The sequence below is a fragment of the Acinonyx jubatus genome, chromosome E2, assembly GCF_027475565.1.
Source record: "Acinonyx jubatus isolate Ajub_Pintada_27869175 chromosome E2, VMU_Ajub_asm_v1.0, whole genome shotgun sequence".
Lineage (NCBI taxonomy): Eukaryota > Metazoa > Chordata > Mammalia > Carnivora > Felidae > Acinonyx > Acinonyx jubatus.
This window is the reverse complement of record NC_069396.1, coordinates 6,290,876-6,413,077: the sequence shown is the minus strand read 5'-3', so window position 1 is coordinate 6,413,077 and position 122,202 is coordinate 6,290,876. Positions and strand designations below refer to the sequence as shown.

At 41.3% G+C, this 122,202-nt stretch overlaps 1 protein-coding gene, 1 long non-coding RNA gene and 1 pseudogene across 2 annotated transcripts; 1 reads left to right on the top strand and 2 right to left on the bottom strand.

Annotated features, from left to right (window-relative positions):
* Positions 1–1,566: 1,566 nt before the first annotated feature.
* On the top strand, positions 1,567–21,941 carry LOC113604367 (uncharacterized). The gene is made up of 2 exons (XR_003426274.2): positions 1,567–10,279; positions 20,386–21,941. It is a non-coding gene; the product is annotated as an uncharacterized LOC113604367 (long non-coding RNA).
* On the bottom strand, positions 21,791–43,774 carry MPHOSPH6 (M-phase phosphoprotein 6). The gene is made up of 5 exons (XM_027076288.2): positions 43,627–43,774; positions 38,129–38,241; positions 26,012–26,102; positions 23,194–23,288; positions 21,791–22,512 (listed from the first exon to the last, which is right to left on the bottom strand). Exons 1-5 carry the CDS (start codon positions 43,675–43,677, stop codon positions 22,377–22,379), a joined length of 486 nt encoding a protein of 161 aa, XP_026932089.1. The 5' UTR covers positions 43,678–43,774; the 3' UTR covers positions 21,791–22,376.
* A 31,990-nt stretch (positions 43,775–75,764) lies between these two features.
* Positions 75,765–76,124, bottom strand: LOC128313272 (thymosin beta-4-like; annotated as a pseudogene).
* Between the last annotated feature and the right edge of the window lie 46,078 nt (positions 76,125–122,202).

Here is a 122,202-nt window from a genome sequence, read left to right as displayed (position 1 = left end):
GTGTAATCAGTGCTCTGTGCACCTCCTCTCCCTTCCTCTCTCTGGAGCCCTGGAGAAAATAGGATGAGGTTTCCGATCTCAAGCAGGCCCCAGTGGCCTTTTGGCAGACCCAGGGCATGTGAATGGCTGATTTAGTGTCCATAGTAACTATCACTTTCACCTTCCTCTGAGCATCCCAGTCTGGAAAACCAGCATCATTACCTAGAGAAATCAGCCAAAGGGAGCAAGCTCAGATACTAAGAGAGGTGGGGGTCAAGTTCACCTGCAGGGGGCAAAAGGGGAGGAGCTGGTGAACAGAAGGGACATAAAAGGAACTAGAAAAAATAGCAGCTTGACATGAGGGAAGCAGAAGTCCAGACATTATTCATTGCAAACCTCTCTTTGTCCCGTTTTCTGTCTAGAATGTGAAGTTTCTTTCTCTATTTTCCAACCTCCTGGAGATTTTAGGAGGATAAACTCACAATGCTCTACAATTTTCCCCCAAAATAAAATAATAAATAACAAGATAGTGAGATAAACAGTTATGAAATTATTAATCTGATAAATTTTTAATGGCTATTCATGCCTGGTAGTCATTGCTTTACAGCAGAGCAGAAAGAAAGGAAAAAATAAAAATCAAAGTTTAACTGATGATGTCCAAAATAGGCACTTTTTGGAGATGAGAGTCGTCAAGGCCAAAGCTTCCATTGGCTTGATTCGGATGTGGAGGGAGCAGAGGGTTTGTATAACCAGAGTTTGGAGGGGACCTAGGATTGTGTGTTTCACTAAAAGTCAGTGTTTTTTTCAAAGTGATCCCTGAACCTCAGCATCAGCATCACCTGGGAACCTATTAGAAATGCAGATTCTCAGAAGCCAACCCAATCATATCTTAGGTTCCTATGGCTCCTGTAACAAATTATGGAAAACTTAGCAATTTGAAACAAAATACAGTAAAACCTTGGATTGTCAGCAACTTGTTCTGCGAGTGTTCCACAAGGTGAGCAAACATTTCTAATAAATTTTAACTTGATAAATGAGCCATGTCTTGCAATATGAGTACTAAGTGATGCCAAATGTCGCACGATCACAACTGAGCCAGTATTTCTTGAAATTTGCTTTGATATACAAGTGCTTTGGATTACAAGCATGTTTCCGGAACGAATCATGCTCACAAACCAAGCTTTTACTGTGCGTTTACTATTTTACAGTTCTGGAGGTCAGAATTCTGAAATGGTTCTTCCAGGGCTAAAATCAAGTTGTTGGCAAACCTGTGTTCCTTCTGGACGCTCTAGGAGAGAATTCATTTGTTGTTTCTTCCAGCTTCCAAAGACCTCCCATATTCCTTTGCATCATTCCAACCTCTGCTTCCATGGTCTAGTCTCCTCTACCTCTGCCTTCCTATTATTAGGACGCTTGTGATGGCACTGGGCTCACACATCATCCAGAATAATCTCCTCATCTCAAGATCTTTAACTTAATCACATCTGCAAAATCTCTTTTGCCACATGAGGTCACATATGGTTCCGGGGAATTGTGTGCCCTTATCATTACTAGAGGCAATTATTCTACCCACCATACCTACTGGGTGACAATGGGGAGGTCTGGAAAAGTCACTGAGGCTCCTGGAGACAGTAGGCAAAAGCTAAGAATGAGCATCGGGATGCCCATGGGGCCAGTGAGGGGCTGTTATGCCCAGAATTCGTGATCCCCAAAGACCACCAGGGAGCCGAGTCCGATGCAAAAGCAAAGAGCCTTTATTCGAGCTAGCTCGAGCTCAATCCCCTACCTGCACTGACGCAGAGGTGAGATACCGGAGAGAGAGAGCGGGTTTCAAGAGCACAAAGGTTTTATAAGGATCATGGCCTTAGCCAATTGGCTGGGGAAGGGTCGTGGCCTCAGCCGATTGGCTGGGGAAGGATAGAACAATGGCTGCCAAGGTGTGGTCCCAGATCAGCTACTGAATCTGAAACTCTGGGGGTGGGGCTCAGCAATCTGTGTTTGAACAAGTCTTCCAGGAGATTCTGATGCACCTGAAGTTTAAGCACCACTGTGTCTGAGGGTCTCTAACATGTTTGGTCTCAATATATACAGAACGTTTCTCACTGGTCACCTATTAACCATTGGCTGTCAGACTTGCTGTGCTGTATAAATACCTAGCATCAAACACCATCCCCAGAGACTCTGATTTAATTGGTTTGGGGAGGGGTAAAATGCTCCCAGGTCATTCTAAGCCTGGACAGGGTTGAGGGCTCCTGCCTCTGGCCCCTACTTGAGAGAAGCCCTCCCTCTTCTACTCACACTTTCCATGCCTCTCACACTCCCCTTCCTCCCACCTTAGACTTCGGAAGAATGCATCAATCGGTAGCCTGCTTTCTTAGAAAACATAAGTTACTCCAGGGGAGGAGGCGTGGTCTGAGGTTTGAGCGGGAACTTCTTTCTGAGGCCATGTCAGGAATATAGTTACTAGTCGGCCGGCCTAGGTCTGCTCTTTCTGGCCTGCTGTAGCAGAGGCCGCTGGATGGACAGCCTTGATGGGGCCAAAATGAGGATAAGAAATTCAATGGAGGCCAGTGAGTAAGTGATAATGCTGCCTCCCCAGTGCTGGACCAGCCTCTAGGAACCCAGATTCTGAGGACAAGAGAAGGAGAAGGGGGGAGAATTTCACATGCTACTGCACGTTCATTGGGAAGACCATGTTTTAAACCAGCAGAGACTGTTACCTGAAAGTATCAATAAGCATTCAAACCTATTTCTTTCCTTCCTTCCTTCCTTCCTTCCTTCCTTCCTTCCTTTAAGTAGTCTCCATGCCCAACATGGGCTTGAACTCATGACTGCAAGATCAAGAGTTGCACGCTCTATTGACTGAACCAGCTGGGAGCCCCCAGACATATTTCATTTTTAGCACAATACGTGTAGTTTCTCAGAAAACAAGAGAGACAAGTATTACTTACAAAGTCTCTCCATGCCCTAGCTATGTTGGTATTCCTGGTTTACCACAAGAAACCACTTACAAGCTAATGGCAGAGGGAAGCCCCCAGTACATCCACAGTTTGACCGGCATGATGAACAAAAAAGTGAGATTTAACAACAGGACTCTTGGCAAAAAGCATTTCATTCTCCCAGCCCTGCCCTTCTGCTCAAGGGCAGGATACAAGGTACATGTAATACCTGGTCACATGATGTCACATGCAAATCGCATGCAAAACCTCACCTACTCCCCTTTCTCTGTTCCTTTTCTGTATTTCCCCAATGCTGGCAGCAGGAAAGTAGGTGATCCTTACAACACAGCCAGGATAAGAGGAACGAATTAGGAAAATATCCTGTGAAAACATGATTTCTTTATTACACTGGGAGCTGATAAATGCCTAAATAAGCTTTACTATATTATTTGAATGGAACATTAAATTTCATCGGTTTCATTATACTGGTGATAAAGACCATGTTTTGGGAAGCTATTCTAGATGGTGTAATCCTGAGGAAGAATAATTCCATGCAAATAGCCCTGTGGGTTGTGGGACCTCCTGCCCAGTGAAAGTCCCCCAGTCAGCTCATACATAGTGGTCCACTCAGGGGCTTGGGACACCTGCTCTGGCTTGGCTCAAAATAAAGTGTTTCTCTACCCACGTGTATTGTAACTCAGCATTTCCCTCCAGGATCTCAGGCTTGGGGATGACCATGGCAGGATTGGATGGGTGTTTCTGAGACTGAGTTCAATGCCCTGCTCAGAATTCCACAACAAGAGATAAGAATCAGGAGCGCCTGTGTGGCTGAGCATCTGACTCTTGATTTTGGCTCAGGTCATGATCTCAACGGCTTGTGAGATTGAACCCTGTGTTGGGCTCCGTGCTGACAGTGTGGAGCCTGCTTGGGATTCTGTATCTCCCTCTCTCTGCCCCTTCCCCACTTGCACTCTCTCTCTCTCTCTCAAAACAAATAAATTTAAAAAAAAGTTAAAAGAAAAAACTTTTTTTTCTATTAAAATTTCTTTTCGGGTTTTATCCTTGAAGTCTGTGAGTCTTATCCCTTTGAAATAAGGTGAAACAAAATGCTTGCTGAACTGCATGGTGCAAACCAAATATTTCAGTTGATCACTGGCAGTCCTAAACTACTGGAATGATATTTGGCTAGGACAACAGTTTAAGGCACATTGTATCTAGGGTGATAAGACATTCTGTCCTGGATTATCATAAAACTTATTTACCATATTTCAAAATATAGAATGACTAAAGTAAAAATCTCAGCTTACCATGGGAAACAGGAAGCTTAATAAGTAAACTCAAGGCTTTTGTCCCAAATTATTTCTTACATTCAGGTTATTCCATTCATGTTGAGGGAGTTCCAATGACCTGGTAATTGCCCTACAAATTTTAACTTTATTTAAACTCTACTTTCTGTTTTTCCTCCTTTTTTCACACTAGATGATGATCCACTGACAGATATAATGTAATCTCTCTCGGTGTTGTCCAATATTCTCTCTCCTAACTATTCAAGGTGAATTCCATATACAGTAGGTCCTAACTTGAGACATACTATTCTTTGGTCTGGGTATGATTTCTAGGTAAGATTTAAATGTTTGCACAAAAAATTTTTCACTGATAAACACAAAATTCATACTATCATCTTGAAAACCCACAGTAGAGTAAAACAGCTCTGAAAAACCATAAGGGGTTGGGGTCCCTGGGTGGCTCAGTTCACTGAGTGTACAACTTTAGCTCAGGTCATGATTTCATGGCATGTGAGTTCAAGCTCTGCTTCAGGCTCTCTGCTGTTAGCACGGAGCCCTTTTTGGATCATCTATCTCCCTCTCTCTCTGCCCCTCCTCACTCACTTTCTCTCTCTCTCTCTCTCTCTCTCTCTCTAAAAAACAGACACTTGAAAAAAATCATAAGAAGTCTAGGCCAATACATGTCATTGCCCTTGTAATGTTGGATATTTTTGGGAGATGTGTGCTGCCCAGACTCTACTTACCTTCCTATTTGGAAGTCATTCCCCACATGTGGCATCTTGGTGGAAAGCAACGCTACAGAAGCCAGAAAATCTAAATCCTGCCTCTGCCCACATCGCAGCCTTTAGGATTTGAGCATAATGCATAAATGTTATGACCTTCCTAGGACATGGCATATGGAGGGTGCATATCAACAACAATGATAGTTGTTGTTACTGTTGCTTAGCTCTTTGGAGACATTTGGTCCCATTCATCAATTTTTCTTAAAAAATTTTTTTATTACATTTATTTATTTTTGAGAGACAGAGTGAGACAGAGTGTGAGCGGGGGAGGGGCAGAGAGAGAAGGAGACACAGAATCCGAAGCAGGCTCCAGGCTCTGAGCAAGCGTTCAGCACAGAGCCCAGCGTGGGGCTCGAACCCACAAACTATGAGATCATGACCTGAGCTGAAGTTGGACACTTAACCGACTGAGCCACCCAGGCGCCCCACCAGTGATCAATTTTTCAATTCTGGTGCTCCAGCCTTTCCTTGAGTATGTGAAAACTCCCATTTTGTTTTTTAATTTCTTTAATGTTTATTTATTTTGAGAGAGAGAGAGACAGAGTGTGTGTGTGGGAGAGGGCAGAGAGAGAGGGAGAGAGAGAATCCCAAGCAGGCTCCTCATTTTCAGCATGCAGCCCAATGCAGAGCTTGATCCCATACACCATGAGATCATGACCTGAGCCGAAATCAAGAGTTGGATGCTTAACCTCATAACCTGAGACAAAATTAGGATTTGGATGCCTAACCAACTGAGTCATGCTGGTGCCCCTCCCATTTTGTTAAAAGACAGTCAGAACTCAGATTCTGTTGCTTGCAACCATGAGAATTGTAATTTACATCCTACTCCTCACCACAATGTTTTCTATTTAAAAAAAAATTTTTTTTTAATGTTTATTTTTGAGAGAGAGAGAGAGAGAGCAGCGAGGGGCAGAAAGAGGGAAACAGAGAACTCAAAGCAGGATCCAGGCTCTTAGCTGTCAGCACAGAGCCAGATGTGGGGCTCAAACCCACAAACCATGAGATCATGATCTGAGACAAAGTCAGACACTTAAGTGACTGAGCCACCCAGGTGTTCCCACTGTACTCCCTCTGCAGTGTTTTCCAAGACCCACTTCCAATACACATCTTCATGGGTTATCAGGGTGAATGGCACCAAGAAGGATGTACCATTTACAAAGAGGGATGGCATGTACATTTCCCCCATACACCACACCAGTCGCTCCCTCCTCCTCTCCTGCTCTGTCTGGGGCTCTCTCCCACCTGCAGAACCGCAGCAGGATGAGGCCTCAGGTAGGTCCTGGTTTCCCATCTCTTCTTTTTGGTTCCTGTTGAGAAATAGCTTTATAATACCCAGCTGGAAAGCGTCAGGCTGTGATATAAGGGGTGAGATTATGATGTGACCTGGGCAGGTTGGGAAGGATGAAAGGAAGAGGAAGTTGGAGGGGGCCCTTTTCCAGGGAGGGTTATACAAAGAGCTGGTGGCTCTACTTGTGTCTCTCTGCTTTAAGATGAAAGGACCACTCTCCCCTCCCCTTGCACAGTGATTTGCTTTTGTTTCATGCTTGGAATACTGGTTAATATGGCTTCAATATGTCACGTTCTTGGTGCCTGAGTGGCCAGGTGGTATGCTGTGGGCATTTTGGATTCACATAGGATTATGGGCTCTATGTGTCCCCTCAAAATTCTTCTGTTTCAATCCTAACCACCAATGTGATAGTATTAGGTGGAGCCTTTGGGAGGTAATTATCCCTTGTGATGGAATCTGTGCCCATCCGGGAAGAGTAGGGAGAGAGCTTACTTTTTTCTCTTGCCAATGAGAAGGTGGCCATCTGCAAACCATGAAGGAAACTTTCTCCAGACCGGATCTGCAAGCACCTTGATCTTGGACTTCTCAGGCTCAAGAACCATGAGAAATAAATGTTTGTCATTTGGTGGCTCAGCCTGAGGTATTTGTTATAGCAGCCCAAAGTGACTAAAACACACTGACTTGAGTTCAAACTGTGAGCCTGCTGTTAAACAGTTGAATGATCTTAAGCAAGCTGTTAAACTCCTCTGCATCTTAGGGTCAATTTTTTCTTTTTACTCTAGAAATAGGGGCAATGGTAATATTAATCTCATACAGTTGTTGTGATGATTAAATAGGATAATAATGCAAAGGATTTAGCCCGTGCCTGGCATTTAACAAGGGCCTATAAATGGAGTGATAGTAACTCTTTCCTCCTTGCCATGGGAGAGCATTTGCTATGGACAAAGGTCACACTGGTGTGTCCTTTCTTGCTGGAGGTCAGATGTTGGGAACACCAATATGGCTCTGCATTTTTGCAGCCATAAGTTTCAGAACGTTCTGATCCAAACGGGGGATTTCACTGCCAATTGGCTAATGTTTGTCCCTTCCACAAGAACACAACGAGTCTTTCATGGACAAACAATGAAGTTTATACCTCCCATTCTTCCTGATAAGAATCCCTACTGCCTTCCCTTTTTTTTTTAAAGCTGATAATCATCTATGGCTTTCTATGTGCAGGAGCTCTGTTGAACAACTTACTTGGATTACCAAATAAATCCTCCCATTTACCCTGAAATATGTACTATTATCATCTCCTTTTTTAAAGATTAAATAAACATTTTTGTTTAAAATTTTTTAAGTAATCTCTCCACCTGATGTGGGGGTCAAACTTACAACCCTGAGATCAAGAGTAACATGCTTCACCGACTGAGTCAGCCAGGGACTCCTATTATCTCCATTTATTGATAAGAAACTAGGCTTACTGGGTCACCTGAGTGGCTCAGTCGGTTGAACATCCAACTTCGGCTCAGGCCATAATCTCATGGTTCGTGAGTTCAAGCCCCACATCTGGCTTGCTGCTGTCAGTGCAGAGCCCTTTTTGGATCCTCTGTCCCCCTCTCTCTGCCCCTCCCCTGCTTGTGCTCTCTCAAAAATAAATAAACATTAAAAAAATAAAAGAAACTAAGGAACAAGGCTTACAAAGTGAGGTTGCCCAAAGTCACATTTCGAAGTTATTACATAGTAGAACTGAGTTGTTTTTTTTTAATTGTGGTAAAATATACAAAATATAAAATTTATCATTTTAACATTTTTAAGTGTACAACCCAGTGGTATTCAGTATTCACAATGTTTTGCAACCATCATTTCTATACATTTCCAGAAGTTTTCATCATCCCCAGGGTTGAACTTTTCAAGCTGAGTTTGTTCAACTTCTAGTGTGTGAAAGGAATGGTTGTGCAGTGGTTAAGAGCACAAATTCTTTCAGGGTTCCAATCTCAGTTCTGCCGTTGATGAGTATGAAGTTCTTGGAGAAGTTACTTGATTTTTCTAGCACCTCCATACTTTGATCTGTACACAGAGGTTGATTATCAATGGTACCTATCTCATAGAGTGGTTATAATATTAAATAACTTAATCCATTCCTGGAAATAATTTCCTTGGGAAATGGTAGGCATGCAATGAGTATTAGTTATTATTCCTCCATACTGCTAATTATAGGGCGCTGTAGTAATGACGGGTGGGGAGCTAGAACATGAGCATTGTGTGGAGAAGTGAAATTATATTGCTTCCTGACATAATGCTGATGGGGTTTCATCAGGTCACTAAAATCTTCTCTGATGTTGAAAGGCAACAAGCTCTCTCTCATCACTAGATAACCAGGTAGCCTGAACAGGACACAGAGTGGGCTCCCCTGAAGATGGAGAGCCTGGGAAGAGCTGGAGAATGCAAACCTGGGTAGGTACCTTCTTCAAAACACTCTCCTCTGGTCTCCAGGGCAGGAGCGTAAGACTCATGAGTTCCATGCCACCCTCCACCTCCTTCCACAATGGCAAGGAATAGTTTTCAGAATATGTTAAAATGTCAGATAAATACCCAGTGGACACACAGCAAAGTTTTATTTAACTCATTAATGAGAGGGCCAGTGGAGAACCAGAGAGGAAGTGAAAGCTCTGGCTTAGCCATGAAGGAAGACTTAAATAAATACCATCTCTCACTGAAGGAAGGTGGGGGGGAGGAGCAAAGAAAATTTGAGGTCAAAGGGACCTATTTTTAAAAAAAATTTTTAGGGGCGCCTGGGTGGCTCGGTCGGTTAAGTGTCTGACTTCGGCTCAGGTCATGATCTCATGGTCCGTGAGTTCAAGCCCCGAGTCAGGCTCTGTGCTGACTGCTCAGAGCCTGGAGCCTGTTTCAGATTCTGTGTCTCCCTCTGTCTCTGCCCCTGCCCTGTTCATGCTCTGTCTCTCTCTGTCTCAAAAATAAATAAACGTTAAAAAAAATTTTTTTTAATAAAAAAAATAAAAAAAATTTTTAATGTTTATTTATTTTTGAGAGGTGGGGGGAGGCAGAGAGAGAGGGAGACATAGAATCTGAAGCAGGTTCCAGGCTCTGAGCTGTCAGCACAGAGCCCCCAACATGGGGTTCGAATTCACAGACCGCGAGATCATGACCTGAGCTGAAGTCGGACGCTTAACCAGCTGAGCCACCCAGGCACACTGCTATTTTTTCTTTTTTCCATCCTAGATAGATGTCCACTGGCTCTCCCTAAGTCAGGATTTCATAGGCAAACTCCATCACTTGAGAGCCTTTTATCTCATGTTGATGTGTTGTTTTGATTGCACTGGGTGTACAGTTGTGTGTTGAGTGCGTGAGGAACTTGGAAGGGGATGGGAAATTTGTTTTTAGTTCTGGTAGGGGCTGATACTGCCCTTACAGAGGTGTATGGTCCATCCATCTAGTAAGCGGACCTGCTATAACCAAGAGAAATGGGAAGATTAGGACCTAGGAAGAGAAACAATCATCCTTCATTCATTCCAAGGCATCCATCGTCACCTACAGTGTGTCAAGCTTCACTGAAGCTCATTGGAAGCTGTTGGAAAGTGTCTCCCCCACCAGGATCATGAGACTTTCTGGTGCTACTGTATAATGAGTTCCCTAAGTCAGCTATACCAGGGCCTATGTAACTCTTCCAAAGAAGGCATGTCCATCTGTAGTAAGAGAGAAGTCGTAAGCAGTGTGTCCGTGTCCTTTGTTGAAATGTTCTTATAATTATGCAGTGTTTAAATTGTCAAAATTTCCTGCTTGAAAATTACACTTGACATTTATATTTCTAGGCAAAAGTGGGGAAAAGATCGTTCACCCATGTTGCAACTAATGTAAAAAGAACACCAATTCAGTGTTATTTTGGTATTTTATTTCTGTCCTCAGTGAAATAATAAGAGGGGACAGAACATTTTCCCTCTCAGGACAGCTGTGAATGGACAATTGAAGAAAAACACAAGGAAGCAGAGACTGGATACTGAGCAGGTAATGCCTAGCATCATGGTTTGTACGCAGGAAAGGGAAAGTGGAAGATGTAACTGATCTCTATATATTGGTGTCCTGTGACTTCTGCTTCATCGTTAATCAACAATGAAATTCCTGCCTTGCGGAGAGATGGGAGACAACTCCACTCTGGTAGATTCTGAAACAACAGCAATGGGTAAGCAGCTGTGGGAGGTAGGAGTGGATCCAAAGTAAAGAAGACAGCCTCTGTCTTCCCAGAAATCACTGTGTAGTAGACAGGAATATATCAAGACTTTCCCTGGACTTATGAGTGTCAGTGATCACAAAGACATTGAAAATGAGAGAGGGGCACCCGGGTGGCTCAGCCAGTTGTGTGTCCAACTCTTGATTTTGGTTCAGGTCATGATCTCAGGGTTTATGGGATAAAGCCCCACGTTGGGCTCATACTGAATATGGAGTCTGCTTGAGATTCTGTCTCTCTCCCCCTCTGACCCCTCGCCCACTCATGTGCATGCACTCTCTCTAAAATAAATTTTTAAAAAAAGGAAAAAAAAAGAAAATGAGTGTCAACATGAGGGATATCCTAACATCGAAAGGAAGATGATTAAAAAAATACTGTGCACATACTAATCAAAAGTAGCTTTTTTTTAAATTAGTAATAGTAGCTATGCTAATACCAGACAAATTAAACTCTAGGGGAAGAAGCATTTCATACATTATCTGTCCACGCATCCCAACTGGAGCCCAAACGTTTCTCCTCTGTGACTCCTGGGGGCTCTGACTTCTCTCATGTGCCCAGTCTACTTTGTTCACCCAACCCACACCGTGAACAGGAGGGAGTCGTGATTCAACCCCAAACCCTAGGTTTCCTCTCTCAGGTCTCACCCACTGCATTAGCAGCTCCTCCTTTTCAAGTTTCTCCTGAGCTCCTACCTTTTGTCAGGCATGGTGTGAGGCACGGGTGGAGTATCTGGGAACAGATGGATCCCTGTCGTCCTGGAAAGTAACAGTATAATGGGGGAGACAAACACGCAGCAAGTAAATGAATAGTTGTTTGATGCAAATGTGTGATCGGAGCTATTAAATGTGAGTGTTCAGGGAGCTCCAAACACCTATTGCAAAGGGTTCTTGATTTTAGCTGTTTCCTATCAGGGCTCTAACCACCAAGCCAAGCACCACTGACTCTTATGAAAAGAAGCCCATAAAGGATACAACCCTTGACAGTGGGGCCCAGGAGATGTGAGAGGGTAACAGCTCTTCCCTGAATAACTGCCTGACATTTCAGGCTGCCCGAGTCACTCTAACTCAGATGTCTGCTGCTCCTAGACCCTCAAGAAGTGACTCTAATTCCTATCTGCCACCTGTTGGGGATACATGATGCTGCCCAGCTTGAACTCAAAGCCAGCATCGGTGTAGGGGCTCAGCACCCAGGTCCGCAAGCCCTGGGCTACAGGGATGTGCCTGTGTTCTGGCCTGAGGCGAGAAGCCAAGATCAGTTCCATCCAGGAATTGGTTTTGTAGTCCCAAGACACAAGCCAGGTAGCAGAGGGCCAAGAAGGGGTGAGGGCATCTCTGACCAAAGCTGGGTGGATGATGGAACTTGGGCAGCAGGGGCTGTGACTGGTTTTACACTTTGCTGAACATGAGATAAGAGGCCTCTCTGAAAACTGGCTCATGCCTTTAGGCTGCCTTCTTTGAAGCCTATTCAGGGAAGCCTGTAGAACTTTGCCATCACCTTCTGGGACCTCAGGACCCTTAATCCAGTCAAAGCCAATGTCCCTTCCTGTCATCCCCAGGCTAAGTTTCAGGGTGGATACTGGCCTCTATGGGGGCCTTTTATAAATTAGTAAACAATCTAACATTGGCTCCTAGATAGACACAGTCCCAAGAAGCCATAGCTTGTTGAAGGGACTGAAGGCTTGATGTCAGGACCCTATTACTGTCTTAGCAGGACATACTGTGAAATGCACAACCTGCATAGGCATGCATAGTAGCTTTGCCCAGCTTGATGCTCTCCAAGGACAGTTTCCAGCCATTCCTTCCTTAGAATGCATCCTGCGATGCCCCAGTTAGTATCAGACTCAAGAGGATGAGCAAGTAGCAAGCAGCTGGAGAAGACAATGCAGCAATCAGCTTTGACTCTACCTCCCTGTAAGGTCATCTGCTCTCAGGGCAGCAAAAATGATTTCAGATAGTGAACAGCAATTCATCAGGTAAGGAATAACTGCACAGACTCTGGTGAGACACCCAGAAGGCAGGACAAGCAAGTCTGGGGATTCTAAAGCCCAAACTAACAGCCAAGAGTGTTTGCTCTTACCTCTTGCCTTGCTACCCTCAACATCTTGGAAGAGGCAGCCTGGCGAGCATTTCCGGTAAAAAAGGACAAGGAGATGGGGATGGGAAGACAAGGTGAGAATGAGTGGAGCAAGGTGTTGGGGGTGCTTGGAGGGAATGGGGCAAACATCGAGGGGAAGGGGCTCAGTGAGGATAGAAGCACGAGCAGGCATGGCGGCTGCAGGGGGTTGCAGAGCAGGGGGACAAGGACTCGTGGCTGGGCAACATTATACTCTTTGCAACTTGAAGTCAGCACAATCCAGAATGCTAAATGGGCCGAAGGTCTAGAGTGGTTATGGAGAACCTTTCTGAGGAGGAATCATTTGGGCTGAGAACAAATGTTGAACAGGAATTACATGTGATCATTTCTAACAGAGATTTTAAAAATTGAGTGTTTTGTGTATGATGAACACACACACACACACACACACACACACACACGGTTCAATGAATTTTGAGAAATGAACACACCTGTGTAGCCTGCACTAGCGAGTGTAGGAATCAAGATTCACTTTCGTCCATATGGATGGGATATCCATCCATGTGGGTGGATATCCCAACGTTCCCACACTATTTGTTGAAATGACTTTACCTTCCCCACAGAATTGCTGTGACACCTTTGTAAGAAAATCATTGACCACATAGATATGGGTCTATTCCTGGACTCTCTTCTATTCCATTGATCTATTTTTCTAACCTGTGCCAATGCTATACAATTTTTCTTTCTTTTTAAAATATCTATCTATCTATCTATCTATTTATTTATTTATTTTCACTGCTTTATTTTTTGAGAGAGAGAGACCGTAAGCAGGGGAGGGGCAGAGAGAGGGGGACAGAGGATCTGAAGCAGGCTCCATGCTGACAGGGTGACAGCAGCAAGCCTGATGTGGAGTTCAAACTCACGAACCATGAGATCACAACTGGAGCCGAAGTTGGCTGCTCAACTAACTGAACCACCCAGGAGTCCCTCTTTTTTTTTTAATTTTTAAAAATTTTTATTGTTTATTTATTTATTTATTTATTTGAGAGAGACAGAGAGAGAGAGGGAGAGAGAGAGAGTTCACATGAGTCGGGGAGGGGCCCAGCAAGAGAGGGAGAGAGAATCCCAAGCAGGCTCTGCACTGTCAATGCAGAGAGACTGACACAGGGCTCGATCCCACAAACTGTGAGATCATGACCTGAACTGAAACCAAGAGTCAGATGCTTAACTGACTGAGCCACCCAGGTGCCCCTAGTTTTTATTTATTTTTCTTTTTTGCTTCTTATTGGACTTTTTTCTTTTTTACCTATTTTTAACAGGACTATATTCTATTTCAATTCCTTCGACGGTTACTTAAAATTTTATCATGTACACTTAATGTTCTATTAAAAAAATAATATTTACATGAATTTGTATTTCTAGTTTTTTTCTCGAATAAGATAAGGATCTTAGCATAATTTAACTTTCCTAAAAATGTTGCCTTCCAATTTTTCACGCTATTTTTTTCTATAAAAACCAGATAATTAGACTTTTTCAATCAATGCATTTTTAAATTTTATAAATAACTACACAACTTAGAATCAATGCATATTTATATTTTCTAATGAATTTTTGCTGATTTTTGTCCTCACAAATTCTTCTTGCATGACAACAACTTTGTCTTCATTTTCCTAAGTTCATTCCTTAATATTTCTTTCATGGATGGTCTGTGAAGAATAATAGCTCTTGATTTCTAGGTATGTGAAAAAAAATTTCAATCCAGAATTGTATACCTAAATGAATCTCATCAAGAGTGATTCCATTTCTTCTTCTTTTTTTTTTTTAATTTTTAAAATTTTTTGAGAAGGGGGAGAGGGGCAGAAGCAGAGGGAGAGAGACAATCTTGAGCAGGCTCCACATACAGTATAGAGCCTGACATGGGGTTTGATCTCATAACCATGAGATCATGACCTGAGCCAAAATCAAGAGTTGGATACTTAACCGACTGAGACACCCAGGTGCCCAAGCGTGATTCCATTTCTAAACTTGAGTTCAAAGTCTACCTCCCAGAGGATTCATCTTGTCCAGATCCTCACATGAACTACAGTTTTTTTTGTGTTTTTTTGAAGACATTCTTTTTTTCTTTAGAGAAGTTTTAGGTTCACAGCAAAATTGAAGGAGAGGCACAGAGATTTCATATATGTCCCTCTTTTCCATATTTGCACAGTGTCTCCCTCTATCAACATTCTCCTCTAGAGGGGAATATTTTTCACAGTTGATGAACCTGCATTGACACATCATAGTCACCTAAAGTCCACAGTTGACTTTAGGGTTCACTCTTGGTGTTGTACATTCTGTAGGTTTGGAAAATATCTAATGACATGTAGCTATCACTGTCATATCATACATTGCCTCTGCCCTAAAAATCTCCTGTGTCCCATCAATTCGTCCCTTGCCTCCCCCCCAAACCACTGATCTTTTTATTGTCCCCATAGTTGTGCCTTTTCTAGATTGTAATATAGATGGAATACAGTATGTAGCCTTTCCAGGCTTTCCTTCTTACACTTAGAAATATGCATTTAAGTTTCCTCTATGAATTTTCATGGCGTCATTGCTCATTTCTTTTTAACGCTGAATAGTATTCCATTGTCTGGCTGTACCCCAGTTTATTTATCCATTCAACTACTGAGGGACACCTTGGCTACTTCCAAATTTTGGAAATTATGAATAAAATGCCTATAAACATCCACGTGGAGGTTTATATGTGGACATGTTTTCAACTCTTTCGGGTAAATACCAAGGAGTGTGATTGCTGGATCATACAGTAAGAGTATGTTTAATCTTAAAAAAAATTTTTTTTCTTTGAGTATACTGACACACAATGTTACATTAGTTTCAGGTGTACAACATACTGATTCAACATCTCTATATGTTACCATATGCTCACCACAGGTGTAGCTACCATCTATCACCATACAGCCCTATTACAATACAGAGTAAGTTTAATTTTATAAGAAGGTGCCAAGCCATCTTCCAAGGTGGCCATACTATATTGCATTCCTGGGCCACATTGTTTTGATTTCTGCTTATTACTGAGGCTAAGTTCCCCTAGTGGCCACTGGAACATTTCACCTCTTGTTTTTAGGTCTGGCTATATGTTTTTAAACTTGGGGGAATATCCTGTATCTGTTTAGTCCTCCATCTTGAGCAGACATGTTTATAGAGTTGGGAACAAGCACCACCCAGGCAGAGAAAACAGCATGTACATAAACCCTACTTGGGGAAAAAGGAGAGGCAGAACTCATGAGGTGAGATCCAGCATCAGGTCCAGATTACACAGGGCCAGGATAAGGACTTTGGGGTTTATTCTCGGTGTAATGGGAAGCCATAGAAACATTTTCAACTCAAACATGATCAATTTCCAGATTTAAAAATTAATTTGGCATTTATTGCTGGCTTTCTTGTTCACTTTACTCATCCAGCTTCTGAGCGCCCTTGATTTTACTTTTATATACATATGTGTGCTTCCACAACCTCCAAACATTTACATTTTGAGAATGCCTTGCACAATATAAATAAAAGTTTCCAGCATTAGTCTGCAAAAAGAAACCATGTCAAAGCACTGCCTTAATTCTGGGTTACAAATTGCATGACTCATAGGAAGTGAAAATGTAATTTGCATTAGATTTGACTAAGTTTTGTTAAAGTCATTATTCCACAAATGCATTGTGAGCAAAAGAGGGAGATGGAGTAGGGAACCTACAGATTAAAAGAAATTTAAAGAAGTATCAACCAGTCACAATATACAGACTTATCTATCAGCCATCTAGCATCTATCAGCCATCTATCATCTATCAGCCATCTATCAATCATCTGTTTGTCTGCCTGCCTGTGTATCTATACCTATATCATCAGTAACACTTTAATTTTCAAATGCTGGTTCAGAGATGCTGTCTTAGTTTGAGTTCCCCAGAAGCAGACCCTTGGATGAGGATTCAAGTGCAAGCAGTTTATTTTGGGGGTGCAGGAAAATCTTGTAGGGGAGTGAAGAGAAAGCAAAACAGCCAATAAGTTGCCTTATCAAGCAAGTCAGCACTGAGGGCAACTGGAGCTAACGTTCTGGGAAAATTCTCCAAAATGGTGTTAAACACATACCTCACATGGTGCCTCCTGAGTGGTGATGGGGTGTCTTGATACTAACTCCGATCAGTGGTTAGTTGAGGCTGCTCCCGAAGGAAGCAAAGTCTGAACTCTCCAGCACAGCACTTCCGTGCTGTGCCCAGGCAGAATGTGGAAGGACATTTTCCTACAACTTTGGGAAAGGCTTTGGCACAGAGACATGGAACGTGCAGTTGGAAGCTGGCTGGGGCACCATGACATGAGGACTTGAGGGAAAGGGGCAGGGCCCGGTTTGCTCCTTATACCACTCAGACCTGCTTGTGCTCTGCATTAATTCCCTCCATCACGTCAATGCTTCTTCACGGTGGTGGCCAGTCACAGCATACAGAATGAAAACTTTCAGTCGGAGGATTAGTGAAACTAATTATAGTCCTTGCTGCTGTAGTTGGGTCTGATGTTCTAATAAACATTCATTATTTCCCTCCTCCACCAACCGTTCTAGATTCCCCTCTCACTTGGCAGTGCTTCTGGTGATCTAGGTCGCTCTTCTAGCGAGGTAACAGAGACCTTCACCTCTGAAAATTGCAAACCTTTGCTTATCGTGCCCTTGTTGGGTAACAGTGCATGCAGTTCCCATTTATGGTTTTCCAGGGACATGGAGGTACCATGAAGAGCCCCCAGTGAATTCCTGGGGTACCGTACATACTGCCTATCCCCATTCTGCAGCAGCAACCTTAGAAGGATCTCGTGGGATAGTCCGTATGAATCACTCCTGCTGGTAGAGTGACTCTTTCCTTAGCCCGCTTGCATTATGCTGTACCTCACTCTTCTCGTGATGGTGTGAGATGACACGCCTACGCAATGAGATGGAGTGAGGAGAGGCATTGTGGTTTAGTATTAGGTTCCTACCGACCTTCTGACTACACGTCAGAAGGATCATCTGCTTCCAGACTGCTGACGACAACGGGTAACAGAGAGGGGGCACCACTGGACCTCTGTGTAGACTACAATGATCTGTTTTACCTGTCGACAGAGTGTCAAACAAAAACCTATATGGTGAAGAATTGGTCCCAAACTTTTAAGGGAGCTATTTTTAGAATCTTCAACTTGAAGCTAATCTCTTCCTGGGCCCCTTCTCAGGAAGTTCAGTGAAGACAGAGCGTTCCGTTTTCCCTCCTCCCTCTCTTTCTTGTGAAAGTATTTACTCTTCATCAAGGAAATGAAGAGTGAGTTTATACTGGAATTTTTATACTCAGAGTGGATTTAATATGGAGTTTTGAGAATAAGACAATTCTTTTTTTTTTTTAACTTTTTATTTTATCTTCAAGCCCAACGCAAGGCTCGAATTCACAACCTCAAGATCAAGAGTCACATGTTCCACCAACTGACCCAGTCGGGTGTCCCAAGACAGTACTAATTTTAATACTTTTAAGTATTAAAGCCAATAAACTTTTGGTGTGCATAATTCATATTCACGAGAGAGCTTTTCTTAGCTTCCTAATTATTAGTCATTCCACCTTTGAAATTATTGGTTATTTATTTTAGTGACTTTGTATGTTGGAATCACTTCATCTATGAAAAGCAAGCCCAGGGAGACTTCAGGCATTGCTTAGTTTTGCTCTTCTGTTCTCAGGTATAAACTTGGGCAACACTGAAATTGTGATTTGCAAATTGCTGTCAATTCATAAGTGCTGGAGGTTGTTTTGAAGCCCTCTGCTGTCATCCAACTCTTAGGCTCCAGCCTTTTTTTCCCCATTGAGGCTGCTGACCTAGTGGTCTCCTGCCCCATTCTTCCTGGAGGTCCCGGGGTACTTCTGCCACTTTTGGTAGAGACAACATTAGCAACCACACAACTGTGGATCAAGGGATCCAGGCCATAATCGGTGGAGAAATTTTTCTGAAAGAGGCTGCAGCGTTACCACAGTCTCCGTGTGAGGATGGGCCAGCCAGCAGCCCAACATTCTGGGATTATTTTCTTCCCAGGAAATTCCTCTCCAGAAATATCTACATTGAAATTTATCCCATTTACCAGATTTCTCCTGGCTAGGTCAGAGAAACGTTGCCCCCCACCCCCACCCCAAACTTTGTCATCCAATTCACAAGGGTGGGGTGGGCAGGACGGAATCATGGGTATTCAAGAAAAGCTTCTCAGCCACACTAGCAGCCAGAGAAATGCATATAAGACAGAGATGCCACACAGGTGCACGTGAAGATTGGCAAACGTTTTACAGCTGGTATTTGTTATATATTGCTACATAACGAACTACCCCCAAACTTAGTGACGGTGCCCTTAAGATTCTGGGAATCCCTCTTATAACAAAGCGGGTCTAGGAGACACCCTCCTGACCTCTTATGACATCTCAAAATCAGAAAATGGTCTCACAGCTATACCCTTGAGGGATTCCCTCAAAATTTATCCTGAGACCAAATTTTACTGACAACGCTGCAGATCTGATCTTTGCAACTTCTTACTTGGAGAACCTTCTGCTTGCTAGAAAGACCAGCCTGGCTGTCAACATTTCTTTAAACTGTGCTGTAGAACTAATCAGTTCCTTCTGTCATTTATCTTGATCTTGTAATTCAACAGAGGCAGCCAGAAGCAGCCATCTGTCCCTTTTAACATTCTGCCTGGAACTTTCCTGGCCAGATCTTCCTAGATGTGGTGGGTCTTGGAGTTCATTTCTGGGAAGAACCAGCCTCAGATGCCTTGTATCTTACATTTGCCAGAAGTGAGTAGAATGTGGTACCTGGATTAAACAAGGGAGCAAGAGGTACATCAGAAACTGTTTTAGATTTAGGACCTGTTGGGGAAAATAGTGAATTCTACTTCATTACTCTTGAGGCTTGAAGATTGTGAGCTTGCAAACATATGCTTGCAGATAGAATTATCTTGCAAAAAACAATGTCGTATGCAAAATCTTTGAGGTGTCCAATATTTGTCAGGTGGACTCTCTGGAGAGTCATTAAAAATGTTTATGTGAGGTTGGGAAGCAGGAGAATATTTTCATTCAATTAACTATTATCTATTAAGCACCTATTTTTTTATAAATCCCCACATAAAGAACGTGGGGTTGGAACCAGACAAAGAGTGAGGCATAGTCCCTGCTTTCAAACTGGTTAAGATTTTATAGGATATGATTTAAAGGAGTATGTGATCACATATGGCTATATCCCAAGTAAGCACTCATTAAATAATTGCTTTTTCAGGGCGCCTGGGTGTCTCAGTTGGTTAAACGTCTGACTTCAGCTCAGGTCATGATCTCAGTTTATGAGTTTGAGCCCTGCATTGGGCTTTCTGCTGTCAGCACAGAGCCTGCTTTGGATCCTGTGTCTCCCTTTCTCTCCGTCCCTCCCCCTCTTGCTCGATCTCAAAAAGAAGCATTTTTAAAAAAAAATGCTTTTTCAACTTTTTCTTGTTACCATAGATCCATTCTTCCTTAATACAGAATCACTAATACCCAGAATATCCTATTTACAAAATAAATCATTCTAGTTGGAAACTGATGGTTAATGTGAATTTAACTATCATCTGTAAAAAGGAAATTTATAAAAAAGGAAGTAACTTAAAATGCTGTAGTACAATGATACAGGTACTATGTATGGGTAGTACAGTATGATTCTGAAAGACACTGTTTGGAAAAAAGTATGGACTTATTCTGGGGTCAGGCTATTTTCTGCCTGTTTCCCAATTCCTTTCTTTTGCTTTCCCCCGCAGAGCGACATCAGACAAAGAGCACGGGCTTTGGGGTCAACAGATCTGCATTCAAAACCCAGATCTAGCACTTAAAAGCAGTGTGGCACTGAATGGGCTACTGTAATGTCTCCTGTTTCTTCATGGGTAAAGAAGAGATGATTCTTTACAATCCTAGCCCATAATTCAGTGCCCAGCCAAGTGTAAGAACTCACTATTTGTTCAACGGCACATCAGACCCAACTGCAGTTTTCTGGGCACGTGGCTGGCATCTAAGGACAGCCAGCCCCTTGGCAGTGCTGTCATGCTGGTTATTCATTTGGAGAACATTCACCAGAACTGCTTCTACCTTACTTTATTTTCCTCCAGGTAACATTTTAGTCCAACCATTATCAGCTCTCTTCTAGATGAAATACCTGATGGGATCTCCAATGCTCAAGCATGCATTTGTGCTTCACACTCTTGCTGTAGTTCAGGTTTTCTGTTATCATTGCATTCAGAATCTGGATGCCATGAATTACAGGTCTGTGGGCTGAACTGCAGACTTGTTCCTATGTTATTCTTCATTTCTGACTTGTGGCCATCCCCATGAGGTTTAAATGAAGACTCTGAGGTAGGAGCAGAGAGGTGTCAGGTTTGAGGACAGAATTCATTTGACATGGATGTTACATGTGATGAAGTCACCATCTGGTATAATGATCAGGGCAGAGGTCAGAGAGGGAGATGTGGGTGTGAGAGCCTGCTATGAGTGGGAGAGAAGCCACTGGAGGTCATAGTCTGCCAATATTTGTCAGATAATCCTATTTTATTACCTGAATGGTCTTGTTTGATCCTGTTACAGTTTTGCAACAGCACAGGGTTACCCCTGCCACTCATGGGCAGGCAGAGTTTTCTCCCATCCATACAATGCTGATGGAATAGACACCAGAGATACCAGCTCGAGATACCATTCAGATTAAATAAATACGCCTTAAGGAAAACACTGTGACTTTGTACAAGAGAATCTCCCTAGATTCTCCTAATTTTACAATTAACATCCTAAAACCCTGTGTATTTTCTTTCTTGGAGCCAGTGAAAACTCAAGGCCCCATGGAAAAGAAGCAAAATATGTCAATATGTTGGAAAAAAACCTCTAGGATACACAAGCCAGCTGTTGGTTTGGAAAGTGGTGTCCTCTCAGTGCCAATGACTTCTTTGTCCAAACAGAGCTTACCAGGGTATATTTACGGGTTAATGATTTTCATAATAATTAAAATAAAAAGCTGATGATTGTTTTTGACCCATACAAGCCAATTTCTTACAGTTCAACCTAACACATTACCATATTCTAAGTTAATGGCTGTTTTTTTTCAAGTTAGTATTTGGATTAAAGTTCCAATACTGAATTAGACTAAAATAATTAATTGAAAGCATAAGAGACAAGAAAAAGTATATGAAAACTTAATTTATTAGAGAATAATTTTTTTTTATTAAGTAAAAGCTTTAAACAAAAACCAGTAATTCCACAAACCAACAATGACTCGGTAGCGTGCAAGTACTGTAGGCTGGAGAGGCATGTTTGCTCTTGATGAATCTATATATATAATAAACCCTCATTATGTTTGATTCCAGAATGTATGTATACATTGGCTTGGCATGATTCGTAATTTAAAGTAAAATAGAAACATAAGGGCAACTTAAACACCGGTTTAATTTATACGTGCCAATTCAAGGTCAGTGACAAGAGAGCTCCATTAAAAAAAAATCTGAAGTCACAAAGTCTTTAGGAAGCAGCCACATCCCTATGTACATTTGAAACTCGAAGGCTAAAAATCCATTCTTGATGAACACCATGAAGCAAAGGATGTATAACATCCACCACATATCTGTTTCAAAAATGGCATGTTTCCAAAATTATCCACCTCTTTACATGTAAACATCACACTTTGAATAACTACAGAGAAGCCATCAGAATGAGTTCCACAATATACTAACCCTCATGAGGCACCCCTGAGCTCTGTCTTAAAGCATCCACTTCAATCCTGGGGCTTTAAGAACATCTTCTTTACTTTAACTGTTGGTTTTACGTGTCCATTTTCATCTTCTTCATAGTTGACCCGGTCTCTTTTTTTGGCAAACTTTTTTCCAATTGTCCCCACCAAGGTTTCATATCTGTTAAGATGGTATGCAGCACAAGTTTAATTAAATCCACAAACAAATAAGATAGGAATCAAGTCTTGTCAAGAATATCAAACTAAATATTCAGTGAATTATAACAAATATTCAATGATTATAAAAAAAAATCAAAGCTGTGATCAAAATAAACGGATTTAAAATTTATAAACTTCTCTATGGATGATTAAATTCTTCACTGTGTTTTGTTTTTGCACTATCCTGAATAAACTGAGATGTATATTTTAAAATATGTATGGGGCGCCTGGGTGGCGCAGTCGGTTAAGCGCCCGACTTCAGCCAGGTCACGATCCCGCGGTCCGTGAGTTCGAGCCCCGCGTCAGGCTCTCGGCTGATGGCTCAGAGCCTGGAGCCTGTTTCCGATTCTGTGTCTCCCTCTCTCTCTGCCCCTCCCCCGTTCATGCTCTGTCTCTCTCTGTCCCAAAAATAAATAAACGTTGAAAAAAAAAATTAAAATATGTATTAGAAGCAGTACCCGTCATGAGCCCTCAACTGCCAGTGTGTGACAGGCATGAACCTGCCTGAGCCCAATTTAGAGAAAGGAGAAAGTCATCTTCCTGCTGGGGCACTCCAAGGAAGACAGTGGGGAAGAAGAGAACCCACGTGAGAGCCAAAGAATGCCGGACCCAGATTATAATGTGGTTCCAAGGTGACCGTTACCTTCTAGCCATTTCTTCATCTGATACATCGAGCTCCACTGTTTCACCTTCAACTTCCTCTGTTTTGTTCTTGGAGTTCATCTGAAGCATTAATTTCTGAAAAATGCAACAGCACTAACAGGGCTAGAACAGGCTTATTAAAGAAACTGGTATCAATTATATTTGAAGGTAGAGAAACAGAAATCACAGAATCTACAGGAGTCACCAAAATTTATAGGGGATTCTCTGTAATACTTTACTCCACAATGTGCTAACAGAAGTCGGGTCTGAATGAAGAAAATAGTAAGACAAAAAGCGCCACTAGATTAGACTTCCTGCTAATAAGTTTAAATTGTATTTTAGATCATAAATCTTTTTTTTTTTTTTTTTGAAAGAGAGTGTGCACATGAGTGGTAGACTAGGGTAGAAGGAGAGAGAGAGAATCTTAAGTAGGCTCCATCTCAGTGTGGACGAAGCCTGATGTGGGTCTCAATCCCAGGACCCTGGGATCGTGCCCTGAGCTGAAATCAAGAGTCAGATGCTTAACTGACTGAGCCACCCAGGTGCCCCTTGATCGTAAATCTTATTAGTTACTTATATCTAAAGCAGGCACACTGCCAACATGTTCTAGTGAGCAGGGGAAAGAAAAAAGCAAACTTTCAAATTTCCTCCAAAGGGGAATGAATGGAAGAATACTACACTCAAGAGTAATACTAAATGCAATCTTTAAAAATATTTTTTTTAAGCTTATTAATTTACTTTGAGAGAGAGAGAGAGAGAGAGAGCGAGCGCATTACAAGAAGGCCCCATGCTGTCAGCACAGGGATGGATGCAGGGCTCAAACTCATGAACCATGAGATCACGCCCTGAGCTGAAACTAAGAGCCAGATGCTTAACCGACTGAGCCACCCAGGTGCCCCTAAATGCAGTTTTTGGAGGCGGGGGAGGGGGGCGGGCAGCACATTACTGGATGGAAGAACTGGGAGGCTGGCTCTGATATCCCCGGAAGGACCAGCTTCACTCTGGAACAAGAGGGTGGATAATGCATACATGACGTCCACGTGCCACGGATCTCTCCTCCATTCTTTTTCTCACGTTAACCTTTTCTTGATAGTTACCCCCTGAGAAATTTTTTTTTTTTTTTTTTTTAATGTACAATACCTTCTTTACAACAAAGGCAGGACAAGGAAGGGACAGCAGAAGAGAAACCAGATTCAGGTGGTTTTCCAACATTTATAGGACTGAAAAGAAAATAATTTTGGGAACAGAAGCTCTGTGAGGGCACAGACTTTGGTTCTCTGCTGCACTCCAATGCCTCAAGAGGGCTGATGAACCACAGGTACAGAATAAATATTTACTGAATAAATGAACTCCATGCTAGGTGCCAGTAAAGACACATGCAACATTAAAAATGTGTTCTAAGTACATCCTGCTTATAATGAAGTAAGTGCTCTCAAGTTGGTACCTTTTCATAACCAGCTGTATACCTAAATTTTCTCATGTTTCATAACAGCTCAGATCTGTAAGCCAAACAGTTCAAAACATTTTCCCAGAGAGAATGTATTCTGTGTTTCAGAGTACCAGTCCTGAAAGCCATTTTCTAATAGGCTCCCACATCAGAACCCAAGGGCCAGGCCAACTTCTTTTCTCACTGTACAAGACATACTGTGGAGGGCTTGCCTACCCCCAGCCCCAGTCCCTGGGCATCGAACACTCATAATCTTTGCTTCCCCCGCCTCCCCCTTTACCCCACTGCCCTCTTTCTCTTCCTCTAAATCTTTAAGCAGGCCAAGGCAAGGAAATTACATATTAAAAACAAACACTTTTAGTGTTGATTTTGTGTAAGGTAAATATAACATCTTAATTATCATGCATCCTCAAAAAACGGAAAAAAAAGAAAACCTACAATCTTTGAATAAAGATTTAGCTAATCTGGCGATTAGCGTGGTGAACTCTGGTTCTCTTCAGGCATCCTTATAGAGTGGTTTTCAACCAGGGGTAGTTTTGTTCACCAAGGGACCTTTGCAATGTCTGGATACATTTTTGGTTGTCACAAGTGGGCCATGTGTGTGCACGTGCACACTACTGATATCTAGTGGGGAGAGGCCAGGGATGCTGCTAAACATCTCAAAATACACAGATAGCTACAAAGAATCATCTGGCTCCAGATGTCAGTGGTGGCAGGGCTGAGAATCCCTGGCTTCACGTGATAGTCATCAAACTAAAAATTTACATCATAAACCTCCATTTGGTTGGCCAAGTACCTGATACGATGGCTTCTGGTACATGTGCCAGAATGCTAATAAATATTTGTTAAATAAATGTCTGTGCTTCTCTACAAAAATGAGGCATGGAAATTCAAATCAACAGCTCATAAGGTGAATATTTACTTTTCAAACAAACTTTCCAAAGGATTCATTTAAAACTATTTACAAGCTCAGATTAAAACCTGTCCATTAAAAAGTCAAATTACTCGATTCTTAAGTAACGTTTTCCATTAGAAAAGATATGTTTCTAGATGCAAGAAAACAATTTTTCATAATAGCATCGCATGAATAAAACCTGGACATTCTTGTAAAAGCCCGGAGTTGAGATTCTAACACTCATGGAAGCGCTGTCAGGGAGCGCGTGCTGCCGTATTAAATTATCTACTCAACTCCACCACAACGTGAGGCAGCAACACTGCAATTTCTTTAAATAGCTACAGCGGTATTTCAAGACTTGTTATTTTCTATATAATGAGAAGAAATGCTACCCGGTGGGAAAAAACCTAAACCCAATTATTAGCAGAAAGAATTCAATTGGAAAATTTTAAAATGGGAAGCAATTATATTTAATACCTCAACCTCAGGATTAAATCCTCTGAATGACATTCTTCCATAGAGAAGGTCTTCACATAACAAGAAGCTCTGCTCTTCTATTATGAAACACCTAAGCAGGAAAATAAGCCTGTGTTAATGGCATGTCTTCTTATAACAAAGCACAGCAAATAAAAGTCAGGATTTCAAATGAAAAATCGATCTTCCGGTTCTTAGCAGAATCAAGTAAACCTAAGGTAAGACTTCTATTTTTTTTTTTAATTTTTTTAACATTTATGTATTTATTATTGAGAGACAGAGAGAGACATAGCGTGAACAGGGGAGGGGCAGAGAGAGAGGGAGACACAGAATCCTACACAGGCTCCAGGCTCTGAGATGTCAGCACAGAGCCCGACGCGGGGCTCGAACCCACAAACCGCGAGATCGTGACCTGAGCCGAAGTTGGACGCTTAACCCACTGAGCCACCCAGGCACCCCAGTAAGGTAAGACTTCTAAAGTAGGGGTAGAAATAAAAACTGATGACCTTGGCCAGCAAAGCCGTTAGAAGACAAGAGCTGGAGGCTGCAGGCACAGCCTTGCCTAAACACATTTAATTGGCATAAATACCTACACAACATAGACACCTAGACTATTTATGATAAACCTGAATTTTCCGGGGGCACCTGGGTGGCTCAGCCGGTTGAACGTCCAACTTCAGCCCAGGTCATGATCTCGAGGTCCGTGAGTTCAAGCCCCGTGTCGGGCTCTGTGCTGACAGCTCGGAGCCCAGAGCCTGTTTCAGATTCTGTGTCTCCCTCTCTCTCTGACCCTCCCCTGTTCATGCTCTGTATCTCTCTGTCTCAAAAATAAACATTAATAAAAAAAAAACCCTGAATTTTCCAAATCTGAAGCAGTTTCCTTGATGTTTACATCCCCAACCCCACCAACTTCTTACTAAGTTCTGATTAAATACCCTGAAATCAGAGTCCCGGCCAGCTTTAAGAGAGCGTATTAGCTGGAGCTCTTAGCTATAAACAACAATGACTGACTTGAGCAGAGAAGGAATTTATTGAAAGGATACCAGGTATCTCACAGAATCTCTGGGATAGCTGGATGAGCAGGAATGGAAAATAGGCAGAAATAAAGGTAGCTAAGTCATCAACCCCCAACTGAAACATGGTAAAATCTATCCTGGTAAAAATGCTGCTGCACCTCAGGGGGCTAATCTCTGGACAGCAGAGGGCACTAGGCGGCAACCTGTGTTGCCCTGGAAGGAGGATGCAGATGTGTTTCAGACTCCAAAAGGGCTTCCTCTGAGTCACCAGTTTATTACCCCAGTCCCAGGTAAGCGTATCTGACTACAGCCTGAAACCATAAAGGGATCAACCATAAAGAACACTGGGAAAGTAAATACCTGGCCATTTTGGCTTCTTTGGCAGAAAGCAGGCCCTCCTTGTCAAGAGTCACTCACTTAGCTAACACCTATTAAGCCAAACTGTGTGCCAGGCAGTGTTCTAGAAGCTGGGGGGACAGCCATGAGTAAGTCTCTGCTCTCAAGGAGGTCACATTCGAGAGTGGTGCCAGATGATAAAGATTTATATTATACAGTGGAAAAAGATGAAGGTTATTTCACTCCTGTCCTTAAGAGAGCAGCTGGTATCAAACTAGTCCTCCGACTTTAGCCAACGATAAAATAGGACTAAGTGGGAAACGAACAAGTCAAAGCACAGCGCTGTGATGCTTGAGAGAAAAAAACCAGATGAAGTAAGTTTTCTGACTAAAGGCAATGAATGCCCACCTTCTGACTGAAGCCAACATCTAGACTGTGGAGTGGGAGTGGGAGCCCAAACTAAGCCCGGTCTTACTGAAAGGAAAAGGGAAATTGAAGTTTGGGGATGAAGTACATGGGTCAAGAGACCAGAGATGGGGAGATATATAGAGGAATTCTGGCATCCTTTATGCAAAATTTTGCATATTTGTTTCCCTTGAATGTTTGGCCAAATACTAGACTGTACACATGCAGGTCAAGTCCAACAGTATCAGGGGAAAAAAACAATTTCCAGGAGAAGAATTACCTGGTACATTAGTTTCCTAGGACTGCTATAAGAAATTACCACAAAATGGATGGGCTAAAGAAACAAGAAATTTATGCTCTCAATTCTGGAAGTCTGCAATCAGCCTCACTGGACTAAAATCAAGGTGGTGGCAGAGCCATCCATGCTCCCTCCAGAGGCTGCAGAGAATTCATTCCTTGCTTCTCCAGCTTTCTTTTGACAGCCAGCAGTCTGTGGCTTGTGATGACTGTAACCTCTGCCTTCTCTTCTGTCTCCCTTTTATAAAGATACACGTGATTGCATTTAGGGCCCACCCAGAAAATCCAGGATAATCTCCCCATCTAGAGATCTGTAACTTAATCACAACAATAAAGTCAACTTTGCCATATAAGCTAACATAGGTTCCAGGGACGAGGACGTGAATTTTATTTGGCGGGCCATTTTCTAGCTTACCATCCCTGAGAAAGAAAATTTACCCTAAAATTGTACGTTGAACAAATACAAGATTTGCACAAAGGAGGGAAATGTTTCAGTTGTGTCTATCTAGAGTGGGGGGAACAAGCTGAATATCCTGTGACATGGAAAAGAAAGGTCACCCTTCAGGAGTAGGACTCATCTAGCAAGACAGTCAAGGCCATAAAACCTACTCTAACAAAAACAGGGACCAAGCTGATTGGAATGTAAATCAATTGCCTAATGGAACAAATTCAACACTTTATTAAGGAAGGCAACAAATTCCAGGTACTCAACAATGTAATACATAATGTGAGGCCACAGTAAAAAGTTGCTAAACATGTAAAGAAGTAGGAAAATGTGACCCATAAACAGGAGAAAAACAAATAAATAGAAAAAAAGAGATGATGGAATTAGTACAAAAAGGACTTTAAAACAGTTATATTAAGTATGTTCAAGGATTTAAAGGAACACAGAAATGTAATGAAGACACAAATAAGGAACGTGAATTAAAATATGGAAATTATGAAAACTTATCAAATAGAAATTTTACAACAGAAAATACAGTATCTGATGTGAAAAAAATCAGAATTGTCCTCTATCTATTAAAGAAACTAAATTCATTATTATGAGAGAAAACTCCAGATCCAGATGGCCTCACTGGTGAATTTTATCAAAAATTTAAGGAAGAAACAATACCAATTTTACTCAAACTAAGAAATGAGAAGAGAAGGAAGGGACACTTCCAAACTCATGTTATGGCCCACACTACAGGCATTGTAAGAAACCTACAGTGGAATGTCCTTTATGAATATGAATGCAGAAATCATTATTAAAATATTAGCAAATTGAAAGAACTATTTATACAAAACATATGAATACCAAGGGGTGATTTGTTTCAGAAACATAAGGTTGTTGTGAAACTGAAATCTCAAGATAATTCCCATGTTAACAGAGGAAAGAAGAAAAACCATATGATCAACTCATTAAAAATCATTCAACAAAATGCAACATCATTTACAAAAGTCTTCAGGAAACTAGGAAGAGAAAGGAAAATCTCTCATGCTGGTAAAGGACATTTAGGAAAACATACAGCATTTTATATACTTAACAGTAAAATAGTTAATACTTTCTCCCTAAGATCAGAAACAATGCAAGGATGTCCATTCTTATCATTGTACTGGAGATGCTAGCCAACAACAAAGGAAGAAAAGGAAATAAAAGTTTTAATTTTCTTCTCTGTAGATGACAACTGCATATGGAGATAATCTCAAGAAATCTACACAAAACCACTAGAGTTGGTGAATCAATTTAGCACAGTACAGAATACAAGGTCTATATACAACATTTCTACGTATGTAAATACAACAAACAATTTTGGGAAAAAGGCTATTTGCAATAGGAATTAAAAATATGAAATACATAGGGATATATTTAAGGATATATACACAAAACCTCTCCACTCCAAACTACTAGCAATTACTGACGGGTATTAAATAATAGCTAAATAAATGGGTATATCATGTGTATGGACTGAAGAACACAATTTTGTTAAGATACCAATTTTCCTCAGATTGATTTACAGAATCAATGCAATGCCAATCAAAATCCTATTTTTTGGAGGAGAAAGGGAATCATGGAAAGAAATTAGTAAGCTGATTCTAATATTTATATGAGAATACAAAGGATGTAGACTAGCCAAAACAATCTTGAAAATAATAAAAGAAAACTTGCGCTATCTGATTTTAAGACTTCGAGACTGCAAGATTCAAGATTGCAATCCATAGTAATCAAGCCGACAGGATAGAAAAACTTATGGTGCAAAAGAATTGAGTCCAGAAAAAGACCCATACTAATACAGCATATTGCTTTTGACCACAGCATCAAAACAATGAGTAAAGAAAAATATTTTCTTTAAATAAATGGTACTGGGACCATTGATTTTCTATAGAAAAACAAAACAAAACAAAAACAGACCTTGATTTCTACCTCACACCACACAAAATCACACACACATAAAAATCAAAGACAGATCATACATAAAAATGTAAAAGCTAAAATTACAAACATTCTACAAGCAAACATAGAAACTATATTTGCAAATTTGGTACAGGCAAAGATTCACTAGACAGACCCAGAAAGAACTAACTATAAAAGGCAAAAAAATGAATGAAACAAAACAAAAGCTACTGTTCATCAAAGACAACATTAATAAATAGGCAAGCCCACAAACTGGGAGAAAATATTCCCAATATATACATCTGTTAAAGGATCTGTATTCAAAATATAAAGAACTCCTATCTCTACAGAAGTATGTAAGTTTTACCTAAAAAACAAAATGGAACAAAACCCTACATAATGATATGCATGCTGAAGTGTTCAGAGAGAAAATGTCTGCAACTTACTCTGAAATACACTAAAAATAAAATGGATTGACAGATGTATAGAGGGATGGATAAATATGTAATAGAAGACAGTAGAAAAAATGTAACTATTTCATTTTTAAAAATGGGCAAAAGAACTGAATAGGGACTTCACAAAGGGAGATATAGAAATGGCCAATAAGCACATAAGAGTTCTTTAACATCAGTCACCAGGAAAATGCAAATTAAAAAGCATAATGAGACACCACTAGAATGACAGAATAGGTAAAAAGAAAAAGATAACCTCAAATGTTGGAAGGACTGGAAAAATCAGAACTCTTACACTTCTTTAGTTAAAGTGCAAAATGGTGCAATCACTGTGGAACACGGTCTGAGAGTTTCTCATTAAGTTAAATATATATGCCAACCTTACAACCCAACAATTCCACCTTTACCGAAGACAAATTTTAAGCAGAAAGAGTTGGGGGTCCCCAGAAAAAGAAAGACAAAATCACAGCTTTCGTGATACCAGAGAAGTCATTCTAGGCCCCCAGCTATTTTGGGTGATCAATGCCCTACTTGCTCAAGCACACTTCTAGCAGAACTTCCTAGGAGGTGTCAGAATTACAAAGAAATGCGAAATTCTCAGTAAAGATTTTAAAGGAACAAAGAGAAACCAAAAACACACATTCTACCAGGCCAGGAAATAGCCTAACCAGAGACAACAAACCACTTGTAAAACTCCCTGTGCTGTTTCAAAAGTAAGAAAGGCCCAGTATCAGGAGCCCAAGACCACCCATCCAGTTTATACTAGCTGTGGGAGCATGCCCATTAGTCCCTTCCCCTCTCCCGACAGTTCCCTTGGCCTCCCTACAGTGTTAGTCTCCACCCTCGGAGGAGCACAAGCTTCATTCACAAACATAGGATGCATGTACAGGCATGTTTTCTAAGTACACTGCCTCATGTCTGCCTTTACATGCAATGACAAAGTTCCCCTTTCTGAATATTCATCCTAACTAAGTAAAAGAAACCCACTTGCCCCTACTTGGGAGAGTCATGGCTTTGGAAGTCATTCCCTGTGATCTCCTTACTTGCTGCAAATAAAGTTTGCTTTGCGGACAACTCCATCTGGTGTAGTCCTTATCTGTAACTCAGCAAGGAGCGAACTCACGTTAGTTGTAGTTTTCTCGTTTGGCTACAAAATGAAAATAGGACTCTATGCCAAGTTTGGAAGGCAATGAAGAAGAAAATGTGAAGACAGCTGGGGAAGAGCAGCTAGATAAAGGTCCTGAGAAGGCAGTGTTAAGTGACCTGTCTGAGAAACAGGGAGGAGGCCTCCGTGAGGGAGAAGGAGTGACAGAAGGGAATGCTGGTAGGAAGTCAGTATTATTTTCACAGTGACAGTAAGATGTTGTTTTCTTCACTGTGTTGACCCTTACACAGAGGGTGCAAAAGCAATTATGAGTAAAAGTTCACCTTAGCATGAATTAAAGTCGTGATACCATACTACACTAGTAGTCATTGCATTATTCACTGTTGGTTTTCAAAGTCTTTAAAAAGGGAAAGAAGCCAATAAGAATGTTCTTGATAAAACAGTAAAAAATTTATTTTCATTAATCTCAGTCTTCAACAATATTCTGCATACAAAATAGTAAATATATATATATATACACATATATATGTCTATATAATACATAACATATATGTGTGTGTGTGTATATATATATATATGTATATATATATATATGTGTATATATATACATATATATATATATATGTCACTTCAAAGGAACAACTGACAATACTTGTTGCCAGTAACAAAATTCAAGCTTTCAAGCAAAAATTAGAATTTTGAATAGCTTGTGTATGGCATCTTGGGTTTGATAGCTTCTCAATACTTAAAAGATTTTTCTGATGAAATCGATGGTAATATTAATGAATGTTTTTTGAAATCATACAATGAAATGAGTTAACATTTAGAAAATCTATACAACTCACCGGACTAGCAGTTTCCAAATGAGAAATGCATGATGTTATGAAATCATGCATGGATAAAAGGTCTATTCAAAATGTAAGGTAGACTAATGATTATGAAAAATTTATTGATGCTTTGAGACTCCATGCTGCAGTTAACTGTAAAGAAACTATTTATTGGGTTTTGGAGTAGCGTCGAAGAATTACCTGGAAAAGCTATTATAATACTCCTCTCTTTTCAATTACATCATCTGTGTGAGGGTGGATTTTCTTTATATCCCTCAACCAAACCAACAGACTACAATAGGTTGAATGCGAGGGTTAAGAGAAATCACCCAGAGAATCCACACATCTTCTATTATGCCAGACACTGAAAGATTTGCAAAAATGTAAAACAGTGCCATTCTTCTCACTAATTTTTTTTTTATCTTGGAAAACAGTTATGTTTTCATGAAAAATATGTTATTTGTGCTAACATGTTAATGAGGCTACCTGTAGAGTGCATTTAAAAAATTTCATTTTAATTTCTTACACAGTAAATATCGACATGAAATAAACTACACAAATGGAATCTCTTCAGGGGTTCCAAATAATTTTACAAAATGTCAATGGTCCTTGAGCCCAAAACTTTGAGAACCTCTGTTCTTTGGGCTCCTCTCTACCTGGCTGTCTAGTCCAGCCAGCACCTCACCTCCTTCAGCACCTCCCATTCCCTGAGACAGCCTAAATTCAGGCACACATTCTCTTGAATATTTGTTCAGCCTTTTCCACAAATGTGAGATTCCTTCTCAATTGCCTAATCTTGATCCTTGGGCAGTGCAGCAGATAAAACCTCATCCATCTCCCAAATCAATTACCCCCCTCAGGAAAGCATCATAACTACTCTCACTTCAGACAAAAGAAAGAAGCAGGGGCCAGGAATGGATTCACAGCAGGACCACTGCGCCCTCAGAGGGCCTTTCCCAGGGGTTTCCATTAACACAACAGCTTTAATATAAAAAGGGACACAGATGTTATCTACAAGCATAGTTTCAATAATTAGGAAAATTAATAGAGTTAGCAAAAAATTAAATATTCTAAAACTTAACTATAAGCATTCTGTATTTTAATATCCTAATTTTTATTAATGAGGACCCATAATTTTATTATTATTTTTTTTAACATTTATTTTTGAGACAGAGAGAGACAGAGCATGAATGGGGGAGGGTCAGAGAGAGGGAGACACAGAATCTGAAACAGGTTCCAGGCTCTGAGCGGTCAGCACAGAGCCTGACACGGGGCTCAAACTCAGGGACTGCGAGATCATGACCTGAGCCGAAGTTGGCCGCTTAACCGACTGAGCCACCCAGGCGCCCCTATAATTTTAGAGTCAAAACACATCCAGGATATTACTGATTTCATCTATTTTTATAGATGAGTAAGTACTCAAAAAAACCCAGACTTGCCCTAAATCCACAAATAACATGCATGGCAAAGCAGGGGAAAAACACCCGGTAGGGAAACAATTCTCTATGGGTCTCTCCTGTGAATGAGGCGTTAATTGCCCTTTGGCTCTGGAACATCTTTTCAGGGATGTGTGTATAGTGAGCTGCTTTGAAAGGCAGAGCTACTGTCTTCCTTCAGAACAAAGTGCAGACTTGCTTAATGTCCAGTATAATAATGTCTCTCTTGGGGCCAAGGGTAAGTTGGCTTGTATTCCAGTATCAAAGATAACAGGAGTTCTAAGTTCAGGACTTCTCAGCTGTGATGCAAAACTACTGTGGGTACCACAAACAGGTGGGCCTCACCACATCATCCCCCATGGGATCTGGGGAGCAAGCAGGAAATGACACAAAACAGATACCCACACTGTGTGTTGTGCTGTGAGCAATGAAGTCCTTGCGTCTGACCCAAGAGTCTTGTACCTTCCACCAGCATCAGTGAAACTGTGGCAAGCTAACCTGTTAGTTTATAGTATGATCTCAACTCTCACAGTTCCTAACATTCATTAGGCCACAATATGCAAGCACAAGAAGCATGGTAGCCAAATACATACTTTTAAAGCAACATCCTGTGGCAAAAAAGCAATTAAACTGGCTATTCTCTGCACTGGGGCACATCCTTTGGAGAAAATCAATATGGCAAAAATACAGTGAAATCTCTGATCTGGTAAATTCTTCTAGGAATTTATACCAAGCATCTTCTATCAGGTTCCCTGGAAACAGACTCTGAGACAAAGTTGTGTGCAGAAGTATTACTGGCCGGTGCTGTTTGGGAGATGCCCCTCTATGGAAATAAGGACGGCAGGAGAAGGTGACCAGCAATGTGGTTACACTAAGGCCTCAGCCCTTACGAACAGCTCTGGACTTCGGAAGGTCCTGTGGTTGTTCTAAGTTGAAGCAAAGCAACCAGATCCTCAATCCGCTACACAGCTTAGGCATTGGCCAGGGGTATCCCCTAAGGGGAGGTGTGGACTGAATAGCCCTAAATGTCATCACTGAATTGTAGCGATATGGCTGACATTACAAATGGCATCCTCTAGACTTCTAGAGCAAAGTCCCCAATTCCACAGATAGCAGGGACCCTCTGGAATAATTCAGATGATACCACCACGGAAGGATTCGCAAACACAAAAGAGCAAGAAGGAATGGGCGGATTCCATAACAATCAAGTATAAGGAAATACATGTGCCACCAGAGTTTACTTGCTTTATAGGACTGACTTGCTGTGGTGAGTGCATCACATATATTATCTATTTATTTCTCATAAGGTATGATACTATTATCACACCCAATATACAAAGGACATAAGATGAGTTAAGTAACTTGCCCGAGGTCACAAGTAAGTGGCAGAGCTGGGCATTAAACACAGATCTGCCCCTTTGCAGAGTCCATGAGCTTAATTAACCAATCCATTCCACTGGCTCCCTATTTGGGATAAAAATACACATCCTGAGGACATTCACCCATTTTCCTCTCCACATTTATTTCTCATTATCTTCCCCTACTCCATATCTTGGGAGGCTGATATGAATGTTACAAATGGAAGTGGTCCTTTGCAGTCTGGAACCAGGCTTCCTTCCTGTGGGACTACCTCAGACTGGCTATGCCGTCTTATGAGGGTAGCAGCTCTTGTAAGATGCACTCGCCACATGGCCTGTCTTCCGATTCAGTAACCACTCCCTCCCCTTGATCCTCTGGGCCTGGAGTGGAAATTATTCCCATCACACAAGCTATGATGAATGCACTGTCCCTGGTGGCTTCCCTGTGTCCTGCCCATACCTGTTACACTCTCCTCAAATTACCCAATTTGACAGTGTCATCTTTTCCTGACAACAACTTGACCCAATACGCATCTATACACAAAACAGGTGCTGAATGATGGCAGAAGCTTATTATTTACCATTAGGGTCTGACTCTTTGTATCCCCTGCAAAATACGTATGTTGAAATCTTAACTCCCAAGATGATATTAGGAGGTGAGGCCTTTCAGAAGTGGCCAGAGTCATGAGTATGGGGCCCTCATAAATGGGATTAGCACCTTACAAAGGAGACTCCACAGAAACCCCTAGCCCCTTTCACCAGGTGAGGACTTGGTGAGAAGGCACTAGCTATGAACCAAGGAAATGGCCATCACGAAAATATGACCACATCTTGATTATGGATTTCCAGCATCCAGAACTGTGAGAAATAACATTTCTATTATTTATAAGCTACCCAGTCTATGGTATTTTGTTACAATAGCTTGAAAGGAGGAGACATTTACCTCCTAGGAAAGGAACCTAAAGGTCATTTTTCTGGGAATAATATGCTGGGGGGGTGGGGGGTGGGGGAAGAATACTGAAAACAGGATAGAAACCATCCTGCCTTTCAATAAAAGTAAGTAACAAAATATCTGGAATACTTTGTGTAAGTTTAGTCAAGGTATAAAATTAAATTACAGCTTCTTACCAGTAATGGTCCCTTCCTATGCCACCCTGCCCCCAAATCTGCACAGCCTCTGGCATTATCTTCCCCTCCTTCACTGCCATATTGCTTCCTCTGAGAAGCAGTGGAAAGAAGCAAACAGAGAAGCAAGCAGAAAAACCAAGTACCTTCCTTCCATATCTCCTGGGGGGGACATGCTTTCTGTCTTTAAAGAAGGACACCTAGCCTTCCAGAAAAGATCCAGAGAAGGTCAGCCAAATGAACAAGGGAATTTTAACATGTTAAAAATGAAAAAAAATTATTAGGTAAAGAAAATAAAAACTTAAATTGCCTGAATCAGCAACATCTTCAATCATCGGACAAAGTTTATTTTTTTTTTCAACGTTTGTTTTTTTTTATTTTTGGGACAGAGAGAGACAGAGCATGAACGGGGGAGGGGCAGAGAGAGAGGGAGACACAGAATCGGAAACAGGCTCCAGGCTCCGAGCCATCAGCCCAGAGCCTGACGCGGGGCTCGAACTCACGGACCGCGAGATCGTGACCTGGCTGAAGTCGGACGCCTAACCGACTGCGCCACCCAGGCGCCCCAAGGGACAAAGTTTAAATAAAACTACTGTCCCATAGAGCTTACTAAGGTTAAAAAAAAAAAAAAGCAACGAGAAGAAATGAGAGTTTTAAGAAGAATTTAGATAAAATCAATGCATGATATGAATCTATCACTCCTTCATTGAAAGTTATTTATCAAGCACCAACCAGGAGGAACAATCTAGCATGTTATCCCAGCTATTCTCTCTTAAGCTTCAGATGCCTCAGCTATAAAAGGGATGGAATCAGAGTAGCCAGCTCCTAAGTCGGCTCTGAGGATTAAATAATTAAGAGATACAAAGTGCTTAGCTCAATTCCTGATACATGCTAGAGACTCAATAAATGTTAGCTAAGATGATTGGCATTAACAGCAGTAAAAATTAAAAAAAATAAATAAAGGAAACAAACCTAAAACTCTTGAATTGCTTTTAAGAAGCTCAGCCTGATGAAGAACTCTATTACTCACACAGAACTGGAGAGCCTTAAAGTACACACCTTCAAACTTAATCTTCAAACTTACTATGACAGGGAGCACACCAGAGTCTTATAAAGGCCCCCCGGTTATTACCAGAGACAAGCGGGTTAGATTCATCTATTCAATATAGAAAAAGAATAATGTTATAAATGAGGGCCAGTAAAAATGTATAAATCCAAGTAGAACTTATATAGGTTTAATAATTTTAGAAAATTATTTGCAAAGCTAACTCAAGAAACCGAACAGGTATTATTTTACAGGCTTTGCGTCACTGGAATGAAGAGCCATATTTGCAGGGATTTCCCTCTGAATGCCCAAAGCATCACTGATATAATTTCTAATAAACCTACTCCTTTTCTTTAAGCTCTGGCAAATCCAAATACCAGTGCTCTTCACTAATGATTTTCTTTTCTTCCTCTTCTAGTTGTCTCTTGGTCTCTGAGTCCAGTCCCCTTTGCATGAACTGTCAAAACAAAACAAAATCAGTGTCAGCAACTGGTTTTCCCAAGTTAGAGTGGAGGAAAACACAGATAACTTTATTCTTCCACATGCTTTCCCACGTTTCTTCAAGAATCCCATCTCAGGGGTGAGGGTGGAGGTGGTGTGACCAAAGTAGCTTAGCTCTGCCCTAGACGGCATCACACCAGACTAGCAGGGAGCTGACTAGAGCACACAAAAAAGTATGTGGACTTCCTACAGAAGACTTCAGAAAGATCTCTACCACACTTTAGTTTGTCTAATTTAGTAAAACGAGCAATAAAAAACTGTATTCAATCAGTGCCCCTAAATATTTCAGTTTTATATAGTGGCCAGTGCGGAAAGGCTAAGACAAAAGACAGATCATGACAGGCAGGTGGAGACAGAAAGTGAGAAGGGCCAAAAGAAGGTGAGAGACTCAGTACTTTCTGAATCTCTCACCAACTCACGGAGCCAACTGGTCTTCATACCTGCTGCTCTTAGTGTGGAATGGCCTTTCTCATGCTCCTCCACCTGGCCAACTCCTGGCCCTTCTGGTATAGGAAAAACTACTCCATCCCTGTGAAATTATCTCTGATACCTGTAAGCAAAATCGGGATTTCTCTCCCAGATGCTTCATATGACACGCTCAAATAGTCTCACCACATTTTAATTCCTTGAGCATCTGCCTCTTCTGGAGACCTTGAGGGCAGGGACTTTGTCTAGATTGTCTCCTTCCTCACTTTTACCATGATGAATGATGCATAGTAGGGGCTCTGTAAACACAGACCAAAGCAAAACTGTATCTATAAGCCTGCTCTTCACGTATCTCTATCCTCTGAAAGGCTGCTCACCTCTACGGCTGCTCTTTATTCTAAAATGTGCAAAAGTACAATTCAAAATGGGGCAGTAGAGAAACCCACAGTCCAGCTGCTGGTCTCTTCCCACAACAACTACATTTCCTCAGGGGAACCAGTGAACACACTAAGAGGTTGATCACAGCAAAACAATAATTAGCTCTTGTCCAAGCTCTATACTACTTTTCCCTTCATTCCAACCTTCCCCCAAACATAAGCATTTTTAGGTATAAGGGCTTTGCCAATGAATGCTAAATGAAATGATGAAACTTGAAAAACATTTACAAATAAAATACAGTGATAACATCCAGTTCTGCTGAGGACGTAGTGACACTGAATCACTCATACTATTGCTGGTGAGAATATGAAATGGTATAGCCTCTGTGGAAAACAGCTTGACAGTTTCGTACCAAACTAAACATGCACTTACCATATGACCCAGCAATTGCCCTCTTGGGCGTTTTATCTCAGAGAAATGAAAACTTATGTTCACTCAAAACCTTATAAAGGTATATTCACGGCAGCTCTACTTGTTAATAGCCAAGAACTGAAAACAACCAAAATATTCTTCAACAGGTGAATGGTTAAGTCCTAAGGTACTTCCAATGCATGCAATACTACTCAGTAATAAAAAAGGAACTATTGATATACTCAACAACTTAGATGGATCTCAAGCGAATAATACTGAGTGAAAAAAGCGAATCCCAAAAGGTTACATCTTGTATGATTCCATTTACATAACATTTTTGAAATAACAAAAGTAGAGAAATGGAGAACAGACTCATGGTTGCCAGAGCTTAGGGAAAGAAGAGACTGGGTTGGCTACAAAGGGACAGCTTCAGGGAATCTCATGGTAATGTAACAGTTTTGTATCTTGAATGTGGAAGTAATTACATAAATCTGCTCGTGATAAACCGTATGGAAATCTCTCTCTCTCTCTCTCTCACACACACACACGTAAAACAGTAAAATGAAATAGACTCTGTGGATTGTACCACTGTCAATTTCCTGGCTTTGTACCATACTCTAGCGATATAAGACAGGGAACACTCCCTATACATTTTTTGCAACTTCCTGTGAATCCATCATTATTTTATTTACTTCTTTATTTAAAAAAATTTTTTAACGTAAATTTTTGAGATAGAGACACACAGAGTGCAAGCAGGGGAGGAGCAGAGAGAAAGGGAGACACAAAATCTGAAACAGGCTCTAGGCTCTGAGCTGTCAGCACAGAGCCTGATGCGGGGCTTGAACCCACAAACTGTGAGATCATGACCTGAGCCGAAGTTGGACGCTCAACTGACTGAGCCAGCCAGGTGCCCCTTTCATAATTTTAAATAAATGTAAAAGAAATGCTTTCACTCTAAAGTGTTTTGTAGTCTTCCTTTCTCCTTTTACCTGTGTCTATAGCCTCACCACAGGAAAGAACTGGCAGTTTCTGGAATGCATATTCTGTACTTCCCAGTCCTTCTGTCTCTGCTACTCAACATCATGTTTCCATTTTCTACTCAGCAAAATACCAACTTGTAAAGGCCCAGAGCACATGTCCTTTGGGTCTTCCCTGACTGTGTTTGGCCAAGCTCTTCACCAACTTGTTCCCATAAAAGAGTACCTTTCCCTATGTCTAAAAGCCTTATAAACACTAGCTTATTGTTCATTTTGCTTCTTCTGTGTCTCCCAAAAGACTGAGATTCTGAATAGCAGACCATGTCTCTTATTATAACTAGGACTCTGGCTGCCCTTGGTACTCAGGAAGAGTTCAATAAAGGTTCTCTGAATATAAGTCTGGACTTGCTTTATTTCTTCAGACTCTCTTTCCTGGGTGGTTCTCTTTAAACCCAGATGCCTCATTTCATCTTATATTCTTGGTAATACAACTCACCAATCCTGCCCAACTGCTTTTTTATCTCCTATTTTTAGTCAAGTAGTATTTATGCCATACAAAATAGCTATCTATATATGTATGCTCTGTGCACATGGCAAGGCTAGAACACCCTGTGAATATAAAATCAAGCAACTCGATTTAGGTAGCAATCCAATTCTCCTGACTCCACAGCATCTAAGAACACTCTATAAAGCTTAGTGATTTGGCTTTACGCACAACAGAGGACCTAGAGCTGGTACCACAAACGATAGTCCTTAGGCTGGATGTCTGGTGGTGTAAATAAAGTTTTATTGGGACAAAGATATGCTCATTTGGTTCTGAGTTACAATGGCAGAGGTGGGTAGTTACAATAGTGAGTGGCCCAGAAGCCTAAAGTATTTTTCATCCGTCCCTTTACAGAAGTAGTTTAGCAACTCCTGTCTTAAGAGTCCAACAGAGCTAAAATGACACTGAGAACAGCCAACTATATCCTTTACTTTCTACTTCGCCCATCATCTCCAGCTCCTAACAGCTGACCAAGTCAGAGGATTTCAAGTACACCTGAAAACAACTGTATTAGTATTAAATCCTCAACTCTTTTATTCTTGCTCTATACTTTGCTCTGGCTGAACAGCTACATTGGATACAGCAACGTAATGCAGCTGCTCCATTCATTCTCGTAGGAATGGATGTGCATTATACTCCACTCTGTGCATAGTATCTCCTGCTGTCCTGCCAAAAAGCTCTTTTTCATCAATGATGAAGCTGATAACTCAACTAGAAAATATGTGTAACCTTCTCCCCCCTCTTCTTTGCTTCCAATGTTCTGTTGAGTGTTTCCCAACCATTAGGGTAGGGGTTGATACTTTTTTAAGGTAACTTCTTCCTTCCTAACTCTTGAGTCAGATCTTTGGTCAAAGTCTTACTCAGCGTATCTTCATTTGATGTACCTGCTTTGCCAATCCACTCCACTGCTCTGATTATAAACGAGAAGTCAAAGAAGACTCTGTTGGGTAAAAATTCAAAATTTGCTAATATGTATGAAAAAAGAACTTCAGAAATTATAAATGATATGACTTACCCTCCACCCTCACTCATCCTATCCATCCCTAGTCATACCCTAGCTCAACCCCATTCGAATCTGGCACATGCAACATTTACTCTTCAATCTTTCGAAACATTATTTATGCCTTGCTTCCTTTTTTCTGGAAATTACTCTTTAAGCATGATATCTAACACTGTGCAGTAGGGTTCAGAGACAAGCAGTATGGAATAGTAGCTATGAGCAGGGGATGTGGAGCCAGACTGCCTGGGTTTGGTCCTGTCTGTACTAATTATTAGCTGTGTAACCTTAGGCAAGTTACTTCTTTTTTTCAGTGCTTCAGCTATAATAGAGGAATAATAACTAAACCTACTTCACAGAATTATTATGTGGATTTCATGGGTTGATACATGCACTTAGAACAGTTGTCTGAACACAGAGCAGAAAGTATAAATCTTTGTTATTATTCAAGTTTGAAGGCCTGGTTGTTTCCCGTTTTAGTTCCTGTATTCATTTTATCTACACTTGTCTTTTTTTTTTTTTTTCTCTCTTCCACTTTGAAATCATGTTTTTTTTTTTTAATTTTTTTTTATGTTGATTTATTTTTGACAGAGAGAGAGAGACACAGCGCATGAACGGGGGAGGGGCAGAGAGGGAGACACAGAATCTGAAACAGGCTCCAGGCTCTGAGCTGTCAGCACAGAGCCCCACGCCGGGCTCAAACTCACAGGCGAGGAGATCATGACCTGAGCTGAAGTCAGAAGCGCAACCGACTGAGCCACTCAGGCGCCCCTAAAATCATTTGATTGTTAAACTGATTCAATTTCGAATCTAAAATCAATTTCGCCTAAAGCTGACATTCACCTCAACTGTTACAATTCTCTCCACTCCCGCTGCCATTGCAACCAGATCATCAGAGCTTCTTGTTTGGTCTTTCTGACTGCAATTTTGTCCCTTGTCAGGTCTTTCTTTCACCAATGTAGTCTCTACAGGGCAGTTAAGGTAACTTTGAAAAGTAAGAAGCACAGCTAAGATGCCGCTCCCCCTGCTCAAAAGCTTCCTCATCATGTTCACAAGATAAAGGGAAAAAATCCTTCATCTGGCCTAAAATTCTTCACATGTTGTGGCCACTGGCTACTTTTCCAGGCCCACATTTTGCTACTTGTCTTCCAAGCACATCGAGTTATTTTTAGTTCTTGGAAACCTCAACAGATGTTGTGGTCTTTGCGTCTCAGACTTCTGAAGTCGCTTTCCCCTCGGTTTGTGCTGCCATGCCCCACCCTCCCACCGACCCTTCAGTCTCTACCTAAGGGCCCGTTCCTGCCCAAGCGCAAGTAAGTTCCCAGGGCTCCCGGGGCTCTGAGCATCACCTCACTTAGTGCTGAGCCACCCTGCTTGCTTACGTGTCTGTCCTATCTGTCCGCGCGCTTTATGAGGGAAGCCGCCGGATTTATAACCTACCTCCCCGTGCCTAAGGCAGAGCCAGCGCTAAGTGAATGAATGAACGTCCGAACTGGAGGCCCTCCGTGGCCTCCCCAGTGGCCCCGCGCGCCCGCCACCTCGGCCCCGGCCGGGTCGCCAATCCCAGGTACCCCTGTCGCCCGGCCCGCCTCCCCGGCGTCCCCACACCTTCATGCGCAGCAGGTTCTTGGACAACTTCGTCTTGCGCTCCGCCGCCATGTTGGCTCCTGCTCCGGGCCGCGGGCCACCACCAGCCCCCGCCGCGCACGCGCACTGCTGCCTGCGTCGCGGCGCCGTCCTACGCAGCTCGCGTCGTCCCGCCCCGTTTCTCGCGCTCCGGCGCGTCCCCGGAATCTCCGCGCGTCGCCTCAGGGAGCGCTGGCCTCACGGAGGAGCTCGGGGTAAGGACACTGCTAGCGGTGCCGGGGTGAGAGGGACTTGACACGGGGAAGGAGACGTCTGAGGGCCTGGAGGAGGCCCGAGCGCCGGCCGCTGGGGCTTCAGCCGGGCCCTTCGGAGCGGCCTGCGGCGGCCGGTGGCCGAATATCGCCGCTCCTCACGGACTCCGTCCTGCCGCGCGTCGCCGACTCAGTCGGGCCGGCGAGACCTTTGAGACGCTTGCCCCACCGTCCCGGCTGGACCGAGTCTATCACGTATACCACTTCCTCCCACGTTCACGGTCACCCCGTGCGGCGGCTGGGTAAACTGAGGCACGGGGAGGCCGCTCAGCTGGCCCAGAGTCGGAGGGAGGGAGGGAGGCAGGCGTGTGCAGACCCCGCCCCCCACATCCGGCTTCGGCAACGCGTGGGAAATCGCGCGGGTGTGCGCGTCTTCGAACCCGAACGGGCCTTCTGTGGAAGCGCCGGGCGTGAAAGCGAAGGCGCGAGGACAGGGCGGCCACCTGTCTTAAAGGACTGGAGAGACGGTGGCCTCGGCGCTGCGTGGCCCGCCCGGGGCGAGCCCCACACCGTTCGCAGGTGCCGCGCGCTGGAACACACCCGGCCTGACAATACCATTTCGGCGGGCAGCCCGCGCAACGCCGGTCCTCCGCGCTGGGTACTTTACCTGCGCGACTTCACCTAATCCTCACGAAGAAAATGTCGTCGTCGCGTCGGTAGGGAACGTGAGGCCCGGAGACGTTCAGGGACTTAACTAGAGTTCACACAGCCAGGAATGTTAGAGCCGAGATTCCGGAAACTGGGGGAAAAGATGCGCCCCCTCCCCCCCGCAGGTTTTCTCCGCGGGGTCACAAAGCCATCCTAACATGGTAAGTGGTTACAGAAACTCAAGTGCGCGACTCTGGGCTACAGCCGTGGATGAAGACACAAGACCTCCCTTCCCTGGAGCCGCCCTGAGGGGGTGTGCCGCGGAAGGAAGAAAACGACCATGTGATGGCGTGACTTTGAGGGTTACTGTAGGTCAAGTGGCCCAGGATGGCTCTCGTCAGATGATAGTGCTATAAGGATTAAAAGTTGAGGAAAACCTGTTCCGTGAAGAGTTGGAGATAGAGTGTTCTAAGAGGAGACCACAACTGAAAAGGTCCTGAAGTGAGAACAAGACAGGAGTTGTCGTAATTTACCCAGTGGAAACAGCAGAGGTAATCGTGTTAGGGGTCGAATTGTGTCCCTCCAAAACTAATCAAGAGTTTGGTCTTGGAATGGGACTGTGTTTGGATATACAGGGTCTTTGAAGAGGCGATAAAGTTACTGTGAGGCCCTTAGGGTAGGTCCTAATCCAACCTGACCGGTGTCCCTGTAAGAAGAAATTTGGACACCCTAAGAGACCCCAGGGTTGCATGTGTCCGGAGGGACCACCGTGTGAGGACACAGAAGATGGCCATTTGCACACAAGGAGAATGGCCTCAGAGAAAATCACTTCTGCTGACGCCTTGGTCTTGAACTTCTAGCCTCCAAAACTGTGAGAAAATAAAGTTTTGTTTAAGCCACCCAGTCTGTACTACGTCGTTGTAGTAGCTGGAGCAAACTCATAGGCCACATAATTAATGACAGATAACAATTGTGATAAGAACCCTGTAAGAAAAATATGGGGTTCATGAGAGTATGACAAAGGCACCTAAGCCTTTCTGGCCTGGTAAAGCAGAGACTCTTAAAGGTATGATGTTAAAGTTGAGATCTGCAAGAGGAGGAGCTGGCCCCGGGGAAAGCCTTCCAGTCCATCCTAGTTTTGTGCTGCCATCACTCCCACACATCCATGGAACACATTTGTGGGCCTGCCGACAATACTGACTCCCATCTCATTCATGTTTCCTTAGTGACCTATCTTGGGGTTACGTATTCCAGGCCCCTTGGAGATGAACATACGTACCTTAGAAATGCCCACCAAGGCTGGGATGCTTGGGAGAGGCTTGTTTCGGCCTCCCGTGAATCTCTTAGAGATAACATAACCTCTCCGCCCCACTTTTCAAAAAATGTTTATTTATTTTGAGAGAGAGCGAGCATATGTGTGTGCGGGGAGAGGCAGAGAGAAGCCCAAGCAGGCTCCATGTTAGGAGTGCAGAGCTCAAACTCACCACCTGTGAGATCATGACCTGAGCCGAAATCATGAGTCAGACGCTAACCGACTGAGCCACCCAGTCGCCCCCCTTTCTCTTCTTGATACAGGTGGTGCCAACAGATCCTCTTAAGGATTATCTGTCAGCTGTGTGCAAGCTGTTTGAGGTGCATTTGAACCCTTTCATCTCAGTACATTGCTCTTCTGCATGTCCCTTCCCTTTATAAATTCGGTAGACTAAGGTCTGGATTTTGCAGAGAATAACTGTGCAGCTGCTGTGGGTCATCTTCTGCCCGATTCCACGTTGTCAGTAAGTTACCTTGAATAAAACTCTGTGAACTGTATGAAGTGGCCTGCTTTGTTTTCCAGTCTCAAAGTGCCTTCTCGGTTTGGGGGGTATACTTTACTGTCTCTCTTCCACCTTATAACATTTCGTCTCACAGAACTGAAATTCTGTACCCATTAAACACTCTCCATTCCCTCCTCTCCTGTAACCACTATTGTATTTTTTATCTCTGATTTTGACTTCTGTTCAGAATTTTGAAAGTTCTTGGGAGCAGAGGTGAAGAAGTGACCCAGTCTCCTGTCTGCATCCAGGAAACAATGCTGACTCTGAACTAGATCTTGAAAAATGAGCACATGTCTTGACAGCTTAAGAGGAAAACAGTTCCTGGCAGAAATAAGAGCATATATACATCAGCTAAGGGTGCTAGGAGCTCCACACCTTCCCTATGGGCTTCTGTTGCACACTGGATTCTGATTCATTTTCATAAAACATTGTCTTCATCATGTCACTCTCCTCCAAATTTTATAGTAACTGTTATTGTCTGAGAGAGAAAGGTCAGATTCTTCAACCTGACACTCAAATTTCTACATTTTTATTTGACAGTGAAAATACATATAATTAAACTAGTCCCCAAAGTCTCTTCCCACCCATCAAAATGTAATGAGAAGTGATTTAAGAGTAATAGTGTAATTTTAACTTTGAATTAAACCACCTGACTGGGAAGATAACTCCTGGATCGCTCTATGTTCCTAAGTTCTGGAATACAGAGGATAAGTCTCACACTCAGTATGTGTTAACCTGTTTTAGTTACAAACGCAAGGAAATGTCATTTTGGGGAAGAGATTTCTATAGGTCTTCACACAATTCTGAATCCTTTCATCATGGAATTTGTTTGAAGTGTGAAAACTTCTCATTTCTTCCGATTACTGGATCCATCAAGAAAAGGTCCCTTGAGTGTCTTTGCTCTTGTATGTAGCAGATATTATCTAAGGCTGTACAGCCCAATGTAGTAAGCCTACTTATGTAGCTACTGAGCACTTGAAATGTGGCTGTTGTGACCGAGGAACTGAATATTTAATTTTAGTTAAATTTGAAAACTAACAGTGTAAAATATTTTCTCATACACATTTTATTGTTTTGGAAGGACTGCATTTCACTTTAACCTTGGAAAATTTAGTGTCCCAAGTTTAGGTGAGCTATACATGTAAAATACATGCTGTATTTCAAAGACTTGGAACAACAAGACAAAATGCAAAATATCTTAATGTTGTTTTTCAGATTGATGACATGTTGAAATAATAGTTTGGATGTATTTGGTTTAAATAAAATCTAACATTAAACTTAATTTCATTTGTTTCTTTTTTAATGAGGCTGTGATAAAATGTAAAATTACGTGGCTCACATTTCTCCCTTCTGTTTCTCTATTTTTGTTTTTTTGTTTGTTTTGCATGTACCAAAAATTGATAATGGCTTATTAAATAAAACGGGAATTTAGCAGAATGATACTGGGTAGTCCCTAGAAGTAATAACAGCCTGAGAACAAGGCCAAGTTAAAAGGTCAGAAACCAGGGCAGCCCAAGGATCTCAGAAGCAGGAATTAACTTAGTGCCCCCGCAAGAATGACCGACACCAACAGATTTCTCTGCTGTCAGGGCATTCAAGATGTCAAAGTCTAGGAGAGCGTCAAGGCCTGGTTTATAGTCCTTGCAGGACTGTACAGAATGGAGGAGGGTAATAATTCTTTAAAGAAAATTTGGGTGCTGTAACCCGAAGAGATAATGTTTGTAACAGCCAAAACAGCAGTGTTAAGGACAAATACCTGTTTGAGGCAGGAAGGAAGAGGGTTCTATTGATGTAGCCCTGAAGGACAAAGAATTCAGTTGGGAAACTCACATCCAGCATCAAATCTACCCTTCCTCATGTGCTCCTTCTTACTGCTCACCTGTTTAATAATCAAGTGTTTATTGGCCGCCTTTTATATGCAAATTGTGACTAGGTCAGTGGGCCAAAAAAATCTCATTAGTTTAATACATCCTTTCTGTTCTTACATTTAGTTGCTTGCCAAGTTCTCTATCAATTACTTATTTGTGGTTATCTTCGTTAAATTGGAATTTACTGCTTAAAGTTACCTTATAAGACATCCAGGTAAGTAGTTCCTAAACATTGGTCAGATGTGGTTATAGAATGATCAGGAAAAATTAAAACATTGCAAAACCAAAAATCATTCCTTATTCCTGGATGGTTCTAATGATCAGGCAGGTTTTGGAAACTGCTGAGTTGGACGAATCTCCTAACTGTGTATACCAAATTGCATCAACTCAGAATTCAGGTTTGTGAACTTTGCATTTAGCTTTCTTTTTATCGTGCCCTAGTCATCCTTTCTTTTCCATTGTTACGAACCTATCCCTGGACTTACTGGCTAAATCTTACTACTTTATAATTGTGTGATAGCCATAGACTCATATTTTTTCTACCTCCTGTCTTTTTCACTCTTTAACAAATATTTTTGAGCATCTGCTTTGCTCCTGGCCCTTTGGTTGGTTCTAGGGAAACCACTCCTCCCCTGAGGACATGCCACAGACAAGATACAGGTCCTTAATACTGAGAAAGATGGGTTATGGCAGGGAAATGAATCTGGATTTGAGAACCTTGGAGAGCCTTTCTTGTGGAAGTGACATCTAAGCTGAGACCTCAGAGCGGGTTAAGAATATGCCAGACACACAAGGAAAAGGGCCAGGAGTGAAGGAGTGTTTCAGTCAGGTGGAAAGGGGTTTGAACGATGCTTATTGTGTAAGTGACAAGTCTGGAGAGGCAAGGGCCAGATGTCTAAAGATCATATGTTAATTTGGTAGAATTTTGAAAGATGCTGTGAAGCTAGTGTCTTAAGCAGGAGAATGACACTTCAAAATTGTACAATAGAGCTATGTCATTCTTGAGATCACTCTTGCTGAAAGTGGAGTAGGGAAATGGAAGTAAAAACAAAACAAGGCAGGGAGAAAGCCTGATCCTTAAGTCATCTCAAATATTCTCAAGATTATTACTAATTTCTTCTAGATTAATTTCTTACTTTAAGTAGTTAATTCTATTATTTTAGTAAAGGCTGGTGGTCAAGGCTTCCTCTGTCTTCTAGCCTTGTCTAGCCTTGTCTCCTAGCTTTTTAGCCGTGTCTTGTATACCTCAATTTAGTGTCTTCTAGCCAAACAGATCTAGGCAGTGTGCCTATACACATTCCACATTTACCCACCGTGTAAATATTCATACTGCCTTTTATTTCTGGAATGATGCCTGGAATGCCTTTCAACTTTTCAAATCTTGCCTATCTCTGAACCCAATTCAGATTTTGCCCTCCTCTTACATCAACTGAAAATGATGATTTCCTTTTTCTTTCCAAATGCTGATAGGGCTGTTTTATAGTTTCAGTTATTGTTACCTAACATGATTGCAGGTGCTGGGGGACAGTTCTGAGTTTTATAGTTACCTGAATCTTTCACAGCTTCAAGCAGTTAATATACTTAATAAATACTTATTGAATGAATAAGTGAAAAACTGCTGTTTAAAATAGGCGAGACAGCATTTTTAAAAAATATTCACATTCTTTAATGTGTAAGCCCCAGAATACCTAACCAATTATATCTAGCTGAATTGACATTAAAAATTTTTTTTTTCATTTTGCAAAACAAAAAAATAATTGAAAGGCCAAGGATGTGGTAATGAAACCAGCTTATTTTCCTGTACTAATTCTATTCAAAATATTCTATTCAGTTAAAAGATACGATATCTTTGGACTTTCTGTGGAAGTTTCCAAAGGAGCCAGTTGCCATGGGGATTATGAAGAGGAAAAAATTAAAAAAATATGACCAATTTATACAAATGAAACCAGTATGTCCAAACTTGGAAGACTTTTGTAAAGGACAGAAGAAGTTCTCAGAAAGAAAAAGAATGTGGAAATAAAATGTTAGGGGAACATGCTATGATTGTGGAAGTCAAGCCACAGCTAAGATGGACATTTATTTTTCCCCAAGGGGAAATTGTGCGTTGACTAATAATAAGGAGGAACAAAGGAAAGGTCTTAAAGCAGAGGGCTGGAGAGACTACATAGTCTTTTTTACCCATGGCAGGTTCTTCTTCCTCATAAAAAAGAGAGCTCTGGTTACAGAAGTCCAAGTCTGTAGTTGAAAAGGAGGCTGTTGGGAATTTGAACCAAACCAAATCATTGGCTCTCACTGTTTTATATCCCCTACCACTCTTAAGAATATGAGTCCTTTTTTATTTTACAATAATAAAAAGCCCATTATTTTTCTTACAAGGATAGTTAATGTTTGTAGCCTTTCTGTTATTATTTGTAAATTTTGCAGACATTATAATGCGTTTTGCCTTTTGGAGGAATATTTCCTGTGACAACTTTAAAATTAGAAAACAAGTACCTACTCTCCTAGATTATTACCTGTTTGCTCTGAGAATCCCTGAAAAATCGATGGCAGGCGCATTCAGCACTATACCCTCACCTAGATGGCATTGGTTGATGGAGAGTGAATCCTTAATTCTGATGCTGCTTGTGAGTCTTTCTCTGGTGTTCTTGTCACAGTTGGAAATTCCTGGCCTAGAGGACATGAACAAGGCAGGGCAGGGGGTTTTGTTTCAAAAGTGAACAATTGAAAGAAATGAAGTTCTGTTTTTGAATCCCTTTAAAGTATAAAAGACGAGAACTATCAACGATGTTTGTGATAAAAAGGAAAAGAATTAGATATTAGATTCCTTTGATTAAAAAAACTCCATTAGTTTTCCAAATTACAATGTATTAAAAAAGTAATATATTTCACTGTAGCCAATACAGAAATACAGAAATGTATTAAGAAAAAGTCACAGGGCACCTTGGTGGCTCAGTCGATTAAGTGTCCGACTTCAGCTCAGGTCATGTTCTCATGGTTCATGGGTTCAAGCCCCACATTGGGCTGTGTGCTGACAGCTCACAGCCTGGAGTCTGTTTCAGATTCTGTATTTCCCTTGCTCTCTGCCCCTCCCCTGCTCATATTCTGTCTCTTTCTGTCTCTCAAAAATAAATAAAAATGTTGAAAAAAGAAAAAAAAAGCCTTAGCTACTTTACTCCCCCAACTCCCATTGCTCAGAGGCAACTTCAGTTACATCCTTTGGCTTTAAAAGTTGGCAATAAAAACAAAACAACAAAAAACCTTTAAAAAAACTTTGTATCTTTTGAATTGTTTTAAGAAAGAGATGTGGGTTTGATAGTAAGAAGGCATTGCAAAGTGTTATAATCTCTTCTCTTTGTCAGATATGCTTGCAGCTGTTTCTTTGTTTCATTGTTTTTCTCAGTTTCTGGAGAAGATTTGGCCATGACCTACTACCACCATTGGGTGGCAGCCTGAATTGGAACCCCTTAAGAAGTGAGTTCATCCTTGTCATTGGGTGATGTGCATTTCACCTTACAAATGATAACTTTGCACAGATGTTTTTAAATGAAGTGTTGAATAAAAATTTCCTCTTGTTTCGAACAAGAATGTGTGAGACAGAGAGCGAGACAACACAGCAAAGCAAAGGATATTCCTAGTGACCAGATGTCTGGAAGAAAATCCTCTTTTCCATTAAGCCATTTTGCTCTTGCACATCTATTTGCAACAGCTCAAGAGCCACCAAACCCTCTTAACTCTGTGAGGATCAAATGAGATAACATATGTGAAAACACCTTACCAAATGTACAAAACTGTGCAGATGTGAAAGATGGTTATTCTTACAGCACAAATGCAGGCTGCTTTTATAGCCACTTTTATTGGCATGGTTGCTTTTTAAATGGAGTATTCTGTATGAATTAGCAAACACAAACTAAAATCTATATAAAATAAATTGCACGTCTCTATTTAAGTTCGTTTAAACCCAAATGTAAGATCTCATACTTCTGGGCTGGCAGGAATGAACTAAATTTATTAGTGCTGTCCTGTTCCAAATGTGCAAATGTTCAGGGTCTTAAATGCTGCTGCGAAGCATAGTTAAAAATCTCTCTGGTTACTGATCATTAGGTCTCACTGGACACTATGGAGATGGCCATTGTTCAGCCAGCTTGGTGCTTTTATGAATGTATGTATATATGTATTTAGAAAGAATGAATCTGAAGCAGGCTCCATGTTGTCAGCTCAGAGCCCAATGTGGGACTCAATTCCATGAACAGTGATATCATGACCTGAGCTGAAATCAAGACTCAAATGCTCAACTGACTCAGCCACCCAGGCACCCCCAGCTTGGTCCTTTTAGATTCTTCTTCACTGTTTCTAGTCCATGCTTGGTGCTCAAAAATCTTTGAAAGGACTGGGGGCCAAGTGTCAACCTCTCTGGGTGCACCACATAGACTTCCTTGCCTTTCTAGGTTCTGGGTCTCACTGGGCCTTTGGAACCGTGACTTCTTTCCAGTATTGAGAAAACATTTCCTCTTTCCTTTTTCTGCCCTAGAAGTTACTTTGGCTATCCCATCTGCCTCCAGGCCACATAGATATACCTCTTTAGTCAGTGTCAGCTTTGACAAAAGTCTGGAAGAGCTGTAGAATCCATGCAACTTCTGCTCTGTGCCCTGTTAGATATTAAGGGCTTGGTTGCCTTCTTGGAAATATTGTAGTGTGCCTAGAGTAAACACAAACTAAAAACTCAAAGAATTATTATGCTCCTCCAGCAAAATAAAGACTTTCTCTTGGCTTCAGCAGTGCTTGTATGTATCCTTGTGTCTGGGTGAACAGAGCATACATTATCTTCTTGATTTCTTGATTCTACATAGAGTCTTAGAGGACTGTTTTCCTGTTTTCATTCAGTTGCAATAATTCCAATATAACAGAAAAAGGAGAACACTTCCTCATTAACTCTAAAAAGCAATAATTGTAATATTTTATAATTTATACTTGTTGATAAATACCTCCCATAACATTAGTGAACATTGCTTCTCTGGGCTGGTTATTGTATTTGGATTTTTATAGTAACATTCAAACTACAAGGAAGCTGAGTTACTTTCTGTTTGTGCTGCTTAGGGGATAGGTATTAGGAATGATTAGTTTTGCTGATTAAATTATCTAATCAGAAATTAATTGCTGTGAATTGAATATATAGTTTGGCACTTAATAAATTTTAAGGATAGAAAATGTTTTAAAGTTTTTTATTATGGAAAACTTCAAAAATATTCAAAGGTACAGAGACTAGACTAACATTCATGTACTCGCCAATCAGCTTTATTGTCAACTCATGGCCAATCTCGTTTTACTTATGTCCCCCTAATTTCCGTGTTTCCACCCCTCTTCCAATTATTTTGAAGTGAATTCTAGGCATCCTATAATTTATCTGTAAAAATTTCAGTAGGTATCTCTAAGTGGTAAGGATTTCAAAAAGAAAAAACCACACAGCATAATCACAATACTGTCATCACTCTTAAAAGTTAATGATGAAAGAACACTTTATTCTTCTTTTATTTGTATTATTTTTTTAAAATTTAATATTAAATTTTATGTCAACAGTAAGTCTAAACATATTAACATATCCTGACAGATATCCAGGATATGTTGGGAAGTGAAAGAGCAAGTAATAGAATAATTTTTATAACATGGTTCAATTTCTATTTTAAAAATTATATCTATTTTTGTTTAAGCAAAAATTAGAAACATACTTCAAGCCAAGAACTGTTGTTACCTTTTTTTATTTAAAAAACATTTTTGTGTGTTTATTTTTGAGAGAGAGAGAGCAAGCAAGCAGGGGATGGGCAGAGAGAGAGGGAGACCCAGAATCCAAAGCGGGCTCCAGGCTCTGAACTGTCAGTACAGAGCCTGACACGGGAGTCAAACTCACAAACTGTGAGATCATGACCTGAGCTGATGTCGGATGCTTAACCAACTGAGCCACCCAGATGCCCCTGTTGTTACTTTTTAAAGTAAGAGTAATCAGAGTTGGTATTGGGATGAGAAAAGGGCTCTCACTTTTAACCTATTCTTAAGTGGTTTTTATTGTTTAAAAATGTGTATTAGTTTTGGAAGTAAATTTTGGAAAGAAAACTTATTAAAGGAAAAAATTTAAACAAATTAACATGAGAGACAGTTTCAGGTATGTCTTGTCCAGATACTGTCTCTCAAGTTGAATAATCTTACTCTTGGGTTAATAGGAGTAGCAGTTACCAGGCACGTTCACAGGTCCTTCCAATCTGATTACTTATTTCTCACTATAACTCTTTGAGGTGAGTATTCCCATTTCACAGATGAAGACGCACAATCTAGAGCAGTTAACTAACCTGCCAGAAGTTTAGAAGAGGCTGACCAGGCTTAGGAACCTAGATCCTGGGGCTCCCCTGCCCATGCTTTCATTACTTCCATGAAACATTCCACTTCCCTTGGTTTTGAAGTTCTCACTTCACAGAGTGAATTTTATTATTTCACTTCATTCTGGTTTGACTCTTTTTTTAAAGTTCCGTATTAGCTTTAACTGCTCTATTTTACTACAAACTCAATGCTCAGGCAAGGTAGAAGAGTAATACCTCTCGTTTTCCGCCGTGTCCATAGAATCTGGCCCTGAGGACTAAAGGGAGAAACAACACAAAAAGAACTTCATGCTTTTCTGGTTTAAGAAACATTTAAGTGACAGGCAGATGGTTCTTGTCATTAGTGCCTTTCTGTGCGGTTCTCCAGCTGCCTAACCTTTCTTTCTTGGTGGAAAATGTCATAAAGCTCTTCTTAATTTATCTATTCTATAAACAGAAGACCAAGAGATTCCAAGTGTATGAGAATAGAAATGCCCAGCACTTTTATTTGTAGTACATTCCAAATCATAAATGTAAACAAGCTGTGATTATCTTTTTAAAAAAGTTGTTATAGATTAGTTCCTGCATACTTAGCAAACTTCCTGTGTGCCCAAAAGAAAACTGTCTTTAACCCAAATACATTTGATCCTTACAAAATTTTGCTAAAATTATTCAAGTGATTATTTAAGGTGAGTAGTTTGAGATTTTCTACCCTTTGAACTCCTTTCCTGTAGCCATCCCATCAAGGGTCATAGGAACTCCAGAGTCTAGGTTGAGAAAATGCTCCTCACAAGACAGAGTCTTCCAGAACTTAGACCACTTGATGTCTCTCTTTACACACAGTGAAAAAGTATAGCAAGTAGGAACTACTTCACTGACAGCAGGAAGATACTGTCCAATCCTGCTTGTATTATAAAAATAAGATTACAGGGGCACTCAGGTGGCTCAGTTGGTTAAACGTCTGACTCTTGGTTTTGGCACAGGTCATGATCTCACGGTTCATGGGATCAAGCCCCACTTCAAGCTCTACACTGACAGCGTGGAGCCTGCTTGGGATTCTCTCTTTCTCTCTCTCTCAAAATAAATAAACATTAAAAAAAAAATAAAATGATTCTAGATTTTGATCACTTAGATTTAAAATTTTGCCTGGGTTTGGGATTCTCTCTCTCTCTCTGCCTCTCTCTCTTCCCCTCTCTTGCTCATGTTATCTCTGTCTCTCTCAAAAAACAAAAACAAACCTAAAAGTTCTGCCTTCCAGACAAGCTGAATTACAGGTCACTTTAGTGGATAGTTCACAGGGTTTTGAGAAATAAATTTAATATTGATTCTTCTGCAATGTGTAGCTATTCTCTGTGTCTCTGTGTCTGGGTTCCCCAAAGAGGATATTTGAGGAATCTCATAAGTACTAGTAATTATGTTTGGTGAGATGGTTTAAAATAATTCAGTTCTAACTCTTGTAGGAGGCTCTGACAGAGGAGAGACTTTTTGCTCTAAGGGGGAAAGAATTTTCCACTGCCTAATGTCCAAAAATATTGTAGCATACTTTGGCAGATTTTTGGTTAATTTAGAAGCCATATGGTAGGAAACCCCACTCTTTAGCCTGCCTTCTAAATTAGGTCTCTCACCAGTGTCTGGGGCAGTTCATGAAGTTTGGTCTGATAAACTGCAACCTTGTTCCTCCAAGGAGTTGTATTTTCCTGTGACTTATATACCATTGTTGGCTTTTTAGTTTTTTCTTCCTCTGGATCATCTTGCAGTTGATGTTAGTAGAAAGTGTCCAGACGTGTGTTTTTGGTTGTATATGATAAATGTAACTTTAATATAAATTATTTGGCAGAGAAGATTGTCTGTAAGGTCACAACTTTCTTGACACTTTAAGTGTTAGGGTTGGAAATTTTCTTAAAGATCTCTGCCCAACTCTCTAATTCATTAGGAAACTGGCTCTAACAAGGTCAAGAAATTACTGGCAATTGCAGGACTAGAGAGGTTGTATTGTACTATGGTTAAGTGCCTTGGCTCTGATGTCCCAGGGTCTGGGTTTGAATCCTGCTTCTGCCACTTATGAACTATATGACCTTGTGCAACTTACATCACCTCTCTGTGCCTCCATTTCCACATTTGAGAATGGGATGATCATAATACATAGTTTTCAGGGCTATTATGAGGATTAAATAAATGAATATGATTTAAACACTTGGCACAGTGCCTGGTACATAGTGAGTAGTGAATAAATGCTATTAGAATTAGAGCTCATGTTTCCTACCTCTCAGTTGATTGCTTTATAGTTGCACCACATTGTTTCTCCTGATATCCCTTAGAGTAAAATATTTTAACAGAGTTATTTCTCATTAGAGTTGATTAAATATTTCAGAACAGAACACATACTTAACGAATACCATCTTAACCATTTTTTTTTCCCATTTGAGAGATGGACATGTAATAAATGAAGAATTTGGAATGAAATGAAAAATTAAATGATGTATGTCTGAGTATATTCAGGTAGCCATTATATAATAAATTAGTTTTTAATACAGCTCTGATTCCTAATTTGCATAAACAATTGACCACTTTAGTGGCTCGTTAGATAAATTGAGCCCAACTAACCAATACAAATGTATCACAAGTGCATATCTGGAATGTGAAACTTACTGGAAACTCATTGGAACTGAAATTTCCAGTAAGGGGAACCCTTGATTTTTTCAATAGAAGAGGAAATATCTATTCTGGGTTCATGTAGAAGATATGGATTTAGCAATGATTTGTTCTTTGATTATAATCACTTAGTGCCTTTTAAAGAGATTTGCAGCTCTCTGTGAAGACCTACTGTTATAGCAACAGTGGCCAATCTTATATGCATGATACTGTCTACCAGTTACACTGTTAGTGCCAGCTGTATACATTAAGATGTGTGCCATGAGTTCAGCCCTATTGCTAGTCTTGTTAGGTAGTCACTTGAGGCTCTCTACTTCCCTGTCATTCTCACTAGCCTTTTTCTTCCTAGTGGAACCCTATTTTTTCTCAAATATTGGGTGGCCATGAGCTTTAGGGGAATTTGGGGTTTCCCTCAGCCTTCAGGGGGAGCTGAATCTTGAATAGTCCAAACCAGATATTCCAGTTCTAATTATTACCCTTCCAGTGATTGATCTAGACAATTGTGGCCAGTGAGAACTGGAGATAGTCTTTGAGGAGGACAGTGCTTCATGTAAAATTTATGTGTATAAGGAGACACTTCTGTCTCTGATTATTGTCATATTTATATATTGCCTGGAATTGCAGAAACCATCTTCGTACCCTGAGGAGGACCAGCCTCAGGGGACAAGCCGACATGCTTATAATTGACAGAGTGGACAGATGGAAAGGACCTGGGTCCTTCTTGATGTCTATGAATTACCAAGTGAACTCGCCCTGAAGCTGCTCTACCTCTAGACCTCTTATTTTCTAATATAACAAAAGACATTATTTAAGCCAGTTTTACTCAGCTTTCTTTTTTCAACAGAAACATGCTAACTGATACAATGTAAAATCATGTAATTATAATTCTGGTCTCTTTATATTTTTTGATTGTAGTTGCCAAAATGAGCTGACATCTGGAAATTGCTCAGTATGACCAGGCATAGCATGGGCCTTGTCCCATGGTTTCACTCGCCAATGTCCAGTCTCTTTAGAAGTGTAAGTATTTAAACTTCTATTAACCAACAGCATTTCTTTATACCTTGAGTTAATGTTTTAGGTACAATTGTGTAAATAGTAAATGATACGATTATTAATCTCACAGGGTTCCATTTTTGTTGCAGTTTCTTTTTCCTCTTTTTAAAATTACTTATTTTGAGAGAGAGAGAGAGTGAGTGAGAGCAAGAGTAAGAGCGCACACATGCACAAAAGAAGGAAAGGGGCAGAGGGAGAGGGAGAGAGAATCCTAAACAGGCACTGCGTTGTCAGCACAGAGTCTGATGTGGGGCTTGATCTCACTCACAAACAGTGATATCATGACTTGAGCTGAAATCAGGAGTCAGACACTTAACTCACTGAGCTGCCCAGGCACCCTTCTTTTTCTCTTTTAAGTTCTTTGATTATCCTCAGTACAATGAAGGGGCACAGTACACTGGAGCACAGTGCACTGAAGGGGGCCAACATGAATGGAGGATCAGCTCAGTCAGAGCAAGCAATGCTGTCGACCTTTTGTGACCTTCACACAGCCATCTCCTTTGGGCTGACATACTGTTTTCCTAACAAAAATGCTAAATTTAGATGTCTCAAAAATGAACTTCCCTCCTTTTTTTAAAGTCTTGAGCACAGAATCGTGCAATAGCAGCTGAAATTTAGAAGACTGAACATATGTGAATTGGGATTCATGTTGTGATAAATGAAACGAAAAATTAATTTGATGTATATTTCAGTTATATTTAATTTTTCTGCTAGGTGATTATTAAACATAGATGTTAATTCATGTAAATCACCAGGGTTACAGTTTATAGGTGCCTTTTAAAATGAATGCAGTTGGATAATGATTAAGCCTATAGGGAGGTCTTACCACCATTAGAAAATCATTTTCAATTAATTTCACTCCCGAATAAGTTGCTACCATCCCTGGCCTTACCAGGTACAGTTGCTGACATAATAGTATCTCCCTTTACTGTGAGCGTAATTCTTTGAATGTTGTGGTTTCATCAGATTTGTCATCGGACCTGTTAGGGACCAAACCATGAATGTAGAGGATGGGGGCTCAGTTAAGGGTGACACTAGGCGGTCAGGGATTTCCATCTAAGCAAAGCAAACTGTGAATGAACTGAACAGATGGCGTGTTCAGAGAGACCCTTAGGAAAGTCCGCAGGTGAGTCCTTAGCCCTTGACATCTTATGTAGTGATCTCTTCATCTCTTGGTAATAAATAAAGTAATAGACTGTGATCACTGTTTTTAATCAAAGAACTAAGACCTATTTTCTTTTCTGGTAGACAGGCTACATCTACATTGAGGAGGAAAATAAGAAATATCTACAGAAAGCTTTAAAAATACTTGTGTAATGCCTATTAGTTTACAACACCTGCCTGCCAGCACTTTTTAGTTGATACATCTGTAGAGAGAGAATGGCAAGGAATCTGTTCTTTCCTGTTAAATATAAGACAGAACAAAGATGTAACAGGATGTTGCTATGTGTTTCTGATTTCTGCCCATAAACAAGTAAAACCTTTTTTAGGATTCTGTTTGCTGCTTGCTTCCTCCAACTCATTCCAACAGAAACTCACCAGTAGGGGTGAAACTCCTTTCCACTCTCCACTCCCTAATTGAACAGTGCAAGCTTGGGATGATAAAAGAAAAAAAAAATATATCACCTTTAGTCAGAATGCTGGAAGTGGTATGATTAATATTGAGATATTTTTGGCATTGGATATTATAGGAAATAAAAAGTACATGATATCCTTTTATGAGTCTCTATCTCCTGGCATCCTAAAATTTCCTCCCCATCACAATATAAAGAATTAAAGTACAGTTTTATGTTGGAGATGAGACACATCCCTAATTTTGGAGAATCCTAGGACAAGACCTACAAATTCTGTCTTTAATGGCCTTCATAAGGCCTGCAGCCCTCAGATTAATGTTGAATCACTAGCTCTTTTGGGGAGTAAGAATGTGAATATTGGTGAAGCCACAATGGTTGTGTATCTATTGTGCTAGACTCTATAAGCTTGATTGCTTTTATGTATCTTTTTTTTTTAAAGTTTATTTATTTTGAGAGAGAGTGAGTGTGAGTGGTGTAGGGACAGAGAGAGAGGGAGAGAGAGAATCCCAAGCAGGCTCTGTGCTGTCAGTGCTGAGCTGACCTGGGGCTCGATCTCATAACCATGAGATCATGACTTGAGCTGGTATCAGTAGGTGGATGCTTAACCAACTGAGCCACCCAGGCACCCTGCTTTTATGTATCTAATAAAAAGTGAAATAATGAAGTCTTTTTGAAAATTGTTGTATGTTTCATTTGTATTAAGAAGTACCAAGAAAATTGTGTGTGTGTGTGTGTGTGTGTGTGTGTGTGGGAGAGAAAAATCATAGGGCAGAGCTGTGGTCACTTCATCAGCTCCTCTGTGCTTTGGGAACAGCTCCTTCAAGTGCTGAAAAGTTGTTTTTTTTTTTTTTTTTTAAGTTTATTTATTTTGACAGAGAGCATGAAGGGGGGGGGGGGTGGTGGGAGAGAGAGACAGAGAGAGAATCCCAAGCAGGTTCTGTGCTGCCAGTGCAGTACAGAGTCTGATGCAGGGCTCGATCCTGTGAACTGTGTGATCATGACCTGAGCCAAAACCAAGAGTAGGATGCTTCACTGATTGAGCCCCCCAGTTGCCCTGTCAGTGCTGAAAGCTTTTAAGTTCTGTTTCATTTTAATAAGGGAGGTGTAGTTCTAATGTAACACACACAGCCCTATCTAATTATATAATAGATCACATTTGTTTTGACATTTAAGGTATTCTTAACATGTTTTGCAAGCATTTTTTGTCCAGTTTCTACCATATATTGTGAGTCCTTTGCATGAACATATTCTCTATATTCTAATTCTTTGTATTCTTGTATGTGACACCCACTGCAGATTGCAGGGATTCAGTAAATCCTGGTAACTTGCCAGTTTTAACTAGTAGATAAGATAGTTCTTTCAAGGTTACAAAAAACTTTAGCAATTAACAGCAGAAGTGGTCTTAAGCTCTTTTCTTTCTTTTTTAATGAAGATATTTTTATAGGGGTATATTACAGACATATAACAATATATTAGTTTTAGGCATACAACATAATGATTTGATGTTTATACATATTGTAAAATAATCACAATAAGACTAGTTAACATCCATCACCATACATACTTATAGGTTTTTGGTTTTGTTTTGAGGGTTTTTGTTGTTATGAGAACTTTTAAGATTTACTCTTTTTAGCATTTTAAAGTATGCAATACATTATTAAGTAGTATTATTAGAGTCAGTATTTAAGCTCTTAAGGAATACATTTAGGGAAAGATGTGTATACATTTCTGTTGATTTGGTAGCATTCTTCCTATGATTTCCACTTCTTCTTAAAAACTTTTTTTTCTGTTTAAACTTACTTAGAGAGAGAGAGTGAAACAGGGGAAGGGCAGAGAGGGTGGGAGGGAGAGAGAGACAGAGAGAGAGGGAGAATCTTAAGCAGGCTCCACACTCAGCAGCTCAGCACAGAGCCTGACACAGGGCTGGATCCCATGACTCTGGGACATGAACTGAATCCAAATCAAAAGTCAGATGCTCAACTGACTGAGCCACCCAGGTGCCCTGATTTACACTTCTTAAAGAAAGTGATAGGGACACCTGAGTGGCTCAGTCTGTTAAGTGTCTGGCTCTTGATTTTGGCTCAGGTCATGATCTGGGGGCTCATGAGTTCCAGCCCCAGGGCTTGGGGCTGACAGCGTGGAAACTGCTTGGAATTCTGTCTCTCCCTCTCTCTGCCCCTCCCCAGCTCACGTGCTTTCTCTCTCTCTCAAAATAAATAAATAAACTTAAAAAAATGGTTAAAAAAAAGGTAACAGTAGATATAATTTAAGTACTTTAGCTACTGTCATTGTCTAATCTCTTAAGCACATAATTGCTCCGTGTATGCTTTTAAAAATACATCCCATTTGACCATATCTTCATATTTATTTTGTTTTTGAACAACCTTTCATTGTTAGTTCAAATGATAGTTTTCCTGCCCAGTCAAGTAGATGTTAAGTACAGGAGGGAGGCTGGGTCTCTGGAGTATCAAGATTTCTCTTTTCCGCTGGCTCCTTTGATCCATTGTTTGCCTTCTATCTCTAGAGTACCCACCTGACCCACAATTAGCATTTGATAGCAACCGTGGGACCATAGTTTCAGAGATATTTAGCGACCCAAGGCTGCAGCTGAAGCAAGAAGTAAACACACCAAAAATAGATAGATCTGCCTTGGTTAATGAAGATCACAGATGGAAATACTTTTTTTTTTTCTTTCCTGTGGACATGGTGGGATTTTAGAACTGATGCTATTAATCAATCTGTCCTAAAACAGAAACAGTTGCAAATATGTAATATAGAGTATCAGTGGAATAGAAAACAAACCTTTAACTAAGCCTGATTTTTTTTGAAGTTGGAAAATGTTGCCAGTCTGTTTTTTATGTAATTGAAAATGTTTAGAAGCTTTCCTGAAGAGTTGATTAATATATCGGAATCAAAAAAGGCAATTTTGGGTCTAATTTTGTTTGTTTACTGTGTAGTACAGGATTCTTGGCTTTGAAATTCTGCCATGCAGGGTGAAAAATGACTGTCAGTGTGAAACAAAGTAGTCTATTGAAAAGAACATTGTGTCTAATAGGGAACAGCTGATACCAGCCCAGTGCATGCTCTCTGGAATTACAATATCTCAATCAGTCTGATTGGTGCCTGTGGATAAAGGAGAGTCCACATTTGGCCAACTGTGGCAGAGGTTGGGGGTAGGGAGGTAGTCTCCCCACCTACCCCCACCTCTTGCTGCAAGAATCCCACTATGGGTAGTTGATGGGGAGGCACTCCGGTCTAGGCTGGAGGAATTAGGATAGTTGGGGACCTTGAAAGCTGCATAAACTGCAGTATCCCCACAAAGGTCGACATGACATTGTGAGGGATGGGTTGCATAGTTTCTGTAGGAGGGCCTGGAATTTTACTCTGGTCCCAGAAGCTTTTCTGAGGACGTCTTGATATTCTGAATCTGAATGAACTAAAATAGGTAGTTGTATTTTGGTACTCAGCTTTTGGAGGAAGAGGCTATGGTTCAAGAAAACTGCTAGAAAAATAATGAGTGAACTCTTAACTAAGAGTTTCTGCCTATTTGGTAAAAACAGCACTACTCAAAAAACAAAAAAACAAAAAAACAAAAAACCAAAAACAAAACAAAATAAAAACCCAGGATTACTCAAAGAGACAAAAATGCCTGTCCTGGAGTGATTTTACATCCTGACTTTCTCAGGCAAGTGCCAATTTCAAATATTTTCCCATTATTTCAATCATTGACATCTTGCAGAAACTCCATACTTTTGTGGCTAATAGTACTATGCTTGCTAGATGGTCTTTCAAACTCAAAAGCAACACAGAAGTGTTTTTTAGGATCTCAGGTCTTGGTTTGGCGTTCAGAAAATAAGGTCACTGTATGAGGTTGGACTGAAAATCAATCCCTACCAAAGGCGTGTTTCTCATGCCTTTGGGTAGATACTAAAGTATCTGGGCCAGGTTGTCACATAGCCGCTGCTTGAGTATCTCCCCTGATAGATTGGGAGCTCATAGCTCAGAAGGCATCTAATTATAAGTAAGCATTGCATCTGTAGCCAGACCTGTTTCCTGTAACCTTACTCCTCAGGGCCAAGAGAGAATGTCCTCCCTCTGGTTTTGTTGTGATGGTTCTTCAGATATGCAGGGAGCTACTTTAACCCGCAACCTGCCCCCCCTCCCCCACCAGTCAATCCTCTTTCAGACCAAGTTTCACCATGCCCTTTAATCTTTTCATTCATAACAAGATTATCACTATCCTAGGGCTTTAACACTACTTTGGCTGTGATTTTCCTGATCTGGCTTGTGCAGAGTAAAACTGGATTCCCACTCCCCTTTAAAAGCCTCTGATAATGCAGTTTAACATACTTTTAGTTCATTTGACAACCATAGCTTAATGTGGGTTCATACTGAGCTTGTGATCCCTTGATGCCTCTTGGTCTATTTCAAATAAATGACTGTTTCCTCCTGACCCTCACCCCCACTACACCTCCACCATATGTACCTGGGCATTTGATTCTTAAAAATGGCATATGGGACTTTACCTTTATACGTACTATGTATATTTATATTTTGAATTCTGACCTGCCATTCAAATCCATCAAATCCTTGTAAAATATCAATTTTTCATCAAATGTGCTGTTTTTTTCTGCCAGCTGCAAATTTACGGAGCTTTTCCATGTCTTCATATGTGTATCATAGTATTGTAAAGAAGCATGCACTTTGTAGTGAGCCAGATCTTGTTTTTTAACCCAGCTTTGTGTACCTGATGCCTGATGTTGGCATGTTACTTAAACCCCCCAAGCCCAGTTTACTCCTATGAAAATGAAGAAGACAGTACTTTCTTTAGGTTTGTTGTGAGCATTTATAATAACACAAGTGTCTATCCCGTAGTAGGTGATGGTGTTAGTAATAATAAATGTTTTATTGACATGGACTCAGAATCGATTCTCTTATTTTCTTTATCCTTATCTGGGTCAGAGTTAATATTTTGGATAGGGCCAAGGACAGGGTTGTGTAGCCTCTAGATACCATTCTCCATGTTGACATCCATTGATTAGACAAATATTATTGAGTGATACATATTTATTGAGCTCAACTATGTTTATGTACTATTCTAGTGATTAGGGTCACAGTGACAAAAAAAAAAAAAAAAAAATACGGTAAAGTCCCTGTCCTTATGAAGCTAGCATTCAAAAGGACAGGGCTACCACATAATGTAGGGACATCATTCACAGAGAATTTGTTGGCTGTGCAAGAGGAAGAAACAGACATACGGAGATAGACACACACACACATATGTATCATACATAGTATATATAATACAATATTTAGATAATGGTAAGAGCGAAAGTATATAATATGTTATCAGAGAATGGCAAGAACTGTGTAGAAAGATAAAACAAGGGACTCAGAGTTTAATAGAGGGCAAATGCTATCTTATATCAGATAGGTTGGAAAAAAACTCTCTAAGAAGGCAACATTGGGGAGAGTCCTTGTGGAGGGAGGAAGTGAGCTATGCATGAAGGGAAAGGTTCTAGTCACAAGGGCATTGATTCATTAATTCAAGCGTTTTTGGTATGAATGGTCAACCAGGTATTTATTTCTTTAAACATACTGTCTTATCCACCAGGTCCCAAGAATATTAAGATTTTTTTTTCTAAATATGCTTGCCCTCATTCATATAAATGTCAGATGGGTCTGACATTGTTTGGGGGCTATGGGGAGGCACAGCATTTGTATTTCCTTGTCCATATGAAGGCCTCTCTGCCTCTGGTGTTTCTCTCTAAGTAAATGTGCAAGTTCATAAGGTGTAAAGCAAAGAGGACCCATCAGTCATCCCGATCCTCTGAACTGACCCTTGTGGCGCGCGGCGTGATAGAAGTCTCATCCAGGTTGCTCTCACATCCCTAGCTATGGGTGCAGCACCCCACGTTCATCTGTCCTTACACCTGTGAAAAAGAGGCATGTAGGATCTTTATTTTCCCCCCCAGTGAATCCATCCTGGTTCCTCATGATCACAACTTCCTTTTCTAAGGACTCACACATCATCTGTCTCACCATTTTAGAATATTACCATGTTTCACAATCAAGCTTGCACGTCTATAGATCACAGAATAACACTTTTCTCTCCTCATTTTGAGAAACTGGAATACTACTTTTCTAACCCTGTTGCCCCCAGTACCTTCTCTCTTCTCTATGATTTCTTAAAGATTACTGACAGGGACTCTTAGATTACATCTGCAAAGTCTCTCTCCCACACTCTGGGATGTAATTTGTTTAGGCCTGGAGACTTGAACTCATTTAAAACAGCAAGATGGTCTCCTGCTATCACTTTAGTTATCTCATACTTCAGTTTCTTCTGAACTACATTTATTCAGCCCTCCTGAGCTTAAAGATCATTCTCCTTGATACCAAAGATGGAAATACAACACAAGTTGTGATCTATGACTTTCTCTTTGTTGTTTGTTAATGTTATATCATCTGTCCCAAGAAGTGAGTGTGTTTTTAAGGTTCATCTCTTTTACTTTGATTGTAGCTGATAAGGGGTGTGTGTGCTTCCAGGTTTGTGGATGAAAGCCTTAAGCGTGTTTCACATAGGCATATTTCACAAGAGGACATTGAGGGATTACCCTCCTATCATGTTATTTCAGTTTAATACTCCTGTGCACATTTTTCTCTTGTTTAGTATGCAGTTGTAAGTGAGGGCTCGAGCCACAACCAAGGGCAAATCCTGGCTGTTGCACTTACTATAGCAGTGAGACCATGGACAGGTCCATTAGCCTCTCTGCATCTGAGTTGCCTTGTCTGTAAAGTGGAGATAATAATGCTTACCTGGTAGAATTTGAGCGTAAACGATTTAATACAAGGGGCTTAGAATAGTATCCGGCACACCTTCACCATCATCATTTCTAATGATTCCCATCATCTTTCAAATATATTTTAAAAATTCTGACCTAATCAGAGAGTTCCTCATGAGCCACAGTTGGTCCTGTGGTTAGGGCACATTCAATCCAATTTTTCATATGTTGTATCTCTTTGTGTACCCCATGTCAAACAGTGAGAATTGGTATAGACAGTGATGATGTGAGGCTCTCAAAGACCACGAATTAACAAAGAAAGATTAAATTACATTTAGTGTACTTATGGCAGGAGCAAAATAAATGGATGCATTTTTATAAAGACTCCGATTTGAGTCTGGTTTGAAATAAAAAAGAACTTTCTTCTCAATCAGAGAATCCAAGTAACCAGTGCACCCATTTCCAAGCCTTCTGGCTTAGTTTGAATGATAAAGGAAGACTTATCCCAGATGAGGCCAAACAAATCTGTAATACCTCATGGGAATTGTAAAATATTATTTCATAGCAGTGTGAAAAGGTAAATTTGCAATCACCAAGGGAACCCTGAGCCTCTCAGATCTTTGGACCATATTAGGGCCTTTGGAATCTTTGATAGAACTTGGTTGGTTGCTGTATGGGAGGATTCTTTATCCTCCTGCCTTTATGTTTTCAAAATGGATTTTCTTTGGCACGACAACCATTGCATTCTTGGCCTTCTCTGATTGGAGAAAGAACTAACATACTTAGGCTTTTCTTCCTTGGAGCTCTCCTTTCTACAGGATACTGACTCCTGGTAGAAACTTATAGAAGCAGCCACTGCTTAGGTGGGGGAGGTCCTACAGTAGTGCAGTGAGGACTATGATTGGTGGGTCAGTCTGCCTAACTGAGAAGCAGTATTAGCAAGTCTCTTCTGTCCAGACCTCAAGCCAAATTCTCTAATTAGTTTTATCAGTAATAATAATAAAGCTGACACTTTGATTTCTGTTTGTCTCCTCTGTCTTGTTTCTCAAGAGATTCTTAAGAAGAGGCAAGAGGGATGTTATTTATTGATTCTGTCATATCTCAAACAATGCAAACAGTAAGAGTGAAGGTAAGCAATATTCGTTAGCTCCCTTCTTTACATGTAACCAAGGTGTGAGCCAAAACAGTCTTTTTTTTTTTTTTAATTTTTTTAATGTTTATTTTTGAGACAGAGAAAGACAGAGCATGAGCGGAAGAGAGTAGAGAGAGAGAGGGAGACACAGAATCCGAAGCAGGCTCCAGGCTCCGAGCTGGTAGCCAGAGCCCGATGCGGGGCTCAAACTCGTGAGCCAGAGATCATGACCAGAGCTGAAGTCGGACACCCAACTGACTGAGCCACCCAGGTGCCCCTGAACCAAGACAGTCTTTAGGCAACCTGTACAAAAATTATCTGATTGACTTCCCCCTGGGTAAATCTGCCCTTATTTCTGTCTTTCATTGGGGTCAAACAAATAAATAAATCTGGAAACTCATGATGGAAAAAGAGCTATTGGAAGCAACTAGGTGGAGGGAAAAGCTAGAAGGAATTGATTGGAAAATGACTCTCAGGATTGGGGCGGACCTCCTGTTATTTAGAATAGAAAGTAGCAGAGTGTCAGTGCCCTGGGGCCAACGGGAAGTTTGAGCAAGATCAAGAGCACAGGTAATATAGGTGCAGAGAAGCTAGGATGAGAAATTTCTTAAAATTGTTGTCTTGTACAACAATCCATGCTGTTCCCAGATACGTTTGTAGTTCCCCCTTAACAGCTGCATACCACATTTTATTCTTGCTGAGCCAGAGAGAGCTATGGAGTCAACTAGAAGGTAGAAAGAAAGCAAAATGTGGCCTGGATGTATAGGAGATGAGACATAGATATAGATGTTGAGGACCCCAAAAGTAGAACCAGGTTTAGAAACTGGTTAATGAGCACAATTGGAACAGATTAGCTAGAAGAGAAGATGTGCCAGGCAGGACCTTCCAGGAGTAGAAGGAAATGAGCAAAGGAGAAATTAGAGTTCTCAAGCTGAAGAGCCAAGGAGAACTCTGGGGAACCACAAAGTTAATACCAGGAAAGCTTGAAGATAGTAAGTACTCTTTGGGATTCGGATGGAAGATTGGTTTTCCAAGGGACCAAATACCAGAGTGGACTCTAAATCCAAAACTCATGAAATACTTACTCATTGATTGCTCTGTGACCGTCACAGTACTGGGCACTCGTGAATGAACAGTAGGCAATATGACCTACTCTTTTTCCTTTTTTTTTTTTTTTTTTTTTGACTCACTTCTTGCTTTTTTTATTTTTGAGAGAAAGAGAAAGTGCATGAGTTGGGGGGAGGGGCAGAAGGAGAGAGAGAATCTTAAGCAGGCTCCGAACGGAGTATGGAGCCCGACGTGGGGCTTAGTCCCATGACCCTGGGATCATTACCTGAGCTGAAATCAAGAATTGGTCTCTCAACCCACTGAGCCACCCAGGCTCCCCTGTGATATGACCTACTCTTGCTCACATGGGGCTTACAATCTAAGAGGAGGTAGAGCCAATTAAAAAGAAAAAGTCGCAGGTGCTACCTGGTGCAGGGCGCCATGGCAATACAGAGGCTGTACCTGACCTAGCAGCTGGGAGTTCCATCTAAACGGAGACCTTCCTGAAGGACAAGTCAGAGGTAGGCAATCAAGGAAGAGCATTCCAAGCAAAGTGGGTAGGATGTGACAGGGCCTTGGGGTGGCCAAGAAAGAATTAGGCATTCAGAAACCTGCAGGTGGGTTGAAACCACTCCAAATGCTTTTTTTTCTTTAATGTTTTTTTATTTTGAGAGTGAGAGAGTGAGCACAAGCCGGGAGAGAGGGAGGAAGGAAGAGAGAGAGAGAGAGAGAGAGAGAGAGAGAGAGAGAGAGAATCCCAAGCAGGCTCTGTGCTGTCAGCCCTAAGCCTGACGTGGGGCTCAATCCCATGAACCATGAAATCATGACCTGAGCTGAAACCAAGAGTCGGAGGCTTAACCAACTCAGTCAACAAGGTGCCCTCAGGTACTTTTTGTAGATAATCACTTTGCCTGGAGTTTGAATCTGAAGAAAAGATGAAAATGGGCCTTAGCAAGGTCACCAGGTAGAAAATGTCCCTTGGTGTCTGTTCCTTGGGGTGCCAGCAATAGAGCAATAAAAAGTAGCCTTGAGAGGGGCCCAGGTGAGTGGAATGGGTGCTGTGAGGTTCTCTGGAAGCCGAGGCAATGGGCAGGGCGGGGGGGCAGCATGCTGCCAGATGCAGAAGAAAAGAAGAATACTGCCTAGGAAAGCGGACCTTGTGCATAGCCAGGAGGAAAAAAAAGACAATTTAGTTTTATATGTTACATTTTAATAATAGTCATTTGTAACTGCATAATGAAATTTGTGAACAAAAGTTCATTTCCAGAAGAATAATCTCTAACTGATATGCAATGCCTCAGTAGGATTTGGCCAGGTTTTAATTTTAGCTTGAATAAATAATGTAAGATACTAGGCTGGGTGAGATAAAAGGAAATCTTCGTACTTTCATCTCTCCATGATGGAAATAATAACTACTTTATTTCAAAACAAGTTTCCAATTAGTTTCTGTGAAATATTATTATCCCCTTTTTCCAGATACTGTAGCTCATTTTGAAACTTAATTTTGATAATATATAAACATTTTTTAAACTTACTCTACAGGAATGACAGTTATATTTGGAGAGAGGAACGCTGTTGGGCTGGAACTATATTATTTGGGACTGTTCTAAATAATAGTAAAAATAACAAAAGAGAATTAGTCAAAATGTAATCTCTTTCATGACTATTCATGACCTGGCATGGATTTCTCTTTAGACCATTTCCTTTAAGGTTGTTCCATGGACTTTTTTCTTCAAGACTAGTAACGTGTCCCTTAAGGTTATATACTCTCTTGTCCCCTTTTAAAAAGCTGGTATTATTTAAATAATCAATGAGCTCATTCAGTAAACACCTGAGTACTAACTGTGTGCCAGACCCTGGGCCAGGTGCTGGGGCTTATGTAGTGAATCTGGTAAATATGACATTTGCCTTTGTGGTGCTTACTCTAGGGCTACCTGAGAAATTCTGAGGACACTTTGGGGGAGAGGTCTTATAGAAATAAAGACCCATGTTTTAATTTGTATTTTAAGTCAGGACCTAACCATTATCAATGAATCATTCCAGATGGGTAAACTGAGGCACAGATTATTCGGGCTCAACCTGTTAGTAATAAAGCGGTGACTTCAGTTGAAAAGTTGGTCCCCTGTTGAGTCCTTCACTCCCTAGGCCCCATGAGCTCACTTTCCTACAATTGCCGTGTACTGTTCACTCTGTTTTTCTTCCCTCAATGTAGAAAGGCAGACTGGTGATACTATTTTTCAGATGAAGAAAACAAGGCAGGGGGAGTTTTACCCAAGGCCACTTATCACTTTTATGGAGGAGCCAGCATCACAACTCCTACCCTTTGAGTTTCCAGGCCGTTGCCTAGCTACCAAACCTCCCTGCCTCTTCCACTGCACAGCAGCCGAGCAGGCGCTTAATAATCATAATTGATGGTGCTGGCTAAAAGGGAGAGCTCAGAGTGATTCTGGGGAGTTTGTTTTTACATACCAATGAATTTTCTTCTTCTTGTGGTCAATAACCTATACCCATTTGTTTTAGATAGCATCCCTGTCTTAGTCCACAATGAAGCTTTCTTATCTACACTGATGATTTCTCTTTTCTCTCTTTCTCAACTATTCTTTCTGGGGGAATCTAGTTCCTGTTTACAGGTATCACACATTTTAAAGAAATAATTGTCTTAAAACAAAACAAAACAAGACAAAAAACAATGTCTGGCTTCCCACAGAAGAGCCTCACTATAGCAGTTTTAAGGAATAGAATGCAGTTCAGTGAAAGTTAAATAAATTCCACCAGAAAGTAACACTTCTTCTTAAAGTATTAGATCCACTAGTTATTTATGTTAAAAATATTTGAGCACCTGTTTGTTCCAGATACCATCGTGAATAAAAAGATAACTTTGTTTTTCCTTTCAGTGATGATTTATTGAGTGCCCGACATGTGCAAAATACCATGCATATGCTGGGGATTCTGTACTTGTCCTTATGTTGCAGATAGTCCAGGGAGGAGAGTCAGACAGTCTGAGAGGATCACATGAGTAGACGATTGCAACTTTCACATGTGCCTCAAAGAAGGAGCACATGATGCTGTGAGTGCCCATTATGGTGGCTTTAGCAGTCAGGGAAAAGTGGTACTCCAGTTGAGTTGTGATGAATAAGCAGAGGGAACTAGACAAATAGGGAAGGAAAGAGCATTCCAGGCAGAGGAAACACATTCAAAGGCCCTGTGGTGGGTTGAGAACATGTGGAGTCCAGGAACTGTAAGACTAGCATGGTTTGAGTAAAATAAGAGGTTGAGAGGAAGCTGGAAAGGCAGGTAGAGGCCAGACTGTGCATGGTATCAGATGCTTGTACTGTGTTACCTCATGAAAGCCTCAGCCTGCTTTCAGCCAAGGCTATGTGGATCGTGCCATGCAAGCTCCCACCAATTCTGTGCTGACCTCATTCCAAGTGTGCCTGGGGCTTCGCTGGTCCCCAGGCCTACTTCCCTTATAGGAGACCACAGGCAGTCACATGTGAGCAAGTCTCAAGTGCCAGGGAATTAGCACCCACAGGCACACCCGCCCCCCCCCCCCTCCCGCCCCAGCCATTGGTGGATGAAAGCCTATAGGTGAATGCTTCTCCCTTTTGTCTCTGGGGGCAATTCTGAAATGCATTCCCCACACTCCCTCAGAAGTTCCCTTTGGATTGATCACAGCTGCTCACAGGGTGGTCCACTTGCTCATTCATTTCCTCCCTTTCCCTAAACCATGACTCCTGTTCCTTGGGGTCACTTCCCAAATGAAAAAGCACAGGCAAGCTTTTGTGTTCTGTTGTTTGTGGGGGGGGGGGGGGAGCCAGAGAAAGATGCCATGTGAAGGAACTTGGAATTTTGTCTTTGTCTTAAAAGCTGTGGAAAATGATTGTTTTAACAGGATGGTGAATTAGCACTTTTGCACTTCAAAGAGATCGTTTTGGCTGCAGTGTGGAAAATGGATTGGAGGAAGGCCAGGAGGGTGGAATAGTTCATGCACTGTAATAGTCTAGGCAAACATAGTTGGAACAATAAAGATGGAGAGAAATAGATTTCAAAAATATTTAGGGCTCCTGATTGACAGGACTTGGTGACAGATTGGCTATGGCAAGTGAAGGAGAAGGAGGTATTTGAAATGACTCCTAGGTGTCTGACTTTCTTAGCTGAATGGATGATGATGCGCTTCCCTCAGATGGGAGACTCTGGAAGGTCAGGTGTAGGCGAGGGAGTACCAGTTAAGGTTTTGTATGAACCTAATAGAAGCTGGATTAAACAAAAGGGGGATTAGTTGGCTAACAGAAATGGAAAAAAAAAAAAAAAAGGTAGACTGGCTTTAGGCAGGACTTGTTTAGGGACCAAACAATGTGACAAGGGTCAGTCTCTCAGCTTTGCTTCCCTTGGGTACCTTTGGCTGCTTAGGGGGGAAGCAAGATGACCACATTCTCATATGACCAAGTACAGGAAGAGGGCTTTTCTCTCCAGGAGCCAGCTAACGCATCATGGTGACTCATTTGCTCTGATTGGATTATATGCCCACAGGCCAAGAGACACCCTGTTTAGGGGGATAGGATATGTGGATTGGTGTAATCACTGCTTACCCCTGCTTGTGGATGAGGGTGGGGTCAGTCTCGTGGAAACTCATTTGGCCCAGAGTGGGAGGGCTGAAGTCCTTGAAGGAAATTGAGATGTTGCTGCTGTTAAGAAGGGGAAAATTGGTGCTAGGAAAGTAACCAGCAGTTCTCAATACCACGGAGAAAGTTCCTGAGTTTTGTTCTGAACATGTGTTTGAGGTACCTTTAAAGATCTTCAAAAGACAATGGATGCATGGAGTTAATTCAGAGGAGAGTTCTGGGATGGATGTAGCTTGGGAATAATTTGCATAAAAGTAGCCCTGAAACTGAGGGAATGGATGAAATTAACTAGGAGAGGAATACATACTGAGAAGAGAAGAGGACCACGGACCAAAGATCAAGTGTGGAAGCATTCCAACATTGAGTTGGAATTCTCCTAGGTCAAGGGTAATTAATCTGAAAATAAAGAATAAACAAAGAGGTAGGAAGAAATCTTGGAGCACTGACTTATTTAATAAATAATGAATGTGACACATAATAGCTGCCTCCTTGGAATTCACAGTCCAGTAACCAGACTTGAGTTCAAAATTGATGTAGAGAGAACTTCAATTTCCACAAGTTAACAGTTGTGTTAGAGGCATAAACCCCCAGCACATCCAGTGGGAGCACAGAGAAGAGAATGGCTAATTGTTCTCGGCAGGGTAAAGGGATCACGTGAGAATCTTAAGAGATGAACAAGATTTTGCCATTTGGAGAAGGAAAAAGTTCAGGTCCAAGTTCAACTTACATAGAAGAGTCTGGAAGGAATCAGAAGTAAGGGATGACAACCTAAGCCATGAGAAATTTAGGAAATAGGCAAGGACCTAGTAAATCTGTTGGCTAAGGAGGAAAAGCTGGGGGTATCATTTGGTTATGTTTTGGGATGGCTACTTATCTGTGAGCTTCACTGTATCACTCTATCACTGCAAAACCCAACTTTACTGGCTTTTATCCTGGACTGGTTGGTTGGTTGACATATTATGTTGGTTTTGTTTGTTTGTTTGTTTGTTTGGCATTAGAAAGACTCTAAATCTAAAAGGTTTTTATAGTGGATTTTGACTAATTGCTTTCTATTACTTCCAAAGTGAAGACAGAAATAAATGATTACCTTTCAACAAAGGCAATTTCACTTAAACATTAGGGAGTGTTTTCTTATCAGTGAATTTATTTTACTTGTCTGCATCAGCCTTACAACTTATAGACTCAGTCAACGATCATAACAGTCAAAGAAAGGAGGCTGTACAATAAACAAACAAACAGAAAACCAAATAAATAAAATCGGTAAGTTGACTGGGGATGGAAGAGTTAAGAAAATTACATATGGAGCAGTAACCATAACATTTCCAACTAACTAAGGCATGTTTCTGAAGCAAGTATGATTTAGGGATCTGATTAGCCAGAAGAGCTAGGGGATGGGGCACACTTTCCAGGCATTTCAGGCAGAGGGTAGCTGTGACAGGCACAATAATGCCCTCAAAGATGTCCACATCCTTATTCCTAGAAACTGTGAATATATTACCTTACATGGCAAGGAACAATTCAGGTTGCAGATGACATTAAGCTTGTTAATCAGCTGACTTGAAGAGAGGGAGATTGTTCTGGATTATTCTGGTGGGTCTCATTTAAATTTTTTTCTTTTAACATTCATTCATTTTTGAGAGACAGAGAGACAGAGTATGAGCTGGGGAGAGGCAGAGAGAGAGGGAGACATGGAATCTGAAGCAGACTCCAGGCTGTGAGCTGTCAGCAGAGAGCTCCATGCAGGGCTCGATCTCATGGACTGCGAGATCATAACCTGAGCCGAAGTCCGACGCTCAACCAACTGAGCCACCCAGGTGTTCCGTGGTGGGTCTCATTTTAAATCATAAGGATTCTTTAAAGTAGAGGAAGGCAGAAGAGGAAGGCAGAGAAAGATGTGAAGATGCTTTGCTGCTGGTTTTGAAGTTGGAGGTAGGCACCATGAACAAAGGAATGCAGGCAGCCTCTAGAAGCTGGGGAAGTTGGAGGTAGGGGCCATGAACAAAGGAATGCAGGCAGCCTCTAGAAGCTGGGAAAAGGCAAGGAAGCACATTCTCCTCGAGTCTCCAGAAAGGAGGGTTCTAACTCTGCTAACATCTCGACTGTAGCCCAGTAAGAGCCATTTTGGACTTCTGAGCTGCAGAACTGTAAGATAATACACTTGTGTATTTTTTAAAATTTTGGTTTTAAAACTTTATTTGATTCTGAAAAAATTGTGCATTGCAAGAATTAAAATCATTTGAACAACAACAACAAATGGCACTCTGATTAAACTATATTTTACAGCCTGCAGGATACCTTGGGCCAGCTTGGTTTTCACTAGAGATTTCTCTGCCAGCCTGCCACCCACCTCCCACCCCTCCCAGCTTCTTTCTTCACCAACATGCAAGTTCTTTTCCTTCCTTGTCAGCCAGAGAGGCCCATTGGAGAGGCAGGTTCAGCCTTCCTTGCCAGTAGTTCTTTGACTTGAAAAGGGGGCAGCACAGTCATTTAAACTGGATCCAACCTCTTGGCTTCTTACAAAGTTAAACAGCTCAAAGAAAGATGATAAGAAGACAATGCTTGTGGAACAGACAGTATGTATTGGCTTGCACGCCTCATTACAATTCACCTGCTTGTGGCTCCCATTCAGTGGTTTCTTCTGAAGGCAGTGGATTTTTCTCTTGCATTTTTATCTTCTTCAGTTTCTATGTATCGAATTTCTCAATCTCAGCCATATGGGGTTTGTCAGACATAGTTGTAGAGGAAGCTGAGTGAGACATGTGAGCTGGCAAAGTCCGATCTGTGCAGTGGCCACTGAGTCTGAATTTGTATGGTTTTAAGCCAAGTGGCTGAAATAGTCTAATGGATGAAAGACATAGAGTTGGTTTGCTTCTGGAATAGACAGAAGCCAGTTGGAAATAGGGGAGGCCATGCACTCAAGATGTTATTATTATCTCTCTTTGGTTAATTAAAAAAATTTTTTTAATTTGGGATAATTTCAGACTTTTAGAAAAGTTACAAAAATAGTGCAAAGAATGCTTGTGTATCCTTCACATAAGTACCTAAATTATAACAATTTAACATATTTGCTTTATAATTTTCTCTCTCTACATAAATAAATATATACATGAAACATAACTACAACGTATAGTATATAAATATAGTAAATATTCTCTCTAATATTTCACTATGTGGATATTTTATATTATGTATTGTATATAATTTATTGAACTGTTTGAGTAAATTGAAGATATGGTGTCCCTCTCTTCCCCAAATACTTCAATGTGTAATTCCTGAAAAATATAACCACTGTACAGTGACCAAAATCAATAAATTAAAAATGACACAGCATTATTAGGTGATGTAAAAGCCTATTTAAGTGTTGCCAATTGCCTCATTCATGTCTTTACAACAAAGAGAATATTTTTTTTTCAGATCCAGGATCTAACCCAGGATCATGTGTTGCATTTGGATCTCATATTGTTTGTCTCCTTCAGTCTGGAGCAGTAATTCAGGTTCTCTCTGTTTCTCATGATTTCCACATTTTTAAAGAGTACAGCCAATCATTTTGTAGACTGTCCCTCAGTATGGGTTATGTAATGGTCTTTTGTGATTAAGATTCAGGTTATGCTTTTTGGCAGGAGTTTTCAGCATTGGTACTGTGTCCTTCTCTGTGCATGATATCAGGAGGTACTTGCTGAAGATAATATTGCCAGCTTCACTGTAAAGTTACTATCATTCTCTTTATATTTAATAAGTGTCTTGGGGAGGTATTTTGAGACAATACAAGTATGTTGTTTCTCATTAATACTTTCACTTGCTCATTTTAGCATCCATGATTCTTGTCTGAAACAAGTAATTCTATGGTGGCTGCCATTTAGAGATTCTCCAATTATTTAAACTTTAGATCTATGAGTCTAACAGGTGGGATTTTTTTATTTTTTTATTTTTTTAATTTACATCCAAGTTAGTTAGCATATAGTACAACAATGATTTCAGGAGTAGCCCATGTATTTAGCCCATCCCCCTTCCCATAACCCCTCCAGTAATAAGAAGTGGGATTTTTAAAACATAACCCCAATACCTTCATCTCATCTAAAACCAAATGAACAATAATTCATTAATTTCCCAATTATCTTACAAATTTTAAAAGCTCTTTATTTTGAGATAATTGTAGACTTACAGAAGGATTTCAAAACCAGTGTAGAGGGTTTCTATATGCCAGTAATTTTCTGTTACATCTGTACATCACATTTGGAAGAATTGACAATTTAATAATACTGAGTCTTCTAGTCTATAAATGTGATTATTTGGATCTGCACATATTCTGTTATATATTATAACATGAATGACATATATAGAACTAAATTTCATTTTTGGAGTGCTACTAAAAATGGTATTTAAAAAAAAATTGAATTCTAATTTGTCACTGCAAGTGTGCAGAATTGACTTTGTATCCTGCAGAGGTGCCAAACTCATATACAAGCTCTAAGAGATATGTCTGGTGTATATTTTGGGATTTTCTATATAGACCATCATGTCATATGTGAATGGAGATGATTTTCTTTCTTCCTTTCCAATTTGTAAGCCTTTGATTTCCTTTTGTTGTTTTATTGCACTGGCTAGAATGTGCCCAGTATGATGCATTCAGTATGGTGTTGAATAGGAGTGGTGAGAGAGGACATTCCTGGTTTGATCTAAATGGGAAAGCATTGAGTTTTGGGCCAATTGGTTGTCCTGAGACCTCATTTTCCAATGAGTTTGAAAAAAAAATTGAATTTGAAGATTTGTAGTTTCTGGCATTTTAAGAATATATTTTTTAAGTTTATTTATTTTGAGAGAGAGAGAGAGAGAGGCAGAGAGAGGGAGAGATGGAGAATCCCAAGCAAGCTCCACACTATCAGCACAGAGCTCAACATGGGGCTTGAACTCACAAACCTCAAGATCATGATCTGAGCCAAAATCAGTAGTTAAATGCTCAACTGACTGAGCCACCCAGGTGCCCTTGGCTTTTTCCTTTTTGGTTGTACTAAGTGTGGGACTGATGTTCAGTCTAGCTGTCTATATCCCCAAGTGGAAACTGGAGGCTCCACACGTTTTTTTCTCACAACTGTTTGTTTGAGTCAGAATCCAAATGAGATGTATATAACCTAATGTTGATATGTTCCTTAAGTCTCTTTTGATGTATATTTTGTTCTTCTTTTCCTGTCTATTTGTTCTTCTTGCTATTTTTTTTCCTGTTATTGTTGTCAAAGACACTGGGTTGTCTATTTTATAATGTTTCCCATAGTCTGAATTTTGCTGATTACATCCCCGTGGTATGGCTTAATATAGTCCTCTGCCCACTGTTTCCCCTGTAAATTGGTAGTTAGATCTTGAGGCTTTATCAGAATCAGGTTTATTTTTCCTTGAAAATTCATAATCTGGGTATTTCTTGTGTGTGTGTGTGTGTGTGTGTGTGTGTGTGTGTGTATGATTTATCAGCTATTGATGTTAGCTGCCCACCTCTCTATATTAGGGCTTTTAAAATGCCTTTCTTTTGGGGTGCCTGGGTGGCTCAGTTGGTTGGGCGTCTGGCTTTGGCTCAGGTGAAGATCTCGTGGTCTGTGAGTTCGAGTCCTGTGTCAGACTCTGTGCTGACAGCTCAGGGCTTGGAGCCTGCTTCAGATTCTGTGTCTCCCTCTCTCTCTCCCCCTCCCCTGCCCACACTCTGTGTCTCTCTGTCTCTCAATAATAAAGAAACATTAAAAAATAAATAAAATAAAATTCCTTTCTTTTACTGTAATGAAGATTATAGTAAAAATTTGTAATGAAGTTGAAGAAAATGAGGCTCAGAAAGGTTAAGTGACTTTCCTAAGTCAGCATGTCCAGTTAGTAAAAGTTGTAGCCTGGAACCTGTGTTTTGGGAATGCAAGCCCTATATGCTTTCTATAAGCATATTGCCTTTCCAGACATTGCATTATTAAGCAGTAGGAAGATCACTTTTCCATCCTGAGGTACATGAGGCATATTCATCTCTTTTAGGAAGATTGAATTCTCTTTTGCTTAGAGGCATAGGACCATACCAAATGATTATTCAAAAAAATATTCCCCTCAAGTTCTGGGTTACATCCCTTTTTATGGATACAATTAATTTTTTTTTCATGCTAGTTCTAGTGTCTGGAATGGTGTCTAAACTCCACTCTGAATCCTGAGCACATTTGGGCTTCTGCTTGCTACTCCAGTGCTACAGAAGAAAAGACAACATGAACAGATGTAGATTAAGTACTACAAAGCAATTTGTTTTTTATACTGCATTCAAGACTTGCTACTAAAATTTCTCCTCCACTTGGAAAGAGAGAGGGGGGAGGAAGGAGAGAGGGAAGGGATAATGTTGCAGTTGGTTTTTATCTACCACCTAAATTTTTCATGAGTTTGTATCTAAGGTGATATAGCATCTCTCTTGGGGGGCAGGCAATTCCATGAATTATTGGCTAGTGTTTTGTGGAGACAACTGAGAAAAAGACATTTTTAACTCTATAAAAATAGATTTATCATGTTCAAATCAACCAAGGACAGACATCTATCTTGACATGAGCATTCACTTTTCAACACAAGTGGATGTACTCAGATACCCATCCTGTATCATCTGATGCATGACCGTGATGTTCCTGAGCTTATTTTCCTAAAGAGGACACGAGCTTCCCATCCTGCAAGTATTTCCTGGTATCACTGTATTATTAAATCTATAATAATAGGGATTATTATTGAAATAACTTTCAGTCTATTTCAAATCCAATTTTTGAATTAAGGAAGGATGAACTTGGCTTTGCCTTTTAACCACAGGGTTCTGGGAATTCCTAAGCAGAGGGAAGGCTCCACCTCCTCTGCTTTCTCCTACACAGACTCAGAAACTCTTCGGTGTGGATGGACTTTTTGGCCTATATTAGACATTTTGCTCTGTGTTGGGACAAATGGAAGTATTGGGATCATGCTGGGCATAGGAGAAAATGGAGCAGAAACCCAAAGAACATACCTAACTTTGGAAACAGTGTTAAGAGTCCATTGCAAGGACCACAGTGAACAGATATAAAAGTAGGAGTTAAATTTAGCTCCCTACAACTTTTGGAATATTAAGGTAATATGGAGTTGTAGTGATTAGCTGGTTCAATCCATTTTGGGGAGGTGACTTACCTTAAGTCACAAAATTGCCACTGGCCAAACAGACGCTGAAGTTTTGTTCTCTTGAGCTGTTCCTTGAACTTCTCTTCCTTCAGCATCTGAATTCAGAAAACCTGGGCATGGGGTCTGGCCCTCTTGTTAACTTCATCTGTGATCTTGTGCAAATCACTCATTGTCACTGAAACTCATTTTCCCCATCTGAAAACTGTGGATAATGATGCCTTTCAGGCTGTAGTTGACTAAATGGATTTGGAAGCCCTTTGTAGAAGCAAAGCACATAGAGGAGTTAGTAGAGCTGTGGAATCAAGCTGACTCTAGTTGGATCCACTCATATTCCTTAGGAAATTTCATGCTGTATCTAGACTTCTTCCTGAACACCTTGGGTGTGAATTCAAAGCCCATTAACATGCCATGCAATAAGAGGTGGTGAGGTGGTCAGCCACTTCACCTCAGTAACATCATCCCCAAGAACCCACTTATAGTCTGGAAGGAATCTGACTCTTGGGAGTTGCTGTAAAGATTTTGTGGGCATCCTTTAGCATCTTCTTTCTGCTGTGAAAAAATATATATAGTTAATAGATTTCACTACTGTCTATAGGAGTGTTCACTAGGGATCTTTGGAAAGAGTAATCTTCACATTTGGAAGTATTTTCTCATTATGGATAATGGGATGATGAGGTGAAAAATGATCTTGGCTACTTATGATTCTAAAAAGCCTTCGGACTGAATAATGTTTGGTGAATTAGACATAATGAAAGCAAAGAAATAACTCATTTACTACAAGGTCCACTTAGTTATTTAATCACTTTTACTGTCATACAAATATGCATTCCCATGCAAAGTGGTGAAAAAGTTAGTAATGGCATAAAATGCAGTTGTATAATGACAGCTCTCTTATATAAAGGGAGAGCTTCATTCTGGACAGTTCTGTGATTGAGCCAAGACTCCTTGTGGCATGGACCTTGTAGAGGAGCAGTGATTGGAATCCCTCACCTTGTCCCTAGATTATTATACATTGTTGAACAGAGAGGCATAAAATTGGCAAGTTAGACCTGTATTTTGTTTGTGCTGAAATGAGATCATTAGTGTGAAAATACTTTGGGAGAATACTGGCGGAATATGGAGTTACTATTACCTTAAATTTTTAGAAAATATAGGCCAAAGAAGGGAATGGATGCTCTTAGCCACATATTCTGAAAATATTACCAGAAAAACCAGTCCTAGAGTTATGACAGGCATCAAAATGCCCCATTTGGATTCTGGTGTCACCTGAAATTATTAACAAAAAGCACAATTTGCCAAATCGTGTTACAGATGCTGAGTGTGCAGGAACTCCGTGATGTGGGGCGGCCAGTGCAGAGAGGAGCGATTAGAGGGAGCTACACAAATCTTAAAGAACGGGAGAAATTTAAGTAGGGGGAACAGGAAGGCACATTCCAGGCCTGTAGTGGCTGGAAATCTGTGAATGGTTCTAATAGCTGGGCCAATGCTAGTGTTGTACCCTTGCCTTTCTTCTGGGTCCCCAGAGTTTTTAATAATGAGTCAATTTGAAGATCTTGCTCAAAGATGAGCACAAGTGTAGTCGTGACACAGAAGATGGCAGCACTGGATGGTGAAACTTTTCTCCCCTCTCAGTCTCATTAAACTGTAAAGCAAGTATTCTCTCCTTTAAGAGAGTTGCAGTAATTGCCATCATCCTCCTGGCTCAGCTCTGCTTCATATCAAGAGCTGTGACAGAGAGAGTATCTGTTAGAGCTCTACTGTCCAACAGAAACTAATGCAAGCCACGTATGTAAGCCACGTGTGCAAGCTACATATGCAATTTAAGTTTTCTAGTAGCCACATTAAAAAAGTAGAAACAAATCTGATGAAGTTATTTTAATATATATTTTATTTGATATCATATATGTAATCAGTATAAGAAATTGTTAATGAGACGATTTATATTCTTTGTTTTCAAAACTAGTCTTCAAAATCTGAGTATATTTTACTTTTTTAGCACATCTCAATTTGGACTAGCCAGATTCTAAGAGCTCAGCAGCCACATGTGGCTTTTGGCTACTATATTGGACACCACAGGATTTTCTTCTCCCTTTGAGATGTGGCTCTGCCTGAGTTCAATTCTGTATTTGAGGATATATTTCCAAAGTATCTGGGTGGGGTGGGGGCATCTGTCCATACCTAATGACACATCCCAAATCAGCTCCATGTGATCTAAAAAGTTAAAATATTTACCAGTATAATTTGTATGTTGTTGTAGAATCTGGGTCTGGAGTTCTCTCTTGTCCAGCAAGAGCGGGACACAGGATTAAACATGTGAGAGAGGCTAATGTCTGGAAGGAGACAAGAGCCCCGAGTAAGGGTCCTTGCTTCCTTATTATTAGGATCAGAAGGCTTACAAGTGAGATGGGAGTACATAGAGAGACAGTGAAATCGCGAACATTAACTCATGGGCATGGGGCAAAGGGGGTTTTGGAGATATGCAGTGTTAGGGGTTTGGGTCAATACAAAACAAGATTCTGGTGCTGGGTGGAAGGTTATTTACAGCAAACATGAGATCCCACCTAAACTGGCCTAGGGGACAAGAAAGACAAAGCATGCTACCTTAGGGTCAACAAGGCATCTTTCTTTTGCTAATTAGCTCCTCTCTGGGCAACTTCACCCTGCTGCAGTCTATAGCCCTGTTTACCTAATTTGGCCCTTTCTTCCTGCGAAAGCAGCTTTCTGCTATTGTCCTATACCTTTGTCCTATACTGGGGGCCTTTTCCCCCTTTACCTAATTTTACTTATCTAATCTTGTTTACCCAAATTTGGGTGTGCTCATCCTATGGCTTTATCATCTTTATGCCTTATTAGCCCATCAGTGCAGGCTCAGGGAATTCCTAAGCTTATTCCCCAAGGTATGTATGTTAGTTTTCTTAATTTTGAACAGAAAAAAAAATCACAAAAGAAACATTTGGTAATCTACCACCATCACAACATAAAACTTATAAGTAATGAAAAAGTCAAAATTATTATTAAAAGGAAACAGATTGAAGGAGATATTTGCATTTATTATGAGAGAGGTTTTAATGAATACCTACAACATATAAAAAACCTCATTCACATATAAGGAATAAAATTAATACCTCATTTGATTTATGGGATATAATTTATAGAAGAGAAAAAAGAGAAACAAGGTAATTTTTTATACTTACGAGTGAAACTGTTATGGAACCAGGCTGGAACTCTGGTGGAAAAACCAAGCGGCACTTGGAGATCTTGGTGGATCAGAGATTTATTTAACACTGGCAGACTCAGAGGAGACTGTTTCTCCAAAGATCTGATCCCCGAATGAAGAGGGGAAGGGTAATTTACAGCTGTCAGCTTCCATATCTGTGGCAGGTTTTCGCGTGGGCGACAAACAGGGCAAGAAGAACCCGTAAGAGGGGTCTCCAAGCTAGAGACCAGAGCTTGTTTTAGTCCTATTGGCCATCTTATGGTGTAAAACTTTATTCATTTTTCCCAACATTCCCCCCTTTGATGCCTTTTTAAAAAGATCTTTTACTAGGCCATCACTTTTTAGCTCTAGGGGTTGGTACCTCGGAGGGCTAAGAAACGTGCTGCAGTTTGGCGAGCAGCAGTGTTTTCAATAAAACGTACCAGGGTATGTAATATACAGGGGCCAATGGTCACAAGTAAAATTATGGAACAGAGGGGCCCTGCCAGGTCGGGGAGCCAGGATGCCCAGTCTGTGAGATCCCATCCTCTCCATTGACTGATATTTTCCTGTTGTCTACATTGAATTCTTTCCTTGAGTTCCTTAACCTTAGTTGTAACTATTCCTGACTGGCTTATGAAATAGCAACATTCCTCCCCCAGACAGATACAAGTCCCTCCTTTTTCTGAAGTGAGGAGGTCGAGGGCTCACCGATTTTGGAGGGACACTGCTGCCAGGGAGTTTATTTGGCTTTGTCAGGTTACCAGGGAGTCTGCCATCTGTTCCATGGCCAGTTTGTTGGTGCAGTTTCTATTAGCCCGACAGCAAGAAGCAAGATCAGGGTGATGACACCAGTAAGGGGCAAGGGCTGGCAGAGTTGCCTCCGAACCCCAGGGCTTGGTCCACATGTTGATTCCTCAAGCTTCTGCCGTGCGCAGGCCAGCCAGCTTCTGGGGTGTGGCTGGAGCAGGGCTGGAGGTCTCAGGGGATAGTGTCTTTTTGAGGGTCAGTTTAAGCGGGTTGACTGGATCTGGATACTTTGCTAGGTTGAGGGTTCCTCTGAGTTGGCTTTCTTAGCTCTGGAGTGATGGACCCATGGGGTGATACCTGAAACTGAATCCTCTATTTGGTTGTTTGTCTGTAAAGTCAACCTCTAAGTCTTCAAAAGGGGCAGGTTTCTGGTAACTGTCAGATCAGGTTTAGGGAAGATATGGTTTGCATATTTAGAGATCCATCCTGTTTTCCAGTTGTTTAAATAGTCATATGCCCATGGGGTCTTATTATTATTCCCACAGAATAATAAGCAGAGAAGATTGTCTGTACATAAAATACTGTGACAATTTTTCTGAAGTTTACCTCAAGTTGTCTAGTTTAGGCAAACAACAAACATTTAAAGACAATCAGAACTAGGATTTAACATCCATAACGGTGCATTGTTGAAACACAGTTTTTCTCTTTAAAACCCCCCTTTCCAGAGATAGCCAAATTGAGACCAATGCATTTGTGGAACAAGTCCAGTCTTAACAAACCTGGCCTAATTATTTACATAAGCTCAGGAAGAATAGCGATTGATCATGAGGATCTTTTAAAGTTTGCTTTGCTGGAACCTTTTATAAAGAATCTCTGGGGGTGCCTGTGTGGCTCAGTCAGTTAAGCGGCTAGCTTCAGCTCAGGTCATGATCTCGCGGTCCGTGAGTTCGAGCCCCGCGTCGGGCTCTGTGCTGACAGCTCAGAGCCTGGAGCCTGCTTCAGATTCTGTGTCTCCCTCTCTCTGACCCTCCCCCGTTCATGCTCTGTCTCAAAAAAAAAAAAAGAATAAATAAACGTTAAAAAAAAAAAAAGAATCTCTGGGTTGAACTTTTAGTAGCTTCTCCAGGCCAGAAGCCAGGCCAAATACTTGCCATCAGACAGGCCTGCACTACCTGTAGAATTGGGCAAATTCCTCTTTATGAGATCCCCAAGATATCCTGAGGTTCCTGACCGGCCAGGAAATGAGCTTCTTTACTTACCTGGTGAGGCTGCTGACAACTCTGTAAGCAAGGTATCAGGCCAACATTTCCAAGGGGCTTTATGGCTCCATGTTTCATAAAGCCAACCTTAGTTCCTTAAAGCTGTCTGGTCATGTGAGTCCATGAATGCCATCCTCAAATATGACATTCCAGTCAAAGCCTTGGTAACATAACCAGTATTTCCAAGGATCATGACCTGTTATAAGATGAACAGATTCTTATTGAATTTATGCAAACAATTGTAATTGCCATGAAAGAAGGAAAGAATACTCACTGAGAGTTTTTGAATTTCAGGGGAGTTACGTAGAGAGAAAAGATAAATGCTTCAGTTTATAAATGAATACTTTATGATATTTCTTTATATCATAGGTATCTTAAGAGAAAGTTTCCTTAATCTGGAAGGGCAAACATTAGAGAACCAGCAATATTTTCAACAAGAATCACAAAACTATAATCTTCCTCAGTTCATTTAATCCCATGTTCCTAATTCTTGTTCAATTTGAATGCAGCTTTTTAGTTCTGGAAATTCTTACCCATTTTAGTATTAATCTTAAAGATGTCAAAAACCTGTATTTGTCCCCAAAGTCCTTTGTATAAATCTCCTTGAAAAAGAAACACATTTTGTGAGAGAATAAGAACAATTATAAATGACAAAATCTCAGGAATAGACACTGTTAAAGATCTGATGAGAGTTCATTATGATGCAACTGACAAAGAAATTTGGTTATTTCTGTCACATATAACACTTCAAGTAATCAGAATATTAAGTGATGACCTTATACCAAAACATTAAAGCTTTAGGAATTGCATATATATTTGGGCAGTTACAGCATTTACCTGTGCAATACAACCTGAGGTTTACCATTGTACGACAGTGCCTTTCCAAGTAACTTAGCATCCCAAATAAAAGAGCCTAATTGGTCAAAAAGACTTCATTTGCCATTTAAATCCTGGGAAGTTTATTAAAACCTTAAGAAGTTATAAGTTCATCCTAAATAGGATTACAGATTATTACAAATCTTAAAATTTTATTTATTCAACCAAGGTGGCAATAAAAGATCCCAAAGGTGAATGTATAGCATTATATAGTTGTTACCAAAACCTAGCTCCTTTAACATTGAGAAATTTTAACTAAGTGATCAAAGACCTGATAAAGGAGAAACCTAAAACTTTGGTTTTCCTGGAAGACAGACCTTTGTTTTCATTGTCTTATCAAGAGCAGATTAACAGTCCAAGAAAATTTTATCATTTGAGCAGAGAAAAAGCAGAATTTCAGCCTATTATCAGTGTACTTTTGAAATTCCATTCATCTCAACCTCAGTCCATCCTGAGCACACACAAAATTCCTTTCCAAAGATTTCCCTTCATGAACCTTCTGCAACTTTCCTTTGCCTTCACACTTTGTCCCAAAGGCATTTCTCTCCAAATAACCAGTCTCATTTAGGACAAAATTACTTTCTTCTATCCTCAACAAAAATGTATTTCCATTCCTTGTATCTTTCTTATATACCTCCTACTTTCCTACATACAGGGTTGCTTTCCTTATTTCCATCAGTCTTAAGTACACTTAGCAGAATTTTAACTCTTAGGAAACCTTTGTCTCCAATTGAGGACTTAGTAATCAACTGAGAGGTGTTTACACCAGAATTTTTTTAGATGGTGAATTCACGAACCAATTAGGTACAAAGTGTGTTTTCCAATAGGTCCAAATAGCCTTAATTTCTCTGCAATAAGAAGTTAAAAACACAAACCTATGTTCAGTAATCAAAGCGTTAGCAATTTATTTGGAGCAATTTAATTTCTGTTTGGAAAAGATAGCCAAGTGGGTGCGCTTTACTCCTTGACCTTGAGGATGGGAGGAGTAGCCAATGAATGGTGCCTGAGGCACTGAGGAGGGTCTAGGAACCAGTTATGTAGACCACTCCCAAGTTGATGCAGAAACAGCAGGGGGTGGGGAAGGCAGAAAAGGCAAGGTGCCAGGAGAAGGCAGAGAAGGAAAACCTAATTCAAAACCTTAACTCAGACAGAGGAGCAGGCCCCGTGTTTTTTCTCCGCCAAAGTGGAAATACGGAGTCCACATCAGGCCAGAGAAGACCGGGAATTTCCTCTAAACAAATGGAGTTTCAGCAGCTGCTTGGGAGCATTCCTTAAAGTCCCCATCCCAAGGTAGACTAACCACAGTTGGCTCCGATTGTAGCTGTTTACCTGGGAAATGAGGGAGAATCCCTCACATCTATTAGGGGTAGAGGAACAGGAAGAGAGAGTCAGTGTCCCCTTCAGTCTGATTCTATCTCAGCCAGACAAATAAGGTCCCCTTCTTGAGGTTCCTCCTGATATCGGCTGGGTTTCTGGGCCTTTCCTTGGTTGGGACATTTATTCTTTTAATGTCCTTTCTCCTTGCTGTAGGCTCACTGACCCCTTGCTAAGGAGGTTCTGGGCCTCCTCCCTTTTGGTGGCTAGACCTTCCGTCCTTTTGTTGTGGCTCTCTTGTGCCTCTGGAGCAAACAGGGTGTAAGCCTCCCATAGCCTCTCATAATAATCCCTGGGGGAATCCCCTTGTTGCTGGGCCTGTTCGTGGGCTTCTCAGCCCCTGCTCTGATTCCCCCAGAGGAGAGCCTCTTGGTACCGGCAGATGTGGACCGGCATCTGGAGAGCACCTGCGCCTGGCCGAGGGTACAGTTTGACTGCTAGTCCTTGTGGGGAAGGGTTCTCTGGGTCTGGGAGGGGAGGAGAGATGGGCAGCACGTCAGGGGCTGGAGGAGAGACAGCTGGGGGAGGAGTTTCAAGCTCAGGGGCAGTGGGGAGGGAGCCCAGTGAGTCACAAGTTGGCGGAAAGATGGAATCTTCCTCTGGTTTCTTGCAAACACTAGGGGAGCGGTGGGTTGCTTCTTTGGCTCCTTGGGTGAGTCTCTGGATAAAGCAGCTAAAACCTTTGCCTGGCTTTGTTTACTACGGATGAATCGCACCTAAGGCGGAGGATTTCGGACAATTTCAAGCCAGGAGTCGATGTGTGGAAATTGATCAGGGTGACCTAGGTCTCTGGAGACAACATGCCAGATGCTGTGGACCATTGGGACATCTAAAATTCCCTCAGAGAGCCTTCCTACACCAAAAGTGGGCCGTTCTAACTCACATAGGGTCCTTAATGTGCCAGGGGTTATCTTAATTCCATAGTCTCCCCAAAACCCCTTTCCTCTGTCCTGACCCCATAATGTTCCCATGAGTCAGAGTCGCAAAGACAGAGGGGTGGGGTGCCCCCTCTAATGAGGAGACCGGTCAGATGCCCGTCTGGCCGTGTCCCGAAGGAACCTAGGTGACGCTTAGCCGTAGCAGTCTCAGCTTTGTGCCTTATGATAGGAAACTATTCCAATGCCACCATAGGCTGTGTGCCATTCACCATGGAATTGCAGACAGGTCCACTCAGACTCCATGGGCTTTTGGCGCCTGCCCATGGAGCCACAGAATCAAACTCAGCAGGCAAACTAGACTGAGTTGCACATTCACACTCACCAGAGGTTATTACATTCCCTCCTGCAGAATTCCTACCTGTGAGGCCTCTGAAGTCTTGGGGAGTGATCAGGTCCCCCTTCCACTCTTGCCAGTGGGCCTGACTAGACTGGGCCCAGTCTTACTGGTTCTGATGGTGGGTCCAGGTCATCACCTGCCAAGTCTCCTCAAGTCCGATGGGAACAGCAGAGTGGGGCTGGCCCGAGGCAACCGAGCAGGAAACTGTGGAAATTCAGGCAGGGCACACCTTCTCTCTTGAGATCCATCATTCTGTCACCGCCTCGCTGTTCTCCCAAACTGGTGGCAACAATTGGCTAGAGCGGTTGGGTTTGCCGGTCAGGGAACCAAATATGTTATGGAAACAGGCTGGAATGCTGGCGGAAAAACCAAGCGGCACTCGGAGATCTTGGTGGATTGGAGGTTTATTTAACACTGTTGAGCTCAGAGGAGACCGTTTCTCCAAAGATCTGAGTGTCGAATGCAAGTGGGAAGGGTAATTTATAGTTGTCAGCTTCCGTATCTGTGGCGGGTTTTCATGTGCATGGCAAACAGGGCAAGAAGAACCTGGAAGAGGGGTCTCCAAGCTAGAGACCAGAGCTTGTTTTAGTGCCATCAGCTATCTTATGATGTAAAACTTTATTCATTTTCCCAGCAAGACAAAAATGATAATGCCCATTGCTGAGAAAATTATAGTGAAAAGAGTACATTGGTAAAATCCTTTTGAAATGCAGTATGACACAATGGAACTAGAACCTTAAAACTATTCCTTTCATCTCACCTGTAATTCCATTCCCGGGTATATATCCTAAGGAAATAATCCATCAGAAGAAAAGAAAGTATATGTTTCAGAATGTTTATTTCCACTCATCTATAATAGTGGAAAATTGGGGGGTAAGTAAGCAAATGATACTAGATCACCTTAACCTATAATTATGTAGCCATTAAAGTGGTAATTATGAAGATTACGCAGAAAAATGTGTAAGGCATATTAAGTGGAAAAGAAGAATGTAAAATCTCAAAGTACATTTTGGTTACAACAACATGAAACTATGTCTGTGGATAAAGACCAGAAGGGAGTATATGAAAAATGAAAAAAAAAAACTATGTAAAAGGTGGAGGGATTATGAGTGATTTGGTGTCTTTGTTTTATAAATTCCAAGAGAGTGGATTGAGATAGTAGGAAAGGAGCATATACATCTATCTCTTCTCCTATCCAAAGCCTTATGAAATATAAGAAATATGAGCAAAGGTATTAAATGTATAGTCACCCCTGAAAACATGAAGGAGCATGAAATGAACTAAGGTAATCTGTGGACTTTGGTTGACTATGATGTTCAATGTAGGTTCATCCATGGTAAAAAATGTAATATTCTGGTGAGTGGTGTTGATAACGGGGGAGGCTGTGCATGTGTGGAGGCAGGGGCCATATGAGAAATCTGTGTGCCTGCCTCTAAGTTTTACTGTAAACCTAAAAGCACTTTAAGAAAATTAAGTCTTAAAAAAAATGAAGCATAGCTGTGTATTTAAAAAAATTTTTTTTTTAATGTTTTATTTTATCTTTGAGATCGAGAGAGACAGAGCATGAACAGGGGAGGGTCAGAGAGAGAGGGAAACACAGCATCCGAAGCAGGCTCTAGGCTCTCAGCTGTCAGCACAGAGCCTGATGCGGGGCTCGAATTCACAGACCGTGAGATCATGACCTGAGCTGAAGTCTGAAGCTTAACCCACTGAGCCACCCAAGCGCCCTGAAGCACAGCTGTGTATTTAGACATGGGCCTGTCTCTAGGTTGGTGTTGCTAAAGTGATGAGAGCCAGCCTGATCCCCTTCGTGGGAAGAAAGTGTTCATATATGTACATAAATCCTTGTAAAAATGATACAAAGGGAGAACAGAAAGGGATCATGTTTTAAATCATGTAATTTTGGATGTTTGACTCTTCTGCAGCATGAATATATCCCTATGCTAATTATGCAATACAAATTGAAATGAGAAAAGAAATGACAACATTTTTACTAATTTGTTATCATTTTTACTGTTACGAATATAAACTGATATTTCCATCTATAATGAAAAATGGAAATTGAGAAACCCTGAGGGTGCCTGGATATGTTCCTCTACAAAAGGCATCTTTGGATATTGGCTCAGATTTCCAAATACATCGGGCTAGTTTTGGGGAGCATGGACTCCAAAGCGGTTTCTTACATCTGTCAGGGACTTCCTCACTGGCTCCCCAACCCTAGGCGAGAGCTCAGGGACCTTCCTTTTCCAGGCCCAGGCTGGTGGTTGGCTGCATTTGCTCAAAGGCAGGCTGATGTCCTAATCAGACAGCTTTGCCTGTAGCACTGGCATTTCAGAAACAGTGACAACTGAGGAGAAAGTGGAAGATAAGCACCGTATCACTGGCCAGAATGGGCCTTCCTATTCCTCAGATTAAATTGAAACATATGCCCAATTGTGAATTTTAAACAGTGTTATCAGGGTGTTTGACAGCTCATCCAGGAATATAGTATGGTTCTGTTGAGGAGGCAGAAGCTAGAATCCAAATCTCAAAATTTCCCTTTATACATTGGTAAGTGAGAGGCTATAGGTATAGCTTCCATAGACCTCAGATTCTTGTGTTTGTGTGAGTGTTGCAGGCCAGGCCTACATGTGTGTGCTTGCACACGCACATTCAGATGTACATGCGTGTGCATGTGTGTGCATGTGTGTGTTACAGCCCCAGTCTAAAATATTTTATGCTATTTTCCTTAGGAAAATATTCCCATGAAAATACTACCCAAAGATACAATTTTGGCATTCAAGCCACATTCCCAAGGCAGTGCTGGGCAGGATAGAAGGGTGGTGGGCAGGCGTGCTGGAAATAGTGTAGGGAGCACAGTCTGATGGCAGTTATGCTGTTTAATGATTTAGAATTTCCATTCTAACTGCATCATTTGTCTATCCATCCACTCAGCAAGGATATTTGTTAAAGAAAAAAGCCACAAAGATATACAGTAAGTAGATTATTAAATGTAGAAAACAGTTTAAATATCACATCTTCATGGAATTACTTTTGAAAATGGTTCCTTTCCAAGAATCTTTTAAAGTTTAATTTTAACACAATTTTTAAATAACTGATGTATTTATGGCCATAATTTTGTGTTCTTGAAAGGAGTAGCTCGTATCAAGATGTTGCCAGCTTGTACATCCTGTGCAAGATGTGTGGGGCTGAGACAGCTGTCAAAGAAGGGGTGTATATGTGCGTGTGTGTGGTTGTGTTTATGTGTATGTAGCTGTGTGTGTGTGGTTGTGGTTGAGTGTGTGTATGGATGTGGTTTTGTGTGTGTGGTTGTGTTCGTATGTGTGTGGTTGTGGTTGTGTGTGTGTTGTGTGTATGTGTGGTGTTGTGAGTGTGTGTGTGTGTGTGTGTGTGTGTGTGTGTGTGTAGTGAGGCTAGGAAAGGCCAGGATTAGATGAAGAGCCACAGTGAGAGCCCCTATTTTTTTCTTCTTTCCTCTTCTCCCTCTTTCTTCTTTTCCTCTTTTCCTCATTACTTCTGCCTTCTCTTTTTCCTTCCCCATTTTACTCTATCTTCCTTTTTCATATCTACTGTTGTTTTCCTTTTCCCTGTCATCTCTTTTGTACACAGTTATCAGATTTTTTTTTTTTTTTACTGTTTTATGCTTTAAATTTTTTCAATGTTTATTTTTGAGAGACAGAAGAGTGAGACACAGAATCTGAAGTAGGGTCCAGGCTCTGAGCTGTCAGCACAGATCCTGACTCGGGGCTTGAACTCATGAACTGTGATATCATGACCAGCACCAAAGTTGGATGCTTTATCGACTGAGCCACCCAGGTGTCCCTGAACAGGTTTTAATTGGCAGCTAGAATGACCTATTGCCTAAAAGTCACTAACTGAATGCCAAACCGAAACATTATAAGGCTGTCTAAACTGATCAAAACAAAGATTTCATTATATCTTAATGTTTGCTCCTCTCTCCAAGGAGAATGGTGCCCTGGGGGGTTATGATGGTTGTTCAGGAGAAAGAAAAAACAAATTGAGCTCAGATTATTAAATTTTCTGACCATCAGCTTTTTATGTTAATGGGGAGAGTAATAGTATCTCCCTCATAGGTACTCATACTATTGTGAACACAAAATAAGAAACGAGGTAGGCAAAAAATGCTATCTAAATATTAGTTATGATTCAGTGCTCAGAAGGGACAGAGGTCATGGTTCTCCAAGGTTTTACTCTAAGTTTCATGTTTATGTTTCTAATTTATGGCTTGTTTGCAGCAGCCATGGATATCCATTGAATTGATGAAACCTTGGTATGTTTACTGAAAACTTTCTGAGAGGATAGTAAGATATTCATTAAAAAATTTAAATGTCCATGGTATTATCTTCAAAGAGTCCCATGGACTGTTTCTTGAGGAAAGCCCATGCATAATTATTCATCTTTGCATTCCTGTCACAGTGCCTGGTTCAAGGTTTACACTCAGTAAATACTTAACAGCATGACTGGATGGATCTAGAACTCCACTTGTGGGAGAGGATGGTGATCTAGACCATTATTAAACAGCTAATACCTGGGAATTGAGCACAAAGAGTCCAGAATACTCAAAATGATCCTTCATCTTTATAAAGTTGAACAGAAGCCATAGGTAGAAGCAGGTTTTGGAGTGGCTTGCCTTTCATCTTTAGTGTCTATAAACTCTCAGACTTTCAGGGCTTTTGGGTTCTTCAAACCTGGCTTTTGGGGGTACCTCACATACCCAGTCCTAAATCCTTCTTGTTGTACTTTCTTTCTCTTCTTATTTCCATTCCTAACCTCTCCATCCACAGTTTCTCCTCTTCTCAGGGACTGATTTCTTTTCCTTGGCCTCTACAGCAGCTTGTCAACCATCCAGTTCCATTTGGCTCCACTCTAGAATGCGTGGTGGGGGTAGTGGCAATGGTGGCAGCTTTTGGTCCCAACAAGTAGGCCGTTTATATTGCTAGTGTTAATCTCCTCCAGACGTGGCCACCTCTTCATTATGATGCTAATAGAGTCTCTGTCACATCTTCCATGTGGAGTTGTATTACCAAATCCTACTTCTCGTACCCAAGCTTAACATGGGCTATGCCCTAGAAGGAGGATAAAGTTGGGATTGGGCTGAAGAGAAGGAAAAGACCATCCCAACACAAATGAATGAGTGCACTAACATTTTAGTACAGAGAATATTCACTGAGGATCTAAAATTTTGTTCCTTGTACACAGACCACCAGAGCTCATTATTTTCAGTGGAAGCTGAAGTTGCCGGTGCCATTGGGGTTGAAAGAAAGATCTTTTCTGGAAGCTGAAAGTAAAGAGAATGAACCAGAGCAACTGAGAGTGAGTTGTGTGTGAGAGCAGGCAGAGTCCAGGCTCATTGGTCAGTAGTGAAGGGGTCAGAGAGCATTACTCATTGGAAGTAGTGAAAGGGAGAGGCTGGTGTATGGTGCTGATGGCCAGCAGCTGAATTCCCTGATAAAATTTTTTCTTCCTCAAAAGCTGTCCCATGAGCAGCACAAATGGTGTCCTAGCTCCATCACTGCATGGCTTTGGAACCTTAGGCAAGTATCTTGAGCTCTCTGAATCTGAATTTCTTGACCATAAAATGGGGTGATAGTAATAGATAATATCTGCTCTGCCTATTTCATAGGATTGTTGCAGCATAAAAAAGGACAAAAATAAATGACCCAAAATGTTAATCAAGTGCTTGTTTTAGGTGAACCAACAGGTCTCACATAGAATAGGAATTATGAGCCAAAAGCCAGAATTACCACTCATTTGTAGGTCCCTGTGCCAATGTATGTATTTTTTTCCTTTATTGGAAACTTAATCAGTATATTTGAAAATCCTATTAATTGGAAGTCACTTCAATCCAGAATTGAGCCAATATGTTTTGTAATTAATATAGATACAAAGCAAAACTAGATTTTTAAAATATTTAACTTGACTTTATCAAATTGATACTATATCAGATTCAGGTCTCAGACATTAGCTTGTGATGAAGTATCCTTTTCAGACACTCACTGTTATCTATGTCAGTGCTTTTAATAATCTCTTACAAGTGCAGCCAGAGTAGGCTCATCTCTCAGGATGTCTGCCCTCTTTAGTGTGGGCCCTGGCCATTAGGGCTTAGGAAGCTCGGCTGTGACACAGTCACATTCTACCCATTTCTTGCTGTCCTTGCCTGTCAGCCTTCTGACAGGAGTGGGTTTGTCACTCTATGAGCTGGCTCCTCAACTGACATTTAGCCATAGTGGCTTACATTGGTCTTCAGATACCTAGAATCTGGCCTAATTAACAAGGCCACCCACACCCCTCCCATCTCCTCCCCAGGAGCCTCCCACAAAGACCAACTTTGGAGTGAGTTTAGTGCTAAATTCTTACCTCGGAAACCTGGCTTTTGATTCTGTCTCCTTGTTATGCAGGGAGGGGACTTAGCGTTAAGGAGATGAAAACACATCTGACTGTCTGGGAAGATGAGATCCAGAGTTGCTGGGCCCAGAGACAGAGTCAGGTATGGGCAGGGGGCCTGTCAGGGGAACCTGAGTAGGAAGGGGAGGAAGTGGACGTGGCGGTGGTTATAGCAGGGTTTTAGTGGTGGGCAAAGCAGATAAGTGCAATTACCGTAAACTCGTAAATGTGGCCGTTCTCACCGCAGACTTGTGATCCACAAATGGAGGGGTGTCCAGGAGACAGGAGAGTGTGCTGGTTCCATCAGTAATATGTGACTTGATAAGCCTCCTTAGAGGCAAGCTCAAATGGATTGATAGTGAAATACAATCTTATTGGTAATAAAAGGAACCTGGCCATTATTGAGATGTATGCTTAATGATCAGTTAAACCTTATGATGATGTACTTAATTCTGATTTGAGAGAGGATATTTCGCCAGGGTATGAAAGAACGTATGAATATATCCAAGTGCTTATTTTCCCTCTTTTGGTTTTGGGGATAAGAGGACATTGCATTCAAGTTGAAAAATACCCCTGTACTCATGTTGTTGAAAAGAAAGGGCTATTTCATTGCTATGGATGGGGTTGGATGGAGTCTCTATCCTCAAGTAGAACTAAGGCAGTCAACAGCATAAAACACATAGATACAGATAAAATATAGTTAGCTCTCAACTGTCTGTGTGTGGCTTACATTTTTATAAGTTAACCTATGGCAAATGCATGCAAATCTCTCATGGCTGATTGCAGATATGCGCAGAATGGAATGCAAAGTTGTTGGTAAGTTAGATTAAGCCAAATGCAAAAGATGCAAAATTCATAATGAAAACAACTGGTTACTAATAAATCCATTCTTTATTCAACAAATATTAAAGAGTAGTACTTCCTGTGTATCACATACTGGAAAAAACATACAGACTCTCTCAACTCGTGGAATGGACCCTCGGGTGCAGTGGAGATGACCCTACAGCAAAGAGTGATCAAGGAAAATAGTATCCAATAGTAAGACAGCGCCAGTGATTCTCAAAGGGTGGTCCTAGATTAACAGCATCAATGTAACATGGACGCTCGTTTGAAATGCAAATTCTCACAGTGCTCAGATCCACTGGAGACCAACCGAATCAGGAACTCTGGGGGAGTAGTCTAGGAATTTGTGTTTTAACAAGTTCTACAGGTCATTCTGATTGTCAAGGTTGAGAACCATGGCCCTGTGCGCAGAAGTAACATTGCTAAATGTAGTTGAGAGTGCTCAGGTATTTCATTTGGATTGGGTGCTGAGGGAAGAGCTGACATTTAAGTCAAGATCTGAATGTCAGGAAAACCCATCCCTGGTTCCAGACAGAGGACAGAGACCCTATGTTGGGGATGTACGTGGCATATTTGAGGAGCAGAAAGGTTGATATGGCCAGACCATAGCAGTCAAGGGGGAGAGGGGTTCAACTATGGCCAGAAGTATAGGCCAGGCTCAGATGGTGGTGGACAGGGCTTCTCAGATTTAATGGGCATATGAATCACCCAGGGATTCTGCAAAAGTGAGGATTCTGGTTCAGTAGCTCTGTGGGTGAGGATTGAGACTGCATTTTAGCAGCCTGCATAATGCTTCTGCTGCCGGTTCACGGGCCACACTTGTGGTAGCAAGGGTGTAGAGTTGTGCAATTGCAAAATGCAGTCCAATACCAAAGCTCTGTGGGTATGTGTATGGTGGGTTTGGGTTTATTTAAGTTTTCTCCTGGCTTATCAAGCTTTGACATACACTGAGGCATTGTTCAGTGAGGGGAAGGTTGATTGGATCAGGTTGTAATTGGGACACTTGGAAAGTTTTTGCAACTAATTTAAAAATAGAGGGTATAGTTTAGTGCTTAGTGGCAGAATCTGGGTAGGTGTGGCTTGTCTGGACCTCAAGAGGGACAAAGGAAAGTTTGGTTCCTTCAAAACACAGCTGTGTCATCCTCTCCCACTCAGGTGCTGTGCTTTTGGAATTCTTAAGCTGACCAATGGCGACTTCTCTTTATGCTGACTTTTGTTCAGGGTTTTTCTCCCTGCTCAACTCCTTCCTCAGTGGCCTTTGGACTATCTAATCCTTACCTTTCTCCCAAGTCTTAGCTTCCCATTAGTGGTCCAAATTGTGCAGATATTTAGTTTGCCCTCCATCCATTAACTCCTTCTTTAGTACCAAGACCTTGAGATCTGCTGAGGGACATTCCCTCATGAGCCCAAGGCTGAGGACCTTCAGGTGAAGCCCTGTGCCCCAAAACTCTATCCACTCAAATTATGTTGGACCCACTGTGGGGACCTCTTGTGTTTCCTAGCCTCATCCTATGTCCCTGCCAGATTCAGCATCCTACCTGTGCATCCCAGGGCATCTGACACTGATGTGTCCCTGATTGTTGTTGCCACTGGGGTTGTCCCCCTGTCCCTGCCACATGGTCTTTCCCATGGGCAATCTTGCCCTGGAAACTTTCTTCCTGGGAGTTAGTTTTTTTTTTTTTTTTGCTCCTTTGCTCTCTGCTGCCCTCTACTGGGTCTCAGGAGCCAGAGCCCTTCACCTTGCTCTAAGCTCTTTTGTTGTGGGTACTAAGTACCCAGCAAAGTCCTCTTCCCACATTCGTTCTTTACTTTTCCTGCTCAGGAAACACTAGTGAGGATGTCCTATGTGCCTGGAACTGTACAAGGCTCTGGGACACAAAGGTGGACAAACAGCCCCTGTCTCTTAGGACCTCATTGTCTAGAGTCAAGACAGAAAGATAAATGACAATTGGAACATGGCTTGAGAAGGGCCAGATGAGAGAAAGGCACAAGAGGGATAGAGCTGGGAGGAAAGAAACCTTTGCATTGCTTGGGGAAGTACGAAAGGCTTCAGTGGAATTCGGGATTTGAGTGGGGTATTAAGGGATGGTCAGTAGTGGGCAGGTTGCTGGGGTCTCAGACTGATGGATTAGGAGGGATAGAAAGGATACTAGAAATTACATTTTGGCTTACTTGATAATGAGCCATCCAGAGTGTTAGAGGACAGTGTCATAGATCATTTAAATTCATATTATCTTTGCCTTGAGGTTTAAGCACTAGGGTCTTTTTATAATCCTGCTGCCTTGTATTTAAGCATATAAAAAGACACACACACAAAGAAGCACCAGGGTTTTCCTGTTTAAAATTAGGCCCAAACCCCACAAACAACCAAACAACTGAATAAATAATACACCCACAGAAAACCAAAGCAATAAAAATCTCTTAAAGAAAGAAATAGGTTTCCATGAATTTCTATATTTTTTGAAGAGAGAGATTGTATGCTTAGTCTCTCCTAAAAGCTGAGGAATCGTTTCACTTTTATATTATATGAATTTCTGTGATATATACGAAATAAGAACAGTAAATACATTATCCTCAGAAAGATGTTTTGTTCCTGTTGCTGGTGAAAAAAATTAGCTCACTAACACTTCACACCCCCCCCCCCCCCAATTATGCTATTCTTTCACTGGAGCGCTGCTCATCAAGATAACTGACAGCTTCAATTGTTATTTGTAAAAAAGTTGACATTCAGGCTGGGCATCTTGCCCGCAAAATGGTACAGGCTGAGGATGAATAGTAAGTTAAGGAGCCTGCCTACCTCTCCTCCTGTCCCAGTGCCCTTAGCAGGAGGTACAGTAAACAGCATCTGGCTTAGTAATGTAAATGGGGAGGCATTGGAACTCCAAGGAAGATGAAGTTGTTACATCCTTATCTGGATAAAAGTTGAAAATGGAGAATTCTCAGCTCACTGGTTATTGGAGCTCATGTCTCCTCATCAAGCATGGTCTTTGACTTACCTCTTTTTATGTCCCTGGTTCCTCTCATAGGATCTGGCTCATGGTAGGTGTTTTTTTAGAATGTTAGTATAATTGGGTTGAATTTTATTGCCCTTTGGACAGAAGTACCATCTTTATGTCTTCCTAGTTGGTAGCAGTCCTAGAAAAGAGTTTGCTTTGCTGAATATTCCATGGCACACACATAGACTTGTCACAGGAACTATGGAGGGGCCTTGTTTCTTTATACTCACTCATTATGTTCCCTTTTCTGAATTTTTTTTTTATTAAATTTTGTTTAATGTTTATTTATTTTTGAGACAGAGAGAGACAGAGTATGAATGGGGGAGGGTCAGAGAGAGGGAGACACAGAATCTGAAACAGGCTCCAGGCTCTGAGCTGTCAGCACGGAGCCCGACGCGGGGCTCGAACTCACGGACCGTGAGATCATGACCTGAGCCGAAGTAGGCCGCTTAACTGACTGAACCACCCAGGCGCCCCTCCCTTTTCTGAATATTCAGGCTGCCCTGATCCTTGACACAATCTTTCTAGTATGATTCAGAAAGCCACTAACAGCCTTTGCCAGTCCTTCCTTAGGATTCATCTCTTTCCTGAAATAATTCATGAGTAACTGAGCTGTGACAACAAAGAGGAGACAGATAGGTGTCAAGACAAACCATAGAAAAGTCTATTTCTCCTGGAGTATGAGTGCCCAGTGAAAGAAGTGTGGCAAGAATTGAAGAGAAGGCTCTTACGGAAAATCTGTACCCCAACTAGAAGGATAAAATAAATAAGTCTGAGGGATTGAGCTCACTACTCAAAGAGCCTCTTACACTTTTACAGTCATAGAATATGGGACTCGAGAGTCTTTAATAATCCATTACTGAAAATTTGTGTTTTTTATGAATGGCATATTTGTATTGTTCAGAAAAAGATATTCTGATTTACTAAGGCTTAAAGAGAATAGGGTTTTCTTTATTTTTTGCCAAAGAAGTCTGGTAGTATTGGTTAAGTGGCTCAAATATATCAAGACCTATCATCACTGCAGTTTTCCTGGACTTTCTTTGTTGCCTCTTTCTTCACAGTTGAAAGAAAGCTGCCATTGTGCTAGACCTCATGGTTGTATTCAGGGCAGGAAGAGGGGGTGGGAATGGTATTTATTGCATGTTTGTGCCTTTTATAGGAAAGCAAAATTCTTCCAGAAGTTCTTCACATGCTTCCTTTTATATCTCTTTAGCCAGAACTGGACGCATAGGGCCTCCCCTAGTCATAAGAGGAGCGGATAAAGTGGAGACTGGATCCATTGCTGTCATTGACAACACTGAGGGGCTGTTAGCAAGAAGGAGTTGGAGGTGTAGTCAGCGACAGCATCTATCACAGATGGAGAAGCATATCAGTACTCAACACTGGTGGACAGAATATTTTTAAGAATACCTCACTATTCACATGACTCAAGCAAATTAATGCTAGGCTGTTATTGCCAATTATCATGCCAGTGGTTTGGCAGAATATAAAACAGATATGGGTTACCTGTTTTTGACCAGTCTGGGTACCTGCAAGTGGCTCTGATAGTCAGGTAAGGTTATCCTAGTGAGGTTTATTTGCATTATGAGACACAATATGCATTTTTGTGTGTTGTAATTCTATTACCTAGTGGTACTGAGCTTATATAATAGGCTCTTGGCGTTTGTCCTGAGACTTTGAAGAACCATCTCAGATTTATGAAAAACACTAGTGAACGACAAACTAACATCAAAATGCAGGCTCTGGCTCATTCACCACCTAAATGAGTTATTCCCCACACACTAGCTCACAGTGGGGGTGATTCAAATTAGTGCCGTAGCAAAATTACAAATTGCTATGTGTCATGGTCATCCAGGATCTCTCACAAATCATCAAAACCATGAATGTTAAATTTGCAGGTGGAATAATGCCTACTCTGCATTCTTCAAAATGCTTTCATATCATCAGTGACATACAGCATAATGTCAAGTTTTAGGTATTTAAGAAAATATTGAGGGGCACCTGTGTGGCTCAATCAGTTAAGTGTCTCTTAATTTTGGCTCAGGTCATGATCTCGAGGTTTGTGAGCCCCATGTTGGGCTCTGTAATGACAGTGTGGAGCTTGCATGGGATTCTCTCTCTCCCTCTCTGTCTTCCCCGTCCACCCTCCCACACCATGTGCCCACTCTCTTTCTCTCTCTCTCTCAAAATAAATAAATAAGCATTAAAAAAAGAAAATACAGAAATGGCTACCATTTTACTATTTTCATTTATTAAGAAGTGATAAGAGGCAATTGTCCTCTTCTAACTGTGTCCTCAGATATTGTTCCATCTGACAGATGACCAGGTAGAAGTTTGAGCTTCCTTTGTCTTAACAGGCTTGACTCTGTCCAGGTAGGGCAGTTGGGAGCCAGGGTCCTGCTTAACATAAATGACCATAGGATAGTTGGGTTTAGGCCTTAACAGAAGGGATGGTAGCCTGGAGGTAAAAGCGGAGCAGAGTAAGTGGGGTTATCTAGCTCTGAAGAAAAATAGATGGTCAACATCAAGGAAAGGGCTGGGAATTGGGCCCAGGATTCTCCCTTCCACCTTTCTTTCTGTGCTATCCCATTGTCCCTCTCAGACTTTCTTCTTTTGTGTTTACTTTTATTTAAAAAAAAAATGTTTATTTTTGAGAGAGAGAGAGAGAGAGACAGACAGACAGACAGACAGACAGACAACACAAGCAAGGGAGGGGCAGAGAGAGGGAGACACAGAATCCAAAGTGGGCTCCAGGATCTGAGCTGTCAGCACAGAGCCTGACAGAGGGCTTGAACTCACAAACCGTGAGATTGGACACCTAACTGAGCCAACAAGGCATCCCTTCTTTTTTGTTTTTTAAACACCTCCCCTCATGGATGGCATTCTGGAAAAAGGAGTATGCTAGGGTGCCTGGGTACATATATCCATACTCACCCATACTCAGACTATACCTATCTATGTGTGTCTGTTGGTATTAGGCCAACAAAATTGCCAATATAATTATACTTACAAAAATGGGAAGTATATCAAAATATAACTGGTATTGTAATCACCAATTTTATTGTCTGAGATATACAGCAGCTCTACAGGAGTGGAAGTCCATATGTTAATTTAGGCATTCCCTTGGTTTTATACACAATGTTCTCTGGAAAACTTGTAGGAAGTGAAATGTATAAGGCTTTAAATAAGATTATGTGTCTGTTTTGTTACCAGAGAACTAAAAAATATTCTAACATCTCTAATCACACCTTGCCTTTTAGGCATTGTCATCATTGATTCATACATTTTGTACATGTTCTTTCATTTTGTTATTTCCCTTCAGAACATAGCACAAGGTTGACCAGCTTGAAGTCAATGAGCATCTGATTGAGGCTAATGACTTATCACTTTCTGCAGGCCTAATGATTTCTCTCTTTGTCTCAGTTGCATTGAGTTAATAAGACCTCTGCTTCTTATCACAGTATCAGCACTTTCATTGTTCTTTTCTCTGCTCATTTTTGTAACCCAATAAGGAAAAAAATGCAATAAAATATTCATATAATTGTACAAACATTGCTTTATCTTCAGAAATGGGATGCATCTGGGCAGCAGTGCTGCTGTGAAATAGCCGACCAAGTAGAGATGCAAAAAATTTCTTGTTTGTGGAGTTAAATCAATAAAGTATCAATGCATGGATTGCTTAGAAGTTGGATACATGGAAATGACACACACCTATCACAGTTTTATAGTTGGCCCTCAGGCATATATTGTGTGTCTGAAGCTGGGACCAGGAACCAGTACTCCAAACTACTGTTCTTTAATTTATTCAGCACATTATTTATTGAACACCTGCTATTGTATGCAAGATGCTGTTCTAGGTGGTAATACTCTGTTCCATGTGATCCTGAACTAGAGTCTTTAGTGACAGTCCTCTGATTCTAACTTGAGTTTCATCCTTGTAACCCCTCTAATTAGCTCTTTGTCTTTGTGTCTGATGTTTTCTACTCTGGTGCTGCTTTTGAAAGAAATTTTTGCTTGTAACATGTACCCACTTAGATTTTTCTGTTCTCTAGGAGTGGAAGCCAGGCCATATCAGACTTTCAGCATCTCCATTAATGTGGCCGCATTGCTCTGCAGTGTAGACAGGGAGCCTTGGAAAAATCCCTGTTGAGTAATGATGATAAATGTTTGCAGCCCCTATAGCCAAGCATTAAAATGTAGCACTCTCAAGTGATAACCAAATGGCGAGAGAAATTCTTTCCTGTTGTTCTACCTCTAGTCTCAACATTGTTTGGTCCGGTAGGAAAGAAAGTTTCATGAAGTGGTGTGGAAAATGAGTTTACTCTGTAAATGAGTCACAGGTTGTGTTCTTAGAAGTAGGCACTGAGGTAGAGCTTAGTGTGAAGGATGTTTATTAGAAATCAACACCTATGGAAGGGAGGAGGAGGAAGCAAGTTTGGGTAGAGGGAAAAGTTGAACTGTGATATAGTCTCACAGGCTGGGATAAAATATTTACAAAATATGTATCTGATAAATGACTTGTAGCCAAAATATACAGAGAATTCTTAAAGCTAAACAATAAGAAAACAAACAACCAAATTAAAAAATCTAAACAATCACCTCACTAAGTAAGCGTATGAAAGTAAGTAAGTAAAGATAGTAAGGAAGCATATCAAAAGATACTAAAACATCATTTGTCATTAGGGAACTGCAAATTAAAAGAACAGTGAGATATACCACTGCATACCTACAAACATGGAAAAAGAAAGAAAGAAGGAGAGAGAGAGAGAGAGAGAAAGCAAGAAAACAAGCAACAAAGAAATTAAGAATAAAAAAGTCCTGATAGTACCAGTTGCTGGTAAGTATTCAAAGAAAGAAAAAGCCCTCATTTATTTCAGGTGAGAATGCAGAATGGTGCTGTCACTTTGGAAGACAGGCTGCAAGTTTCTCACAAAGTTAAGCATAGTCTTCCCATCTACTCTAGGGATACACTCCTAGTTATCTCTCCAACTGATTTGAAACCTATGTCTACACAAAAGCCTGCTTATGAATTAAAAACATTTTTTTTAATGTTTGTTTATTTTTGAGACAGAGAGAGACAGAGCATGAACGGGGGAGGGTCAGAGAGAGAGGAGACACAGGATCTGAAGCAGGCTCCAGGCTCTGAGCTGTCAGCACAGAGCCCGACGCAGGGCTCGAACTCACAGACTGTGAGATCATGACCTGAGCCAAAGTTGTAAGCTCAACCGACTGAACCACCCAGGCGCCCCCTGCTTATGAATTTTTATAGCAGCTTTATTCACAATTGCCCCAAACTGAAAACAACATGAATATCCTTCTGTAGTTGAATGGAGAGACCTTGGTGCATCCATTCAGTGGACTATTATTCAGTGATAAAATGAAACAAGCTACCCAGACACAAAAAGACCTGAATCCATCTTAAATGCATATTGTTAAGCAAAGGAAGCCAGTCTAAAAAGGGCATATGTTGTTTGATTTCAATTAAGTGACATTTTGGAAAAAGTAAAGCTATAAGGACAATAAAAAGGTAAGTGGTTGCCAAGGGTCTGGGGAGATGGGAGTGTAGGTTGAGTAGGTGAAGCAGAGGAGATTTTTTAGGACAATGGAATTATTCTGTATAATATTGTAATTGTGACAAATGACATTATATATTTGTCAAAACCCGTTGAACTTTACCATAGAGAATGAATCTTCGTGTATGAAGATTAAAATCATGTAGGAAGTCAAGAGGAATCCCAGGATGTAACGCAGACTGCGATGAAACAATCTATCTAACTGTATTGCAAATATATGAAGCAGCTTCACCGAAGGAGGGGTGGGGAGGAAAGGAGCTGACCTAAGAAACTTCAGAAATGAGTGGAATCTGTAAAACTAAGGGCAAAAGAAACTTTACGTAAGCGTTTTATTCTAGTTGATAAAGTTGTGTCTCATGGGAGCCTGGGTTAATAATTCTGATAATGCTATACATCTCTACTGGAATTGAACAATTAGGTAGATGGATGGCGGGTGGTAGGAGCCAGGTTTCTTGATATTGGAGTAGAAGTTTACAAATAAACCAAAGGAGGAGGTGGCTAGAATGATCTATATGGTAGGGAATTAGAGTTGGAGATATCAGTACGAACTCATGTTTAGCCTAACATAAATGTGGATAGTCACATATAGACATATTTATAGAGATGTGTATATACCTGAGTTAGTGTCCACACATACATTTCCTTGCTTGTTTGGTTACCTGAGAGGGCCTAGCAGCAGCCCTTTCCCAGCCAATAGTAATGAGCAGATCTGGTATCTAGATCATGGTTTTTAATACCATTCTCCAATTACAAGAAATCAGATGTTCTAAGACTAAAGGCAGGAAATATACCAGATGAGCCTGGAGCATCTCGTGATACTAGAAAGTAAGAAAGTGCTAAACAGACAAACAATCCCCCCCTCATAGCGATGGGGATATGTCAAAGGGACATAGAAATTCCAAGCAGAGGAGCTTCCAATGGCCAAAGCTGGACCAATTTGATCAAAAAAATAGTACTGGATTACAACCCAAGGTATAAGATCAATATCTGTGTGTTCATACTGATGCAAATAAATGATTAAATAAGTAAATGGGGGGAAAGAATACAGAAATATCCTATGCAAATGAAATTCAAATAATTGATGTGGATAATATCCCTTTAAGGATGTGGAAATAACTCTTGATTCCCATAGTGTAGGCTATGCATTGTGACTTCTTCCCAAAATAAAGTATGGACAAGGTGGGATGGGGGGCAGTAACTTTGCAGTCAGAAATCTGACAAATACAACCGTAGATGATTAAAGCCGAAATCAACAGTATAACTGGCATTGTGTGTAGACTAGACTTGATAGGACGTGATGATAATAGCACTTAACCTCTGCGGTCTTCCTCCTCCAAACCCATAACCCTGGTCTTTTCATGAGAAAAATATCAGAACGATTGCAAGTTTGGGACATTGTACCAAGAAAACCTGACTAGCACTCCTCAAAACCATCAAAGTCATCAAAAACAAGGACATTATGAGAAACTGTCACAGCCCAGAGGAGCCTAGAGAGACATGACCACTAAATGTAATGTGGTGTCCTGGATGGGGTCCTGGAACAGTAAAAGGACATCAGGTAATCTGAACAGAGTATGCACTTTAGTAACAATGTATGTTTATTGGTTCATTAATTGTGATAAATGTGCCATATTAATGGAGGATGTTAGTAATAGGGGAAACTGTGAGGTTTATGGGAACTCTATACTATTTTGGAATTTTTCTATAAATCTAAAACCGTTCTAAAATATAAAAGTTTATTGTCGGGGCGCCTGGGTGGCGCAGTCGGTTAAGCGTCCGACTTCAGCCAGGTCATGATCTCGCGGTCCGTGAGTTCAAGCCCCGCGTCAGGCTCTGGGCTGATGGCTCAGAGCCTGGAGCCTGTTTCCGATTCTGTGTCTCCCTCTCTCTCTGCCCCTCCCCCGTTCATGCTCTGTCTCTCTCTGTCCCAAAAAAAAAAAAAAGTTTATTGTCAATTAAAAAATGCAGGGCACACATTGTGGTGGGGACGGGGATGTGTAAGACATGACCCTGTCCTTAAAGAGCTAAAGTTTGCGAGTCCACAGGAGTGTGAAAATATAGTTTAGTGTTCAAGTCGGGAAACAGATGCATAATCAGAAGGCTTTGTAAACCTGGAGTTTTATTTTTATTTTGTTTTGTTTTGTTTTGTTTTATTTTTATTTTATTTTATTTTATTTTATTTTATTTTATTTTATTTTATTTCATTTTATTTGTTTATTTATGAAACCTGGGGTTTTAGATTAATTGTCTGAAGACATCTATTCCACATCCTCTGAAATAGCCAATGTTCTTTCTAAAATTTCTGTGAATACCAGGTTTGGGGTGGCAATGACCTTCCTGTTTCTAGGTCTACTTTTCTGTTGTGGATGAGATCATGGGCTTTCTTCTCCAGCTGATGTCATGTGGGTCAGGAGCGAACGGTCAAGAAAGAATTCATGAGATATTTTTCAGTGCAGAAAGGTGTTTTTATTAAAGCACGGGGACTGGACCTTTGGGCAGAACATTGCTGTACAGGGATTTGTGAGGAGCGATTGATTACACACTTAAAAGATTTTTTTAATGTTTATTTATTTTTGAGAGAGAGAGAGGCAGAGACAGAGGGAGACACAGAATCTGAAGCAGGCTCCAGGCTCTGAGCTGTCTGCACAGAGCCTGATGTGGGGCTCGAACTCATGAACTGTGATCATGACCTGAGCCAAAGTCAGATGTTCAACCAACTGAGCCACCCAGATGCCCCCGTAACCCTTTTATTTTAGAATAGATTTACAAAACATGATGAAGATAGTAGTTTTACATATACAACTGACTGAGCCACCCAGGTGGCCCTGATTACACACTTTTAGGTTGGGGTAGGGGGGTAGAGACAAAGGAAATTTTCCAAACCATATGTTTTCCAAACCATATGGTTTCCAAACCATATGTTAAAGAAGACTTACTTGGGGATCCTTGAGATCTGCATGTTGTCAAGCTAAGATTGCTTTTTGCCTCCAGCAGCATTTACATTAAGGCGCTTGTGAGTTCCTTGAGGAAAGGCATACTCTTCCTGTCTCCAGTCTTTGTCGATGGGGTGCAAGTTGTAAGGAAATTTAATTTTATCTACAATTCTTTTGCCTTTGTTCTCCCCATCACTGCTACTGTTCTCTTTGCTTAGATCTGTGCTGTGGTGCTGTTTCCTTCTGCCTGTTTTCTTCTTTTTTGCCCACCCACATGTGTTGTCAGACTTCATTGAAGATTGAAGATATGGAAGATGTTTACATGTCTTAAAGACAAAAAAAAGGAAAATACAGATTTGATACCCTGTTTGTAAGACTTCCTTGGCCGCTCCACCATTGGGAACTTCTCAGTGGTGTTCCTAGTTTGCAGACTCAAGTTTCTTGCCTTATCTGATCTTCCCTCTCTTATCCATTACTCTGGATCATTTCTTCTGCAGCAAAGTTTACGTCTCTTTTTATGTCTTGTCCTTATAAGGCAGGTTTGCGAAATCACCTTTTCTACCCCAAAGCAGACTAGAAAAGTATGTTTCTTAAGAAAGACAAGTTCTTCTAAAAAGCAAACAAATGATAAAATAAAAAACAATAAGGTCAGGTAAAGTGAAATAAAGAGTAAAGTGTGAAAGTAAAATAAAATAAAATGAAATATAAAATGAAATCTCAGGTGCCAACTGTTAAAAATAGTAATTTCTTGATACTGCTGAATCAGGTCAGAAAACACATTGAGTATCTCCAAAAAGGAGGGAGGCTTGTTAAGCAGGTACAGGAGAATACTATCTGCATCAGTTGCAGGACATAAATCGGGATGGTTGCAGCTGGACCCTGGGAAGAGGGGATCTGTAGTCTCCCCCTTGTCTTCTCTCTGCCTTTCTGTAAGGAAGTGCCTGTTTCCTTCTCTCCTCAGAGTTCTTGGACAACTCATCTGCTTTCATTTGTTCCATAGCAGCACCCCAAAATAGCAGCCTAGTTCATTAGAGCTGCCTGATGTTTCATTTCAACTCTTCCTTGCTGTTTGGCTCAGTTTAGTCAGAATTTTCCTGATGTCTCATCAATCAGCTTTTGCTGGGGGAACAGAGTCTGCTTCACCACGGCCATGCCCAGAGGTGCTCACAAATGCTGGTTGTTATCACTGTTATTGAGGTTATTATTTATAGAATTGTTTAGAACAGCTTCCCTCAGCCAGCCACAGCCATAGTCTACAGCAATTGTGTAAGAGTCTGTACTTTCATACATTCTTCTTCCTTCTCTTCTGACTCCTTTATCCTGAATCGATGAAGAGGGTCCATATTTCTTCAAGTGTCTATCTCAGTTGGGAGAAAGGTAAGGGAGTATAGTAATCGTGACTCTTTTTGTTGCAAGCTATAAAAACCCAAATTCAACTAGCTTAAGCAGAAGAGGGAATGGACGGTAGTTTCAAGATCAAAGGACAAGCTAAGGGATTTGGGGCACCTTGACAAAACATTTATATATGTCTCTCCATTTCCCACCTTCTTTTCTTTGGCTGCTCTTTGCAGGCGGGTCCTTGCTTAAAGTCCCAGAATTTCATCCTCCTACTTCAGCCACCCTAGCAGGAAGGAGTCTGTTTTTATGTCATGTCTGTGAAGCAGTACCAGGGAAGAGCTCTGGGCAGCCCACCTCGGGTCACACGCTCTCTCTCCTTAGATCAGCCACTGTTGCCAGGGGTTCGGGGACTTGTGATTGGCCAGGTGTAGCCCCCGTGCATCTCTTCAGGCAGTGGTTTAGGGCACTATGACTGATGGCATCAGAATGGCAGAAGGTGATACAGGGCAGACAAGTCAGCCTATGTCCACTTCTAAAAGGATGCTACTTTTTCATGCCGGGATAATGAGTTTAAATAGATTTCTGGAAAGACACTGGGAATAGAGGAGGTAAGGGAGTCTGACAGGTAGAAGCTTTCCTTCATCAGGACCACTTAGCCTGTGCGCCTTTCTCAGAAGCAGGAGAAAGCAAAACTCACCTGGGCATGATGGATCATGTGATTTGGAGGGCATGAGGTCCAGATAAACTAGCTTGGGAATACCTCCAGGGATCAGTAGAGACTCACTGGGGTATGGGGTCTCACCTGGACCCGGAACATCAGCAGGGATGAATGTGGTATCTTCTGTGTGCTTTCCACTGAAGCCTCTGTGCAAGAGGCTCCTCATTCTGAACTGGTCTGGAACCTCTCAGCTGGCCATGACTGCTAGTACTCTCATCCTGGGCTTTCACAAGTCTGAATAAAGAGTTTGAAAAGGTCTTTATTTTTCTCCTGCCTGAGAGGTTGGAGGCCCCACTTCCTGGGGGCCATTCCTAGTTCTGAATAAGAAAGTGGTTAAAGTGGTAGCATATGAGAGTCTTTTTTCTTCTTATTAATGGTTGCAGCAGATTATAAAATGAAACCCAGCAGGCTTGGAAGGGCTTGCATCCATTTCAAAAGCACCAGTACATTCAGAGGCCAAAGAAATCTTTTGAGAATGCACTGTAAAGAGTGTTGTCAGTAGTATTTGTCACTGTAAGCCCTGGCAGGGATTCTGGAACAAGCCGATGCCATTTCATTTTCAGTTCCAATCACAGTCTAGTGGAGTTGAGTCAGAGGCCAGCTGGGGTCTCTTAGGCTCAGGAGAAAGCTGCATAGGACTCATTCAGAAAACATTTGTGGAGGGCTTTCTTGTGCAGTACCAGCACCAGGGCCCTCCAGCCTGCACATCCCTGCCCTCGGGGAGCTCACAGTCTAAACAATAGGAATTTGTCAGTCACACACAACTATAGTTTAGGATTGAATAGGAATAGAACCCCGAGGGAGGTAAAAACCAATGACTTGACCCTGAGGAGGGAGACATTTTCTTTAACCAGGTAAAGAAGGGCAGGTGGTAAAGTAGGGAGTAGGGAAGGGAAGGATCATAATTTTGTCACTGGGGATTTCTCCTTGGAGTTCAAAGAGAAACATCAGAAAAAAATATCAGAAGTCTAATTGCCAGATCTTAGAGTACTTAAGTGATTTCATGATATCTCCCGAGTAGACAATGAAACATCCCAAATTGGCTTAAAGCAAGGCATTTTGAAAGAGTTATATATGAATTAAAATACCTTTCTCATTATTGTAGTATTTCACAATACTTTCCAAATCCAGACTTCTTTCTTCTTTCTCCATAAGTCCCATTCACTTAAGAAATGGGAAGACTGGTAAGAGGAGTGAACCTGCCAATAAAATCTTTGTCGCCAGTTAGTAGAGATTAACCCAAGATCTCTTCCAATAATCTTACCTTCTTGTGACATATAGATTCCACTCATGAGCCCTGAAAATTTTCCAGATAGAGCGAGGCTAGAGTTGCCAGATGAAGTATAGGACACATAGTTAAATTTGAATTTCAGATAAACAGATAAACAATGGGTAATTTTCTTATATGAGTATGTTCTGGCTCAGTCCAGGCTTGTTTGGTATCTTGGCACTAAATGAATAGTGTGGTTTCTTTTCCTTATCTAGCTTTATTAGATAGCATCATTATCAATGTCACATGCTTGTCACAAGTCCAACCACCCTTGTCCCTGTCCTAGCTCCTCATAGTGTAATAGAAGGGGGACTCAAGGCAGAGCAGGGGAAAGGCACTGGCTGAGCATATATGCTAACAAGAAGTTAATCTTGGGAGCATTAAAGGTCTGATTGCCATTCTAAACTCCATCCCAGGTTTGGATCTTGTTGTCTTCTACTGTCCACAGGATTCAGGGAACCACCTTCACCCCAGATGTGTGCAAAAGGAGAACAGAATGATTGAGCAGAATTTGGGTTGGAGGCGGAGCTTCCGGGAAGTGGCACCCAGGGGAGAGTGAATGAGGAGGTTAACAGGATGAACTGAAATGAGGCTGAGCATAAGGCAGTGAGTCCTCTCAGCTGGGCATGAGTGGTTGGCCCCGTGAGGGGGATGCCCTGAAAGTATAGAATCAAGGGCCCACAAGTACTGAAGCAACTGGGGCCATGTTGATAAAAGCAGTACTTCTTGAACTTTAATGTACATACAAATTACCTGGGGATCTTGTTAAAGTGGAGATTCTGATTCAGCAGGTCTGGGTGGGTCCTAAGATTCTGCATTCCTAATAAGCTCCCAAGTGATGCTGATACTGCTAGAACATGGTTCACATTTTGAGTGGTGTTAAAGAGAAATTGCACTGGACACTTGTTAAAAATGGCAAGGAAGACTTTATTCAATAGGGGAGAGAGGTTGAATTCAATGTTGAATTCAGCAGGCGCAGATGGGGATTTATAGCCTCCAGGCAGAGTGAGGGAGAGGATGGAAAATTACTAAAAAGAACTTGATTGGGTATCAGGGGGGATTCTTGCTCAACTGGCTTAGCAGGATTTGTGCTAAAACCACCAGGCTTTTTGCTTAACAATAGATTGTCAAATTGTGAACATTCTCCCCTCCCCTCCTGCCAGGATCATGCATTGCTGATGTTTTATAAACATTGAGACAAAATTCAGTACCTCAAAGTCTTTCCAACGAAGGGGGCCCAGTCCATGCAGTGATTTGCCCATTCAGCAACAGGGGGCTCAGTTCAAGGTCATCTCATCTCAGGGGCTTAGCCACAGCATCTCCTCAAGGCCATGATGGGCAGAAGCTCTACTCTTTTAACCATACTGAGAGCCTTTCCCATTGTCTTTCTCTGTAACTTTTCCTTCTGTGGCCAACAGCCCCCGAAAACCATCTAAGGACTCCCCAGGAGTTCCTACAGCCTGTTCTTGGAGGAGAGATGTCCACCTATAGGGGAGATGTGGGCAGAGGAACAGGTTCAGGGGTTCTGTTTCTTCTCAGATCTAGGACATGAGAAGACTTCAGCAGAGAATGTAGAATTAAGGAGGGTCCTGTCCCTAGGGTCTGGGGTCGACTTCCTCTTATGCTACCCCACCTGCTTCATCCCATGCCACTTTACATAGCCCAAAAGGCTTCTGTGACCTTTTCCTTTTCTGTATTTGCTCAACATTTGTTTCTTCCCTTTATTTACAACTTTGTTGCTTCATTGCTTTTAAAAATGGAAGCCAGTGATTTTCTTCCTTGTGAGGCAGAGGGAGATGTGAAAGGAAAAAGCCCCAGGACTTGGAGCCTGGCAACCAGATCCTTCTTCCCCACCACTGCTTTCCTTGAAGATATGGATATGAGCGGTGGTAAAAGTAAGAGAGATCACTTTCAGATGACTTGTCCATTGATCTTGGGCAACTCATCAGTTACCTTTGGCTCCGTCTTCCATATTTAAAAAATGAGGGTAGAAATCACTCTTCTTTGCCCACATTAAATAAATGGATAGGAAGGTGTTGTGTGGAGTATAAGTTGCAAATCACACATTGGTTACTTTTGCTACTAGGAGCAGTATTATAAGGAGAGAACACATTTTAAGAAGTTTTTTCTTCAAATGAATAAGACAAAGGCGTGGTGAAAACACGGTGTAAAGTTTATACAGCAAAAAGTATGCTTCCTTCTCACCGTAAGTTCTTTCTCAGAATAGTAGTTACTTTTAACCAGTTTCATATGTTTTCTTCCAAAAATATTCCCTGCACGTATAAGCATCTGCATATATGTGTGCATGTATATGTTTATATATGTAAATTTGTACGTACTTATTTTTAAACAAATGATACCGTATTTCTCCGTCTTTCTGTTAACTGTTTTGTGATTATTCCATATCAGCATGTTAGATCTTCCTCATTGTCTGTCACAGCTACACATTATTTGATTGCACATCATCATATACTAATTACAATTTATTTAACCTTACTTCCAATGATGGACATTTAATTTATTTCCAGTGACAGCGTATTTCAAGTTATGCTGCAATGGCCATCCTGAACATTGGTGTATCTGTACAAGTAGAACTGTTTCACAATGTATCAGAAGCAGAGTATCTGGGTCCAAGCGTATGAACACTCTCCATTTTAGTAGAAATCACCAAATTGCCCTCTGGAGAAATGTCAACAGTTTGCAATTGCACCAACCCAGTTTTCCCGTATACCTCTACCAATACTGTGAATCAGTCTGTGCTAATATGAATTTATAATGCTATCTCATTGTTAGTTTAATTTTGTGCTGCTGTAATTTTGAGTGAGCTTGAACATCTATCTCTCCATAGGCTTAAACACCATATATCTGTGCACGGCTTGAGTATGCTCTTTTTCCATTTGAAAAAGCACATATTAAGAGGGCTGGCCCAGATTGGCCTGGCTCAGCAGGGCCGCTCTCCCCAGGGCGTATCTGGGGCTGTCTCAGCTCCTTTAGCTCCCGTGTCTCTGTTTGCTGCGTCTGGATGGTGCTCGGGCAGTCACAGAAGCCCTGGGCTGTGAATCTGCACCAGTGCATCCATCCGTTTGCCCCCGATAAGCGAAAGCTGACTGCACAGTTCTGTATTTATTTATGGCTTTTCTTCCAGCCACAAGAAGTATTTTATTCCTCTTCACACGATTCCTGAGAGCTGGTGTGAAGCAAGTGTCTTCTCAATTTTACAGTACAGCAAATGGAGATGTGAAGACATTGTAATTGGCTGTCCGAGCACCTAGTGGGACAACTGCCAAGTCTATAAGATGTTTGACTGTGCCACTGGGTGGAGCACTGTACTAGGTGTGTAGAGATAGGAACTTTCTGCTTCCAGTTTTAGTGTGGATTTCTTGAGAGACTGGGCAGAACGCATTCCATCTGTCAGGTCATCAGACCACAGCGAAGTCCTGACGCCTGTGGAAAGAGGGGGAAGGAAGGAGGATTGGGTAGGAAGAGCCTCAGCTAATAGAGTAAATCTGAGAATGCCTCAGCTGTGCAGATGGCGAAATCCAGAGTGGAGATTGCCCACTGGAGGATCGTCTCAGTCAGAAATTGTTGGGCCCTGACACCCCTGTGTGTGCAGTCATTGGCTAGGAGCTGCTCTGGCAGACATTGACTGGCCTCGGCTTGAATCCTAGGCCGAGGATAAGGCTTAGGGTGCCTCCTAAGACTCTGCATTTGGAGGCTTTCAGCTACCTGCACTCCTCATGGCAGACTCTCCCTTGCACGAGCTCTGGGCAATAGACCTCCATGGCTGCGAGGGCCAGTTTGTTTGGGTGGTTTCGGTCAGAACTGGGGATGTTATTCTGGGCCCCTCCAAAAGCTTTGCAGGTCTGGAGACATAATTATTCCAGGATTAAGCAATAACTATACTCAACTCCTTCCTATATTTCTTTATTTCTCCTAAAATTGCTGGAGGTAATCTGTTCTTTCTTACTGTGGAATGTTTAAAAATATATTCCCTCAATTGTATATAGAATCTGCATAGTTTGGGACTCATCTGGACACAAGGGAGGGGCCAAGTACCAAAACAATGAGAAAATCCCATATTCTTAGGTGTTTATGGGAAGAGGGACACAATATGTCCAGATATCATAAGAGGAAAGAGGCACATGGAATTTTCAGTGGCAACCCTTCTTATTTGAGTTTTCTCAGGACCCTGAAGGTCCATATAACAGTGGACCTTTGGTGCCCCATATCTCATGCCTGCTTCTGATTTTAGCCATTGCTCTGGAGGACAGTTCTCTGGAAGCTCAGATTCACCTGGCAGCATCATACCTGAAGCATACAGGTACAGAGTTCCTTTTTGTGTTCTGCCCTCACGTTCTTTCTGAGCTGTTGGAGTCTACTTGGGTCCTGGAAATGTCAGGGGGCTGATGTGTCTGAGGTCAATCTCAACCAACAGGGGATGAGAGTCTGTGGATGAATTCCCCAGGCCCTTGTCTTTCAGGTGGACAGTTCTGGGAGGCACTCTGTACTCATTTCTGGAGCTCCCAGGAAATGGAACCCCTTTGGCCAATAACTGGACCCCCAGTTATGCACCCTTATTTGGTCTTTTCCTCCTTGCCTATCTTACTTTCCTTGGTTCCTTCCTTCCTTCAGTCACCTGGGATTGCCTCCAAAAGAAACTACCTACACCTACTCTGTCTCAGGCTCTGCTTTCAGGGGAACCCAAACAGGGTTCACAGGCCACACAACCCTGAAAAGTGGGTCCTAATAACTTAGGCAGCTATTGTAATCTTTCTGTGATCTTGTGAGTGAAGAGGTAGGGAACTTCTTTCTGCTGATGCCCTCTTTATATATCTGTTAAATGGTATGGTGGGTTATGGTACGTTGTTTGGAGTGGCCTGAAATCTTAGGGTGGTTAGTGCAAAGAAACAAAGGAGATTTGGGCAAGAACCTATGATTCCCAGGTGACCACCACATATGAGGCAGCCTGGATACTCTTGACTCCCTGCCTCTAAACTCATATTCTCTTCACTTGGCTTTTCTTTAGTAAGTCCCAGCCTGGGACCATTTCCTCCTCAATAGATTCCTTATAAAACTCAGAGTCTGAACTATGGAACTACTGTAGGCTTCAAGGTTGTATTGTTCTGAGTAGTTGCTGGGTACCCTCAGATCTCTTGATTCTTCGCTATGTGCTTACACTTGTGGTCAATCTACATTTTGGCTTTTATTTAGGTCTCCCTGGTTCTGTCTTTGGCAAGTTCAAATATAATCCAATCATTAAGGCTTACTTAAAATAATTTTTTAAATATTTTAAAAATTAGAGAGAGAGAGAGGGAGAGAGAGAGAGAGAGAGAGAGAGAGAGAGAGAGAAACAATGAGCAGGGGAGGGGCAGAGAGAGAGGGAGACACAGAATCCAAAGCAGGTTCCAGGTTCGGAGCTGTCAGCACAGAGCCTGATGCGGGGCTCAAACCCACAAACTGCGAGATCATGACTCGAGCCAAAGTTGGATGCTCAAATTACTGAGCATCCAATTATGGCCAGGTGCCTGTAAATTTTTTTTTAATTTAAAAAATTGTGGTAAAATATGCTTAACATAAAATTTACTATCTTAACTATTTTTCAGTGTACAGTTTAGTGGCATGAAGTACATTCACATTGTTGTGCTACCATGACCACTATCCATCCACAGAACTCTTTTCATCTTGTAAAACTGAAGGTCGATACTCATTGCACAACATCTACCCATTTCCTCCTTCCCCCACACCTTGGCAGGCACCATTCTACTTCCTGTTTCTATGAATCTGACTACTCTGGGTACCACATATAAGTGGAATCCAACAGTATTCATCTTTTTGAGGCTGGCTTATTTCACTTGGCATCATGTTCTGAAAGTTCATTGATGTTGTAGCATGTATCAGAATTTCTTTTCTTTTTATGGATGAATCATGTTCTGTTGTAAGTGTATACAACATTTTGTTTTATCCATTCATCCATCGATGAACACCTGGGTTGCATCCATCTTTTGGCTATTGTGAATAAAGCTGTTATGAACATGGATGAATAAGGCTCATTTTGATACCCCTTCCTTAAGAAGTCTCCCCTTATGCTTTTCGGTCCTTGCTAGATGGTGAGCAGTGATGTGGCAGTGTCTCATGCACCCTTATATCCCATTGATAGTGAACCTAGGAAATACTGGGCACTTAAATCTATGGTTGTTGAATTCCTTGATTCCCATGCATTATATCCCCCAAAGATTCTGAACCTCCATAGCAGCTTGCTATGCAGCAGCTCCAGCTTGCTGCCTGGTTCTCACCTTCCTCAAGCGTCTGCAGCCATCTTGATATCTGTTAAATCAATGAGTGCTCCTGGACTCAGTATCTCTTGCTGCCCTCTGCAATCAACTTCTACCTAACCTGACCTGGAAATTATGGCTTAGACTTAGAGTTAGGCTCTCTTGTTGAATCATCTTCCTCTACTGACAATAAGGAACAGGACTGTGAGGGGGTTAAATGAAGTGGTGTGTATAAAGCACCTAGCAGAGGACTTGACTCATGCAAGTGCCCAGTAAATAGTGATCATTATTGTTAAGCATAGCATTCTTTATTATATACAATATATGTTATATGCATATACATATATATGTATATACAGAATAATCTTTTTACTTATATTTTTCAAAAAAATCACTTAAGGCTTTCAATTATGATAATTTAAAGTTATTTGTATAGGTGCATCTGGGTGACTCGGTTGAGTGTCCGACTTTGGCTCAGGTCACAATCTCATGGTTTGTTGAGTTCGAGCCCCACATAGGGCTCCCTGCTGTCAGTGCAGAGCCGGCTGTGGATCCTCTGTATGTGCTCCCACCCCCTGCCAATCTCTGTCCCTCCCTGGCTCATGCACACATGCACTCTCTCTCAAAAATAAATAAAAAACAAAAAATAACACACACACACACACACACACACACACACACACACACACACACACGTTACATATATAAAAGGATTACTGAAATAGGACCAAAAAATCAAGAGTAATGTTTGGAGGCAGGGAGATTGTAATATCAGAATCCTAGGTTAAGGATAGTTGTGGTACCTAAGCCTCAGATTGAGCCCTGACCCTGTAGTTGCACCAGAGAGATCATGAGAGACCTGAATTTGTTGCCACATCAGGTCCAATTCCTTTCCCTGAGGAGGTGGGAACAACACTCTATTCTATAACTCTCCTTGAGTTCTCTTCTGACTGGCTATACATATGGTAACAGAAAAACTGGACCACTGCAGCACAGGTTTGGACCAATATTTTGTACATGGACCAAAAAACAAAAACAAAACAAAACAGAGAAGAAAAAAGAAATAAGAAACACCTCAATTATCTCTTACTTTCATATTTCAGGGAACAGAAGAAAGAAGATAGCCCCCTCTGTCTGAGTAATGAGCGCTAGTGGGGGACCTGATCACTTCTTCCAGTGTTTGCTTGAAGAGAATGGAGTAGGGCAAGGGGGAAAGGATCACAAAGGACGTGTTTGCGTCTCTATTTCATACTTGTTGGAAAGGACCTCTCCTTTCTTATTGGATAGAATAGGGGAAATAGCCCCCTTTTGGATCAGAGTATAACTCTTTTCTTTGCAATGCTCACAGCACTTAGAGGAGTTCCTTGGGCAAAAGAGTTACGAGAATGGTAAAAAGAATGTATGCATGAGCAGGTAACGCTGTCCGGGGTCCTAGGGCCTCAGAGCTGATGTAGGCTTTGCAGTCTAATTGGCTGGATTACTCTTCTTGATCACTTATATCAATACTTAGTTCAGGCATTTATCTTCCCAATGTGTTTTCCTATGAAGTGTTGCTAAAGTTTGAAGTTGTATCTGGTGTGGGCACATTGAGCAGTTTGTATCACTGAGGATGTCAGAATACATCTACTCTCCCTACTCAATAAATATCACTTAAAGCATGCCTCAGAGCCCTTTCACTGCTACAGACTGAATTGTGTCCCCCAGAATTCATATATTAAAGCCCTAACCCCCAGCATGACTGTGTTTGGAGATAGAGCCAAAGCGAGGTAATTAAGGTTAAATGAGGTTGTAAGGATAGGGCCCTGATCTGATAGTAGTGTCCTTGTAGGAGTAGACACCAGAGTGCTGCCCTCACCCTCTCCCTCTTCCTTTCCCACCCCCTCTTCCTCTCTATCTTCCTCTCCCTCTCTCTGTCCGTCTCTCTCTCTCTACCATGTTAGGACACAGTGAGAAGATGGCTGTCTGCAAGCCAGGAAGAGAGCTCTCACCAGAAACCAGGTCAGCTGGCACTTTGATCTTGGACTTCCCAGCCTCTAGAACCGAGAGAAATAAATTTCTGTTGTACAAGATGTCCAGTCTATGGCATTTTGTTACGGTAGCCTGAGCACAGTAATATGCACACTTGTGTACTCAACCCAGGGACCAGGAGAATCACACCATCACTGCTACCACCTCCAAGATCACCTGTGCAATCGTACATGTCTTATATGTTCTGCTTCTGTCATGATCATCCTCTCCCAGCTTCATCTAGTCAGAGCCATAGCCCACCTCTGTGATGTGAGGACCTCTGCCAGAAAAGGAGGAGCTCACTCCCAGTGAAGGGAGCCTGTTGGCCTATCCTGCACGGGCATCTATAGGTCTGCTCATAGGGGAGAAGGGGCGCTTGATTCTGCTGACACAGCCTCCTCCGTGTATTGTGGCTTCTGGGACATCAGTTTAAAATATACTACTAGTTTCTCATATTTCTTTTTTTTAAATTAATTTATTTTTTAGAGAGAGCACGTGAGAGCAGAGGAGAGGGGCAAAAGGGGAGGGACAAGGGGAGGGAGAGAGAGAATCTTAAGCCGGCTCCACACTCAGTGTGGAGCCCAGTGCAGGTCTCGATCCTATGACCCTGGGATCATGACCTCAGCTGAAAACAAGAGTTGGAGGCTCAACCAACTGAGCCACCCAGGTGCCCAAGTTTCTCAAACTTCTATATAGGAGTTCCTAAGGACAGGGGAGGAAATAAGTACCTCTGGGCATTCCAGAGTTGTAGCTAAAGTGTCTTTTGTAAACCTGGAATTCTTGGGGAGCCTGTTTTATCTTAAAAACATTCTTGGCGTTTTGCCTTACACCTCATAATATTTTTCTGTTAATTTTAATGTGCCATGTTACCTCAATCAAGTGTGAATATGTGTGTGTGCAGTGTAGAATTTGTATTCATGGGATTCACATACCTTGGCATATCTTAAGAGCCCTGGGGTCATATGCATGACTCAGTCTGAGAAATATGATTTTGTGTAATTGTTAGAAGGGGCATTACTTTCTTATTAGCTTGGTAGAATGAGGCAACATCAGCCTTATATATATCATAGTTGCTGTAAATGTCTATGGTGTACTAGACATTGTGCTATTTAATATTGTGGCCACCTGTAGGGGCAGAATGGACTTGCACCCAAAATTTGGTTTAGATGTTGGTTGATGACAATACACACACCAAGAGGGATAAAAGGATTTATTATTTGTGTAATGGAGAATTCTGGAGTGAACTGGGCAGGTGTCTCAAGCTGATCCGAAAATGGCTTGTGAGAGCAAGGAGAGGAGACTAATTTGGGGTTTTTATTGTGGTTGTTGGGTGGGGCCTTGGTGAGGGGTACCAAAGGAGGGAGTGCCTGGTTTGCTATCAGCTTGCCTAGAGGTGAGGCAGCAGGGAAAGAGGGAGGGTGAGCTTATGTCAGCAGTCAAACATCAAGAACAGAGCCTGGCTATTAGAGTTTGATGTCTGTTATCTTACTGAATCATTATCACACACCATGAGGGGGGTTCCATGGTGATTCATATTTTACAGATGAGGAATTGTAAAGGTTCTATACAGGTTCAGAAGTGTTAAGTGACTTGCACAAGGTCACAAAGCTAGTATACAGTGCTGAATTTAGGCCCAGGTCACTCAGATATAGGTCTGTGCTCTTAGCTACTACCTACCCATCAATCATAATACCTGACATAACTTGCTTCTCATTTCAGGCTTTTTGGGATATGTAGATCTATGTTCTTCCCTCATCCCACAGTGAGCTCCAGAAGAGGAGGGACCAAGTCTTTTTCACCTCTGTGACTCTCTTGGCCCCACTGTGTTCTATAATGGTAGCTCAGTAGCACATGTTAAATTGAATTATAACATTATCCCTGAGGAAAAAGAGAAACATCCAGCTAAAAGAAATTATTAAGAGTATCAATGGCCACCTTTAAAATTTTTTAATTTTAAGTTTTAATTTTTTTATTTTAGAGGTGGGGGTGGCAAGCAGAGAGAGAGAGAGAGAGAGAGAGAGAGAGAGAGACAGAGACTGAGAATCCCAAGCAGGCTCCACACTCAGTGTGGAGCTCCACCTGGGGCTTAATCCCATGATCCTGGGATCATTACCTCAGCTGAAATCAAGAGGTGGACACTCAATCAACTGAGCCACCCAGGAAGCCCTCAGTGGCCACTTTTTTAACGAGCACTAACCATGTGCCACAGTTCACACAGTACCTCCAATGACCTTGCACAATTAGTGGATTGCTGCTGACTTAGATGGAGAATAAAACTTAAGAAAGATAAATCTGGAAATCTGCATTTTGGCTTACACATCAGTTGCATAAATAAAACTTGGGATGGGGGCACCTGGGTGGCTCGGTCGGTTAAGCGTCTGACTTCGGCTCAGGTCATGATCTCACGGTCCATGAGTTCAAGCCCCGAGTCAGGCTCTGTGCTGACTGCTCAGAGCCTGGAGCCTGTTTCAGATTCTGTGTCTCCCTGTCTTCTCTCTCTGACCCTCCCCCGTTCATGCTCTGTCTCTCTCGGTCTCAAAAATAAATAAACGTTAAAAAAAAAAAATTAAAACAAAAACAAA

Excerpts from the sequence above, each read along its gene's own strand:
- MPHOSPH6 (XM_027076288.2), bottom strand. The coding sequence starts at position 43,677 with ATGGCGGCGGAGCGCAAGACGAAGTTGTCCAAGAACCTGCTGCGCATG. Across the intron at positions 38,242-43,626 it reads AGAACCTGCTGCGCATGAAG|TTCATGCAAAGGGGACTGGA; the intron begins GTGTGGGGACGC and ends TTGTTTTGACAG. Across the intron at positions 23,289-26,011 it reads GATTTAATCCTGAGGTTGAG|AAATTAATGCTTCAGATGAA; the intron begins GTATTAAATATA and ends TGCATTTTTCAG.